Source organism: Melanerpes formicivorus, unplaced genomic scaffold (assembly GCF_026170545.1).
Source record: "Melanerpes formicivorus ecotype bairdi unplaced genomic scaffold, bMelFor1.0.p_v2 SCAF_2, whole genome shotgun sequence".
Classification (NCBI taxonomy): Eukaryota; Metazoa; Chordata; class Aves; order Piciformes; family Picidae; genus Melanerpes; species Melanerpes formicivorus.
In genome coordinates this window covers 12,078,494-12,222,672 of record NW_027142354.1, presented here as the reverse complement: position 1 = coordinate 12,222,672, position 144,179 = coordinate 12,078,494, and the positions used below count along the sequence as shown (strand labels likewise).

Sequence of the window (144,179 nt, the reverse complement as noted above, 5' to 3'; positions counted from 1 at the left end):
TGTTTTCATGTGCAGAAAGCTTAGATTATGAAACATTTCCTGTCAGGGAGGTTACCAACAGCTAAAATGCTGTGGTTTGTGCCAGATGAAATGTCTTTGATGCAGTGCTGAGAGCATGGTGCATACAAAGCCTGCACACATTTCACTTCATAAAATTCTGTAAGGTCTCAAGACCACAAGCGAAGCAAAGGACAGATTGGGCAGCAAATGAATTTGGATGGGTTTCATAAAATATTTCAGGGTTTTAAATCACTGTCTTTTTTCTTTTTGGCCCATTTCAACTCCTGACTCATGATCAAGCACTTTGGAGATCCTAAACGTTAGCCTTCTGGTGCATGCTGCCACTGGCGTTCTTGCATACATTTCTGATCTGTGTGGCTGAGAGGATGCTGGAAGTACTTGCTTTCCCACTTGTAAAGGCTTCCTGAACTTTGATTTCTCTCAAAGTGAAGAGGAACCTCAGAATTTTTCCCTAGCTTCTGGTGAATGAACTTGGGAGCAGTGCTTGCATTACATGGAGATGCATTTTATCACTATAAAGAACCTATAGAATGTTGTTGATACCACCAATGAACAGCTCTCAGGAGCCTGAACTGAACTGGTGTCTGTGATTTGGACAGGAAGATTAACCTGGTAAGCAAGAGCTTGTATCACAGTATCACAGTATCACTAAGGTTGGAAAATAGAATAGAGTAGAGTAGAGTAGGGTAGAGAGTAGAGTAGAGTAGAGTAGAGTAGAGTAGAGTAGAATAGAATAGAATAGAATAGAATAGAATAGAATAGAATAGAATAGAATAGAATAGACCAGACCAGGTTGGAGAAGACCTTTGAGATCATCGAGTCCCACCTATCATCCAAGACTACAAACAGAGGATGTGCTGGGAGAGCTGGTCGTTCTTGTGAAGTACAGGGGAAGAAGCATAGTGAACTGGAAATCACAGGTGGTGAAAACAGGAGATCATTCGTTTCTGCAAAGTATACTTTGAACTTATTAGATATCACCTAACAGAGTAGAACACATCAAGATATCCAGGTCTTTTGTCTAAAACCACATCTCTGTGGCTGCAAGTTACTTCAGTGCTAAACTCTACACAGCTAACTCTGCCACCTTCTCAATAGACTAACTCTGAAATTAGAGCTAAGGAAGGTAGCATGAATAGCCAGGATCTCCAGAGTATTAATTCTGGTACAAAACTGAGATGATCTTTTCCTGTGTACTACCCTCCCGTAAATTGATAAATCGTCTGGAATGAAAATAAATATTAATTCCTGAAAACTTCTAAAATGTCATCACATTTGAATTTTGCTCCGCACGTGTCATTGCACAAATAACCAAATTCTATGGAGCAAAAGGTTTCAGCTGAGTAGGCTGTAGTTTTTTGTACCAGTTAAACTGATTCATCTCTAATTCTGGATTCTTGATTCTTTTTCAGTCATGGATCAACCACTTTGTAGGAGTTTTAAAAAACCCAAAAGTCATTCTTCACCTATTTTTAGAGCAAAACTTTCCCTATAATACATCTTCTGGGCAGGATTTCTCACTTCCGATTTCTCTCCAGATGTTAAGATTTGGAACAACTGGAAGAAAAGCTGACCTCACGGTATTTCCATCAGGTTCCACTAGTGGAACAACTGGAGATCTCATGAGGAAAGCCCTTCTCTGTCAAAGTGTTCAGACTAGTTTTGCAGAGTCAAGAGCTTAGGAAACTTTGTATAAGTTTTGAGTAATCATCAAAATATTTGGATGCTTATCAAAACTGAAAGCACAACAAATATTACAACGTTCATTCATCATTCTTTGTAAAACCACACAAGTGGTAAGAAAATCACAGGATAACATAGGAACAGAAAAAGTTCCTACAAGTGCACTTTTCAATAAATTATTGAAAAAAACAACCAATACTGGTTCAAAACTATGTGAAAATTTGACCTGCTTTTCTAAGTTAAATTTCCTTTCCTGTGCTTATTCATTATTATAAATAATACAAGAATGCACTATCTGTTCCACAAGGCAAACAAGAAACATGACAATTTCTTGAGCCTTGAGAAAAACAAAAAAATTCCAAATCCTGAACTTTTCAAAGTGCATTTTGAATTGCCCTCACCATAATAGCTGAATGCTATTAGCACCCTTGACGGAGTACATGGGCTTACCTTCATTTTCCAAACAGGGAGATGATGTAGAAAGATTAAGGGCAGAATTACAGAAAAGTGCCTTACATACTAAGTGTCCAGCCTGGAAGCCTTAGGATATTGATTTCCCTTGTGATTTTTGTGCTATATTTATAACATTTCTATATTTTTATGATGTAATCCTGTTGAGCTGTGGGTTCCTCATAGTAAAAACTAATAGGTAAGTGGAAATACAGCATTCTATGGCAGTAGCAGGAACCAGTTCTTCATAGCTTCCTTGAACTAGTATGTGTCTTCCTTCCACTCCTTTCCCACGTGTTGTTGCCCCTTTCTTATTGTATTGTGTGCAGGTATTATATGTAGTGAAGAAGCATCACAAATTTTACCATGAATCCTGATTCCTGCAGGAATATGTATAGACTCCTAGCAGTGAATAAAGCTGGGACTTTGAGGTAAAAGTGATAAGAAATGAAAGGTTGCATCACAGTGTAAGTTTTTATGTGTCCAATTTTTCATCACGTCTAGCTCACTAAGATCCTCTTAAAACTGCATCAACTCCAGAACTTCCAATTAAACCACCATATTTTATTCCAACGTGACCTGATACTGGTAAAAAAACAACCTACAACTAAAGAAGAAAGAGCTGAGGGAAAATACCTTCTTTTCCTTTCCCAGGCAAAATATGTGTATTTTTTTTAATGCAGCAAAAACACCTGAAAAGTAAAGGCACAGCCCAGTTAAGAGAATGGTACTGGATCAGGAGTATCTTTTTGTGATTGCAAGGGATGAGGAGAGGTATCTCTGGTGACTTTCCACAGACCAGCTGCTTGACAGGGGAAGGAAATCAGCAGTGAAGGAAATTACACCAAAGCTTTTTAGACTGCTGTAATTCATAATTGTAACTGAAGACCTAGTTCACCATCTGAACATACTTAATTCTGAAAGATGGACTAGATGCATGTATTTTCTATTTTTTTATATATATACATTTTTCTTTTTCAATACTTTTGTAACTCTCATCATAGAATCACCTTCTTGTACTGCAATGTGTATATACAGTCCCATGAATTTCCCATTTAGTAAGAGCTAATTAAAACTATGTTTGTAGGATGTGCTTGCAACTTGTTACAGCCCAAGTCACACTATCCCCCCTTCACCCCTCCCCCCCCCCCCCCCAATAATCTTTGACATCCTTAGAGGTTTTCTTTAGAGTAAGACATAGTAAAACATCCTTAAACACAGGAATTAAATGAACTTAATCTTTCTATATTGCTTCTTTGGTGTGTATCTTGGATGGTTATGTCTATGCTTTTTCCCTCAGTTTAAGAGAGGGTATATAAAAAAGACAGTTGAGATTGTATTTCTTTGTGATTAATGGATAAGACCTGGAAATTTTTAAGGGGAAGGAGGAAGAAACAAGAAGTGTGTTTACTTCCCTAATTTGAAATCAGGGATTGACAAATAAAAAAACAAAAAGTATACAAGGGAAAAAGAAAAATAATTTTTCATTTTGTGTTGCATTTTCATTATTTCTATTTGTGTGAAACTTTGGTGTTTCATTCTTACTAAACTCTTGGCCAAGCTGTCAGCCCGTGGCTTGGACAGCAGCACTCTGTGGTGGGCCCCTCAGTTTAGGAAAGATGTTGACTTGCTGGAATGTGTCCAGAGAAGGGCAACAAATCTGGTGAGGGGTTTGGAGCACAAGCCCTATGAGGAGAGGCTGAGGGAGCTGGGGTTGCTTAGCCTGGAGAAGAGGAGGCTCGGGGGAGACCTTATTGCTGTCTACAACTACCTGAAGGGAGGTTGTAGCCAAGTGGGGGTCAGTCTCTTCTCCCAAGCAACCAGCACCAGAACAAGAGGACACATTCTCAAGCTGCACCAGGGGAGGTTTAGGCTGGATGTTAGAAAGAAATTCTTCACAGAAAGAGTGATTTGCCATTGGAATGTGCTGCCCAGGGTGGTGGTGGAGTCACTATCACTGGAGGTATTTAAGAGGGGGCTGGATGGGGTGCTTGGTGCCATGGTTTAGTTGATTAGTGTTGGGTGATAGGTTGGACTCAATGATCTCGAAGATCTTTTCCGACCTGGTTAATTCTGTATTCTGTACTATTATAAAATTTTTCCCTCCCCTACATCTTCTTTCCTGTCCTGCTACCCTCTCCCTTCCCTGCCCCTTGTCCTCTCATTTCTCTCCCTTAAAAATAATTGATATTAAAATTGTTTACATTACAGATTCTAAATTCAATATTATTTAATTCAATTCTACGTTAAGACCTACTGAAATGAAGAATTGTGACATATTCTTTAAAGTATTAAAAATATGTATTTTTAATGGATTTTGAAAGACAGCGAGATTAATATATATTTCTGGGGGGGGGGGAGGGAAACACCACCACCTCCAAAAACACAAACCCAAACCCACAAACTCCAGGCTTGCAATACCTAGATATATTCGGTCATTTCCCTGAATTGTACTAAAATTTTCACAACATTATAAAAAGAACAAGCTATATTACAGAACAAAGCCAGTCAAAACCTCTTCCTTTAAAAGAAAAGAAAGAAAGAAACTAAAAAACTCTTTTTTTTTTTCATAATTTTCATAATTTTTAAGCACTATTTTCCATTTATGTTTGGGAAATATGGAATAATAGAATCATAGAATACGAACCAGTCCTGGCCTCAGTCGAGACATCTTAGTCTGTATTCTTTTGCTAGGATCCAGAGACTGTTTATTTTACTTCCCTAAGCATTTTGTTGTATGTGGATATACCAAATAATCACATAGACTGTACCCCCTGACTGGCATGAATAATTGGCACCACAATGCCCCCATACCACAGCCCTGAGGTGAAAAAAGGCACCGCATGGCACTTCCCAGGGAAATGACTGCAACAGGAGCCTGTAGCTGACCCACGGCAAATTCTAGCCTATGAGAAGAAAACACCAAAGCGAGGAGTAAGCTTTGTCCATGGTCTAGAACATGGGAGGAGAGGATAGATTGCACTGCACACAGCAACTGTAGCTGTTCCTGTGTTCCCATGGCTCGCTTCATATTTCAGCCTTACCATGTAGCTAAACATCATAACTGCTACTAGTTACATGCTCTTAGTGTTAGGTTATATCTTCTATTAGGATTATTGTGTGTACTCCCAAAGTAAAAGAAATAAGCAAAATCTGCTCCTATCAGTGTTAATTGCTACTTATATAGCATGTTTATTCTCTTAAATCTATTGTTGTAAACAGTGACAGAAAGAAAACATTGAAAAGAATGTAAAAGACAGATTCAAGCTTCAATAGTGAAGATTCCTGAAGCATAAAGATGTGTGACTCTCATTCCCATTTAATTTTCACGTTTTGCTATTTTATTTTCATTAGAAATGGGCAGTCATGAGAATGCAGAGTTGAAGAACCAATTGCAAATAACTTCCTTGTAAGAGAACTTCTGAACTCAATGATCTTTTTTGATAAACCACAAAGATTAATTTAAATAAATACAGCAATTCTTTTGAAGTTCACCATTTTCATTATGATGTTGAAACGTTCTTCCTGCAGCTAACCTTTGTCTAAGCTCTCCTGAACATACTTATTTATTTTTTCAAATAGAAAAGGAAATTCAGGCAGTTGAATGTTAGTGCTGCCTATTAATTTTGCAACAGCAATATTGTCAGTAATTTATCAAACTGGAGGTATTTGATGGACCACTTAATGTTCATGACTCAACAGCTCAATTATGTCCCTAAAGCAGTGACCTCTAATATACAGGTTTTCCTATGTCCTAAGTTATTAGAGTCCAGTTCTCAATGACTTGCTTTTACCATCATCACATCATAACAAAATCACAGAATCACAGAATTTTATGGATTAGAAGGGACCTCGAAAGATCATCAAGTCCAATCCCCCACCAGGGCAGGATCACCTAGAGTAGGTCACATCCAGGTGGGTTTTGAATCTTTCTAGAGGAGATTCCACAACATCTCTGGGCAGCCTGTTCCAGTGTTTTGTCACCCTCACAGTGAAAACCTTTTTCTTTATGTTCACACAGAACCTTTTATGCTCCAGTTTGCACCTCATAGTCCCATATCCTATCACTGGACATTACTGAGAAGATAGCCTAAACCCACTACAGCTCTAAACATCTGTGTTGGATAGAGAAGTAATTGGAAGGGGGGGGGGGGGGGGGGGGGGCGGGTAGAGGGACAACACTCTCTATCTTATAGTAGGTATATACCATTCTATATAAGGACTAGACATGTTACCTGAATGATGTGGGAAGGCATCAATGTCTACTCCAAACGCCTCCCTAGGCATTTAAAGTAGCATGCTAGAAATGTTAACATATTAGTAGAGTTATTTTGTGTATCATGAAATGATCATACTATAAAAGACTGCATTTAGATGTTCAGAATGAGTGCTCCTATGGGCACTGGTCCTTTCTTCTCTCTCTGCCTTTATTGCCTCACACGTTTTTGGAGGATGCTGACGAAAGAAACAGCACTGTGTCCACAGACCACAATAATAGCTCCCTAGTCATCTTTTTGTCCCCTGGGCACACAGCACTCCCCCTCCACCTTATCCTTGCTCAATAACAGGCAACTGGATCCACCTTGCACTGGAATTTCACATATCATCTTAGCAAATAAGGCACATGTAAACAATGGAGTGCAAACCCCTAACTACTACTGAGAAAGAAAGGTGAGTGTGTGAGGTGGCAGAAGACAGGCACCTGTGTGATTAAGGGAAAATCTCATCAGGCAGAAAGTTCAGAAAGAAGACACTAGGAGAATGGTAGTAGTGTTGAAGATGGATTGGTGGAAAAAGGCTGGATGGATAAACCAAAGAGGCACAGAAGATATGGAAGATAAATGGAAATGCTGCTACATTGTCAAAAAATGGCAAGAGAAGTCATGATAATGAAAGGAGGAAAGTATGGTAGAAGGAGGTACAGGAGGAAACCAACAAATTGAATTGAAAAACATGAAAAATATGAAATAAGCATTATGTTTACTAAAATAAAAATTATTACATTGAAAGGAAATGGGTGTGGAGAAGATGATGGAAAAACTTGGACCTGGAGTTCATACACTGCAAATGAGTATTTTGATAACTATTTCAATAATTTAATCAGAAATGCACGTTTCAGAGCACTGTTTTTAGGTATCACTCATACTATGTGAAAATGTGCATGTAGAATAATGCCCCTTATACTAAATATTATAAGGATGAACAATATAAATCATTAAAAGCCATGAATCATTACATTCTTCATCCATTTCCTATCTCTCTTTTTAATGAACTTGAATGCAGACATCCATTAAGCTAATGAGAAAAATGGAGCTGAATTTTCTCTAGTCTGCCTGGAATGGCTCCCAAGGCTGCTTGGTTCAATAGTCAGTAGGATTTAAATCTGACTTTTTACAGAGTTTCCATAATAACCAGTTCAGAATCAGAAAGACCCAAACACCCCAAATTCCTACTGAATTCAGTAAGAGCAGCGTTCGTTAAACTGCTCTCCCAATTTTGTCCCTTTACCTTGTATCTCCTCCAACATTTAAACCAATCTCCTGACAAAAACTACGTTGTTTGGGTTTTGTTTTTATTTTCCTGAATTACAATGACTAAATTACCTTGTATTACTGACATAAACATTTCAAAAGACAAGAAGAATCATTATGATGTCGCCAGTGATCATTATTAATGACACAATGTTTAGAAGCTGTGCAGTTGTTCTTCATTTCTTCACTGTCAGTGGAGAAGGAAAAAAGCCATTTATCTGTTGTTTTTTCTGGCAGCTGTTACTACTTAAGCTTCTTAAAGCACACATAAAGGAGTATAATAATAACTTAAGACATCATCAGCTTAGCTGTAGTGTTGGATCTCAGGACAGGTTACTGATTTCAACTAGTATTTATATTGTAATCAACAGTGGAAACAATGTGAAACTGATCTGCCTACACAAGCAGAGCTGATTCTCCCTGAGGTGAAAGGAGAGGTTCCCACTGACTTCAACAGGCTTTAGATTAAGTTGTGAGTAAGGAGCTGTGCAGGGTAAATACTGGTGACAGAACCTGGTGCTCTGCCAGATAAACACAGAAAGAGGAACAGGGAATTTCAGAGTGCTTCATTCCTGGAAGAGATGAGACTTTCTACCCTTTGTTTTTCAGCTGTAATTATTCCCCATCCAAAAAAAAGTCAGGAGGAAAGAAAGAGGGAAAAAAGATTGAACTTTTCTTGTGCTCTCAAATCTTCAACAAATGTGAGTACATTCATGAGAAATCAATCTGGTTTAGTTAGTCTTTACCAACAGTGACAATGATTAGGCTGTAGAAAGATACAGCCAATGATGTTAGAAACCATAGACAATTCTAAAGAAGGATTTGGGTTAAATATCAGAATGTAGACTGGAGAATTCCATTCCCTGTCAACATCTATTTCATGATTGTTTGTAAATAGTCTGAGCACTAATACTGGGATACCCCTTTTGTTATACTTCCATTTTTATCACATTTGGCAATATTTGTAGCCAAAAAATAACCCTGTTAGTGAGTGCTCTTTTATTAAGATTATAGCAAAACATCCCTCTAAAAGTTGATTTGACATGGATGTATACACTTTTTTGTGGAGACAGCAAAAATTCCAATTTACATTGCTAATGTCTTCTGAATTGCACTAGATATAAAATGTATTACAAAGAAGGGGACAACACCTTGGAAATGTTACTGGTTTACTGGTTAATAGTAGACTGAACATGAGCCAGCAGTATGCCCAGGTGGCCAAGAAGGCCAATGGCATCCTTGCCTGTGTCAGGAACAGTGTGGCCAGCAGGAGGTGGGAAGTCATTGTGTCCCTGTACTCAGCACTGGTTAGGCCACACCTTGAGTACTGTGTCCAGTTCTGGGCCCCTCAGTTTAGGAAAGATGTTGACTTGCTGGAATGTGTCCAGAGAAGGGCAACAAAGCTGGTGAGGGGTTTGGAGCACAAGCCCTATGAGGAGAGACTGAGGGAGCTGGGGTTGCTTAGCCTGGAGAGGAGGAGACTCAGGGGAGACCTTATTGCTGTCTACAACAAGGTTGTAGCCAAGTGGGTGTTGGTCTCTTCTCCCAGGCAACCAGCACCAGAACAAGAGGACACATTCTCAAGCTGCACCAGGGGAGGTTTAGGCTGGATGTTAGGAAGAAGTTCTTCATAGAAAGAGTGGCCATTGGAATGTGCTGCCCAGGGAGGTGGTAGAGTCACCATCACTGGAGGTGTTTAGGAAGAGACTGGATAGGATGCTTGGTGCCATGGTTTAGTTGATTAGATGGTGTTGGATGATAGGTTGGACTCAATGATCTCAAAGGTGTTTTCCAACCTGGTTAATTCTATTCTATTCAAATTCTGTTCTAAAATAGTTTATATACTAGTTAATATACTAGACCACAATTACAAGCATTGATTTATTTTCATGACATAGGCTGGACATGTATTACTTGTCATATTAGGTGCTGCAAGTCACCAATCACTGTTTTTGTCTTCAAGCACTTTCCGCTCCAGCAGACATGCCGACAAAAGCTGCAAATATGGGCACTGTATTAAACTTATTGTGGCACAGTAGCATTTTTAAGATATAACAAACAGATAATTTGCATGAGAAAACGAGCTTTGACCAAAAACTGGTGTAGTGAAGCAAGTTCAAAAGGACTGTGAGCTTCCAGTACAGAGGAAAGCATTTTTCCTTTTCTGAGCCATAAAGCACATTCATCTTTCCCAGTGTCAGCAGTACAAATATGTGCAATTTACACATTATTGTCAAAGCTTCTGAAAAAAATGTGGCCCTTGAGGCTTTCTTCTGTGGGAAACACAAAGTTAAGCTTTCCACTAACATTTTTTGTTGTTGTTGTTGCTGTTGAGAATCACTTCAAAGCAGTTGGGAAGCACAAATAAATTCCTTGACTGTACCCCAGTCACTGTGCCCTCAAGCCAAGACTTAGCAGGAAAATAATACAGTGATACAGTACAGTTGCCTTACCCTGGCATGCCCAAAAAAAGTAATCCTGACAATTAGATTGCTGAAGTACAGGGCCTAAGTCAGTGCAATTTTAGTTAATGATGCAAAAGTTGTTGCAGGCAAGTTGGATTCAGTATTTTATATTCTACTTTTGTTAGTTGATGAATCAGCCTTGAGATTTCAGGTCCTCTGGTTTGGGTCTCTCTTAGGGTGGAATAGGTTTTTACTTTAAATGCCCAATAGATCCAAATGCCTGAGGTTTTGGTTTTATTTCCCCTTGAGGTAATAGTTCCTTGGCAACTCACCATGCCTTTTCTACTTGCTTTGCATATGAAACAGCAGGACAGTGTGAGTGGTTAGTACAAAAGAGTTCCTCTTCAAAGAACATGTTGTGTCATGATACAAATATATTCATCTATATCCTGTACACACATACACACATATTTGTGTTAACAAATAACCAATTAATTTATCGTCTACATGGAGACTGAAAGAAACAGAGAACTCATAGATGCATGCTGAAACAGTGCTGTATTCAGAAAACAACATGGAAAAGGAATTGGCTTGCTAATACATGTTTTGCTCAAGTAAAATATTACCTTAATAAAGGATCTAAGAATCCACTTGTGTCCTTATAGATGTAAATATATTCCAGTTTATTATTTTAGCTGTAACGCTAGAATTACTCATTTAAATTACTGATGTAATGAAAACAAGTCTTGCACAGCCCAGTGAGTAAAATCACCAAGACGACGGTTAAGATCTGGAATCTAAATGAGGGTAACACTGTCTAACCAAAAATCGATGTTCCTTCATCTAATGCTCTACCCGTGTAGTTCTGCTTGTATTTCAAGCTGCTTAAAACAGGGCAAATGCACACTTTTGCTCATTTCTCTCACAGTCATGATGCAATAAAAGTTCAAAGTTGCCATCTGCTTGATGGATGCTGAACTGGCTCACCATGGGGTTGATATCATTAGAATAAACCTTTATTAGAATAAATAAATATTAGAATAAACCAAACCAGGTTGGAAGAGACCTTCAAGATCATCGTGTCCAACCCATCAACCAATCCAACCCACCCAAACAGCAATAGAAGGCAGCACTTGGGAAAATTTTGGTACTGCAGTATAATCTTCCCTCCAATGCATTTACTGCTCATCTCTCCACAACAGCCCATTCCTGTCCTGACCCTCACTGTGCAGTGGAGACCTCTGCCCTGCAGCTTTTATGACATCTCGAACAACCTCAGCACTGTTCCCCATGGTGCTCAGGGCAATGCAAGAGGATACCAACCTTGAATCCTTTTCCCAGTCTGCTTTCCTCCGAGTTGTGTTCATAAAGCAAATAGTTTCCTGTATTGTCATTTTTTTCAAACCACAGCCTTTGACCTATGCCCCTTTCCCTCCACCCTCTGTCCACCCCTGCCTGCCTCACTGCATCCTCAGACTCTGGAGGCAGATCTGTTAAATGGGTGGCAAGCTGGCACAAGCCAGATGAAAGAAAGGTAACTGGCAGAATTTGAATTATCTGTGGGCTGTTCAGAGAGAAGACTGAATCTGTGGAAGTGGGAAAGATGTCTGAGCCATTATGGAAATACTAAGGTATGTAAAACTTTGAGAATAGCTCTGTGGCTATTCTCAGCAGAAACACAGAATTCAAACAAGGTAACATCATAAGGAAAAAAACTGTGCCATTAAATTACAAATTTTGTCACAATGCTAATGGGTGTTTGGTCTGGGGAAGCAGTGTGGATTTTATAACTGGTAACTGAAAATGTGGAGTGATATTCATTGAGCAGATTAAAAATGAAGTTATCTAGAAGGCAGATAATACAGATGTTATCTCATTCATTAAAGGAAAGAGATGCAGAAGAGCCATTCCATGTCTTTTAGGTGGGAGAACTTGCTTGCTGAAGGATGCAATGCAGGAGTAAAAACAAACCACCCACTGTAGACAAATGTCAAATGAGGTGAATTCAGTACTTCCTTTCTAACATTATTATGTTATCCTTTCCTTTTTTTTTCTCACTGGCTATCCAGTCAACTATCACATATTGTCCTGTAACTTAGAGACCTATTAATTATATTTGTAATTATTTCTCTATAGAGGAGGTATGCTATGTTCAAAATCATCATGGCTAATATATTAGGTATAACTGGCAGAAGTTGGGAACAGGTGGCAACAATAACGACCTGCGTAGGCCATGATCTCTGTGATGGCTATAGCTGGGTCCTCTTTTTCTGAAGCCCATGCAGGCAACCCGTCACATTGGCTCTGAAACTTGTGTAAGGAACTCACTGCACATCACTGGCTGAGGAGCGCCTTGCACATGTACTCAGATATTTAAGAAAGGAGGTGTTCCACAATGAAGGAAGTATGGCTTTGGGGGACTTCAGCTATAGATGACCCATGGTAGGGCAGGAACTCCCCAGAAAGACAGTGGCCTGTGACATGCTGGGGCAGAGGACAATGAGCAAGAAGTGAAAAGCAGTAGAGTAAAAAGAGTAAGTAAAGAGTATCAGAACATAGCCATTATCCACCAATGCCCATCACAGTGCCTTGTTGTAAAGGTACTGGGAAAGTCTTAGTGTAACAGGTACTTAAAAATGAGGGGACTTGAAACCAGGAAGACCAGAGGATTTTTAGCTGAAGCTGAGCCTAGGAAAGGGGATAGAAAGGTGTTTCCCGTGGTGTTCATTAATTCTTTCTATTTTCTCTTTCTGAATCAATAATTAGAAACATATTTTAACTAGCAATAAATAAAATATATTTGACACTGTTTTGTCCAGAAAAGTTCTGGAGTCCCCTTCTGGCATTTATAGGCCACTGCAAATAATTTTCTCCTTCTTACCTTGGTTCTGTCTCTGTAAATACGGTGTCACAGTACCCTGTGGCTGCTTCTCACATAGAAGAATGCTCATCCTCATTTCAAAAGTCTAAGTGTTTTTCAAAAAGTTTCAGGTACAGTTGTGACCTTAACTAACATTATTAATTAGAAATTCCAGGAGGGGCTAACTCACTGCTGATTTTGTTAGCCTCGTGGATGTCACTGATGAATCTGTTGAGTTTCACAATAGGAAACAAAACCTTCCTCCCTGCAAACTGAGGTTTAGCTTCATGAAAAGCCAGTTACATTTATATATACATGTATGTATGTGTGTGTGTATATATATATAAAACCCCAAATTTTTATTATGCAATAGGCAATGTCATGTTTATTGCCTGTTTCTCAAAATAAGGAGAAGCATTTTTAACTACCATGGCACCTCAAATATAAGATGATGAAATGTGAAGTGAATAATTAAATTCAGTACCAAAGAACTTGATTTATAACTCCTGACATAGGCTTTTATAAGCTACGAGATAGGAAAATGCAAATTCCCAGTGCAAACACTTATTTTAGGCTTAATCTCATCACAATGACTGCAAAACAATGATCCACAAGTTTTATGAGTACACCCTTATCAGCATATACTGAAGAAAAATAGAGAATACAATCACAGAGTGGTAGAGGCTGAAAGGGGCCTCTGGAGATCATCTAGTGCAGACCCCTGTTATAGTGGGTACACCTAGATCAGGTTGAACAGGGAGGTGTCCAGGCTGGCTTAAAAAATTTCCAGAGAAGACTCCACAACCTCTCTGGGCAGCTTGTTCCAGTGGTCTATCACCCTCAAAGTAAAAAAGTTTCTCCTTTGTTCTAGTATGTACCCATTACCCCTTGCCCTGTCGCTGGGCACCACTGAGGTCAACAGCCCCATCCTTTGGACATCCACCCTTTAAATGTTTATAAACATTGATAAGATCCCTTTCTTAGTCTTTTTTTCAGGCTAAAGAGCCCCAGGTCTCTCAGCCTATCCTTGTAAAACCGATGCTCTAGTTGCCTTATCATTGTGTCCTACTGGTGGACTCTCTCCAGTAGTTCTTTGTCCCTCTGGAACTGAAAAGGCCAGAAGTGGGCACAATACTCCAGGTATGGTTTCACCAGGGAAGAATAGAGGAAGAGAAGAACCTCCCCTAACCCGCTGGCCACAAGGGCACACTGCTGGCTTGTGGTGAACTTGATGTCCCCCAGGACTTTGAGGTCCTTCTCTGCAGAGCTGCTTTCCAGCAGGTCAGTCCCTAACCTGTACTGGTGTATGGGATTATTACTTCCCAGGTGCAGGTCTCTACACTTGCCATTGTTGAACTTCATGAGGGTTCTCTCTGCCCAATTCTCCAGCCTGTCCAGGTCTCACTAAATAGCATCACAGCCTCCCAGCATGTCAGCCTCTCCTCTCAGTTCTGTATTATCCTCAATCTTGCTAAGAGTACATTCTGACCCTTCATCCAGGCTGTTGATGAAGATATTGACCAAGACTGGACCCAGCACTGACCCCTGGGGAACACCAGTGGCTACAGGCCTCCAACTAGACCCTGCACCATTGATCACAATCCTCTGTGCTCAGCTAGTTACACATTAAGCCAATGTTACACAACTGCAAGAGGAGGCTGAGGAATCAGAATCACAGAATGTTAGAGGCTGGAAAGGGACCTCGAAAGATTATCTAGTCCAACCCCCCTGGCAGGGGGGATCACCTATACCAGATCACACAGGAATGCTTCCAGGCATGTTTTGAACATCTGCAGAGAGGGAGAATCCACAACCTCTCTGGGCAGCCTGTTCCAGTGTTCTGTCACCCTCAAGGGAAAAAATATTTCTTCTCATTTACATGTAACTTCCTATGCCTCAACTTCCACCCATTGCCCCTTGTCCTGTCATTGGGCATTACCAAGAAGAGTGACTCTGTCCTCTTGGTACTCATCCTTTACATATTTGTAATAATTTATATATTCAAACAGGGCTTGCTCTTAGAGTCACAGAGTTCCTTTATCTCCAGAAGAAATTATTCTAAAGTGCCTTATCATTTTGCATGTCAGCATAGCTGACAGTGAAAAGATTGCTAGTATTTCTTCAGAAGATCCTTTCTGTAGCTGAGGGTGGATGTACAAATAAATTGATTAGACTGTCCTCACAGGGCCACGAAATGAGTGAAGGAAAACATTTTTGTAATGGTTGCCATGACCATTTATAATAATATTTGTTAGTTTGTCATCTACTTTCCCCCTTTTCTTTACAAAATTACTGAAAAAGAGGGTAGACCACAATTTAATTCAATCACAGTGAGCAAAGGATGGAAACAGACTCCACACTACTGCTGTATTTCCTTTTTCTCTTAAGAATGATACTGGCATCTAAACAAAGAAAATTTGAAGATGAGAAGGAATCTGGCTTTAATTTTTGGAAAGTATAACAACAAGCCAACAGTATGTTTATGAAGGCCATCAGTAACATATCCATCTCCACAATGGCTTTGGCAATCACCCTTTGGCCTTGGATTTCCCAGTATACAGTGTAAGAACTCAAGGTACAAATGCTTTCTCTACCTGGTCCAATCTCCTTTCCCCTTTGCCCTCCCAAAGTTTATTGCTTATGGTGATTGAAGTCTCAGCCTTCAGGGAGGTTGTTCCCTGAGGTAATACACAGTCTAGACTGGGCTACTCTGGCTCCTTTTTCCACTCTGCTCCTAGGAATCTGAATGGTTTTCTGAGTTGTCCTCTCATGATCATAACCACTTCTTTTAGCCTTAGCACAGCACCAGCTCCTTAGATCCCAAGTGAGATCACATCCTGTCATTCATGGGACTTCATCCATCTCCCTGACTAATGTCTACTGCTGAAATGTTATCAGTCAGGGATTGTGACAAGCCTTAAATATTCACATTACCTCTCCTTCTGATACTGAATCCAAGTTCCTCCTTCAGCTGAAGGATTGACCTATTAATACTAAAATTACATCCATCTGGAAGGAAGAGTAAGCTGTACAAGCAAAAAAAACCCAACCCAACCCAACCCAAACCTATTAATGCATTGTACGGATGTAACTTTTTACGTAGTTTTGCTGAAACAGAAATCACACCAATCCAGCCCTCAGGTGTCGATGGAAAGTATTACCAAATACCATCTAAATGTCTAATACTAGCTACCAAACCAGCTACAGAATTAGCAGGTTTGATGTAGCAACTATTCCATAAAAATAGAGCTAGGACAAGAGCGATACCCTGTTCCTCCCAATGTTAAAGTCTGAGAAATTGTGTAGAAAGTGGAGATACTGAAAGTGTTGCTATTGTCTGTTATTAACAAAGTTATAATTGTTGTGGCCCTCAGCACTAAGATTTATATAGATTCAACCAGGCAGTCCCACAGTAGGAAGAGATTTAAGAAGCAGCACAGAGCAAATGCCTAATTTACTATTTCCAGTTATTGTTTACAATTCTTTCATGTCAGAGCACTGACATTAATTAAACCATTTCTGTTTACTGCTTTTTATAGGTCCTTCAAAAGCTGATGTCTTACTTATCTTCCCTAGAACCAAGAATATTAATATACCACTTATGAAGAGCAAGCTGCAGTCCAGACAAAGCCAGTTAAATTCAATTTCAAGTAAAAGGACAGTAAATAAAGGCTCACAGTGTAATGCTGTACAATTAAGAAAGCCAGGCTCCACTGGAAAGCAAAGCTTGTGTTTACACAGCTTTAACAAGAGGTGAACTAAGTACAATTAAAGACCTGTAACACCTAGCAGATGTTTAGGAAATTCCTTCTCTCTCTCTCACTTCCTCACTTCTTCAGGTAGCACTCAAATTATAACAATTCCTCTTTTCTCACTTAAAAAAAAACCCCACATTTTGCACAGGAATTAACTACTTTCTATATCTAACAGGTATTCAGGTACTGTCTTCAGACTGTATACAGCTTTAGCAACGTCCCCAAATCAAGCTTAGCTGCTGACAGGGAACATACATGGAAACTAGACACATAGCTTTAGAACGTTCACCTCATCTCCCTTGGATAAAGTAAGCTTTGGTGGAAGTTGCAGTTCTTTTAAAAGCTGTTATCTGAAGTATAAGAAATTAATCTGAAAAGTTTACTTTAAAAATATCTAAATATATAAAGGACACACTTTTTCCCTTTGGAAAATGAGCAGTTAAACCAGAAGATTGTAGGAAGTCGCTTCCAACTGAAATAGTCCATCCAATTTCTGTTAAAGAGATATATTACTGAAGTGTAGCTGATGCTAAATACTTCTTGACATCTGATTTGTTACTAGGGTTTTTGCATGCACCCTTTGAAAAAGAGAAAACATTTGTGCAAATTAAATTGGATTTGGTGTGGCTTCAAAGGTGTTTCAGTGCACATCAGCTTCAAAACTGAACAATTACTGTGCAACAGTAAAAAAGGCTCCCTTTTGACTTTATCAGCTAAATATTCAGGATTTCAACTGCATGGGGAGTGGGAAAAGGATATTTACACTACCCAGCTTTATGCACTTAATGTACTTCCTTCCTCCTCCTTGTCTCCAGTATCTGCCTGGTTTACACTTGCCGCAGTTGTAGCACTTCTGTCTCCTCTGGGAACAGAACGCCAGAAACAGACTATTGCCTCTAGCTTTCTGATAAGCAGCAAGGAAACAGGATTTAAATTCACATGACAGGTACTCAGCTAATAATTTTTCATAAATGATAGCACTATTATATTAGATATTAAACAGGGAAAATGTTTGTGTGTATCAACAGAACCATTCAGCTACTTCCAGTCATCTACAGAGAAGTACTTTAAGGATTGGGTTCTCATTTACTTTGGTTTTGGTTTTTGTTTTTCCTCCACACACACTTGTGTGAGATTATGATTTAAGATAACATCAACAGTTCTGCTGAAATAATAACTGAAGAGAGATGTCAGAGAATGCCACTTGGTTTTCAACTATGCAAAGAATTTATCTCTAGAAAGCTATTAGTGTCAACAAAACTATCACTGAGATAAGGAATATTAATACTAAACCAGGAAGCTGCCTTTGGAACGGACCCTGTTGGATTAGTATCTATGAAGATACCAGTGTGTTCCAAAATTTCCTACTCTTACAACTACAAATTTCAGATCATACAAACCTAAGGCTTCCTCATCTTGTTCCAGGAACTGCAGGGGTATTTGGAAGCTGCTGCCTGGAACAGCTCTCCATTTGGCCATTTAAACTGAACTGGCGTCTGACTGGTATTTTGAAAACAGATGATAGTATATATCAATGCAAAGGTTTTGTTTTCTCTATTGGCATTTTAGAATTGGATATGATGATTCTAGAGTTTTATTCTGTACTGTATCACATTGTCATACACAGAATTATTAACCTCGTCCACTTGGATATAAGAAGAGCTGGAAATAAGAAATTACAAAAATGAAGCTCGTCATTTTTGATTGGCAACCATGCAGCTCCATACTGTTCATTCAGCAGAAGAATTCACATTATGTCCTTAGAGTTCATTCTTCTCTTGTATATGTCACTTTGTAGTTCACCATGGTGACTTCTCCCCAGTGAAGTCTTTACACATGAAAGAGAGAAACAGGAGGGCAATTAAAGCTCCTGCTTATTTGGTGTGTTTGAAAATAACGGTTACAGTACCTGAGATTATGTTCTCAGATTATATTTCTCTGCCTCTGTCCAGAATTTTTGTGTTAAAAAGATGTGATTTTAATATTGGCATCCTGGAAATTTAAAAAGATATATTCAGAAATTCCTTATTTTACATGGAATTGTTCCTAGTACGCTCACTTGCTTGTTTACATACCATTTGTCTTGTTTTCGTTGTGGTAATTTCCACAGTGTATGGTAGTATTTAGCCTTAATTTGTAACACCATGCTCAGTTGTTCTCAGTCTAGGAGTTGCAATTGCCAGGCCAAAAGCACAGCTAAAACTCAAACACCAGCAGAAGCAGAGGATGAAATTGGTGGTAAGAGCACTAATGAAAAGAAAGGGTTGGTTTAGACTTCCTCGAATGACCACACTCATTGAATTCCAGGCATGAATTATTTTTTCCTTCTAGTATTTGGCTAACTTGAGTGCTGTGTGGAACCAGCTCTGAGTCACCTTTGTTGTCCCTTAATAATGCTGAGTTCTTAGCACTTCTTCTGAAAGATTTAGAACCTGTGACAGGTTATGGAAAGTAGAATTTACCCAGATATCCTCCCCTCAAATTACTTGGACAGACCATGTTGTTTCCCAGTTTCCCTTCTTCACTACTGGCATCATTTCTATATAAACTTTTGCCTTAGCTCAGTTCATGCATTTATACAAAATACATATTAGAACATAAAAGTTTCTTTAAGTTTGGCAGAACTACAGGGGGAAAGGCAGAAAAACGCTGCAAGAGCAGACTAAAGCAGAGAACACAGATTAGATTGTTCACTGGAGTCATCTATCACACTGGATACCAATTCCAACCAGACAAGTAAAATGGGTGCAGTCACTGCTCCACTGAAGCCAGAAGTCTGGTTAGACACGAATGGTCTGAGTGGTATGTGAGTCTTTGCCCCAACCACTGCCCCTCTCATGCCTGCACCAGCATTCCTGCAGCAAGCAGACCCAGAGGGATCCTGAGAAAACAGAGCTCTGAGGAAGAGAATTTGTACTGAAAATCCTGTTTGCAACATTACATTCTTAATGTGCATTTCAGGACTGTTGTTTAAAAATTTATGAATAGCTTTTACTGCCAGGTATCTTCGCAGAAAAGCAGAGATGGCTTGGGCAAATCACAACCCCTCCAACAGATATGTTCCTTATGGATGATCATCCTTATGGAAGATCCTTATTCTGGAGACAGATAAATTCAATCTCCTGTACATAAATTACAAGTTCCTTTGGAAAGACAATAAAGTGTATTAGAACTTTATGATTAATAAATTTTATCGGGTGAAATAAGCAACACTTGATTATTGAACCTATAATTTTGCTTCCTCTCAATAGCAACTTCTCATAAAATTTGTTTTATTGAGCTTGTATTATATGAAATATATATATATAAATTAAAAAAATATATATATAGATGCTTAATAGATGAAGGGCCACTAGTTGAATTAGACTCGTAATTTACTAGTAAAATAAAATAAAAATATAAACTCTAAACATTAGACTAGGAGTCCATTGCTGTATCAAAGTATAGGCTAGCTTTTTTTTTTCCCTTTGGTTCCAGACTGATATTAAGGATTGTTCAAAAAGTAATCAAATACAAAAATGCACAGCTCTCCCTTTAGAACTTCAGATCCATTAGGAAGGTACGAAGGTCAAAGCTCTCTCTGATCCTCTTCTCTGCATGGCTCCTAGTTTTGCCAAGGAAGCTGTACACAATAACTGTTGACTCCTAACAGGCAAAAGTAGGAAGTCTAATTAGTCTGGAAAGAGATGGCTATTCCTTTGTAGTCTAACTGACACTGGATATACTTTAACACATTAATACACTCTTGTTTCTAAAAGAAGGGTGCTTGGTAAAACTCTGGCATGCTTACGTCCCGTTTCTTTCATAATGCATCACACTGTGGTCAGAAGTACTGCTGTTGGATACTCACCAGAGCAGCTTTCAAGACAAAATTAATACATACTTAAATCTTATTTTGTTTTCCAAATGGCATTGCCATTTGAAATAACGTAGTCAGAACTAAAGAAAATACAAAACCCCAGCACACCGGGTGAGTACATAACTCCCCCACATAGAGAAACTAGCAGCAAGTTACTCAGGGTTATGCTCAGGGAGGCCTTTTGAAATGGTGTTGCTTTGAACTCACCCTTCTTAGTTCATCTGGGTTTGTACCCCAAGGTTTTGTTATGCAAGAATCTTCCATAACACAAAGCAAAACTTGATCAAAGTGACATCTGCACAGCAAAAGACTGACTCATGCCCTTTCCCCCCTAAACTAGTCCTGGTTCCCTGGATTCTTGTTTTGGCAAATCTAGTTAAGTTTTACATGCAAAACTGTAATTAGAGAAAATAAACAAAGATGTATCTTGTTAAGAAATACTACACTCAAAATTATAACGGAAAGAACAACTTGTAAAAACCCAACAGTATTTGTCAATGTGGAATAAGGCTCTATACATAAAGTCAAAGTGATGTAATTTTCTCTTTTCAGTGTACAAATTGGGTTGTATAAAATGCTCGTGAGGAAAAGTAGAAGAAAAAAAAAAAGAGCCACAAAAAACCCCAAAGAAAACAAACAAACAAATCAGCTTTGGTTAGCCTAGGAGTTGCAAGATACAGAAATAAGATAATTCTTCCATCCAGAGCTAGGCTGCTTTGAACACCAATGCAGACCTAGAACAAAAAGTGAGTTGTGGAAGCTTGTATCTCACAAAAAATATTTATGAAATTCTATAGCATGCCAACAATGTCAAGGCACAGGCAGAAAACTGCACCCTCCAGGAGTGCCCAGATCAGGGTATGCCAGCTGGTAATTTCAACTTCCATTCCCAAGCAAATCTCAAATGGTGCAGATAGTATACCAGTAGGAAGCAATACAGCTGAACAAATTTGTATCATGGGCTCCACAGATACCAGACCATAGTAATGCAAAGCAAATGGACAAAATCATGACAGCCATTGGTGATATTTAGTCTATATAAACTTTGAACCTGTGTTTAGTAGCTGAAATCTTCAGAATAAATTAAGCCCTAAACATCTGAACTGATTCTTCAAGAGTATTTTTCTGTTTAAATCACCTTTGCTTCCACAAGCTCTCCAGCATCTTCAAATTATCTCTCCTCCCCTGCTGCCATCCCTGAAATTTCCCCCACTTTGCAATCACATCTCCAAAGAATATCTGTCCAAGATACTTTCCAAGAACCCACTATTCCTGTAATAATTACACAGATTCATGGAAACCAGCTTGCATAAATGTGTGAAATAGCAAACATATGTATGAGCACACTTCATTTCAAGAGAACAGAGCAAGCCCTTTACCAGCAACTCACAGGAGTTTCACAACATACTGCTAAATTAAAAAAGAGCTACTGACAAATTGAAAGCACCTGCCATTACTGTTTTCACATCATAGGGGCAACAACTGAGTTTCTTTTGAACTGTTGGTGTGATCTGTTCATGACTCATGTTGACTCTAGGAGCTCATCTGGCTGCACGCATGAAACAGTAACTGATAGCAGCCAGGGAGAGGTAAACAAAATAGAAAGAGTAAATTTTCTTGCACATAAACATCCACTTTGCATAATCTTCTTTGCAGAAGATTCTACGCAGTTATTGAAAGTTCTAATTTTGTCCCCAGGAAAGTTCTAATTTCAGTATCTTAGTGAAAGATCTCTACAGATCTAGATCCCCCCTCCCATAAGCAGAAAACATCTAGACACTGGATTAGATGTGATAGGATCAGACATTATTAAGCTGAATACCAGAGTTCATGTGCTGAACTTTATTAGCTTGCTTTTCATATAGAATCTGATCAGGTCATTTACTTATCTCCCTGCTTATTTTGATGATACTGATCAAAATCTGTGCTGGGAAGAAAACCACTAAAGAAATTTTTACTTGCATCAACAGCTGAATGCTTGCAACAGATTCCAGGATTTAGTGTAATTCTGAAGCATGCAGGACTGTTTGTGAATGCGGTAACAGAAGTTTTTTGATGGCAAGTGTATCATTTATAGAAATACAAGACAAAATGGATGTGCTATATTGTCTTTTAAAGCCCCCCCTTCCCAAGTGTGGACCATGTTTAAAGGTCTGTGAGTCTAAATACAAATCTGTATAAACATTTCCCCAAATGTTTGCCTCGCCTCAGTCTGGTCTCAAATATAATTTTATGTACAACAGTAGTTAGCTGAGCAGCCTAACTTAGTGAAAGCTCTGGATGTAAAAATGTCTGTGCAAATCTTTCTCATTCTGGACAAAGAAATTAATCTATGGTACAGTCCACCAAGAAAAATACTTGGAAGGATGAGTGAATTTTGATGGGGAAGTTTCCTCTCCTACTTCGAGCCTCTCTTACATTTTACAGTTTTGAGACTTCAAATACATAAAAGCTCTGGTTTCAATTATATCTTGCCAGAGACAATAATAATTACATTAAATCATGTAATTTCTTTTACACTTACAACAATGAAGCACATATTCATCTCATTATGAACCCTTTGTAGATAAAAATAGAAGCTTACAGTATTGAAAGAAGAAATTAGGATATATGCCCTCTAAACCACCCACTGCAACAAAGATGCCTGCAGTTCAATTTTCAACATTTGCTTTTAGAATCTAGGTTATTTTTCCTTTCTTCTGTCTACTTCTGTGTGGACATTTTTGGATGAGATGTCCTTTCCAAATAAAGTCACTTTATTTGGCACTGCCCAGAGTGCAGCTGGAAAGAAGGATAAATATGAACATCCACCCTAAATTTTCTGTTATTATTTTGTACGTGCATCAACTTTATAATTTACATTGCCATTTCAACAGTGTCTGCTATAGTCATTTTAGTGGTGAAAAGGTGTCTTGCAAATTTGTATGAAAGTTTCCCTCTAAGATTTATTGCCTCAAGATACATCAGCGTCAGCTAGCGAATTTCTGTTCTCAGCTATCTCCTTCTACTCCCATACAATGGTGCATTCCCAGCAGCATCTGTCTTGTTCTTATCCATACTTCTGTCCCTTCATGTCATCTCATCACAGTCTACTGGGAGCAGTCCTGCACCAAAACTGCCAATTGCTTGTAGATACAGACAAGGCAACAATCTGAGTAAACTTCTATGAACAGAAAAAGATGAAACCAATAAAGCATACACCTAGCCTCAGGTCTGTGAATTGGTTTAAGGATGAGGGCAGACAATGGCTTCAAGTAAAAAGCTGATACCCATCTTCAAAGATAACTTATAGTGAATCCTCAAAGTAACTTACTTCTCAAAGGTTGTAAAACATCAGGTTTGAACCCTAGAAAATTACTCTTTCCTACTCTCCTGACCAGATGGACACCTAATAGAAAAGGTTGACATGTGAGAGCATAGCCCTTGGTCAAAAGGCAGTAAATAACAAAGACAGGATTAAGTCACAGTCAGGATCCTACCTTTCAATAAAATGAGCAGCCATCAACAAATGCTTCACAGTAGCAAGAACATTCAGAAACTTTTAGCTATGACCACTAGTTTTGTACTTCATCTCCTGTATTCAAAGCTTGAGGCACCTGGTCCATTGACTACCAGGAAAGTGAGGAGGACTGCAATCTGGAATGGTCCTGATCAGGTCTGATTTCTTTGAGAAATTTGAACCATAGAAGGCAGCATCTGCAGTATTCTTCACTTAAACTCAATAATGTATTCATGTTGTTAAGGTTTAAGACTGGCCAGAGATACACTTGCATTTGATAACAAGAAATAATTTAAATTCCCTTTCTCCTAGGCATATTTTGAGCCTGATTCTATTAGCAAGTCTGATAAGGTAATGGGACTCTCAGGGGAGGAGTTCTAGAAGAAAAACAGAAGAACAAGAGTTCAAATGTAGTGAAGAAAAACTCTGTCATAATTTTGATTATGTCTGAGGTTACCAGATGTCAAACACTGGAGATACAAGGTCATCCAAAATTACATTAGGTCAAAGAGGCTAGTCATAGTACACAGAAGATGAATGATTTGGATTACATTCCGCAAAAAGCTCTCTGAACAATTCCTTTATAGCTGTATCTGGCACAGGTGCTAAACACCATTTCTTTCAAAAGATGATTTCTCATTGCAGGATAAATTTTCTTCTGGGTTCAAGAGACACACAGCAGACATTAATGAATGTGCTCTGGTAGAATAGAATAGAATAGAATAGAATAGAATAGAATAGAATAGAATAGAATAGAATAGAATAGAATAGAATAGAATAGAATAGAATAGAATAAACCAGGTTGGAAGAGACCTTCAAGATCATCACATCCAACCTATCACCCAACACCACCCAATCAACTAACCCATGTAACCAAGCACCCTGTCAAGTCTCGTCCTGAACACCTCCAGTGATGGCGATTCCACCACCTCCCCAGGCAGCCCATTCCAATGGGCCATCACTCTCTCTGTAAAACTTCCTCCTGACCTCCAGCCTGAACATCCCCTGGCGCAGCCTGAGACTGTGTCCTCTTGTTCTGGTGCTGGCTGCCTGGGAGAAGAGACCAACCTCTGCCTGTCTACAACCCCCCTTCAGGTAGTTGTAGAGAGCAATAAGGTCACCCCTGAGTCTCCTCCTCTCCAGGCTAAGCAGCCCCAGCTCCCTCAGTCTCTCCTCATAGGGCTTGTGTTCCAAGCCCCTCACCAACTTTGTTGCCCTTCTCTGGACTTGTTCCAGCAAGTCAACATCCTTCCTAAACTGAGGGGCCCAGAACTGGACACAGTACTCGAGGTGTGGCCTAACCAGTGCAGTGTACAGGGGCAGAATGACCTCCCTGCTCCTGCTGGCCACACTGTTCTTAATGCAGGCCAGGATGCCATTGGCCCTCCTGGCTGCCTGGGCACACTGCAGGCTCATGTTCATCCTACCATCAACCAGCACCCCCAGGTCCCTCTCTGCCTGGCTGCTCTCCAGCCACTCTGACCCCAGCCTGTAGCACTGCATGGGGTTGTTGTGGCCAATGTGCAGAACCTGGCACTTGGATGTGTTAAATCTCATGCCGTTGGACTCTGCCCATCTGTCCAGCCTGTCGAGGTCTCTCTGCAGAGCCTCTCTACCCTCCAGCAGATCAACTCCTGTCCCCAGCTTGGTGTCATCAGCAAATTTACTGATGATGGACTCAATGCCCTCATCCAGACCATCAATAAAGATGTTAAAGAGGATGGGGCCCAGCACTGATCCTTGGGGATTCCACTACTGACTGGCTGCCAGCTGGATGTGGCACCATTCACCACCACTCTCTGGGCTCGGCCATCCAGCCAGTTCCTAACCCAGCTCAGAGTGCTGCTGTCCAAGCCATGGGCTGACAGCTTGGCCAGGAGTTTGCTATGGGGGACGGTGTCAAAAGCCTTGCTGAAGTCCAGTACCTCCTGGGAGGCCCAGGGTGTTGGATGACAATAGCTTTGTAGCAGTAGCATATCTGAATCTGTAAGAGATTATACAGTAATGCTTCAAATGTAATCAAATTGTCAAGTGGTTGATGGTCTTCCACTATATACAAAGCTGCTCCCTTCTTGTGCTTGCTCTTTTCAAAGGCTGCAGTGGACAGGATGGCTTCTGTGTTTGGGCACATCAACAAGACAAGACTCTGCTAGTCTTTGCATGCTAAATCAAAGTTCCTGGGTATTTGAATATAATGTCATGAATGTTGAACTTAGTGACTCAGTGAGTGCCAGTCAGTAAGACCTTTGGTTTGAAGTGATGATGGAGGAATCCACCAAGATGTAGACTGATTCAGCATTTTATCATTGCAAAGTACTTCTGCAAGTTCTGCAAGTTGTTAGCCAAAATCTCAAGAAACTACTTTAAATTACAGTCTTAATAGACAGAGCTTTGAAAAGATGTCTGGTCTTCTCTAAAGTGCCCTACAAAGAGAAAGCCTCTTCTGTCTCTTTTAAAAATTATGTCTGGGAAACTCAAGGTTCTCAACCCGTGTTTTGTCTCTCTTTTTTTCTAAAGGCTGGAATGTGAAAGAGCTTTGAAGTTGGGAGGCATAAACAGATGTTTTCTCTTGGGAGGCCTTACATTTTGCATAGCTGAGGGCTAAAAAGATGAGGAAGCTCACTGAAGACCAGGAGACTTCTAGACAGTAGTCATTGAGAGCAAATGCTTGCTGAAACTCATTTTTAATCTAAGACTAGAGCTGTGTGAACCACGGGAAAAAAAGGTGTGGGCTGTTCTAAGCCTTGTCTTGAAGATTTGCACAGTGCCTAGGCATCACTTGTGTCTACAGTGACTGCAAAAAGTGATTCAAAACAATCAGAAAAGGCACTGTGATCTCTGAAAATATAAACTGTGACAGGAGAAAGAAGTTGTGGAATTAGGACCTTTCAGGAGACAGTAATCTTGATTTCAGTAGACAGTAATCTTGATAGGTGTTTCCGCTGTCAGAAACTGAAGAAATTGCAGGCGCTAGAAATGCAGTAGTAGGGTACTCTAAATTAGAGTCTGTGGGAGAAATAAATTATCTAAAGTTGTATGGTAAGGGGAACAAAACCTCAATAGTGTTCACAATAGTCTCTTTGAAGGAGAATTGAATGTTCTAAGTAGGTGGCTGAGAGTGAACAAGAATGTAAGTTGCCCTCTTTCATGACCACCTTCAATACACACAGCAGGGACTGTGCTGTGGGGGTTGTGCACTTTCCCACAGGTGTGGCTGAAAATTTCTTAGGCAATAGGAATTGTGTTTAGATAGAGCTGTACCATGAAATACAGACAGAGCCTTCATAGGAGTACTGTCTTTCCTTTCATATCTAGTGCAATTAGGTTCACTAAGACTTATTATTATTTTGTATAAAGTACAAATAAACCCTGGCCATTTCCTAACAGAAAACATAAATGGAACAAAGTCAAGACTTCCATCTCAAAATCTGCTTGTAGAAGGCTTATGAGAACTCCCACAGTGCAAAACTAGCAGGATATGACACTTGGATCCATTAAAGCCATTATTCTAGCTATATTTTACTGAACAAGCAAAGATTTCTACCTGAACACAGCAAACACTTAGGTACATGAGTACTCTTACAGCCTCAATATGACCATTCACATGGGTGTAGTTACTCAGGCATGTAAGGGTAGGATAATGGCCTGATGTGTGTAAAGCTTCTATTATCAAAGGGCTGCTGAGCTGAAGTGCAGTCTTGAGTACCTGTATGCCTGTTCTACCAATGCAGGTTTAGTATCCACAGTGAATAAAGTATTTTTCCCAAGATTGGGCTGGTACACTTGATTACCTTCAGCAGAAAAGAAATATTTGCTCATTTATACACAGCTTACAGAGATTTCAGTACGGGCTCCTTCCTGTAAAGCTGTATTCACACCAAGAGATACAGCCTCTATTTTGAACAGTGCTGTATCTTGACAATATGCTATACATCTATGATAAGCTTTCACACTTCAAGTTTAAAAGATGTTTGCATTCAGAAGCACATAGACTGTGGATACACACTAGGTACTGAATTCCTACAAGACAAAAATTCTGCCCCTCACTCACTATTATTCACAAAATGCTTAAAATGCATCATACCACACATCAGAACAAATACAGACAAAATGATGTGTTGCTGGAAGACACTGCAAGAAATCAGGTCATGATGTCTCAGGTCCTGCTATACCTTTTATTACAGTAACATTTCCAGATATTTTGGGAGATGGACCATTACTCAGGGTTCAGCAGAAGCCAGAAAAACCTTCCCCAAACCTCACCAACTGAAATTCTAGAAACCCTTTGGTCTTGCAATCCAATCCATATATTCATCAAGATGTCTTAAATTCTTTGTCCCTAATGCCTTAAGCCATTCTGTAAATAGTCTTTTTTCAATAGATAAGATGTTCATCATGTAAGTAGCCCTTCTTTGCACCTCTTACTACTAAGTAACTTAATTTGCAATGATTGGAATCAAACCAAATATTGTGAGAGTACTTACTCACTGTATTGAAACAATCCCATCCAATGCATCTTAAATTTGCATAAGCCCACTGAAGTAGGTGATGCTGATCAGAACCTAGTTGAGGATGGCCCTGCTGACTACAGAGAGGTTTGGACTAGATGACCTTCGGAGGTCCCTTCCAACCCAGACCATTCTATGATTCTACTTCGCCTTCCAGTATTCTAAGTTTTATTAAAGAACATTCTCTGTTATAATCCTTGTGAGTGACATTTTATGCTTGCAGTTTCCCTCCATTCTAGTCTTTCAGTGAAAGTCATAGATCTTTTTTCCCCAGTTCTCTGCAGTGCTTGCAATACCTTCCAACTTCATGTCATCCACAAACTACAAGTGCCACAGTCGGTGTCTGCAACCTAAGTCATGGATACATAAAACAGGATGTGTCCCTAGGCCAGTCTCTTTCCATTTCTGTCCTGAAAATAATTTCATCCATCTTCCAATTCTCATGTCTATTTCCACCTAAATATTTATAGAGCCCTATGTCAACCATGACTTAATTTTAGTAAATGAAATTCATGGTATGGATTCTCTAAAAACTTCCCAGGTGGTGAGGGGCAGGACAAAAGGGCTAGGAGAATACATACTCTATGTTCTCGTGCTCATGTTTGAACTTCGAGTCTTTTGTTCACAATCTGAAGTAAGATTCTGCTTAATCTTGAGGTTAAACTTAACAAATGTGAAGATGATCATGAGCTTTTATTATTTATTTATTTTAAATACAATTGCTTGCTGTTCTTCTGCTGTAAAATACTAACTCTAAACTTACAGATCCATTACAAGTTTTTATCTCTGGATTTATACTTACTCCAGTATTGTAGAGTGGGGGTTATGTCGGTCCTCTGAGAAGTACATTCTAAGATTTGCATTAGCTATTACTACTGTATGTAAATCACTGCTCATGACGTAATTACAACTATGCTGCCCCCATATCTCAGATCTCCTCATTCCTGCCCATTATCCCCTAAGTTATCTTGTTACATTTTTTTCCTCCATTTCTTCTGTTCTCATTATACATCCTCTTGGGCTCTGACTGGGAATATGGCTCCGAGTTGAATTAGTTTCTCCATATCCTTTAAATATTAGTCATACTACTTCCAAAGAGCCTCTGAAGCTCAGAAGGGAAAGTACAATCACTACATTTTCCCCTGTAGCACATATCATGTAAAACTCAAGACTTACTAGTCTTCCCAAATTACTTGTGAATGTCTAAACATGTGGGCTATCACTCATACTTAGAATTGTATTCAGCCACAACCACCCCCCCTTCTAGCCATTAGAACACACACAATATAGACCGTGAAGTAGGGGAGGCAAACCAAAGCAGGAAGGAAAGCACAAAATAAAGAGACAGATTTTTAAGGACAAATACAGATCTCTGTAGTTCTCTGCAGATACACTGCAGTTACTTAATTCCAAAAGGGCAACATCAAATTATTTAATAATTATGACATATTTAATGAATGCAAAGGTTCCAAGGATGAGAAGATCTGCTCCTCTCTGTTTTGGAAATGCTGTCAACTTCCATTCTTAATTCTTCCCTTTTAGAGCTAGACTAAGTCTCTGGTATTATTTCCTCAACTAGATTAAGTTTCTCCTGGGCTATAACTAAGATTTTTTCCCAGTTTGCAGTAAAAGGTTGGGTTTTGGTTTTGCTTTGTTTTGTTGGTGGTGGTGGCTATGTTTTGGGTTTTTTTTTTGTGATGCTTTGTTTTTGTCATTCTAGTCTCCTCCCCACCTCTCCTGTAATTTTCTTCCTTAAGATCAAGTTTCTTCCCTCTTTCAAGTTTCTAAAGAAATCAGCCAACTCTAACCTCATTCCACTCGCTGCCCTGCTCTCATTCCATATGGGACTATTTCTTCTATTTTCTTCTGCAATCATTTCTGTGCCCAGCCCCATTCTGTGGAGTGTGTGACTTCTTTCTCTTGCTTGGCACTCTCTTTCAAGTTTGTTTTCAATGCTTGTCTTTACAAAGTTCCTATTCCTAGATCATTTAGGTCACTACGTCCAAAATGATCTCTATGCTCAGACTGCTCCATTAATCCTGTAAGCAAAAGAAAGTTCTGCTGGCAATATAATATTCATTTCTTGCTGATAGAGAAATATCTAATGCAAAATCATGTTTACTTCAGTTCTCTTTTTACTACAGCTGTGCACTGTGGCAATGAAATAAGAAAAAAAGCTTTGTTCTTTCCCCACCAAATTTGGCTACAATTCCAAACTTGATAGGTACTCTGATGTGACTGTGAAGAGCAGTTGCTGTCAGTATCAGAATACACTGGTGGTTTAGAAAGTTAGCAGTGAAGCTCAGGTTTTCTTAATGCAGCTATCCAGGCTGAAGCTCTACTTACATAAACAGCAGAACAAGGGACATTTTAGAAGAAAGCAAAATTGTAAGTAAGGGCACTGTCAAATGTCAAATCAGAACATTAACACAAAACCAGTAAATACCTTTGATCTTTTGCAAATCTAACATCCTTTCAATCTGTGTTCTCATTCTTCTTGTACCAAGCTATTTTACTGTTGACATTAAAAGGAGAAAATGAAGGATCGTTCCTCCACACACAGACACACACCTACCCTCCTAATTTTCCTTCAAATACTAAGTTTCTCTGTTATTAATTTCTCTTAAGTACTATATAGCAAGAAATACAATCACAATCAAATTCTGGAATATGATCACGTAGAAGTCTGTGCTTCTGAATATTGCTTACAAATTCCACCTGAAATGACTGTGGCAATTTGAAAACAGCACCTCCAGAATGAGTAACTCCAATTCGTGTGCATTAGGAAAGATCTCCATCATTTCACAGACTATGACCTGCTCTGCAAGACACTTTTAAAAGATGCAGGCATACAGATGTAAAATAAGGAACTTTCCCTACAGAAAGTTCAAAGCACAAAGAACAGCAAAACCTTTAATTAACGACTAAAGCATTTTAAGCAACAAATATTGAACATTAGTAAAATTTTAGCTTACATAAACAGTTAAACTGAAGATGAAATACCAGTCAGGAAATTATTCTTTCTCCTTTCTTAAAGCAAGACTAAGGAGACAGAGAACTCACAAACCAAGGGAGAAAGGCCAAGAAGCATAGAATCAGGAAGGTTGGAAAAGACCTCAGAGATCATCAAGTCCAACCTGTCACCCAACAACTCATGACTAACCAAACCATAGCTTCAAGTGCCACGTCCAATCCTTTTTTGAACATCTCCATGGAGGGTGACTCCACTACCTCTCTGGGCAGCACATTCCAATGACCAATTACTCTTTCTGTGAACTTTCTCCTCACTTTGAGCTAAATTTCCCCTGGTGCAGCTTGAGACTGTGTCCTCTTGTTCTGAAACTCATTGCCTGGGAGAAGAGACTGACCCCCACCTGTCTACAACCTCCTTTTAGATAGTTGTAGACAGCAATAAGGGCTCCCCTGAGCCTCCTCTTCTCCAGGCTAAACAACCCCAGCTCCCTCAGCTGCTCCTCATAGGGCTTGTGCTCCAGACCCCTCACCAGCTTTTTTTCCCCTTCTCTGGACACATTCAAGTTTCTCAATGACCTTCTTAAATTGAGGAGCCCAGAACTGGACACAGTATTCAAGGTGTGGCCTAACCAGTCTGAGTACAGGGCCAGAATGACATCCCTGCTACTGCTGGCCACACTATTTCTGATACAGGCCATGATGCCATTGGCCTTCTTGGTCACCTGGGCACACCGATGGCTCATGTTCAACCAGCTGTCAACCAGCACCCCCTGGTCCCTTTCTGCCTGGCTGCTCTCCAGTCACTCTGTCCCCAGCTTGCAGCGCTGCATGGAGTTCTTGTGGCCAAAGTGCAGCACCTGGCATTTAGACTTGTTAAATGCCATTACGTTGGACTCTGCCCATCTATGCAGACTATCAAGGTCCCTCTGCAGAGCCCTCCTACCCTCCAACAGATCAACAACTGCTCCCAGCTTGGAGTCGTCTGCAAACTGACGATGGATTCAATCCCCTCACCCAGCTCATCAATAAAGATATTGAATAGGACTGGCCCCAACACTGATCCCTGGGGGACACAACTAGTGACCGGTTGCCAGCTGGATGTGGCACCATTCACCACCACTCTCTGGGCTCAGCCCCCAGCCAGTTCCTAATCCAGAGCAGAGTGCCACTGTCCAAGCTGTGGACTGACAGATTGGCCAGGAGTTTGCTATGGGGGTTGGTGTCAAAGGCTTTGAAGTCCAGGCATCCACAGCCTTCCCCACATCCACCAGGCAGGTCACCTGATCATAGAAGGAGATCAGGTTAGTGAGGCAGGATCTGTCCTTCCTAAATCTATCTTGGCTAGGCCTGATCCCTTGGCCATCCTGTAGCATTCAGTACTGTACTTATACATGTTGGGAATTGGTTTAAGCAATGGGTTGATAGTTTATCATTTGAGCAGCAGTAAAACCAATCAGTCAACACTTGCAGTTCACACAGTATTTAACAACAGCACCATCAGTTCTGGTTCCTGCCATGAATTCCACTATGGGATAATTACAGGCTACCTACCTACATTTTCCTAACATTTTCAAATATGTGCACTTTTTTGAACTGTTCTCCAATATTGATTTGTACTTTTGGGCTACCTGCCACATTTAAAGCTGTCCCAGAGGCTGCACTTAATGGAATGTAAATGTTTTGCTATAATTTACTTTAGGCATTGGTTTGGATGATACGTACTTGAGTTTGTTATATCAGATGTTAGCAGTTTGAAGGTGACTTCAAATATGGTTTGATAAGCTGTTATAAAACTTCTCAATTAAAAAGCAAATTGTCAGAGTAAAATAATTTTATGCAAAACAAAACTCATTATGCTAATTCAGGTATCATGGTCTGGAGCTCAGTAGTCAGATATGTTTAATTTTACAGAACTCAAGAGATTCTTTACATAATAAATCTTCTAAACTATAATTTATTTTCAGAAAGAATGTCCTGATAGCTTCTCTAAGAAATTCTTCAACTTCTGAATTATCCTTTTCCTCTCAATTCTCCTCAGAGGTGCTTAACTTTAATTTCTTTCTAGGCAGAAAGAGGTTACACATTTGTAAATGAGCATTCAAAAAACTGCTTATGGTGTGTAGATTGCTTAGCACTTTTTCACTGAGTGATTCCCTGTCTTCCTAGAGGATCCCAGAGATTCAGCATAATTAACAGCCAACAATCTTTTATATACATAAACAAATATTTGAACGTTTGCTTGCAACCTTCTTAGTTATGTGCTTCCATTTCATATCATTCAATCACCAAAAAGCATACCCATTCTAATTGAAAAGCCTCAAATGAATACAGCATTATACCATAGCTCACTCTTTTTTTCCATGTAATGCAAAATCCTGACATTCTTTTTATTATTTTATAAATAGAAACAGGAGAATTGAGTTTCCTTCTTCAAGTGCTGGGAACTGAAGCTGGTATTAGTAGACAGTGGTATGATATCCAAATGAAAGTAACTTCTGATTTTTTACAACAATACAATATATATATTTCTACATGGAACAGTGTTCTGCATCATTCTTCCATATGAAAAGCAGCTTTTCCAATAACAGTGTATCAGCACAATAAAAGACATGGGATAGTTTAGTTATTGCTTTAAGTGACCCTGCTCTGGCAGGGGGGTTGGACTAGATGATCTTCAGAGGTCCCTTTGAACCCCAACCATTTTGTGATTCTGTAATTCAGTTTGATAATGACGAGAGAGATCTATCTTGCATGAAGCACTGTACAAAACACAGGCTTATGGCCCAGGGCTGTGCAGTATTACTGTCAGAAAGGTTTCAGACTCATTTATTCTAAGGTTCCCAAAACAATTAAAATCTAATCCAAATCATCCCATATCAGAAAGTAACACAAACAATACTGGAAGTTTTCTCTATTAAATGTCAGTCAACTAAAATGCTTAAGCATGCATTTACAGGTTTCATACTATCCTCTTTAAACCTGCTGTCAAAGACCCTACAGTCTTAAAAGGCTATGACTAGCTAAATTTTAATGCATGCTTATGTTTGATTTTCTGTTCCTCATCTTTTGGCTTTGACGACTGGACTTATTGTAGTCCCTGCAAACCAGTGCAGCTATAAAGAGTACACAGATTTGATCCAGCAGCTTGGAAAGAAAGGTAGATCAAGTAATATGTCATTAAAATTATTACATAAATCAGACATGCTTTATGGTGTACTCTATTATATCACGCCAGAAAGAATAAGATCACTTACTCTTTCTTTTAAACAGCATGGATGTTCTTTTAACAATTAAGAGCTCTGTAATTGTGAGGGCAGACCTCATAAAGACTCAAAATTCAGTTTCCAAAGTATTTTAATGAAATCCCAAGTCCAAAGAGTCTCCACAGCAAAGTAGATAGGAAGAATATTAGCTGGAAATATGAAGCTCTATGACACTAATACCAGAGATGAACCTATACTGCTTTAATGGCTGAAGAAGCCTTTTTCTCAGCCTTTAAAAAAGATGGAACAGCCATGAAGTAAATCTTCAGCAAAGTTCATGCTGTTTAAAATTTCTGCTTCAAATTTCAGGATTATCTCTGGTAAATATTAGTAGTTCCTTTTAATTATTCATATGCAAAACTGAAAGTGTTCACACAAAAGGAGCAAGAACCAATAAATCAAGAACACATGTCTGTACAGTTGTAGGGGGGGGACTGGGTTGGAACAGCATCAAAATGACACTGTTTGAAGCATCAAGAGATGTTTTTTCCAGCATGTTTTACAATGAAATACAAATGTCCTTGGGTTTCCCTCAACATTGACTTGTCTTAAATAGTACTCAAATAATTTATATTAGAAAAAAGTCCTTCCCATTGTGGATCTGTCAGCCTTCTCACAAGCTCTTGTAGGAGAAAAGCCCTAACCTTAGTTACCATTTTAAAGCTATTATTAAATAATCACAACAATAAAGTCAGAGTAAGAATTTTTTCAAAACATTATGTTGAGCTTTTTTACAGACTCAGCATTTTGCCATCCCAATAATCTAAATACTGCAAGATGAACTCTTAGTCTTGAGCAACGTTCACGGGACTTTCTTCAGTATCTCGCTGTGTTTCTAGCTCCACTGTTTGTAAAATGAAGGCAGGGATTCCCACTGCACCATTAATTGCTAATCTGACACTTAAACAGTAATTTCAGGGAACTTCCTTATAACTCCACTCCCCTAACAGGTACAGTAAAAGTCGTTAGTTCTTTAGGCAGAAGACATGAATCTGTTGGATAAAGGCTTCATTCCCTGCCTGTAATTAGTAACTTGAGGGCCTTCTGTAGATTCTGCACAGCAGTGCTCACATCTTCATACTGCAAAGCACTGCCAGCATATTTGCAATATTTCTGAGCTCTTGCAAAGTCCTCTGGAGTCAAACGGACTTCCCCTGTAAAAACATAAGTATTACAGTTACTATAAAGGAAATCTGACTGAGGCTTCCTTTCAAATTATTTCGGTGCTTTACTTTGATTTGCATAATATTATGAAAACCGGATTCATATTTGTGGTAATACTACAAAGACCAAGCTATGGTGTTTCTTCTGTACACTTTTCCTTCCATTCATGTAACGCTCAATTTCTTTGCTGCTGGCATTCAAAAACTATAAGAGGATCTTTTTAAACACTGGCACTTGCATGACCCAGTGCCTTTCAAAAGTAAGTTAATACCTTTGAGAAAGATCTGCTCTTCATCTAAGGCAGCAAAGGAGAGCAGGAGAGCTTTTTAACAACAAGTTAGCTGTAATCGTATTACCAGAAACAGTAACAGTTGGGTTTTGTGTTTACAGTATAATTACTTTGTGCTCTTCTTCAGGAATAACACATAGTCACAAACTGTTCCTTCTCAACTGGAACAACATTTCAAAACGTGGAAGAATTTTTCACTGGCATGTTTTACACCTTTTGTATTTCTGTTTTATCCAAGTCATGTTTATGCTTCCAATTTTATGTAAGACAACTGGAAACACGATTGATTCCATTAAATGTACTTTTCCTTTTTTTTCTAATACTGGAAAATACTAGCAAAAAATATTATTGTAATATAGTATAAAACAATTAATGTTGTTTATTAATCAGAACATATTCTTGACATAAATTAAAACATTGGAAGTTCTGTAATGCTCAAATACAGGTATTTGGTCTTCAAGAAAGCACAGCTGGCACTTAAGCCTTCCCTAACAGGCAAAATATTTAATATGTGAACAGCATCACTTATACAGGCATAAAATAAAGCACAGGTATGTTACTGTCCCTCCTACCACCAACAAATTCACTGGGAGTTTTAAGGCTAAACCCATGCCACTCTGATAACCTACAGATAAATTTGAAAGCCTTTACTCATGTTCTTTCAGAGCAGCTTAACTTGTAAAAATCTGATTTTTCTCGACATAATTATTTATATGCAATACTAAAGAATTACTTATTTATTAGGTGTCCCACACAGCATTTTACAGAGTAAGAAAAAAGGCATTTTGAAAGGCACCACAGATCTGATATAAAAATTGGTAAAACAAAGATTTAGCTCACTAAGTACAGCTCTCTAACTAAGCAAGGACATGAATGTACTGAAATTCATTTTTTATCATACAATTTCAGTTAGCTGGATTCCTTTAAAAATAAAACTTGCTTAGCAATATTGTGAGAATGTTTATTAAGAATCTCAGTTCTTATCAGAAAATGTCTATTATATTTTCTTTCCCTCTCCACAATCTTAAGAACACCTCCTGAACAAATAAAATGGAAAACCTGGGAATATAAAAAACCTGGACTGGTCTGCTGGTTTTCAAAACAACCCTACCCCAATAAAACGCAGAAAGGTTAAGTGCTCTTAAGATTAATTTTATCAATTTATAGAATATACCCTAGAAGCCTACTTCTTTTCCTACTAATAAATACATACGACCATAAAATAACTGACATGACATGATGACTTGGCTGGCTCATTATCTTTATATTAGTTTACTGATGAAGCCACATTAAATCTCCTAAAATACATATACAGGTGAGTAAATACATATGAGGAAATGCCTAAAACACAGCCACACATTTAGGTTATTTTGTAACCTAAATAAAGTCACAGTCTAAAAGCAGCTGGGGTCATTCTGTGACCACTTCACTGAACATCTTTAAGAAATTTAAAAGACCAAGTTCCCCTCAAAAGTGGCTTTATGCTATGATGCCAAAAGAAACTATAAAATCATTCTTTAAAAACTGGCCAAGGCATCAGTCCAGTATTCAACTAATTTATTGGAAGGAAGCCTAAATTCACCAGTCTAATCTTATTTTTACAGTATGAGCTCTATTAACGTTTTGCTGGCATGAAGCCTTATTTATTATGAAATCTACTTCAGATGCTATTGTGACATAACATGAGGAAAAAAGTTAACAATTTTCAATTTACAAATCAAAGTTTACACAGTCAGGGTGTTGATCTTTTGATGTACTCACTGGCCTCAGCTCCTATTGAAGTCAACACCTCACAATGGACAAGCAGAATAGAAATAAAACACCTCTGTGTTCTTAAGTTTTGAAAAGAACGTGAAATAGCTATAATGTCTGTACTTACACCAAAGATACAGCCATAGAAGTTAGTAAGTGAAGTGACTTCAATTTACACATGCTAATGGTTAATCAGTTTTGGAGAAAAGGAGAGCAGCTTTGTAGAAAAGAACCTGAGAGTCCTGGCAGTCACCAATTTGTCCATGAGACAACAATCTACGTATGTGGCAGAGAAGGCTCATGGCATTCTGGGGTGCATTAGGAGGAGTGTGGCCTGCAGGTGGCGGGAGGCTATCCTTCCTTTTTATTCAGTGCTACTGTCTCTGGTTCTGAGTTCCTCAGTACAGGAGAGACTGACATCCCAGAGAGCAAATAGCCACAAAGATGACTAAGGGATTGAAGCATCTGTCTTACAAGGAGAGGCTGAGAGACCTGGGACTGTTCCAGGTCTGGAGAAGAGAAGGCTCATGGGGATCCTGTCAATGTATATAAATATCTGATGGCAGGGAATGAAGAAATAGGAGCCAGGCTCTTTTCAGTGGTGCCCAGTGACAGGACCAGAGGTGGTAAGCTTGAACTGGAAGACAGGAGAGTCCTGCCTAAATATTAGGAAACACACAGCTTACTTTGAGGGTGACCAAGCTCTGGCACAGGTTGCCCGGAGAGATTGTGCAATCTCCATCCCTGCAGAATTTCAAAAGCTGCCTTTTGAATGACCAGTGACACTTTTTTCCTCAAACCTCTTCCTTCAGTGCTGCAAATAAAATCATGTGAAGAGTGCAGGCGTAGGGAGAAACACAAAGGACATGGTCCTGAGCAACCTGTGTTACAGGACCCACGCTTGAACAGAGAAGTTGGACCAGATGACCTCCCTTCCAAACTCAACCACCCTGTGATTCTGAGCTCTAAGAAAGCCTGTCAACACCAATATGGGAAATGATAATGCATTTATCCTGAAACAAACCTGCTTCTGTGTTCATCTGAAATTGTTACCTCTGTAGCTGTATTTACTACTGAAACATGAGAGACATATAGAACCCATAACAAGAAGTATGACTCTTTTAGTTTAAAAGGAACACAATATCAAAACCAAAAGGCCATTTGACTAGATGCAGAAAATCATGTGGAGAAAAAAACAAAAGAATGAATATCACATGTATTTTATATGATGTATCTCCATCTCTCTGGTATTGTTTTCTACCTATCACATGTTTTTCTTTCTATGAAGCTGCTCAAATACAAAGCTGGTGATTAAGTAAGATTTTCATAATGCAATTTGGTGTGTAAAAATAGTGGTGGAAAAGGTAACTGAAATGATTTTTAAACAAGATCTCTTTTTTTTCACATTAAAGGACTTCAGGTATTTGAAATATAAATCCTCAAAGAGATGACTTCTTAGCATCATGAAAATATTTAATGTCAAATTATTATTTTGACTCTGTGTGTAGAAAATCAAATATTATTATACACACAACTAGAACAGACAAATGGTTTCTCTATACTATGCCACCTGTGGAAGGAAGCATATGGTAATGTAAGAAGATTTTTATGAAACCTCTGTGTAGCACAGCCATGAATGCATGTAGTGTTAGCAAAATCTAGGGGTAATAAATTTAAGCAAGCTACACCCAAGAAGTGCAAGCACACATTATACAAAGTTGCTGTGTAGCTCCACACACTGTTGTCAGAGACATTAAGCAATGCTTAATTGCATAAGCTTTGACACTTTCAGAAGTCGAAGTTAAACTCTGAAACCTGTTCCTACAGGACAGGACAATTATTGAAGGATTCTCACTAACTCAAATCAAAGGATAATCTGTTACTTCAACCTAATTTTCTTCTGAGAAAATATTCCACTCTCTACCAAAAGTTTCTCATCATAACAGTAATTGAATTACTTCTCCCATGTTGTGGGAAGGAAAGAAAATATATCATTCATTTTAAGAATATATATTTGATCTTAATACCAGAAAGAGTCTTACAGGAATATGTGGAATATCCTGTTTGGCTATGTCTATACTAGTACATTCACCAGTGCCAGGGAATGCACCTCAGCACTCAAACTTGACTGCCTACACTGTCAAACTGCTGGAACAGACTCCAGTATGGTTTTGGCCCACTAGCAGTTTCCCCAACAATTCCTGGGCATGACTTGTGGTCAAAGCAGGCTAGAGACTATTCAATATTGTCAGCCTTTACAAACTACCTTGTTCAGAAGGTTTAAAAGTTCAACAGTGTGGATGTGAGTGGTTCTGTGCCAGCTGTTCTCAATGTGAAATATTCACAAGTATGTTTTATTAGTATAGATACTGATACTGTGTCTAATCACACAGAAAGAGTATTTTGCACTGTGCTAGTTCTGTGGACCTGCTGGAGAGCAACTCTAATCCCTTCTTTCTGTCCAAAGGAAACTTCAGTTCCATAGGAGCAGTGAATATGAAATGCTCAATAGGCAGCCAGGATCCAGCCCAAATGTGTACATTGCAACTCAGGAACTTGAAAGGTCTCATGGGTCCCAAAGTTTAGTACATCTCTTGTGAAACACAGGCATTCCCAGATCTACTTACAGGACAGGGAACAGGGCTACTACTGTAGAACAGAGAAGTGGTGTCATAAAAAGGACTTCATGAGAAGAATGCTATCTGCTGTTACTTTTACACATATGGTGAAGGGAGGATGCTTTGGACAATACCAGGCATATATGAGAGGATAGTGACAGGCAAGGACAGACACTTTCCTTGCTTTCAAGCTTCTTAATTCTATGTGTGCAAACAACAAAACTGTTACTGTATGTCTGCTGACTGATGCCTTATGCCCTCTTAGACTCCTGCACAACTGGTAGTGCTATTTTTTAAGCTGTCAGAGCCGAGGAGCTGTTTAGAGCCGAGGTTGTTTAGGTTCTGTAGGAGCTGGATCACCTCTTTGGGTGCACTTCTGCAAACTAGCCTTTTAAGAACGTACAACTTTAAGCTGTTACAAGACCTGAACTTGTAGTGACACAACAGATGCGCAGAGGAATGTAGGCATGCAAAGACTCAGGTTAGATCAAGTTAGAGATTCATCACTGTGCTTAGCAAGGGTCTTAATCTCTTAATTACACAACATTAGCTACTATGAATTCCCACAAACACAGCATATCTTAACTATAAATTAAAAGGAATTGAGAGAGGATCCTCACTACCACAGTGCCAGCAACAGATGTCTAGAGCCTGAAGGAGGATTGCAGGTCAGCAGGAGAGCACCTAACATGCCAGACAAAGGAACACTACCCAGTAAGTCTGTTTCAGCAGGGCCAACAGGGGAACCTAGTACTGGGGACAAATGAGAGGAGCTAGAGACATGTGAACGCCTGCAAGGACAGGATGTGATTTGCATTATTGAGACATGGTATGATGGCTCCTATGGCTAGAGTGTTAGGATGAAGGGTCACAAGCTCTTCAGGAAGGACAAGCAGGGAAGGCAGTGTCACCCTCTATGTCTATGACCAGCTGGAATTCATGGAGCTCCACCTAGGGATGGATGAGGAGATGACTGAGAACACATGGGTCAGAATTAAAGGCAGGGCAGGGACAAGTGACATTATAGTAAGGGTCTTCTACAGGCCACCTGACCAAAGAGGGAGACACAGATAGGAGTGGCCTTGCATTCACATGCCCTGGTCCTCGTGAGGGGTTTCAGTCAACCTGATGTTGGAAGGACAGAACACAAGCAATCCAGGAGGCTCCTGGAATGCACAGATGACAATTTCCTTCACTAAGTGGTGAAAGAGCCAGCAGAGGAAAGGCAATATGCTGGATCTTGCTCTCACTAACAAGGAGGGATTGGTGGGGAATCTGAAACTCAAGGGCAGCCTTGGCTGCAGAAACCACAAAATGGTGAAGTTCAGGATCTTTAGGGCAACAAGGAGAGTGCAGCAGCAAGCTCTGGACTTCAGAAGAGCAGACCTGGGCCTCTTCAGAGATCTGCTAGGTGGAGTACCATGGGATAAAGCTCTCAAAAGGAAAGAGGTGACTTCTGGCAGTCAACATGGCTTCACCAAGGGCCCTTCTATGATGGGGCAACAGCACCAATGGACAAAGGAAGAACAACTGATGCCACCTACTTGGAATTGTGCAGTGTTTAACACTGTACCCCACAACATTCTGGTCACTAAATTGGAAAGACATAGAGTCAATGTGTAGGCCACTACAGGTAAGTAATTGGCTCGATGATGACAGAGTGACAGTCAATGGCTCTTTGTCTAAGAGAAGAAAAGTGATGAGGGGTGTTCCTCAGGATCTTTATCAGCAACACATACAGTGGGATCAAGTGCACCCTCAGGAATTCTGCTGATGACACCAAGCTGTGTGGTGGTGTCAACATGCTGGAGGGAAGGGATGCCATCCAGAAGGACCGTGACAGGCTTGAGAAGTGGGCCAATGCCACCCTCATGAAGCAAAGTGCAAGGTCCTGTACATGTGTTGGGATAATCCCAAGCACAAATACAGGGTGCGTGGCTAGACAGCAGGCCTGAGGAGAAGGTCTTGGGAGTGCTGGCTGATGAGCTCAACATGAGCCAGCAATGTGCACCTGCAGTTCAGAAAGCCAACCAAAGCCACGGCTGCGTCAAAAGGCATGGGCAGCAGGCTGAGGGAGGATATTTGTCCCCTCCACCTGGAACACTGTGTCCAACTCTGGAGTCCCCAGCACAAGGGCATGAAACTGTTAGAGCGGGTCCAGAATGAGGGCCATGAAGATAACCAGATGGAGTAACTTTCACAGGCTATTGTTTCCTTAAGGTTAGCATTCGTGTGTGCATTTCAAAGCATGCTATATGCAAGCAGCCATAATATACATACAATATAGGTTATCAGTGAATTTAACATCAAAGACAGATGGCCTTTTAAAAAAGTCTTGATTAAATGCTACATCTAAATGACATCATTTGCAGTACCTTACATGTGATTTCATTTAATACAGGTACTAGTCATCATCAAGCACACAAGAATTCTACTGAGACAAAAAACACTGCTGGAATGTCATGAGTATTTAATGAAGTTGAATAACTAACTTCCATAATGCTGCTGCAGAAGCAGTGTCAATGGAATGTGCATTAATTACCAAAAGTATATTTTAGCATCAGGGATATAGTCTTTGTTATGTATGTCAGAACTTCACCTAAGAAGCAGTAACATAAATAATGAAAAGCCTAACACGATGCCAATGCTCATTGGTTTGAAGAGGTTGGATAGGCAACACTAATCGTATGCTGTGGCAAAACTTGCAGGAACTATTAAACTCCTTGCTGCACAATGTTTAGCCAATATCCATTCTTTTTTAAAATAACTGAATTAGTAGCGTTCAGATAAAGATGACATTTCTCAAACTTCTTTCAGTGCAGGGGAGACACACAGGACGCAGCGCATCCATGTGCAGACAATACAAATGCCACCGCCTTACCTGCAGATTGAGCACTGTAAAGGGAAGGATCAACTAGAGGAATATTCTGAGGAGCAGGCTGAATGGTGTTACTTGTCACTCCTACAAAGCAATGCAAAGTTTGGACTTTGGTTATTTTTGTTTGTATATGTTACAAGCAAGCAGACAAAGCAAGAAACAGAACAGGTAAACCTAACGGCATGATTTTTAAATTAAGCCGCTGGTAACTTCCCAGCTCTGACAGTTTCCAATGAATAATTTTAATCGCCTTGTTTCAGACTACAAATGTTTTATTAAATAACACAGCAGAATTTACAGGCTGTCATTAATTTTATCAGTATAGTATTTCACAGAAATTTAATTTCAAGCATTAAAAACAGGTAAGAAAATACTGTTCCAAAAGACATTGGTTACCTTAGAGAATTGAAGAAAACCTGCTAAAGAAGAGTAGAAGTAAACTTTTATATCTGAAGTTTAAATTCTGCCTCTGTATCAGAGATAGTCTCCATTACTGTACTTTTTAAGCCCTATGCCTGCCATCTCACACTTGGAAACTACCTCCTTTGTAATTCTTTCAAAAACAATTGATGAGGATAAAGAATCTAACTAGATTTTAAAGGGAAGTAGTGATGCTAGAAGAAACAGCACTTGATGCTGTGAAGCATTCTTGTACATGCATTCACATTCCAGACTCACTCATTTGCATCGATCCAAAACTGTGTTTTTGTAGTATGTTCAAAACATGCCAGACTAACTTAACAGTAAGAAGACAGTGTAATAACTTTCCTAAATTATCTGTTATTTCATGTAACAACTGATGGGGTTGAAACTATGTAATGCAAAGAAATGTAATCCAACAAGGTACATATTCCGTGATTTTTTCAGATCTGGTAAAAACAAAGGGCTAAGTATTTACCTAGGCTGAATGTAAAAAACAACACTGTCCCCCTTTCAGACCCAAAACCCTCCACCTATCTGAAGGATTTCCCTTTGATAAAGCTGAAAAAAAGAGCATCCTGAACTTTTCATCTGACGAAGCATTTTTAAGTAAGAAAATAAAAGGAGGGGTTGTGCGACAAAAACATCTCACGTGTTCCATAATACAAAAATGCATCTAAATAATCAAATTAGCATCAGTATTAAAATCAAGAGCTTTTAATTATTTTAGTCTTATTGAACATCATTCTAAAAAGGCAACACAAGATGAAAAGTTATATTCACATACCATCCAATTATTGGTTTTTTTGTTACGCACTGCAACTGGGAAGAGCTTTGCATTTTTAAGAACTTGAGTTTGATCCAAAAGTGACACAGAATAAGAATGATGTAGGAGCCAAGACATGTAGCACAAGGACAAAATTTCCATTAATAATGCTGTTTGAGGTCAATCACACCAAAATACTTGCATGGAAAAAGGAGCATAAAACCCAAACAGAACTATAAATGGTGTATCAGACGTGAGTGTTATAGTATTGTTGTAACAGTTTCAACATTATGTTGGATGTATTCCCACATAAAGAAGAGCAGTCTGTCTGCACAAGGAAAGCTAAATATGAAATAAAGTAATATAATTTCATCTATCAAGTGAAAGATTCAAATAGTTCTTTAGAGTATAGATGTCAAAATGCATTATTGTAGAGAAGAAAGACATAATCTGTCTGCAGAAGCACTCTTTCAGTGCTTATCTTTTCTGGCAAAGTGCTCCAAAATGAGTTATGCATTTAAAACAAGTTAAAAATATTTACTATGGCATTCTTACACTGTTAAATTATGAAGCTGCTGCTGCCATAGAATATCCGTATTACTTTATATGTAATAGAGTGTTAGAATTCACGTCTCAATAACAACAGGAATTTGAGTGCAATTCAGACATACCTGTGTTGTGAGGCACTTCAGCTGGAGTGTTGGCTGGTGCATGGGCACCAGGTGGTATATGTATACCAGTGAAATTACTGGTTGGTGTGTTGTTAGCTTCATACGTCGATGATGATGTTGGTTGGGTTGTTCCACTAGGGACAGAAGACGACCCTGCTTCTTCCCTTTCAGCATCTGCTGACACAAAATAGGAATTACTGCAACTCTTCTGTACAAACACTTGAAAAATTAAGATTGATTTTAAAATGTCCTTTCAATTTTTTGTTAGAAGAACTGACAGCAGTGTGACATAAAACATTTATCAATGCAAACCATCCATTTGACAAAGTGAAAAGCAACATATCATAGAATAAAGATCTAGAAACTCATATACTTTCAAAACTCTGTTTAAATTGAAGGATCATCTTATTACTTTTTGAATATAAGCAATTTGTCTCATTAGCACAATCCCCCATACCTTTATGTTCTACACCCACTGTAGTTGGAACAAATATGCTTTAATCTCTATTTTAGTATATACATGAACCAGAATATGGAGAACTGTAGCTGCTTTACAAACTTTGTAAAAAGACAGTGCCAATACTTCTACTTCATACCAATTAAGCAAACCACAAACAAATGACAAAAACAGGGAACTTTTTAGCTGAGTCATAAGTGTATCTACCACAGTTAAAAGTACGTAAGAATAATGAGGTTTGATATACTTCATAGCATGTACAAAGAACCTATGTATTATTTTTCAATCTAGTCATGTTCTTAAGGGTCTGGTCTAATTTATTCAATGTTGTTCAAAGGCTAGTGGTCCATTTTTATTATGATAACAAGCCAGTTAATTTAGAATACAGTTGATTTCTGCTCCTTAATTTCAATTTAGTTTTAAAAGAACTAATTTTCTTTTACTGTGTTCGTTTGTAACAATAATGTCAGGTGGAACAAGCACAGCTTTCAAAATGGCTTTAACAGCCAACTCTTGAAAGGGAGTAAAATGAATATAGGAGCACAAAGCTTGTATGTGTTTTGAGCTGGAAAAAGCAGAAAAGGAGTGCTTCTTATGAAGCCCATACTGATCTTCAACTACACAAAATTATGTATTATGCAAACACCTCTACTGCTTAATAATTAAAACAGTCTTCTATTACAAATATTATTATTACAAATGCCAGGATTTTTTTCCCATGCAAAGTTCCTCTTCCTCCCAGAAAAAGTTCAGGTACTATCTTTACTAAAAATGATGAAACACTTCCTGCTTCACCATACTATTTACTGCAATAAAAAGCTATAATGCAGAGTAAAATCAAGTTTTTTCATTGGGACATTTTTACTGGACTTTAACAAATAAACAATTATATTTTTGCTTTATATTGCAAAGTTGTAGTAGTTTAGTTTCATTCATAACATGCAAGCACTAATTCATAAGTCCTCCACATTGACAGACTAATACCAAGAATCTTTATTTTAAATACTAAAAACTAAAGAAACCTAGAAGCAACGTTGTGTCAGGCTTGTCAAGCACTGCTAGCAAAATGTAATACAAGAACACAGAACATGGTGCAATTCTTCTACGTTGTGAAAATTATTTTCAATTGCTGCAACCAGTAATTCAGGCTGTGGTTTTATGAAGCTATTTCTGACACATGCAAACAAACATCTGGCCATTTCTGGAAGGCAAAGGGTATCCCAAGGTTTCTCGTTGGCTGTATTTTTTGATAGGAACCCATACTGCAATATCATGCAGCTCACATGCATGGATGTAAAATTAAATGTGTTAAAACTGGCAAAAAAGGGCAAGATTCAAAAGTAAACTCTAGACATGCTATGTTTTCAATACTAATATAATGATAGGAATAAGTCATAGTATCATAGTATCATTCAGGGTTGGAAGGGACCACATGGATCATCTAGTTCCAACCCCCCTGCCATCGGCAGGGACACCCCACACTAGATCAGGCTGGCCAGAGCCTCGTCCAGCCTGGTCTTAAACACCTCCAGGGACGGGGCCTCGACCACCTCCCTGGACAACCCATTCCAGGGTTTCACCACTCTCATGGCGAAGAACATCCTCCTCACATCTAGCCTGAATCTCCCCACCTCCAGCTTCATTCCATTCCCCCTAGTCCTATCACTACCTGACATCCTGAGAAGTCCTTCCCCAGCCTTCCTGTAGGCCCCCTTCAGATACTGGAAGGCCACAATTAGGTCACCTTGGAGCCTTGTCTTCTGCAGACTGAACAACCCCAACTCCTTCAGTCTGTCCTCATAGGAGAGGTGCTCCAGCCCTCTGATCATCCTCGTGGCCCTTCTCTGGACACACTCCAGCACCTCCACATCCCTCTTGTAATAGGGGCTCCAGAACTGGACACAGTACTCCAGGTGGGGTCTCACCAGCTCACCAGAGCTGAGTAGTCATTGGTTGAATGATCTACTTTTTCAGTGGTTTTGATGTTAGTTAAAGAATATTTTAAAATAGTTTCAGAAAATAAAACACAGTTTAAAAAGAATCCCAGAGATTTACTATATATAAGATTCATGAAATAGTAATCTGTAGCACTCCTCATGGTGTCTGAAGTTAAGGCTGCACACGTTTTACTTGTGACACTGTTACCAATTATTTATAGTTTGGTCAAATTGTAGACATATAGTTGGATTTTCCATGTTGGGTGTTGCCTAAAGATAGTATTTTGGGAAAGCTGCTGTAAAATTTAAGCTACTTTTGAGAATGAGGGAGTGGAAAAAAGGTGCTTTCAGTGCACTTCTGAAAAACCTTCATGGCAATTAAGAAAAAATACACCTAAAGTTTTTTCTTGCTTAAACCTCTAGTGCATTTATTCCTTTGTTCTGCCTCCTGCAGCTTCCTGCTGCCCTTATCTGGCTCTACAGTCCAATTCTTATTTCTCACTCTCTGCCCTAGAGCTTCATATCCCCTAATTGCAACCCTTTGCTCCATAGTTCTGTCTTGCACTACCTCTCTTATTTTCTCTTCAAGTCATTCCCAGCTTCATACTCTGCCACTGCAAAAGTTGCTTCTGCGAAATTGCAATGCTGTGGGCAGCACTGGTCATGTTAAAGTCTGGCAATATCATACACAACAAACCAATCCAAAGTGTTAGAAGCGCTGAACATCATTAATAACAATGCCTGTTAGAGGCAAATTCACAAAAGTGTGATATACTTTTTGATCAGGTATATGTATCAGAAGATCAAACTCAACTGTTTGATTTGCTCATTATGCAATTGGCAAATGTTAGATTGTATTAAATAAAAACCCAGCTTTGTTTAAATTAACACTTTGTAGGTGTTTGAAGTACCCAACTGTTATCATCAAAGATTTTAACTCTGCTTTTTGCAAAATAAATATTTAAAATACTTCTTATCAAAGACTAAAGTATTAGAACCATTTTGAGATACATGCATACAGTATTTGTGAAGAGTTTTAACATTAGTGCTCAGTACAAGTATTTCAGGCTGCTGGAAAAGAACTTTTAAGTCAATAAACTATTTTTAAGTTCTGTGGTTAGAACACTCATAACACTACTGAAAACCAAATCTTCTTCAGGGAATGGGAATAAATGTTAGAAAAATTAGAGAATTCATTTCTCACAGAGCAGTAATAGCCTAGAATTTAAAGTTTCTTACAACTTGCTCAAGGATCCTGCACTACTAGCCTGTAGCTATTCAAGTAGAGGCTTGAGAGGGCTCTGGGCAACCTGGTCTAGTTGAGGATGTCCCTGCTTACTGCAGAGGGGGTTGGACCAGATGACCTTTAGAGGTCCCTTCCAACCCAGACCATTCCTTGATTCCCTGCGATTCTGTGAAACAGTGATACAATTGTTTCACATTCAGTTTCAGCTCCAGCTGAGTTTCTGGTTTTGGAACCTCATCTTCCTCTATGCTTGCATCACAGCATAACCAATCCGCATGTTCTTGAGAATTTTCTCAGAGCTACAGTACACCCAGGTTTTGGGTTGGTTTGGGGGTTTGTATGTGTTTTGTTGCTCTTTGTTTGTTTTCTTTATTGAAGGCAGAACTTTGTGGAATGAGGCTGATACCATGCCCCATAACCAACTGTCCAAGGATATTTTCATATAAACGCAAGGTTCTCAAGGCTTAATGGCATTCCCTTGTCCAGTGTAAGGGTACACATGATGATGACCTAAATTCAGCAGCCCAGAGCACTACATTTAAAACTAGCAAAATGTTTGTTTTCAAGGAGTCCAAACTCCTCTGATTCTCAGGACTCCTATTTTTAAGGAGTCCAGAGAATTAAAATGATACTCTTATCGTGATTGCCCATTGGAATGGGCTGCCCTGGGTGGTGGTGGAGTCACCATCACTGGAGGTGTTCAGGAGACTTGATGGGGTGCTTGGTGCCATGGTTTAGTTATTTAGGTGGGTTGGATTGGTTGATGGGTTGGATGTGATGATCTTGAAGGTCTCCTCCGGTCTGGTCTGGTCTGGTCTGGTCTATTCTATTCTATTCCCATTTTCTTCTCCAAATTCTACTACATTGTTTCTCTTGAGCTTGGGATGTTGTCAAAAGATCCACAATGCAAGGTTCTGCTGGAACACTGCTTTTTAAATATGTATGTACTTCAGTTTTTTTGCCACAATACTTATAGACTCAAAAATCCATCAACTTTTCATACACTGCTCTTTCTACTATAGTTAGGGATATAAAGATTTCCTGGAATTCTGTAATATAAATATAGAATATATGTCATATATTGCCCTGAAAATAGTGATATTAAATGCATTTTATTCTTTACAATATACTTCTTTTCATATTTGAAATTACATTTTATTTTTTTTTCCCCTCAGTATAAAATTGTGCTGGGTGGCCTAGAGCTGCTGCTAAGTGACCCTGATTTGTACTCTAGGACTTGTATTCCAGCTGCATTAATAAATCAGGCGTATCATTTTAAGGTTTCAACGGCGGCATCCTGACAAAGGCACGCATAAATCCGACAGCAGAACTGCATAAAGCATGCCTATACCACTGTAAAAACACCTCCCAAGAGTTACAGTATGGTTTTTAAAAAACACCAAAAAAAATAACGGTTTGGAAAAGAATAGTAGTTTGTCAAGCTACAGAGACCTAGTTTCACTGTTTAAACAGACTTTTTCCACTTGCAAGGGGCAAAGAGAAAATGAGCAAGCAGAAAGGAATGGGGAAGGTCCAGTTGCACATTCAAACAATGTTGCTTTTCTTCTTATGATACACAAAGCAAGAATTGACACTTTTTTTTTTTAATAGATTCTTCTGATAAAAATTTACATAAAATTTTTGTCTTGCTTGTGTAGAGCATTATGGATAGCTACACCACAGAGCTGATTTCCAAAAGTTAATTGCATTAATTCATTGCTCAGAAAATGAAATTATATTGCCAAATTGTAGATATTGCAGCTCCCTATCAATAAGGATGTTAACATTTTGGCTGTGAGTATTTGCGTTACTTTTAAGCCGCATGTAGATTTAACTTGGTAATGAAAGCCACAGTCGTCTTCATCAATTCACACTACCACTTGCAATGAGCTGCAATGAATAGAAAGGATTTGAGTGGTCTTAATTCTGCTTTGTCTTCTACAAGAGTTTCTTTTGCAGCCTTAAGCAAGTCCTTTGCCTTCACATTAGTAACATCAAAAGCCTGCCTGTTGCTGCTGAGAACAACTGTTTGTTCTACACAAGCTTTATGCACAGATTGCTTGGTAATCTCTGCTCAGAAAGTCGTATTTTGCAATTGCTTAGATTCAATTTCACACAATCAGATGAGCTTTGTCACCATTACACTATGTGCACTCAGTTAAAGCTAGAAATAGTTAATTAGGCTGCTCACCGCATTCACATTGTTTTCTCACATGCTACCTTCTCCACTGAATTATCAAACCAACGTAATTCAACTTTAAAAAATGTGGTGATGTTTGCACTTGAGAGTTGCATTGTAAGCCTCTCTCATTGCAGCTGCATTTGCAGTTAAGAAAACTGTCTTGAAAAAGACTGCATGTGGAAAAAGAAATTTGTTTGCTAATACTTCAAATACAACTTGTCCAGACCAGAACGCATTTCAACAGGCAAAAGAAATTCCACTGTTTAAGTATTTAGGGCATCTTTAAGTAAGAAAAACATAATAATGAGAATAAACTGGTAGCTTGGAAATCCAACTGTATCATACTCATCATTTGCTCACAAATATCTGAATTTACTTATGTCATAGTGTTTCTAGAGTATTAGTATGCAAACTTTTATAGCAGCACACAGGCCTTAGACACTTCTGTTTACTTTTAATTCAGTACAGGCCAACAATAAACAGAAATATTTGGAACACATTCCCATTTAAAAAATGGTGATGTTGTATTATATAACTTTTAATTTAGTTTAATGTAATGGTGGCCAGGACACATAAATGATAATACATTACACTGTGGAGAACCACTATTCAGAGTTCTTTGGGCTAAATTTGAACCTCAGAAGCACTCTTATCTGGTCCTATCCCCTTTCCACCCATTGACTCTCTTTTCCATATACAACTGAATGATTTTTTCAAGAATCATAAAAAGGTGGAAGGATCAACTGCCTTTGCCTGGTCCAATTCCTCACTCGTAACAGCGCTAACACTTCACGCTGCTCTGGGTACAGAATAGGTGAGGTTGGAAGGGACTTCTTGATGTTATCTTGTCCAAGTACCTGCCCAAGCAGGGCCAGCTGGAGCCAGCTGCTCAGGACTGTGACCAGTGGGACTTTGAATTTTTTTAAGTATGGATATTCCGTAACAACTCTTGGCCTCTTTTCAATATCTGATCACATTTGTGATGACAATTATTTTTCTAGTAACTAATTCCCATTTTCCTTCTTGCAACCTATGTCCATTACCTGATGCTGTATTACTAGGCATATCCATGTAGTCTGACTTCGATATTCTTTATACTCTCTCATTAGGTATAGGTTAAGACAGCTATAAGAACTAACTTCACCTTGCATGCCATGTTCTCCAGTTCACATTTGGAAGACAACAGAAAACTCTCATACTTCAAGCAATATACTGTGTACTAAAAGTTGCCTTGGAAAGAGTAAGGCTATTTCCTAGTTCATTATACTTTGCTTGCTGTCTGATAAAGGTGGTAAGATAGTTTTTATTCATGGTACTTTGTTAGTTTTTATCTTCTGCTGCACATTTGCCTTCTGCTAAAGAATCAGCTAGTGGTTGCCAAGTGGAACAGGATGCTACACCTTGCTGGAAAGACCACCAGTTTAATCTGTCAGTGAACAGTAGGTCATGTGCATCCTCCTCTTTCTTCATAAATAAACAGGAAAGAAGTTTCAAAATATGACATTGCATGAGGGAAAAAAAATGAGAACTAGGAGAGAAAAGTTTTCTAATGATTTAACATATTTAAAATAAAACCAATTTAAAGCCTATTGATAAGAAATGTGAAATTACAGGTTCAGACAAGACCCAGGTACAGACCCCAAACACGGAAGAATAGAGACCAAGAAATAAATACTTGTGTGTGTATATATGTGTGTGTTTGTGCACCTGTAAATATATAGATCTATTAATGCATATTTCCATAAAACTTCATGTGTCCACCTCTACAAGGTGACTCTATGAGTCAGAAGTCACACTCCACAAGTTAGATTTGTCTTTTGAATGGTAGATTTGTCAATTCTTTTTATTAGAAAAATCTCCACTATCAAATTAAAGCTTAGGAGATGAGTATCAACTTAAGTGACATCTATTCAAGCCACAATGTCTTACATACTAGTTCAGATAAAAATGTCAAACCATTTAATATTCTTAGTTGTTTCATTAGGTATGTGAAGAATTACACAGAAGTCATTGTCACAGAGCAAGATTAGTGTGTTTTAACTTGCATAATGAAAATATTCATTCCAAAGACATCCTATTTCCATAAGAGGTTTCCATTTAAAAAAATGTGTATTTCAAGCTTCTGCACTGACTGGGAAGGAAAACAAAGAGACCTCTTATTAACGAAAATGATTGTGGTGCAAAGCGAGTTGGTGAAATGCAAGAAGTATTGGACATTCATAAAGCATTAATCATAGGAAAACTGGAAATAATGGAAAAGTAAATAGGTGAAAATATTTTGAAAGTTAAGAATTACATTTCAGTTCTATTTTGATTTGATTCAGAATTGAATTGGTTTTGTATATATTTTGCTTTAATAAAATACTGAAAACCAGGATCAATTTGTACACGGAACAGTAATACTATTATCTGCTTCAGCAGTTTAACAAAAAAGGGTTTGCCTGTCATTTCATTTGACTTCACAAAACCTCACAGGTATTTGTGAAGGCTGTGGATGTATGCTTTAGAAATAGGGTAACATTTATAAATTTTAGAAAGAATATGGCAGCTCTGGTTTGACTGCTTATTCTTTGTAAAATACACATAATGAAATAAAAGATGCTGGGATGTCATCTATGTGCTCTTGTAAGAAAGCACCTGCTTACTCAGTCTGGAAAAGAGAAGGCTCCAAGGTGACCTAATTGTGGCCTTCCAGTATCTGAAGGGGGCCTACAGGAAGGCTGGGGAGGGACTTCTCAGGAACTCAGGTAGTGATAGGACTAGGGGGAATGGAATGAAGCTGGAGGTGGGGAGATTCAGGCTAGATGTGAGGAGGAGGTTCTTCACCATGAGAGTGGTGAAACCCTGGAATGGGTTGTCCAGGGAGGTGGTTGAGGCCCCGTCCCTGGAGGTGTTTAAGACCAGGCTGGATGAGGCTCTGGCCAACCTGATCTAGTGTAGGGTGTCCCTGCCCATGGCAGGGGGGTTGGAACTAGATGATGCTTGTGGTCCCTTCCAACCCTGACTGATACTATGATGATACTGTAAGTGTTCTTTTACCTCATGGGGCAGCTAGCTTGTGTTTGCTCACAGTTGTGGTGTCTTTATAAAAAGCTCTAAATGAGTAAGGTTTGGATGCTCCTATATTCAAGAGCTAGGACTTCTAAATCAGCAGTGGAGTTTAGACAGACCTGAGTGCATTAAACAGATTACACCAAAAGTTAAAATTGGAGCGGTTTAAAACAACCTGTTCTCATAAACATTCAGTCTCCTAAGTGGATGTCACCACTTTCTATATAACACTTAGGGAGGTAATTTCAAGGAATCCTGTACAGGTAAATCAGGCTGGAAGACAGGAAGTAACTAAAAACACATGGGGAAAAGTGCATGAGTGAGAAAGTAGCAGGAAATCTAATCTACAATTTTGAACCTCACATTATTATACTGGGAGGTAGGGGTCATCTCACAGCCAGGTATTTACTTTGAAGCTGTACCTATTGATCAATTCATTTTTGAATCCTACTTAGCTTCTGAGAGAGGATAAACTGGCAAAGGGATTATAATTTTACGAAACAGGTTTAAAAGGACTGTGAATAACATTAAAAGAAATGCATGGTTCTGGCCCAAAGCTGACAATACTCTCTTAGAGAGTAGCTGTATTCAAATAACAACCTGCACTATGAAAAGAAAGAAAGAAACAAACCAACAAGTCAATCAAATAGTAAGGTGCAATAAAAGTCACAGTAGGAGAAACAGAAAAGAAAAAGCAGATGGCCCACCATGAATGGAACATTTAAGAGGGGAAGAACTGTGCCTATCATTACTTTCATCTTGGCCTACCTATTTGCTCCTGTTAAAAGAAAAGGGACACACATACCAAAGCTCTCTCCTTCCATTCCAATAGGGCCAGGCTGAGGAGTCTCTCCATTCTTCAAGCAGTTATGAATGTATGCTGCCTTCCACCTGGCATACTTCCTGTGCTGGGCATTCTGTGGAAAGGAAAAACCCAGCCACTTTAACCACTCACTTCTAAAAATTAATGTATTCAAACCAGAAATGTAAGCTGCTATCCCTTGACATCCCTTTGAAGATAAACTGCACGTGAAATGAATTGGTGAATTAAAAAGAAATATCAAAATAACTGCTCTACAGGTTCTCAGTATGAAAGGAAAAAGTGTAGCATGTCTACTAGTGTAGCATGTCAAGAAAGAAAACACATTATACCAGGACCATCTAGCATGAAATATGGAACAACTTGTAATTGCCAATGTGAGATAATAAAGAAAACTTCCTGTCTCCACAAGCTTAGATGATTATTTACTTTAAATGTCTGAAACTTTAAACACTACTCTTGCTCACCAGTAACACAGAACCTTTCTAATCATATTAAAGTGTATTTAAAAGCATAAATACAAAAAGGCTGCTGAAGTTGCAGTTTAGTGTGGTGGTGGTGGGATATTCCAGGGCATAACAGTACTTTGATTTATTATATCTTCACAACAGTCAGATGGACGGACTTGAGCAATACATAAAACTACCTGCAGAGCAAGGGGTTGCATTAATAAATACTTCAAATACACTTCTAATAACAAGTTTAATAGTTACTAGAAAAAAAAAATTTGTACATCCAAAAATTAATCACTATATTGACAGTCAATAAAACTGTTGTTAATACCCTGAAATGGTATTGATATGAAACAACAGCAGTGAGAAGCAAATCTGCAGCTTGCCTTTCTGACTTTATTTCCATTTCTATGGCAATAGTTTGAAATTGAAAAAAAACCCAAACACTTCAGTATTTAAAGACAATTAAGACAACATTTAATTATTTTCAGTTTCTGGGAAAAAGGAATTGAGGAAAATCATTTAACCTTGGTCTTCATAAATTCTCCTTTCTGCAAAACATGAGCAATTGAAATAAATGTCAAAATCTCAACTGTTTTGAGATTTTCCATTACATTAAAAAAAAAATATAAATCCCAAACCAAACCAAAACCAACTTACTCTTCCTATGTACAACTTTAGTATCCCAAAACATGAATGTAAGATTGGCCACTTTCTACCTCCTGGGCTTGTTACCATAGTGTGTTTTTTTTAATCCAGAAGAGTTCTCAATCAAATTGTTATGTAAATCAAATGCTTTGTTAGAAGTTGTAAGATAAATAACCAGTTCTGACAGTTATGAAGTCATATATTTGAAGGAAAAAAGCTGAATATAAACAGAGATAAGAAATGCAGAAGTATGAGTGGAATAATTTGGCCAAGTAATCAATACTGGTTGATGCTGTGCTTCACATCAACGTCATCACATGCAAGGTACTGGTGAACTCAGATTTTCACAGTAACACTCACAAGTTGAATGGTTTGGAATCTAAAGCAGACAGAATAATCTCTCTTTAATAGTCCTGACTGAAATAACATGCAAAGTTTTTGAGAATTAACAAAATGAAATTCAAAATTCTACTTCACAAAGCCTATTGTACCATCATCTAGAGTAGGGTAGAGGGTGACAGTATAATGCATATCTCCAGGAAGCTTCCTCGCTTATATTTAATACATCAGTATCCATCAGGATGCTCACATAGGCCAGGAGAAAGATACAGCCTTCATTTCTGCAAATACAATGTTCTCCAGAAAACAGCCTACCCTTATGACTGATATGTTAAAATGTACTCATTGTATCTCAGAAGGGAAAAGTACAATTAGAAAACACAACTTTCTGTTAAATACTTTCCTTCAATAATCATTCCTGGACAGGTAGTGTTACAGGTGAAATTCTTTTATTATTCATAGATAAATCTATAGAAGCCATAAAATGCAAAAATACACAGAGTATGGTACTTTCAGAAAAGAACAGTCCAATTCTTTGGCCCTAGAAACTGTTATGATTTGGCATCATACAGAATATCAGGGCACACAGCAGCCAGTTTTAAGAGAACACATGAAAGAAAAATCTTACTTGCACCTCTTGATAGATGAAAATGGTAGACTGGTATAGTCACAGGCTATAGAAGATGTGGCAAAATGTTCTAGGGCAAGACCTCTAAGATCTAAACCTACCTTCCTGAATGACACAGTACACAAGAAAGGCACCACTATCAAAACCATTCTTTTACTTTCCTTCCAATATTTACAAATGAAAGTAGCCACGGCAACTGTATTTTAAATTGCATGTTAGGGTCACCTATCAGATCAGGGATTGACATACAGGATAGTAAGTATCTGAATTCCAAGCAGGGCATGGAATAGTTTGGGATCAGGACAACCACAGACTTGTTATGGGCCTGCAGATCGGCAGAACTTTTGGGTTCTCAGGCTAGTGGAAGCCTGTAACAGTCAAGCATATGAGAAAAAAACAATTGTAGACTACCTGTGTGGATTTAGGTGTCCTGAGATATATCCAGGACTTAAGTGACCAGTACGTGCTGATTTTGTCTTAGATTGTTTAGTGCTGTTATTTCTTAGTTATTTTTCCAGGTATTTCAACCTTCCTTTAATAAGATTTGAAACTTATCTTTGTGATCCAGTAGCAGTTTTCTCTTTTCCCCCCTTTGTCAGAAGATGTCAACTACACCATCACATTTTCAAACGGAGCTTCTCATTCAGTTAACTGAACAAGAAAATCTCCCTTTTCATTTTCACAATGAGTACCTGCTCCTCTGTATCAGAGATTAATTCTTCAGTGGGACATGAATAACAGAAAGGAGCTGACCATGCACCAATAGAAAAGCTTGTTTTAAAACAGACCAAGAGATTATTCAGGTGTATCATAACAAAAGCATTCATGATCTTGTTCAGCCAATTCTGGAATAACAGTTTGATTATAAGATTGCCTGCCATAAAGAGAATTGTGTTAGTTGATTCAGTAGATTTCTTTTTATTTTTTAATTAAAATATTCAAGTTCTAATGGTCAGATAGTGAGCAACTTCTATGAAGTAAATTCACATTCTTCCAACTTTAACATATCACTTTTAACAGTAGGGTCTGTTGCAACCCCCAAAATATCTATTTTGACTAAAACTGCACACAAATACATCTCAATTGTTAGCACTAAAGTTTTTGCTTGCAGGGGAAAAAAGTAAAGGTGGAAAAAGGCTGGAACCCTCCAGCACTTTTCCTATACTCATTCATACTCACTCAGTGTAATGCTCTGTGTACCCCAGTAACAATCAGATTTTGAATTTCTAAGTCATAAAGCATCTTCTAACAGATACAGAAAGGACTGCTTAAAAGAAAACCCAAAGTAAAACAGCAGCAGTGTGCATTCATCATTGCACCAAAGCATTATCATCATATTCATTCATCTTAAAACAGAGATATTGCTCTACTGATGAGAGCAAATCCCACATAATGCCCTCTCTGGCAATGCATAGGGGAGGGAAAAAACTGTCTAGTATTTCTTACATATTTTATATGAAATAGCACAGTTCCTTATCACTTACTAACAAGTATTTGACTACACAATTAAAGCTCATGTTCTTTGAAGTTTATATACACATATTACAAAAACAATTTTACAGAGCTACACCAGTAATTTGCACCTAGGTGCTAGGAAAAGCAATTAGATAATCCACTCACGTCCCTAATGCTTACCTCTTCAGTGAGCTCCCCGAAGACTGTTAGCACATCTATAAGGAGACTTGCAGTATAAAAGGATTTTATCATGTTTCTGCAAAAAAGAAAATAGTTCACTAACTTGGTAATGTCAGTCTCTTCGGATCAGATTTTAGGAGTTAGCATTTTAGATCAACTGGCTTATTTCAAGCCAATTATCAATTGGAACTCCAGAGAGGATTGAGTCAGACAACGGAATTCATTTCAAAAACAACCTTGTAAAGAACTGGGCAAAAAAGCATGGCACTGAGTGGATATTCCACATTCCCTACTATACCAGCTGCAGGGAAGGTTGAATGATACATTTGTTTGTTGAAGACCACTCTTAAAGCCATGGGGGGCGGATTTTAAGTAATTAAGGTGGCTCAGTTGGTAGCACATAAGACCCTTAATGGTGAAGGTCTTGAGTTCAAGACTGCAGTGGGCAGTAGTGTCTTCCCTACTCTAGTGGTGAGGTCTGTGGTGACAGGTTGGACTCGATGATCTTTGAGGCCCCTTCCAACCTTAGGAATACTGAATCTTTGAAAACCTGGGAAAAACATTTAGCACAAGCAACCTCTCCTCCTCCATTACTTTGCAATGCTTAGATTTAGCAATATATTGAGTAGCCTCCTGACTACCATGCAGGAAGTTTTCAGCATTTTTCTAAAGCTGAAGTCATGTGTTCCGCACTTAGTTTCTAGTTTGGAATGTTCAATACAGGATATAGGGCATCCTACATTATCTTACAGAAAACCATCAATATGCTGTAAATCAAATCACATATAACCACAACCATTTTAATATCACTGGACAGTAGAAACTACAACATGCTTGATGTCAAGTTCAGCATTAGCTTGGGGCTTTAAAAGGCTTGCCAGTAGGTGAGCAACCTCTGAAAGAACACAAGAAGGAGGATAACAATTAATGCGTGAAGTAAGAGACAAACAAGTACTTAACAAATTGTTTTCTGAAAGAGAAATGAATATATTAAAGCCCAATTCTTGTTTCCAAATTAAAGAGTTTAAATATTCAGATTTCCTGACCAGAACTTAATTCAGATAGCAAAACCAGATTTTCACCTACTTATGAAATTGCCCAGCTCTGTCTTCATTGTCTGCATATAAAAACATTTTTAAAGCATAATTCTCCACATGAGCAGAACCAACAATTTCCTGAGTAATTGCTTCATTATCACCAAACTGCTTCTTCATCTGAAAAAAATGAAAAACAAACCAAAACTTTTAGACCCTAAGAGTTCCACAATCTAATTCAGACACAAGGAACTGATGATTTACACAAATCCAAGGTCAATTTTAAAAAGAAACACAGTATAAACTTTATACAAATCTCCAGCTTCTAACACAACAAATGCTAAAAGCAGCACACTAAAGAGAAAACACATTCTTTTGGAGGGAGAGAAGGGAAGACTCCAGGGAGACCTAATAGCAGCCTTCCAGTACCTGAAGGGGGACTACAAGGCTGGAGTTTAGTTGGCTGGTTTACAAAGGCCTGTAGTGATAGAACGAGGGTCAGTGGTTTTAAATTAGAGAAGAGCAGATTTAAGTTGGACATTAGGAGGAAGTTCTTTACCAGGAGGGTAGTGGAACACTGGAACAGTGGCCTGTACTTGAGGCCCCATCCTTGGAGATAATCAAGGTCAGGCTCAACAGGGCTCAGGCCAACCTGATTTAATGGAGGACACCCATGCTCACTGCAGGGGACTAGATGACCTTTGGAGGTCCCTTTCAACCAAAACCATTCTAGGATTCTATCATTATGAGTAAGTAGCTCTGAATACCATCTTCAAACACAAAATACTTTAAAAACCCCAAACAAACTGTTAAAAAACCCCACAACTACAATATTATGAAGGAGTAGCTACAGATATTTTTCCCCTTACTATCTGCGGTGGTTTTAGGCTATGCCTTTAAAATTCTGTTACAGATTTTGAGCAGAGAAGTAGAAAAATATAAGTAAATCACTACTGGGTGCAAAAAGGAAAAGTAAAGATCATTCTAAACAGTTTAATTGGAGAAAATATCTGCTATAAGACCAGCTGTACCAAAACAATTCTCTCTCTTTTCTGATCTCTGCTTGCTTTGCTCAAGAGATATTATTCTGCTTTTCGGCTGACCTTAGCTGCATCATTTTGTTAAAGTCTAACCACTGCCTTCTCTCCTCTCCTTTTCTCATTTTGGGACAGCGGGGAGTGGAACAGCTTCCCTGGTCCCTTTGACCAGGGGGAGTTTTGTGTTGTTTGCTAATTGTAAATACTGGTACAATAGTGTAAATACTGTATATTTTGTACATATTCATTGCATTCCATTGTAGAGTGTAGTTTTGCTTGTGAATACAACTTATATTTGCTTCCAACTGAGCTGGTCTGGCAAAGTTAATGTTAGGGGGGCATTTCAACCCACCACACTATCTGAAAGACCAAGCACCCTGAAGCCTGTGTCAGGATTCAATAGAGTTCAACTGATCAAGCAATGCATGCTTTATAAAGGTACTGTAGGCGAGAGTGATTATTTATCTTTTCTCTTCGAAGGTTATTTCACTACAGTTCATTACACCTTTCAAAGCATCTGAGCTCTACCTTGACCTGTCTAGTGCCCTATGGATTTACTGGAATTTTCAGTGTAAGCAGTGTACTGCAACTCAAAGACCTCTTTTCAAAGATGTTAGAGTACAAGAATCCTCAAGTTTCCTAAGAAAAGTCAGGAAAGCAAATAACCCTCTAACAGTTACAACAGGTGGATTTACAGCTTCTGAATAGGCTTACTGTTTGCACATAAGGAAATCTCAGGTTATCCTTAGAGAACAAAAACAGGAACACTGCATGATACTGACTTGCAGCCTGTATTTTGCCAAAAAGATTTAAAAACAATCCCTGCTCAGCAGTTATTTTTCACTGTGCATGCGATGAAAGCTTAAATCATGAAGGCTGCATTTCCATATTTTTTAGACTGCTGCCAATTTTTTAGTACATAGAATGCTGCCAGAAAACTTACTTGATTTCAGTAATGAAAATACAAACTTTCCAAACAGAACTTTAAATTTGAAGACTTGTGAAACTCATACTTTACATGGTTTTCAAAAAAGTGTTTGGTTTAAAAAGTGTAATTGTTTTTCTTGTTTGTGTATCACAATTTGTAAGTTGCAAGATCTAACTGACATGAAATTGAATTTGGGGAAGAAAATTATTTGTTTATACATGTATCTGTCACCAGCTTATATATACATACACACACCTTGCACTCATAAAGTAAGTTACTAGTATACTTGATCTGATGTTTGATGGAGATGGTTTCAAATGCACAAATGACAGCTATACACTACAGTTAACCAAATTGTTTCTTTTTTGAAAGTGCCCTTCAAACAATCTGTGACTGAGTACAGCAGCACTGGTGTCTTCAATGATTCATAATTTGAACCTAAAATCGAGCAAATTTGGTTTAATTTTAGTAAAACCATTTAAATTAAAAAAGCTAGCTATAGAAAAAGCAAAACAACACAATCACATGTAAAAATACTTCTGACATAAACATGTATTCTGGATACAAAGATCACTGTATTTAATTAATTCACATATTTGGAATATTATTTTTATTGTAAAGAACGTTACCTGGTCATGTCCAGATATCTCTACAACATTTTATTCTTTGCTACTATAAAGTTCAGGATTGTTTCTAAACTTGTCTAAAACTCTAGAACAATCAGCTAAGGCAACACCCAGAAAGCTGAAATAAACTTTTAGCACAGACTTGTAGCACTGCTTCGTGCCCCCTGCAGGTTTACGACTGACTGAAAATGGCTGCTATTCCATTACTGCAGGGGTTCAAGTTGTCAGGGTATCCAAACCTCTCAGCCTCCAAAATGCTGTATTAGATCTACTTAGAAGTGCTCTCTCCATCCTTCCCGCATTGTCTACCCAGAATACCTGAGCATCACCTGTCACACAGACAATCTTACCAGCAACTGAAAGATGAAACCATGGGGTTTCACTGCTTTTCTAAATCTTCCCAAACTTGAAATAAAAGGGGTAACCAAACACTGCAGACAGATTAGTTGCTGCAGTACCACAAAGGATACAACAGATTTTAATAATCCTTATGAAATGACGAGTAGCATCTTTCAAATTTTAATTGCATCTCTCCTCTTTTGAACGTGACCATTAAAGATGTCAAAAGTTAATGAAATAACACATCAAGAATCCACTGTACACTGGGCTCTCCATTACTCAAAAATCAAAGATAAAACTAAAAAAATCAAAGCAGCACATGGTGTGAAAAAAGGACAAACGGTTCATGTTTCTTTCTGAAGAACTGAAAGCTGTTCCACTAGTTTTAAACAAACTCTCCAAGCATTCCTATGGCTAGATTTTGGATGGAATCATTAATGCTGAACAATAAAAAAAAAGAACCACTGCTTCATTTTTAAATGTTACTTTCTGCTTCCTTTGAGACTACTGAAAACTACAGCATATAGACAAACAGCTCCTGGAACTTAAGCTGCCTTTACTTTTCTTTAACTGCATTCTATTTAAGGTCCCTTGTGTTTTTAATACTATCAGGTCCACTCAAAAGAGTGTAGCACAGGTTATCTCTTACCCATATAGATAAGATTGTGATTACAAAAATAAATCAATCCATACTGTAAGATCTCAAACTGCTAAGAGAGGATACAATTAAAAATAACTTTATCTATTAGAGAATGTTCTAAAAAACTCCATGGGTACAACAGTTTCGGTAAAACATTTCAAATGCATCCAAGGACTAGGCTAGCCAGTCGTACAGCAGTGAAAATAACTCTCAAAGACTTGAAGGCATCACAGATAAATCGAGAATAAGTCTCACAGAGCATGTGTATTTATTTCATAATGCATTATGATTTCTCATGAGAAAATAAACTACCATAATTTATGCTGTCTGAACAAAATTTCAAGGCAAATGTCTGCTGAATAAAATGTCAAGTTATTTTTGTGCATGCATACCTATATATAAACATACATATAGCTTTATCTCCTTTCAATTCTTCTGCCAATTCATCACATACAAATTAAATTCATACAGTGCCTGCACACAAACAGTTGCATCAATTACTGGTGACAGAGAAAAGATAGTACTTGCAAAAGTTTAACATTAAAGTAACATTTTAGTAAGTAAAACAACTCATTTTAGACAGCAATAAATTCTACTTACAGCTTCCAACTGATCCATAAGCTTGGATAAAAATTTACGGCATTCTGGGGTTTTGCTGTCAATCTTCATCCCTGTTTGCATAGCATACAAACGACCTTTAAAGGAGACAAAAACACAGGAAAAAAAAACTTATGTTATTATCTAAGCCAAAACCCATAAGCAAACAAAGCAACACCCCCCCAATACATCTGAAAGTCAAACTGATCTTGTGATTTAACAATGTAATATTGCAGTCCTAGAGAGCTGACAACAAAATCTATGTATGCTCAGTCTTAAGAGATACAAGGAGACATTTTTCTAAAATTTATGCTTTATTTTTCTCAATGAGTATTCCTGCTTATTTCAGAATGATGCTTGTATCACTATTGTGCAATATTAAGTGCTTTCATAAATTATCACTGCCCTCCAACGTCCTTTCTCCTACAAGACACACAGTTCTGCAAACTTCGTTGCTTTACCATCTTTCATTCCAAGCATCCCTTTATACACTAGAGAGCCTTTTTCCTTCAAATTATCTTAGTAAATGTGAGTGTAACACTTGTTTTTCAACTGCACTTATTCTGACATTTCCTGCAGGAGAAACCATTATATGCTCTTAGGCATGTCTGACTTCCATCTTCCAGAGAACTTCCATCTTCCAGGGAAGGGCAACAAAGTTGGTGAGGGGCTTGGAACACAAGCCCTATGAGGAGAGGCAGAGGGAGCTGGGGCTGCTTAGCCTGGAGAAGGGGAGACTCAGGGGTGATCTTATTGCTCTCTACAACTACCTGAAGGGGGGTTGTGGACAGGCAGAGGTTGGTCTCTTCTCCCAGGCAGCCAGCACCAGAACAAGAGGACACAGTCTCAGGCTGCACCAGGGGAGGTTCAGGCTGGAGGTCAGGAGGAAGTTTTACACAGAGAGAGTGATTGCCCACTGGAATGGGCTGCCCGGGGAGGTGGTGGAGTCGCCGTCACTGGAGGTGTTCAGGAGGAGACTTGACAGGGTGCTTGGTTGCATGAGTTAGTTGATTAGGTGGTGTTGGATGATAGGTTGGATGCGATGATCTTGAAGGTCTCTTCCAACCTGGTCTGGTCTGGTCTGGTCTATTCTATTCTATTAGTTTGTCTAAGAAAATTAGATCTCTCTCTACAAAATTTGCCTAGGTTCTGCTCATGAGAATCATACTTCAACTAATTTTTCTGGATTTTAAAGGTAGCATTTCACCTTTCATATACAATTAGTTATTCACACTAGACCAAGTTCACATTCCTTATTTGGGGCAGCAAAGCTGTTGAAATTTGAATGCCAAAGCTGTTGGGTTGCTCAATCATTTAAAGACCCCAAACCTAATAAAGTACCTGTGCCCTTCAGTGCCTCTTCTAAATTTACAATTACTAAAGCAACTAAGCACCTTTGTATTCAAGTTTTCAGTAAAGAACCAAGTAAAAGCCTACTCTGAGTGAAACTTCAGGCATGAAAAATTGACCATAACAAACAAAGGATGGTAATTTTAATAAGAATCACTGTGTAGTTTCTATGCTATGTAGGTTTCATCAAGTAACACTAATATTAAGATAATTAGTATCAGTATCATAGTATCAGTCAGGGTTGGAAGGGACCATAAGGATCATCTAATTACTGATAAGGTGGGCTTTTAAGCCTACCTTACTTATCTTTAGGATGCTGACATGCCTGGATTAATAACCATGAAACTAGCACATGCAAAGTTGAAATTACATTCCAAAGAAAGACAAACACACAAAAGATACATAGAGATCTGTATCTAGGGCATTCAAATTAATTTAAGTCTACTGCTGATTAAAATACCATGATCAAGTGCTAAGGAGTTAACTCGCTGTGAGAATCCACCTCAAGTCCTATGCTCTCCCCTGGGGCTCCCAGCCTAAGAAAGACATGGACCTGCTTGAGCAGGTCCAGAGGAAGACCATGAAAGTCACTGGGGGCTGAAACACCTCTCATGTGAAGAAAGGCTGAGTTTGGGTTGTTCAGCCTGGGAAAGAGAAGGCTCCAGGAAGATCTTCTAGCACCTTTCCAGTAATTAACAGAAGCCTATAAGAAAGATGAAGGAGGACTCTTTATAAGGAGCATAGTGCTAGGTCAAGGGGAAATGATTTCAAACTGGGGCCAGGTTTAGATCAGGTATCAGGAAGATATTCTTTACTGTGAAGGTGAGACACCGAAACAGGTTGCTCAGAGGCACTGTAGATGCTCTCTCCTTCGAAGTGTTCATGGCCAGGCTGTATGCGGCTGTGAGCAATCTAGTCTGGGGACTTTGTATTCGATGATCTTTAAGGCCTCTTTCAACCCAAACCATTCTATGATTAATGCTTACAGTCTTCAACTAACTGCTTTTTAAGTAAATAATTCATTGTAAGCTTCCCTGAAGCTTCCCTGGCATGTTTTAATAATGTAAGTTCATGGTATGATTTAATAATGTAAAACTTATGAATTAACATACAATGGATGCTAGACCTATTAGTCACCTAGAACAGTTATTTCTTTCTGACCTATGCAAATATCAGGTATTTTCAGAGGAAAGGCAATTAAGACTGATATAAGCTAGGGCAACATAAAATTCAGAATACCCTTGGTCACTATTGGATACAGATTTATCTTATTCACTGAGGTATGCCTCATCCTATCTCTTCCATAATTCATTTACTTGAAAAGAACTCTATTTCCATATAAATAGAAATATTCCAATCTGATTTTTTTTTCCCTTGACAATGAATTTAATCATTAGAAAATCATTATTTGTAACTGTTACTCTTCTGTTACCTATATGTAACCTTTTTTCACACTCATTGCAAAGATGTTCATTCGAATACCAAAGGCAAGATAACTGGTATTTTGTTCCTTCAATAATATCCAAAGGGGTGTATTTACAGGACTGTGAAGTCTGTATGCTCTGTAGGCAGCCTGAAAAAAGCCAACCCTTTCCCATCTTAGAATTTCAGAGACCAAGGAAGAACTGAAGACTCCTTCAATCACTCCGATGGACAAATGCAGGATAGTGACTCTTAAACACACTGAGAACACAGGTCAAAGAACAATACTTACAGGAAACAAATATTTGTTTCTTGTCTATACATACAGTTATACTGGAGATGCTGTCAAGCAATATTGCATACCAACTCAACTTTCCTACTAACAGAAGATTCTGAGGCCAAAGTGTCCAAGAGTCCTCACCTCATTCAAGATAAAAGGACTATTATGCAAAGAGTACACACTGTCAAGAGAACATGAAGGTGCTCTACCACACAACAGATTATACAAGACAGTTACCACATCAAGCCATCAAATCCCCATTTGTATTAATATGTACATAAATGGGAAAGATTTCCTGCAAGATTGTATTAACTGGTAAAAGGTCAAAGCACACATAGGTTACCCTAACATGAGTCTGCTGCAATCTCTAAGCACTTTCAAAGTTCAGAACTTTCACGCACATACTGTATTCACATACAGTATTACATTTGAAAGGAGAACTCCATCACAACATTGGCCCAGAGGCAGGCTGCTGCTGAGGCACTCATTTAGGTTAGGGCAAAAGCTGTTCCTTCTTTCTCAAGTAAGTGGTGACTGAGTATGATGTTTGTGAAGACTATTACCGAAAGAGCATCACTACCAAGCAGCATTCAGTACCAAAAGGGAGTCTTGACTCAAATGCTGTTGATAAAACAAACTGATTGTAATGAAGTATGAGGCAACTCACAGGTGACAAAATGCAAACCCTTTCAGACCAGTCAAAAGCTCCTGGAGCACCAGGTTCAGTTGTTGAATTGAAGATAACAGCAGGAAGGTATACTCTCCACAGGTTGAAACTCATCAGTGGCAAACAATGTATTAAGTACATTTAAGCACATTTATTGCTTTCCTCAGCACTGCTCTACTCAAAAGTAGGGATTAAGGATGGAAAACCTCTATCAACATTTCAGTAATGGCATAAATGTGCCCAGCTCCTGAAAGTTAGGCAGGAAAAGGATGTGATAGATTTCCTTTACTAGATCAAAGCATATCTTTCAGTTACTATTATGTATCACTTGCCACAAGTAATATTTGTGTGATAAACTACACACATACAGCAGTGTGCGTGCACAGCAGTACTACATACAGCAGTAATGAGTAAAACATAATTTTCCTATGTTAAGATCATCAGTGAATTTTTGAACTGGCAATTAACATTCACACACAATATTTATGTTGACAGGTAATCTCAGTAGCCAAGAACTCAAAAGCAGGAGGTCAAAAGTTTACTGCTTCCCACATTTCTCCTAAGAAAGCCAAACATGAAATTATTTCAGTGTTGTCCCTTCCATGTATCTGAAAGAACAGTGATTATTTACATTTCTTTAAATACAGCTGTTCTGCTTCCACTGCAGAAGCAGTGGAATGTTACTATGCTTGCTAAGTCACAAAAATTTTGCTTTAATCCAAGTGGTTACATTTCTAACAACCAGAATCACAGAATGATAGCAGTTGGAAGTGACCTCCAGAGATCAGTCCAGAACAAGTTCACTTAGAGTAGGTTGCACAGGACAGCATCAAGAGAGGCTCTGAATAACTCCAGAGACAGAAGCTCCCATCACTCTGGGCAGCCTGTTCCAGAGCTCCATTATCCTCAATGAAAAGAAATTCCTCCTCAAGTTTAGATGGAACTTCCTATGTTCAAGTATGTGACCTCTACCTCTTGTCCTGTCACTGGACACCACCAAAAAAAAGATGGGCCCCATCCTCCTGATACCCACCCTTTAAGTATTTATGAACATTGGTAAAATTCCCCCTCAGTCTTCTCTTCTTTGAGCTTAAAAGTTCAAAGTCCCTCAGCCTTTCTTCATAAAACAGATGTTAATCTCCTGCATGTTAAGGTCACCATATAGAGAAATCCTCAGCGGCCTGTATTACAATTGCTTTATTTCACCTTTTCAAAATGCCACACTTGAGATGCCACTTATACATCAAAACTGTTTCAGTTTACTCTTTGGAACTTCTCTCCAGACATTGAAAAGTATTTAAAGCGCAAAGTTAGACTAGATAAACAACACTAGTTACTATACACTAGTTAAAGTGTGAAGTTAAATTAGATTTACAGGAGCAACTTGCTTGTAATTTCTGATTATACTTTTCCTTTGTCAAGTGTCATGCTGATGAAAATTCTGATATAAAAACACAACAACAAGCATACATTGTAGCTGCAAAAGTTTTCAAACTTTTAAAGCCTAAACAAAGTGTTTGAAGAATGTAAAGAATCCTGAAAGTAAGTGACCTGTAATTCTCATCTCTCATCATTATTTAAGATTTGGAATATAAGGAAACCAATAAATGGATAAAATTATTGGTTCTTTTTCAAGCTTGTTATATGCATTTCGCTTCGTAACAGATACTTGGTAGGTTTTCCCCCCCCTTTATCCAAATCAAATAGCAAAAACCCCTTAATTTTTGCATGGTGAACAACAGTAGTGTATGCATAAAGCAAAGCACTAAGGAAGTAAAGAGGCTACTTAGAACTAATGTCTAAATATTAATTCATATTGTAAGTAGACCTAAAGTCACTTGTATCTTCTGTGCACAAGGACAGAACTGTATTGCCAATTATTAACTAAAACAGGATTTGCTCTCAGTTTGCAGACAGGACATTTATCTTTAAATTCATAAAGACTTGGCAAGTAACCCTTCTCAGAAAAATGTTTTGCCAAGACAACTACAAAATTTATGTCTTGATTTGTTACCCTTCATCTTTGTTCAGCAAATAGTGTGGGTGTGCTGGATGGAATTATACAGTGAGCTTTACAGAAACTCCTCAGCTTTTATGTATGTCACGTATTACCATGTTATTTTTCCTTTGCTAATATGCAGCACAATTCCAGAGTATTTTGTCTTTAGTACGTGCCAGGCATTCATTCCTAATGCACGTTAAGTTATTCCAGATTTATGTTTGGATAACAACTGAAATTCCCCTCACTCCCATTTTAAACTAACTCTGTGCCAAGTAAAAATACTGGAGAATAGAAGTTCCAGCCAGTAAGCATGCACAATAGGTTGATTCTATCTTCTAAATTTTGTCCTAATATCCATCTTTATTTTTCCTGGTCTAACAGGATCAAAGGATTACAGTTCTTTTCCGCCATGAATAGTTAATTAACTAGGACAGAAAAAAAAAATAATTAGGAACTGGAATATTTTTGACATTTTATAGCAAGAAACTGACATTAAATAGTAGAAAAAACATTGTCATAAACTTTAGCCTTATTTTGGCTCTGATTAGAGATGAAAACTTTTCCAGGCCATAATTTATTACTCATTCATATCCTACACCTTCCTCTTCCCTTTGTAAAACCACTGGCAGAAAAGTGTTCGCTAACTGCTTGGTACAGGAAGACACCGGCTGGAATACAAATGTGGGAAGCAAGGGACAAAACAGTATTAAACTGGACTGTACTCAAAGTATTGCAAATGTGTTTTTATGCATCTGCAAAAGTTAGTTTTTCTTTCATGACCATTAATGTAATTTCTACATGCAGATCATAAATACACAGTATTTCTACACTGCTAAGTCAAACTTCTCTGAATTCAAAGACTTTTAAAAATAGATTTAATAGCACTGACAAACAGACTTTGAAGAGCCTTATACCTCCTCTTCATTCTATGATGCTCAAGGAAACTGGCATAAGAAAGTGTAAATATTAGGCTGGCAGCATCAACTCAATCTGAAACATTCCAGAGAAAACAAATTACTTTAAAATATTTATTTTCAAGTAGAATTAGTTCAAGAAGAAATGCAAGGGGAAAAATAAAAAACCAACATAAAATTCTGAGGAAGAAAGACCACACAGATTTAATTGAGAAACTCAGATTAAAAAATAATTATATATATATATAATATGACACACACCCCTTCACATCAAGATTCTTCTATACTATTCTAAATCCTAGAGGAAAATGGATTGATAACAGTATATCACAAACTTTGTCAAGTCAATACTACCTCAAGCATTGGTTGTGTACTTTCACAGTAACTGTATTTCCCAAGTTCTGAGTCAAGCCATAAACTTTATTTTTGGTCTCTCCTTTTCATAATACTTTTCAGAAGTATTATAATGCTTGTTTAATGGCTATCTCATTAAACTTGAAAGTAAAAAGCCACTCACATTTAACAGGTGGGCATCCAAATGATATTTAAATCAACAGTTTGCCAACTGTGTTGGGGGTGGGGGAGAAGTGTTTATTTTCTCTCCTTGATCCCACAAACCCAGAAATGTCAATGCAATAATAAGATCCTTCAGAAGGATTTCCCTGATGCTTTACTATCTCAAGAATCTGAGAACTGCAGAAGATTCTCTTCATACCTTTTTTACACAGATCAAGTCTGCTAATTTTACATGAACATTTCTGACATGTGGTAGACTGTAAAGGAAAAATCATCACAGACTTGCTTTTTGGAAGTTACTAGCATCATAACTTTTCACATTGCACTCACTGGATATACAACACTCGGGTGTGTTAGAATGCTGTATAACAAAACATCAATGCTTTACTGGCAACCCACTGGCATTCTCTCAACACTTTTGCATTAGAACACCAATAGCCAATACGTATAAAAGCATAAAATGAAACAAGTGCTACTAAGGAATATCTGGCTTTAAACACTAAACCAGAGATTTTGTGAAGAGAGCTACCTCTCACACCTTACAATTTTTCAAAATTAACTTCCACATCAATTACAGAAATGTTTTAATTATCACCAAGTTCAGAGATTTTTTTATCAAAGCCTGCCTCCTTGTGTTTGCAGAGTAACATCTCAAAGTACTCAGATTCATGTCAGCTTCTAGCAGAAAAAAGGCAATCAGTATTAGCATCCTTTGCTATTATTCCCTTATAGCTTATATTGTATCAGCTGACCTGTACTGAACCTGAGATAGCTACATACTCAATGACAATGATCAATAAAGCAATATGAAACTTGAGGAAAAGGTGATCATACAGGGAGGTATGCATTTTAAAAGAAGGTGGTAGATTAACACAGTACTGAACTTACATACAACATAAAGTGCTTAATCTGTTTAAAATGAGAATTATTTTATGAGATCACATCCTGTACAACTTAAAAAATGAACTTAGTTCATTTCTCTACAGTCTAAGTGAATACAAATTTTCAACCTAAATAGATTTATGGTACAGTAAGGAAGCAAATGTATTTGTATTGCTTCAATCTTGTTCATCTGCTAACAGTGGCTAAGGCTAAAAAAGTAACAGTTTACAAACAACATAAGAACTACTGATCATATGCTGCTTTGAATCTGAATAGCCAAAAATAGAGTTAAGCACAAAGGCTTTGTAAGGAATACACAATGCACTACCAGAACTAAATACAAGTACCACAACAAAATGCACCTGTGATGCGTTACGGTGCATCAGCATCAATGTTCATCTTCAATGTTTTATTTTCTGTGTCATAGATATTTTTTATTAGAATAAACCTTTATTAGAATAAACCAAACCAGGTTGGAAGAGACCTTCAAGATCATTGTGTCCAACCCATAAATTTTCCATACGGAAAATTATGTGGCAGCTGAAAAATAAAAATTATCCCTGCTGTATAAAACAGATATTATATTAATCAAATCACAGTTTCTTTATCTCAACATATGCTAGCAACATCAAAAAAGCAGTGGCCCCAGGCCACTGTGTTGTTCTTGTCTTTGTGTGGGAGCATAGCTGTTTAAGTGGTAGTGAACTTGCCTGGTCGAAAAATAGCTTATTATTGGTTTTCCTTATACAGTTACACCAAAGTTTGCTTCTGAAGCACATGAGGTTTGGGAATGAGAGGCAAGAGGACTACTGTATTTTCTTTAGGTGGCAGTGCTGGTATATGCTAGTTTAGTGCTTCAAATGAACTACATCCGAAGAAAACAAGTGCTAAACATTTTAATTCTGTATGAAATTAGAATGTGTAAATGTAATTCAAATTCTCTGCTTTGAGAGCATACCTCTTGTACTAGTGGATGATGATGAGAGACAAAAATATTAATATGAGCAGTAAGTAGTTCCTCCTGATAATTTTACTGCTAAGCTACAGAAACTAGCACCTTAGCTTGCAAACTTGCTTCTGATATTCAAATTACATCATGTGGTAGCTCATGTTTTCCGAAATACTAAAGTGGACTTCAAGTAAAATGAACATAAACCAAAACCTCGCAAACCTACATCCATACTGAAAACTACTGTGCCATGGAAACATTAATATTGGAACCAAAACTTTTTTCTAGGAATGAACCATTTTGGGAACATTCCAAAGCTATAAATACTTTATGCTTTTCTTTGGACTGATAGTTATATTCATCACATGACCAAAATTCACCTTCCCCTCACACAGTGGCTTGTAACGGAACATGCCGTGCTATCTAACACATGACATTTCATGGCAGGGTCCCCTTGGCTGACTGCTTCACACCAGCCTCCTGGGCCCAAGACAGGTGTGGTGCCAGGTGCATCCCTGCAGAGGAGGCTGGTGGAGGAATACCAGCACAGAGAACACCAGATGCTCCAGAACACACCAAGCTTTCCTTGCACTGTTCCTTCCACATGACACTTTATAGTAAATACATTTCAGAGGCTCAACAAAGAGGTGTTCCCTTTTTTTCTTCAGTGAAGAAAAAACTCCACATATAAACTGTGTCACTTTTGAAACATTACTTGGAAAGCAACCTGAACATTTTTTGTATCCCCAGACTTACATGTAAAAAACTACCATTTTAGGAAAGCTTTTAGAAGTATACAGTAGCAATATTAATAATTAATAATTCAGGATTTCACCTAATTATTTTAAATCCACAGCATTAAAATGAATGGTTCATAAATCTTATTTTGGCTGCAAAGCCAGAATTAAAATAACAAAAACACATAATCACATGAAACAGGAGTTCTGTATTTTAGCCAACTCAGAAAACTCATTCATCATGGGAGGAAATGTGTCATCAGTGAAAATTAATTCTTGTCCTTTGTGAATTTAAAAGAACAAAGGATTCAAGCAAGATCTGTCATTGCTTTTTACTTTATGGAATAATGTAAAGAAAAATACATGTCTAGAATACAGTCTTCACTGAACTCAATAATGAATCAGATGTGCTGATATAGTCAAATGAAAAAATAAGATAAGTGTATTTTCAGGCTTAGGACAATGCAATGGACTTTACAGAAATCTAATTGTTCTACATACTTGTTTTGTTTTCCTGTACACTAAAAGTTAAATTAAGTTTCAGAAAAGAAGAGAAAAATAAAGGTCAGTCACCAAAACATTCATGTTTTAAAATAAAAACGGACTTGTATTTTGTTACACTAAATGCTAGTATTTTTTATTGTATAGAAAGAGTGTTATATCTGATTAAAAACCCAAATGAAGAAAAAAAACCCACAAACAAATAAAAACAAACAAAAACAACAGAGCAACCTAACCGACCTGGTGCTAGGTCCCACAAAGAGCAAATACTATTGAGAATATCTTGTGTTCTAGACTAGACTAGACTAGACTAGACCAGACCAGACCAGACCAGGTTGGAAGAGACCTTCAAGATCATCACGTCCAACCTATCAACCAATCCAACCCACCCAATCAATTAAACCATGGCACCAAGCACCCCATCAAGTCTCCTCCTGAACACCTCCAATGATGGTGACTCCACCACCTCCCCAGGCAGCCCACTCCAATGAGCAATCACTCTCTCTGTATAGAACTTCTTCCTAACATCCAACCTAAACCTCCCCTGGTGCAGCCTAAGACTGTGTCCTCTTGTTCTGGTGCTGGCTGCCTGGGAGAAGAGACCAACCTCCGCCTGTCTACAACCCCCCTTCAGGTAGTTGTAGAGAGCAATAAGGTCACCCCAGAGCCTCCTCACTTCTCTGGTGGCACTTTTCCACATTAGCACACTATTCCTGTGTAACAAGTAAAAAAGAAAATTATTCTTCTGACTCTGAGCTGACAGGTTTTTTTCTGAGCTTTCTGGAGCTTGCATTTCATGAGTTCATCCTTCTGAAGGCGGTTCTACCTCTATTTTTTATTTAACTCTATTTAAGCCCCCAAATGACCTTCTTGTATCTTGACAAAAAAAAAAAAAACAAACACCTAAATAACATAAACATACATTTCTGGTGATCTGCTGGTTTTAGAAATTTTTCCAAGTGTGATGATTAACTGTGACAGGAATTTAAGACCACTAAGGAAAAGCTTAATTAACTTAATTTCATAGTATCGTAACATCAGTCCGGGTTGGAAGGGACCAAAAGGATCATCTAGTTCCAACCCACCTGCCACAGTCAGGGACACCCCACACTAGATCAGGCTGGCCAGAGCCTCTATTTCTTAATTAACTATGGTAAGTCTTTTACAAAAGCTCATGGGACACATTGGTGATCATTATCTTAGAAGTCAGAAGTCTGCTTGAAATATTTACACTGATTTGAAAGATTTATAGTAAGACTTTGCTATGTTTATTTCAATGAAAGGAATAAAAAAGAGCCTCCCTACTCCCCCCCTTAGAGAACGCTGAGGAGAAGACAAAGCCTCACAGTAAATAAAATTGACAGCATTACGAGAATTAGACTCCCAAACTGCTTGATCAGATACAGGACAGAAAGAAGGTATTTTCATCAGGAGAAAAGCTCGAGAAGACTCTAGAATGTTGGGGTTTTTGAGATATATTATTAGGACTAACCCAACACAAACATACTAGTTGACTTTATATACCAGTATACAAACACGTATGTAGGCTGCTGGCATATCAACTGACTGCAAAGAGGCTTAACGTGAAAGACGACTGGGGCTAGGAGCTGCAGCAGCAAACAAGGAAGACTGTGAACACCTCGTACCGCCCCAAGAGGTGGGGCTTCCCCCAAGAGCCCCCGCTTCTCCGAACAACCGACCGGCACCCCGCACAACCCAAAGAGCCAGGCGGGCAGAGGAAGGGACGCCTTCCGCCCGGTGCTGCGGCTGCCGGCGAGGGGGGGTAGTAGCGGCCCCCGCCGCTGGGACTAGCTGCAGGGCGGGAAGCGACGTGCAGGGCCGGGCCCGGAACGGGGAACGGTGGGGCGGGAGAGAGACCGCCTCACTCACAGTAGTACGCCACCACTGGTTCGCGCTTGTCCAGCTCCTGCGCGGTTCGCAAATGGTGCTGGATGCTCTTGAACTGCGGCGGCAGGGGGGGAAGCGCCGTGGCCGCCATCACGCGGAAAGCAACACGCAGCGGCAACAACTGACGGCCAACAGCGGCTCTCACTGCCGAGATTGGCGTCGGCCACTTCCGCTTCCGTCACGGAACGCCAGGGCGCATGCGCGCTGGACGGGCCGTCCTCCGTGGAAGGGCGTCTATGAAGTGTGCCCTCTGCTGGTCAGGAGAGGCGGGGTGAGAGCAGCGCTCCTGACGATGCCGTAGGTTCCTGCGTGATCCCTTAGAAGGGATAGAAACAGCAAAATAAATTACAACTGTTGAAGCAAAGTTGTTTCAAATGGATCTCACAAACTGCAATGTAATTTATTTTAGTGTCTGTCATCTTCTTATTCTGACAGCATAGTCACATTATTTTAAAATTTTCTTTTAAATGTCCCTGTGTCCCAACTTCCTCTTGGTCTTGAAATGGCTGGCTGTGAGGCAAGGGTATGTCAGTGCTTAAAGCCATAAAGATGCATGTTGGAGGTAAACATGGAGTAGGAGAGATGGCTTTATTGTCTCATTCCTATCATAGGAGAGTGCTGGAAAGAAAAAGGAAGGGAAATAATGGCTGAACAGAAGAAAAAAAAAGATAAAAAAGGCATAGAAGAAGTAGTGGTTATAGGAATGGGGATGTGTATTAGGGCTGTGTGGTGCAATAGAAATTGGCTGGACCAGAGCAAGCATACCTTTGATGTAAATGCAATCCTGTCACTGAGTGCATTTAGCTTGTTTCATTGAACATGATGGAGGGAACAACTGGCTCTTTGTTAAATTACATCTGAAATGGGTGGGATGTCTGGCTAGAGACAAAACTGACTGCAAATGTGTGATCTGGGGATTGCCTTGAGTACTGACTGTGAAAATGAGGTAGCTAGAGTATGGCGAAAACCAAAAAGTCAAAGAAGCACTTATAATGTGACCCTCATGTAAGCAATTGAAATACTTCCTACTGTGTTCTAGGAAACAGGACTTCATGTCAGCTGTGTGATGAAATAAAATTGAATCAAATAATCCCCAAGTGTGTTGTACAATTCCTTTCATAATGGCAAGGAAAAAACCTTCAGGATCATCTCAAATATTTGCTAAGCATTTGAGCTAAAATCAGTGCAATGCTGAGAACCACATGCAGGCGTGTTATAAATCTCAGAGGGAGTAAGGGTGGAAGGAAGCTAATAGAAATGTAAATGTGGATAAAAGTGTTGGGAATTTGGAAGACTAGGAGAAAGAAAAATTGAGAGACACTTGAGAATACAATGAGTGCCACAAAAACAAATGGCAAATATAGGAAACAGAAGTGTTGACAACCATAGGGAAATGTTACCTTACATGGACATAATATCTCCATCAACATGTTCCAGAAACTAATGGTGGAATCAGTCACAAAAAAACATCTGCACCAAAAGGCAATAATGCAACTTTTGTTTTTAAATTAAAAACTGAAACTGAGAAATTTGACAACTTAATTTCACAAGAAATGCAGAGGGAAAAAAACACACACACCCCCCCAAAAAAATCCTGTGTTCTACCTCATTTAGAAAAAGAATATGTTTTAGTATGTTCCACATTTTGACCACCAAGGGAAAGAGCATGGTGGTGGGTAATCCAGCTCCTAGAGCCTTCCTAGGGGTTCTCAGGCAGTCCTGTGTCAGTCCTGCCCCTGCAGAGCCCTTGATGGCAATAGGAAAGTTCTCTGAGGGGCTAAGGGTTTTGCACTCCTCTGACCTTTCTGAAGTGTTTTGAAATCTACAGATGAAGAACAAGCAATGGAAATATTAAGCACCAAGGAAAATACTGAGAAGGTTGTGATGAAGTTACTTTATTGTTATTCAACCATCTGATTTGAATACAGTTGGACATGAAGAAAGTTGTTTTTTTTCAGAAAATATATATATATGCTTATTTATTTTCATTTATAAAGGAGGTTTTTTAACCGAGTACAGGTTTAAATTGTAAATAATTTCTGATGGATACTGATTTATAAAACAAAAAACTAAACATGTATTAACCAAACTTAATGGCATATTATGCAAACAAGAAGTAGGCACAGTGATTCTTTCTCCATTTATAATGCTTGCTAATATCAATTAACTAGTTTAATGTGGCACAAATCTGATAGCGTTGACTGGGCATATATTTAATGACAACATTTAACTTGTTTCCATAGGGAAAAAACCAAAACACAGTTTTGATGTTTTAATGTAGTGAATACTCTTGATCACCACATTTAAAAAGCCACACATGTAGTTGTGACCCACTTTGATTGAACTGGCCCAGAATCAATCACATGCAGGACACTTAAGTCATGCAATTCCATCTATGTAATGAGGGCTACTTTTGTGCTTGAGGATTACAAGGCTCTTATAACCCGACCTTGTTTGAAGACTGCCTAACATACAACTGGTGCTAAAAGATTTTGCAGCAATTTTTCTAGAATTTTTCAAATATTACTGAAAGGACCCAATTACTGTCACTGGGATCTCAACTTTATATCCTTTTATGCTGAAGGTTGGTTTGTTGGTGTTGTTTGTGGTTTTTTTTTCACGTAAATTAAACTTAATTCAAGAAGCAAGGATGTTCTTCCCTTTCGTGTTACAGGCCTCAAACTGTGTTCAAAGATGCTGATCTATTCCTTTTAACTTTACTGGTTCCTGGATTACTGCTAAATAGTGATGAGTCTGAGTCTCTTGTTTCACTGAGATTCAGAACAGAAATTGTTCACTTTAGTAGGCAAAGAAAATTATGAAAGAGGAAGAGGAAGGGACCTTCCATCGTTTCCCCTAGACATTGAAGATCTTTGAAAAACACCAAATTGTTATGAATGCTCTTTATGCATATTTGAGACACTTGAACATGTCCAGAGAAGGCCAACAATGCTGGTGACAGGCCTCAAGCACAAGCCCTAAGATGAGAGGCTGAGGGAGCTGGGATTGTTTAGCCTGGAGAAGAGGAGGCTCAAGGGAGACCTTATTGCTGTCTGCAACTACCTGAAGGGTGGTTGTAGCCAGGAGGGGGTTGGTCTCTTTTCCCAGGCAATCAGCACCAGAACAAGAGGACACAGTCTCAAGCTGCACCAGGGGAAGTTTAGGCTTGAGGTGAGGAGAGAGTTCTTCACTGAGAGAGTTGTTAGCTGTTGGAATGTGCTATCCAGGGAGGTGGTGGAGTCACTGTCCCTGGAGGTGTTCAAGAGAGGACTGGACGTGGCACTTGATGCCATGGTTTAGTCATGGGGTCTGTGATGGTAGGTTGGACTTGATAATCTTTGAGGTCTCTTCCAACCTTGGTGATTCTGTGATTCTGTGATATTTTGTGCAAGAAACTACTTCTTTGTTTCTTTACAGCTCTCTTTGGCTGTTTTTTGGGTGGTGGTGGTTGTTGTTGTTTTTCCCCCATTACTTCACTTCAACACAAGGAATGAAATCACTTCTAAATTTAATATATCTATTCATCCTCAGGAAGAAACTGTCACACATGAAAATATCTGATACCTGTATAAAGTTTGAGACTTAACTTGTGCAAATACACTTGGTACATGTAATAACTTTAGTATGCAGATTTTTTTTCTTCACTGTTATTCTAACAGCTTTAGGGAGAGCAATAGGAAGTTAGATGTGATACGCACAGCAAAAAAAAATCAGTGGGCCCAGTTTTGCAGTCACACACAAGCATAACTCTCACTGAAATCAAGAAATGATTTGGCCTAGAAAAGGCTTTTATCCAAGAGGTTTTTCAACACTTTTGAGCCTTTTACTCATTCAAAATATGATTCTACAAAAATATTCTACATCATAAGCCACAACACAAGAGAGTAAATCAATCCAGTCAGCACAAAGAATACCATGCTAATCTTTCACTTTTAAAAGGAGAATCACTGCTAGCAGATGATGCTATCTGGGCTGCTGCAAAGCAAGTTGATGCAGATAGTGTATGACACCAGAGCCTAACCAAGAGTCTCTGTTCCTGGAGTCTGGGACGCAGACTGCAACAGTAGCACTGCTTGGGATAATGTTTGAATATTTTCCAGCACCCGGAGATAAACCCTCATTACAGCCTAATTCTCAAAACATAAGAACAGGTAATAAATTTGGAATAGTTTCTTCAGGAAGGGCAATAACATGATTAGCATGTGTTCAGAAAAGCTGTGAATCAAGCTGCATTTATAAATAACCTCCTTCTCACACATGGACATTCCTCTGTAGGCAAAACTATTGTATGTGGCAGGTCATGTAAATATGTTACTCTTGCAAATTTTATTGTTGTAACATGGTTGTAACATGAAAACAATTATAAGCATAATGCAGTAGCTGTAAATTGAAGGATAAGTGTGAGATGACTACTCTGCAGCAGTAATCATGAGTGTGGTTCTCTTCTGCAACGCTGCATAGAGGACAAGAGATATTTTTTTGTTATATCTTGATATAACTACAGGTGAACAGGGTGGTAAATAACTAGGAGTGATTGACATCACTGACTTTTTAAAATACCTAGTTTTCTACATGAGATCTCAAAAATTTCAGCAACACACAGGATCACTGTAATCACAGTAAATGTGTACATTGCAATAAGAAAAATTGTCTTTTCTAAGTGCTCTGGCACCATGCATCGTGTTATGTTAAGCTTCTTTTCAAGTGCTCCCACATCACACATGTAGATTGCATTCACTTTGAAACCAAAGAGCTGAATCTGAAGCCAGAAAGCCACAGCTTCAAGGATAATCCTTAGGAAAACAGAGAAGATGTAAAAACCAGTGTAGAACATATTTTGAAGGATATCTTCCTGTTTGATGTTCTTACATGCAGCATAAAGGTGAAAAAATGCTCCAGGTACCAGTACAATCACCAGCTGTAACGCCCAGAACACCTAAAATACAGCAGAAATGTAGCTGTCAGGTAATTTACAACTGCATTGGGACAGCTAAAATGCATACATATTAGAACACGTTGCAAGTGTGGTGTTTTTATATATATCAAATGTAGAAACACTTAGATTACAGTAAAGTTAAAAATCACTTTGATGTTTTAATTTGAAAAGTTCAGTTGGTCTCTGAAACATGGAGATTATTTTATGAAGGATAGAAAGCACAGCTCCATACTTAGTCACAGATGGAAGGTTATGAGCAAGAAAATATTAATGAAAAAGTGAACTGATAATTAAACCAATCAGTTACTACTTCTTAAACGGACTGATTATGTTTGATTTTCACAGTTTGTTTTCTTAACATTGGACTTACAAAACAAAAAGAAGAGATAATTACCTGAGGAGTTATAGGCCTGAACTGGTTGTAACAGAAAAGATTAACCTCTCTCTTGTCTGGGTCACAACTGAAATGCAAGGCCTCATTTCCATAAACAGCAAAACCCAAAACGCCAAGGAAAAACATGCGGACCGAGCCAAAGAAAAGAGTGTGGAATTGGCCAATTACCGTTGGTGGCCTGAGCTGCAAATCACAGGGTTATTCAACAAGAAAACAAAAATGAACAGCATTATTGTTGGAGGCCCACTTGCTCTTTTTCATTATCCAAAATAGTTATTTTATTCTACTTGTTTTAGATGAGTTTGCCAATGAAGGCATCAGTATTGTTGCTACTAATTTTATATAAACATTCATTGTCTAGCACTTGTCAGTTACTTTGTTTCAGTGCCTTTATCTGTATTCTGCTGCTGCCGAATGCGCCAGACGGAGCTGAACGCTTCGACTCAACAGTCCATTCGTTTTCTGCTGTAGTGATTTACATGAGGTCAGGTGATGGCAAAACGAGGGCCGCCGTGCCATCGACAAACCTAACCATACTTATTCTCGCAAATTAAAATTCAGATTCCCCAACGGGGCTTTTTAAGTACTCAGGAAGGCCTCTTTCGGTGGGAATCACATCCCGCCCGGGGAGACCTGCTGCTGAGCGGGCTGGTGAAGGGAGACATCCAGCACCATAGTGCCCGCGGGATGGGGGCCGGTGCGGCTACATCGCAGTTTGGGGCCGCATTTCTGGCTCCCGGCTCCGACCTCAGGTCGGCCCCGCGTACTCACGCATCCCTCCGAGAAGCTCCGCATATAGTTGGGGGACATGTCTGGGGCAGGCGCCCTGCGCGGGCGGCGGCAGCGGAGCCAGCCCCGGGCCGGCTCGCTCCGCCCTTTGTCCCGGGGTGGACAGGGAGCGGGCTCAGCAACAAGGGGGCCCGCCGTCACCGGACGGTAATCCCCGGCCAGCACCGTCAGCAGTGCCGGCAGCCGTCGCTGCGTCGCTACCGGGCGCACCCCCCGTTCCTGCCCCGCTGCCTTACGCCCGCCTTCCATCCTCGCTTCGGTTTGCCTGGAGCACCGACCCTCACCCCAGCCCGGCCTCGGCTGCGGGGCTATGCTGCGTTTGCCCCTCTCCTGCCCCGGCGCCGGGGAGTTTAAAAACACCATCTGAACTTTAATAACTTGGTTTGAACTATGTCCAATAAAAAGTAAGGATGCAACCGAACATGGAAACTGTAGGTCCAAGATTCTGAAGTCGAAGGAATAATAGGAATCAAATTCAACCAAGTTATATTAACCACTCTGATATTGCTGCAAATAACTTAATGGCAAGCATTGCTATTAATTTGCCATCATACTCCATGCGCACAGGTGAAAATTCCAGAAGAGGTATGAATGGGAGCTCAAGTATGTGCCAGGCATGCCTGCCGACTGATAGCTGCAGGGACATTCAGGACCTCAGTTTGAACCTGCTGGGAGTTTTATGAGAAGGCAGAGAGAAGAAGGATGGAGATAGGAAGGAAACCAGAGGAGAGGGAGAGGTATCTTGCCATTCAGTAGCTGGTGTGCAGTAGCATATGCAGTGTTCGGAAGAGGATGCACAGGAAGGTGAAATCCAGCCACCACATAGAAAGGGGGGCATTTATTCTTATGTCTCTAAACTAATGAGAAGACTTCCTTTGTAATTGGTTGGTGTGATTGTAATTGGTGACTTCAAGATGATATAACAAAAAGTGTTGATTCCTCTGTGATGTGAACTCATAGGCACGGAAGCATAGATAGGAGGCATGAAGTGAAGGGAATCTGTGGGTTTGTCTGCTGTGGGTATAAAAGGCATCACTGACTGTTTAAATGACATGATTAGTTGTAAGTAATCGGGACACTCTCAGTAAGGGGAAACCGCCCTGCATCCTCTTGAAGTAGCTAGATTACAAAGGAGGTGAAAAGTGCTTCAATAAGTGTGCTATTTACTACATCTTCTTTTTCATGCAGTTAATTAAATGTCTGTTTATCTCCTGGAGGACTGTGAAAGGTTGTATTAGTAGCACTGAGACTGTTTCTAAACGTTTGGGGTTTCTTTTTCAGTGCAATCTGCTGCTCCACTGCATGGAGAAAATGCTGAGGTTTGTATCTGTTGAATAAACTAAAAGCAGTAATAACTCACAGTGGTATGTGATCTGCAATAAAATACTGTGGTTTTCAGGATGTGTGTGATACTGTGGCAAAAGCACAGTAATTATAGTGAATGGTTTTTCTTCAGCTCATAATACATACAGACCTTAATTATCATTTGAAAGTAATTGTTGATCTCTCCACAATACTCTAAAATTACCAGATTAACTCAGCAAGCTGGACAGATGTTTAAAATAAATAATATTTTAATTGTTAATGCTTTTAAAATGTGAATTGCTATTGAAAACCTATTGTGGAATGTTCTTCAAAAAACATTGGTATTTCTTAAAATCTCATTGAACAGAAATGTTTAAAAAAACAATTGTGGGAAAACTGAAAAGCTCCTAGTTTCTAATCTGAGGCAGATCTTTCAATGTTTTCCATTATGCTTGGTATAGAGCAATTATTTTCACATCAATCAATGGATGTGAACACACTGTAATCACAGAGTTTGGTCATGAGGCATTTGATTTTGCTGTAGATAGAAACAATGTTTAAGAACACATTTTAAGTAAAAAGTTGCACTGTACAAATGCCATTTTATATCTTTTTTATTGTTAGGAAAAGATAACATATTTACTTACCTGGCTGGAACATCTAAAACAATCAAACAATTCTCTGTACGACCTCAGTAACATTATGGAAACTTGAATTCTGCCCTGTGATAATGATGCTAAAAGAAGTGTTAGCTGGCAGTGCTGTGCTTTAGTTCTGGGAACACATAAGGAATACAGCTGCATTGAAATAAGAAATAGATTCTGTAGAGGTTGTCAAATAAACCCAATACAAACCCCATGGATGTCTGCATTCAAACCCCATTGAATGTGAAGAATGGACCCACAATAACACTGTTGGTTTCTTTGAAGTGGCTCAAATACTGTCATGTGAGCTGGAGCACAGGAAGCCCATTATATTCATTCTAGGACAAACAGTGTTTTCCTTTTGTCATGTGTGTTCAATAATGTGCTTCCTAACACCACATGAAGAGGATGATTTCATATGGGAGTAGAATATGCTAGCATTGTGCAGTCCTTTTGAAAGCAGTCTGCTAAGGCAACTCAAACTGTTTCCTGGGATTTTCTTGACAGAAAACCATTATTTGTTTTGAGTTTACAGGAGCAGCTATCTGCTGGTTGTCTGTCATGCACAAATGGAATGGAAGATGTTAGTATCACACTAGTTTCTAAAGTGAGTCCTAAGCCTGGCTTTCTGCTCAAAATTGCAGTTCAGCAGTATGCTCTTTAACCTTTCAATGAGTTGAAGTTGTACTGAATAATCCAGTTACACAAATGGAAACTAAACACATGCACAAAGCTGCACTTATGCTTAGAGGCATGAGCTGTGTGTTTAACATTACACACCCACTTTGTGCATTATCAATGTGGGTAAATGTAATGGCACCTGTTATCCTTGTGCTAAAAATGACACTGTGAAAATGGGAGAAAAATGAACTTGCATCAATAAAATAATTTGTCTACCAAAAGAGGGCTTGCATGCCTAAATCTTGGAAAACAGCCTCTTCAGCCAGCTTTCCATCTTTGTGTAGTACTGGAAGCACCTGAATTTCCATTTTGGTTTGCAGAGATCATCATGATGAGGTTAGGCCCAGTGGAAGTCTCTAATAGCTGCAGACTGGTGCCTGAGATGTAGGTTACGTCACCTTCAGCTAGGGCAGGAGGCTTAGGAGGCAGGTGGGTTCCTCAGGTACTGCTGACTGCCTACTTGTTTTTGTTTAACATGAAGAGTAGTGGGCAGGATGTAAAGTCTGGGAGCTGAGTCTGGGTTTATGCTACAGGGATATGGACTCAGCCATGCTACTCAGATGAGATATGTATCATGAATAAAGCTTCTTCATCACTTTTACTTTTATTTTTTTATTTTAAAAATAAATGCAAAGTTTAATTAATCTAAAAAGTATATTTTTAAAAACTAGAGGCTGGTGAGAGGCCTTGAGCACAGGCCCTAAGACGAGAGGTTGAGGGAGCTGGGATTGCTTAGTCGGGAGAAGAGGAGGCTTAGGGGAGACCTTATTGCTGTCTACAACAACCTGAAAGGTGATTGTAGCCAGGAGGGGGTTGGTCTCTTCTCTCAAGCAACCAGCACCAGAACAAGAGGACACAGTCATAAACTGCACGAGGGGAAGTTTAGGCTCGAGGTGAGAAGAAAGTTCTTCACTGAGAGAGTCATTCGCCGTTGGAATGTGCTGCCCAGGGAGGTGGTGGAGTCACCATCCCTCGAGGTGTTCAAGAGGGGATTGGATGTGGCACTTGGTGCCATGGTTTAGTCACGGGGTCTGTGGTGACAGGTTGGACTTGATGATCTTTGAGGTCTCTTCCAACCTTGGTGATTCTGTGAATCACTCTAGCTTTCTTTTCTGCAGTATCCATGTCCAGTCATGCAGACTGAGCAAATAGGAGTTTCCATATTAGTGTTTGCTGCATATTTCCCAGGCCTGGGTGGCCACGAACTCCTGATTCCAAGCAGTGGTCCAAGGACATAGCACTGCCAGTGGACACCGCTCCTATCTGGCTACAGAGCTGCTTTTTCTGTTATCTAGAGTCTCAAAGGGAAAAGAGCTGCATGGTGCACATTTGACATATTTTCTATTAGTTAGATGCTTCTTAAAGTTTATCTCTGAGCATCTGTAGTTAACTCAACATTTCTCTTTTGAACATATGTAGTCTGATAACTTATGTTATTTGTGACATTCTCTACACAAATCCACAACTATTCTTCTTTTCAGAGTAATTCTTCTCATATCTATTCCTCTCAAGGTATGCACTGGCATTGCCTACGAGCTGATTACCTTCCAGTGCTATGTGACTAGTAAAAGAGTTGTAGAGTTTTGATGTTGAGATGCCTGAACTTAGAGTTTGAAGTCTGGCCTTAGCTATGTGACCTTAGAAACTGAACATTTGTCCTCCAGCATGGAAGACCCAGGTAGAGAGCTTTTGTCTCCATCTCCTCCTTTCTCAAACTCTGCCTACTCTTCCCAGCTGCTTCTTGGGCCCACTTCCAGCTATGCACATAGCAGCAGTAGCAAACTCTCATAGCTGTTCTGAAACCTGGGGGTAGGAGAAGTACCCTCTGTATCTTCTTGTCCCTTAAGTGGAGCCCATGACTCAAGAAGCTGAAAGGCAATGGAAGTCTCTGCCAAACCTCCATAAATTAAGAAAGGCTGTATTCATATAACAAGAAAGAAGATGTGACTTACTTAAGGTTATCCTACATCTGACTCTCTGGGAGAAGTCCCTGTGTGCTACAATGCATACCCAGTTTTTCCAACTGTATCTGCTGGTCTAATGCATGATACTACAAACATCTCTCTAAAGTTTTTTTCCTAATACCAAATGTTTAAAATAAAACAGTATTCTTCATTTGGATGCCTTGTTTCTTTTTAATGCATGACTGATGATCAGGCCTTTCAAACATGGTAGTTTCCAGGGTTGCATTTGAACGCAGTTCTCTCTCTCTCTCTTTTTTTCTAGACATGCATACTTAATTAGCAGCTACTTCATGTGGTTTTGGTGGTAGATATGCTTGGCTCTTCATGGGATTTGTTTGTTGTGATATGAAAATCTGGACTTCAGGCTGGAATCATAAGTGCCTTGAGCTGCACAAATCTGTGACAGGAGCTTTCCTCCCTGTTGGAAACATTTCATGGTAGAGAGCATTTGTGAGGTGCCTGGAGTTCCTAATTCCTGCATAGACTGATTTTCCACCCCTATATTTAGGAAGTACTGATGAAGCAGATTTGCTCCCCACATTTCCAGGTTTTTGTAATCCCTGCCCTTTGGTGCTGCAATTCCAGATATGACCCATCTGTCTGATTTTAGCCTGTGCAGAGCTTCTTTCCCACTGAGACTTACGTGTGGAAGTCTCTGTCTTTGCTCTTGTGCTGAGTTCTGTGTCACAGCTGCACAATATTTTCTATAGGCTGTAATTTGATATAGCATCCAAAGAGTTGGAGATTTTCTCTAGACTATAATTTGAAATAACATCCAAAGAATGAGTTGGATTTTTGTATTTGAAAAGAGAATGATGAACAGTTTATATGTGGGGATCTGAATTCTGGCTGGTTTGTCTCAGGGTCTGTGGATCTTTTCTCTCTCATTTTTGCCTCTGCAGGAAATTGTATTCATGCTCTTTGAGTATATTCTCTTATCTTTAACACAGACATCTGTTGAATGACATTGGAAACATAATCTAACTTTCTGTTTCCTTTGAGTTGGAGACACTCACAGTCTCCAAAGCTTATTTCCTTGCTCTTCAGAGTTCTGAAAACATAGAGTAGAAAAAATTAAGTACTAGTAAAAATCAGGAACATAAATTCCCACTGACTGTGTTCTTAATTCCTCAACCTTAGGAATCCCATCCTGTGGGCTAAAAGACAGACAAAATTTGCTAGAATAGAAAAAATTCTCCTGGAGGGCAGCAGCCCGAGCGGTGGTATTGTGCAACAATATGCAAAATGCGAGATATTTATGCCAATAAAAGCTTTTAAAGTGCTTTTCAGTTGATATTCATGCAAAGACACTCAACTTCCTGTTGTCCCAGACCAATCAATATTAAAGATGTGTTGACTTTAAACTATTCCCCCAACGGGAATCATATTGATTTTTCACATATAAACCCATTTTCAAATAATTTAGTGAAAGCACCATACTTTGGAGTCACAGTCTTAAAGGCATACATTGGATCCAACCAATGTGAACCAAAAAAGTGTGATTTACACTGGTTACAGCAACCTTAATATTGATGGTCTTGGAAAAGCTCATGTGTACTCAGTGAAGGGGAGGGTCTCAGCAGTTGTAATAAATATCCAAGCCAACAGCAAGACTGCCTCAAGGGGAGTGTTGCTGAATTTAACACTGTGTGGAGGAATCTTGATCAGTAACAAGAGCTATTTCCAGAGGAGTTCTGTGACAATACTCATAAGCTCCCTAGTGGTAAATGTGAAGTCTCTAGCATCATCCATTTGGAGGGCTAGCACTGGCTGAGTTTCTAATAAATTAATCAGCATCGTATGAATCAGTAATTTGCACAGCTGTAACACATATAAATTCAGGGAAATGAGCAGAGTCACAAAGATGTTTTAGGAAGCAATAATACTTTTTGTTTGCTAATCATAGTAAAAGGATATTTACAATAAATTGCTGATGTCATTTAAATTAAATACCTACACTGGACAGCATGTCATGGACAGGCTGTGAATTATTGCCCAGGTGATATGTTTTTCTTCTCTTATTTCAGTGGTTGAACTCCTTATGCATTCATTTGCTTTCTCTGTACACCTGTCAAACTCACAGGGCTTCAAGAAACTTATTTAAATAATAAGAATGAGACAGTTCACTGCGAGGTAACATATCTTCCCTTTTGAGAAGAGGACGAGTCAGTCTGCAGAGCACATCACTGAAAAGTGCTCTTATTCCTCTGCCTTATCTCTTTATCTTGAATACTTCAGTCTAGTCAGTTTGCTTCTTTCAGCATATTTGCATTGCTATCTACATTTATGACTTCTGCTGGAAACGGAGCCGTTTGGAAAGCCTGTACATGGGCAGACACTAGAAAGTAAAGGATACTACCTCACTGAAAAGCAAGAAATGCTAGGGACAAATGCTACACTTCAGAGGCAAACAACATTTTTTTCTTCAGCATTTTCTTTTCTTCAGCATTTCTTCACCATTTGCATAGCAAGTCATAGATAAAACACATCACCTGTCCCCAGTTCCATAGTCGAGACTAGTGTGAAATATAACTTTGCGAATCAAACCCTAAAACTAAAGTTAGCCGATGTCTTTGAGTAGGATCTATTCAGAACCCACAGCTGGATGATAGGAATAAAATATCACCAAGTTCCTCGCTCCCCGCCACCCTGCATTTCAAAGCGCTGCGGTTGTTTCGCCTGGTTAAGACGCCGAGGTGGCGGACAGCTCTCCGGTGCGGCGGACAGCGGCTGAAAGAGGAGCCTCTCACGCTCTGTCCCTCGCTCCCTACCAGCCGTCCCCGTGGCGCTCAGGCGCTGGGACCCCGCGCGGCGGCGGCGGCTCCGGGCTCCACGTCTCTCCGCCGCACAATACCCGTCTCGGGGCTGGGGCGTTTGCCGGAGAAGAGGCGGGGCGGCTCCTCCCAGCGCCAGGTATAAATAAGGGCTGCGGAGGAAGGAGCGGTCTTGATCTGTGCTTCGACACGGCTTCGGCTCCGCGGAGCGAGCAGCACCGGGGCCGCTGGACAGCGCCTGCGGCTCCGTGGGCCCATCCCCGGGCCTCCGCGGGGTGTCTGCTGCGGGCCCTCGTCAGCCCCGAAGGCTGCTGTCCTGGTGGCAGTCGCTGTCTCCGAGACTCAGGATCACGCTCTCCTGCCCAGCCGGGAGAGGGCTTGTGCAAAGCGCTGGAAGGTAGCGGCGCGGGATTTTTATCCATGCGCCCCTCCCCTGCGCCGGCGAACAGTGCTTCATCTGCGTTTCTGAGGGAACAAAACTCGGCAGAGAAAAAGAGGGAGGAAGAAAGGCAGGAGGAAGGGCAAGAAAGTTAGCTGACTTACAGAGAGGTGAAGCTTTCTAGTGTCTCCTTTTCACTGTCAGTTTTTACTGGAGACCTTCAGTCCTCCCGAAGGTGGTAGATGGAGACAGAACTGCCTCCCGAGTTCACAGCAGTGCCCCTCGGGGGAAATGGGAGTGCTCAGTTGGTGCCAGACTCAGCCCTACTGCCCCCAGAGCAGGGCATGGCCATGTTCATCGTCCGCTGTGTAATCCCTTCACTTTACCTGCTCATCATCACTGTGGGCTTGCTGGGCAACATCACTCTCATGAAGATCTTCATCTCCAACAGCGCCATGAGGAGTGTGCCCAACATCTTCATCTCCAGCCTTGCTGCCGGTGACCTGCTGCTGTTAGTGACCTGTGTGCCTGTGGATGCCTCCCGGTATTTCTCTGAGGAGTGGCTCTTTGGGGAGGTGGGCTGCAAGCTCATCCCTGCCATCCAGCTCACCTCAGTTGGTGTGTCTGTCTTTACCCTCACCGCCCTCAGTGCTGACAGGTAGGAAAGCTGGGCTACCCCTTCTCAGCTCTCTGCAGCTTGGGCTAAGACTAGCCAGAGCTGGCATGGAAGGTAAAGCCCCCCTCTGACAAGGTATCACTGGTTTGCAATCCCCTCATTTCAATTTGTGAGGTGCTCATGCTTCTTTTCCCCTCACTGACCAATGGCAAATCTGGTACTAACAAATTACAAAGCTTATTGTAAATGGGTGCACCTGGGCCTCCAGCTTCCAGGGTGTCAGCTGAAGACCTGGGTTTAGTCCTGTCTTCTGCACCTCAGGGCAGCCCATGTATTGTAATCTTATTAATTAGGGAAGTTTTTAGATGTTAGTTATCACCCATGCCAAGGCACAGTGGTATGTCAACAGGCAGTGAGCAGCTCAAACCAAGTCAAGCACAGAGATACTGTTAATCAGTAAGTTCCTTTCTGCATAGAAAATGTTTGTGTGTGTATGTGAGTGACACAGCAGAAGAGCAGGTTACCAGAGGCAGCTGCCAGAACTAGTACTGCCTCTCGGAGTTCAAAGGAACCAAACTGTTCTGTTGTACTTGTTAGTCTTAAACTTTTGTTCAGGCTGTTAATTCTGGCTTCTTCTGAATTTACAGAATCTTGTCAGATTAGGAAGAGAAAAAAGAACCACTCTCCAAGTTTTTCCTCCCAATTACTATAAATGAGTGCTGAAGGATTTATAGCAACAACAGGGTGGATGTTGGACTTTGATTCAGGCTCTAAAGGACAAAATCTTGCAGTGTAATTTGCAACCTTAAATAAAAATATTTTTCTCCCATTAGATAAGCAATTCCATTGATTTATTTATTTTTACCCAGAAAATACAATTCCTTCTCCATAGGAATTACTCTTTTTCCTTATGCTGGGTTTTAAGCAGAACTAATGCATTACATTTGTATATGATGTGAAGCCTGAGGGTAGTCTTCAGTGGTCAGCAATTTCAGTGATGTTTGAATTGGGACCTTAAATGCTTGCATATATAGACTGTGTTTGTGATTTAAACAGAAATTTGATTTTATTTTTGAAGAAGAGCTTTCAAAACATACCTTGAAGTGAACACCTGTAACCCCCTCATTATCTCATTTAAAAAGTATGACAGAAACTGTCCTTGGAGAGCCAAGCGAACCTTGTGGTTTTATTTCTGCTCTGTTTCCACTGTTTAAAAGTATGATTGTGTTATCTTATTTGAAAAGGGAAGAAGCTATTTTCAGAGGAGATCATCTTTCTAATGGACTATAATGTGAGGGAATGCTGGTGATTTAATATTTAAGGATTCATTAGTTTACTTTTTATATAGTCTTGGAGCATTCATTGTTTGCTTTGCCTGTATTTTACACCCTTCTTTTATTAACATTAAAGATTCAAGAAATAACAATGCTGAATCTGTTTACACTGAATGCATTTAGAATTATACATCATAGATAACAGCTGCAGATTGTGTGCTATGACTATATAAGCTTGTTATAAATATGTTCTTTCAGCATTTTGGAGTTCACAGTATATACAAATATCAGAAATAGTTATACTAAGAATTTAACAACTCTGTCTTTAACCTCTGCAGTTACATTTTCAGTAGGAAAAACATTTATTTTTTCAGTCAGAAGAACAGCTATCGACTTCAGAGGCCAATGTCTTGTCTCCTAGGGGTGCAAGCCATCTCTGAGGAAAGTTTACTGGACTAAAGTGTACTTTTTTTGTTTGACACTTTTGTTGAGCTAAAGGGAGGCACTGGTGTGGAGGAGTTTTTGCCACACTAATTTGTAACCAGATCCTAATGTGTTCCATGATGACTTGATCACTTATGGCTAGTTATGTCAGCATATCGGAAGTGATGGCAGCATCCTACATCTGCAGATGAGGAGGCAAGGCCTGGCTAGGGGCAGTATTTTCTCCATATAAGCAGATCTAGAATAGGATGTTACCAATTTGAAAGCAGTGATGCCACTAAAAAGGTTCCATTATGATCCAATACATATGTGGTATACAATATCTCTCAGTGACAGCTTATTTCACACATAATGCATTGGACTGGATGATCTTTGAGGTCTCTCACAACCAGATATATTTTCTGATTCTGTGACTACTATATGATCATTAAAGCCTTTCCTCTTAACTCCCTGTTGTCCCAGGACCGCGTGGAACTCTAGGCACTGGTTACACTCAGGAACAGCTTTAAAAATATTTTTAATTGGGGTAAGGGAGGTTGTCTTGGTTCCCACAGTGCAATTAGCACTTATTATTTATGTGGAAATACTGCATGGTGAATTACATGCATGTGATACATTTAACAAGAGCAGGTACAGAAGCAATAAACTCTGAATGATCATTACCTGCCAACTGAAGCTACAAGGGAGCAAAAATAGTATTAATTGCATATATATATCTTCTGAAGTTGCTTTTTTGGGTTTTTTTTGGTCACAGAATTGCCTTCAGTATCCCTAGTGCTTTCAGTGTGACACATGTGCACCTTCTATCTGGAACCTTCATTATCTAGTACTGAGGTTATTTGGGGTTTGGTTTTGTGGGGTTTTTTGGTTGGTTGGGTTTTGTTTTGTTTTGTTGTTGTTGTTGTTTTGTGTGTGTGTACACAAATGTGGTATGTAATTTGTAACAATGCTTCCCAGATTTCCCTAGAGCACATTTGCAGATTGAATTCACAGATTGCAGCAGATCCACCCAAGGGTGCCCATCCCAGGAATAGCAGATGGTCCCATCAAACAGTTCTCCTCACACTTGAGCTCTTGTGAGTCTGGCATCTGGGTGTGGGCAGTGGTTCCCTGCTGCAGTTCCCTACCTTTTGGGGCAGAACAGGGTGGAGAGGTCATCAACAGTGGTGGGAATGGTGGCAGAGGAATGAATGCAATAGTGGCACTAGTGTGTTTGCATCAGAGGAGGGTGTGATTTCACTCTCCTCTGGGGTGCCAAAGGCACCACAGGATCATTGCAGCTGAGCCAGCTGTCTCCTGTCACTGCCAAGCTGGAGATGTGGAGAGACAACACACATGCCCCTCATGGCCACTGCTCCTATTGATTTTACTCTGTTGTGAAGAAACCAGACCACTTCTAAAAATCTTAATCTTTCTCAGGTTTAAAAAACCAAGAAAAACCAGAGGGGGTGGGGGGTGGGTGTTACAGAAAGAGAAAACTTAATAATTACAGTGGGTAATAAATGGGAAAGAGGACAGACACTGAGAGACAAAATTGTGAAATACTAAAAAGGAAGTAAAATAGGGAACTGGAGGGTCCATTGGAGGGGAAGATGACCTCCAATACCAATCAGCACACCCTGAAAATGCCTACAGAACTAGTGCATGATGGAAATAAAAATGGGTCTCCTGTCTAGCTTGCTTTACCAAGGGCCATGGAGTGTAGTTTTGGCCAGGGCTATTGGATGTTGATGAGGATGTCTCAGTTCTTGGTGTGGTCTTGGATAAGCAGGATAAAGAGGTGAGAGAAGTGTAGCCAGAGTGACTGCATCATGACGGAAGGAAACATTGTGTCAGCATCTCCTCACTGCAAAAAGGGATATAGAAACTAGGGATGAACCCAGCTTGAACTATGCCTGATTGAACCATCCCATTTTTCACTGCTTCAGGGAGCGTTTTCTCAGTTTACATCTCTGGTGGGCCGTGCAGTTAGCTCAGAGTGCAAACTAGGCCCATGGAGGGTTCTTCATGCTCTTCTCAGGGCTGTTTTGTTCCCAGGAAGAACTCTAGGGTAAACTAGAGCACAAGTACAGAAAGATATTTCCAAGATGCCTTTCACAGCTAGAGGGCTGGATGACTCATAAAATTTAGTCTAGAAAAGCAGCTAGAGAAGCTCAGTGGGCAGCAGCTCAAGAATGAACGTGACAGTGTACACCTCTAGCCATCATTGCATTGTTGTATATGCTGATAAAAACCAATTGTATCACAAAAGTGCCAAGAGACCTGAGGTGAATAGAGGTTGAAGGAATAAATGGCAGCTCCTTACAACAACTTTATATGTGTCCCACATGGTCTTTCCTTTTCTCTTGGCTACCATTTATGTTTAATTTTTATGTTTATGTTAAATTCTGCTAATTTTTCTAGACTGAATTTTCTTTCTAATGAAGGGTTTAAAGGTGTTAACTCAAATACAGTTGTGCTGCTCTCTAAAGACAGTGATGCTGAATAGTGGAGCAGCTGGCCCTACTGCAATCCAAGTAACTTTTCTTTGTGTTCTTCATAACAAGTGTGACAAAAAGACACCTTTGATGAGACACATATTTGATTAATCAGGTATTCATTCGGGCCATGACTCCTTTCCTGTACCTTTATAACAAAGAGGTTTGAAAATCTATGTTCATACATAAATAACTAAGTTCAGTTCCTATCTGAGATGCTAAAAATATATCCTATATATCTGAACAGCACAGCTGAACTATTTGCTATTTGATATTTGTTTGTTTGGGCATGTTTATTTCTTTATTTCTTTGCTTTAATTTTGGAACATTGCAAATTTTGTTTTTTAGAAGTGCAAAGAGGCTCAAAACCATTTTGTGCAACTTTAATATCTATGTGTTGACTTCTGGCTACAACTGATAACAAAATCCATTCTGGCTCAGTTTGCATGCCTTCTGTCTCCCGCTTCTGAGGGGACTCAGGAAATGTTTTGAAGACATTCAGGAGGGTGAAAAGGTGCCCTAGTAACTACTTCTTTAATTTTCATTAGTAGAGTAATTCTTAATAAAAATTCACTTGGAGTCATCTTCTTCATCTTCTTCATAATTTATTTGAAGTTTCTTCTTTTGTTATGTTAGGTGCTCACTCAAGCAGAAATATACTGGTTGAAGACCTCCAAAATCCTGATTTCTTATTCCATGTTGTAGAGCAAGTGACACAGGAAAGCTGACATGATTTCCTTTTGAGCTCTAACAGTTGACATTTGGAGACTAAAGAGCCTTGATGAGAGAAGTAGTATTAAAATGATGTCCTGAAAATGACTTATAATTAACAAAAGAATAGAGAAAAAATGATCAAAGGTAAAGCGAAATACTATCTGTATAAAAGAAAATCAGTGCCTTAACTGTTTATCATAGATGGGAAAACAAAATAATATGGACCCAATAGAACTATGACATCTATGAGTTTATCTCTTAGAAACTGTAACTCTTGAGGTAAACACATTGAATTAATAACTTGCTGAAGTATATTAAAACACATGATGGTCCAGATGTGTCACTGGAGGCTGTAACAATATGGTTATAGTTATACAACAATGGGCAAAGCAAAAAGGATTTAGGAGATGCTGGGCAAACTTTGTCTCTCCCATTATTTTTTTTTTTCCACCTCACCCTTTAGTTTACATGTACAAACTTGACTCACAAATAAAGTTTGCCAGTTTACCTTTGATGAAACACTTGACAGATTTTTCAAGCCTGTTCTCACCTGTGACTTCCCAAAGGTTTTAATTTATTCGTCTCCATTCTATGCACCCAAAAGGAATCAGATGGAAAATATTCCAGAAAGGAAAATGGATGGCAGACTGCCCTCCCCCCTTTAACACTGAAGAAGGAATTTTACAACTGGAGTAGATTAGGAAGTTACCTATTGTAGGATAAGTTTGTTCAAGTCAGGGAATTCACATCAGTTGCTGGAGAAGTTCCTCTTGTGACTATCTATGCGGATGAAAATGATTTCTCGGCAAATAACATTTTCCTCCCACGTGTGGCAAATTTTCCTCAAACTTCATATAGACACACACATCTGTTAAACTTCTGTCTGTGTGCATGTGTCCTATGCTCTTCAACTCATATGAAAACAGGTTAGTCTTGAGGATGGCAGAGTGAGAAGCGGCTGTAGTGTTCATCCTAGTCAGTGATCAATGTGGTGTTGGCAGCAGCCGGCATTGCTTTGATTAATGCAAATGCCAGAGTCTGGTAGCCCTTGCTAGGCTTCACACTAAAACCTGAGAAACTCTTAGAAAAACATTCCTCTTGTTTCTTTTATCAGTTCAGTAAAATCCTATGGTGCTTTATTATTATTTTTTTTTTCCAGAAAAAAAAATAGCTGGAAAACAGCAGATCTGACTAAATTCTTACCAAGCAAGCCTGAACATAAATCTCCATACATTTATTTTACTTGCTTGCCTGTCTTACATTGCAATGGGTTTATTCAAACTGAACTCCTGGAATCCTTAAGTTTGCATTTAGCACGTCCTCAGATATTATGTCAAAGATAAAATATACTCTACCAATGCCTTCCCTAGGAAAAACAGATTTCACATGTGATGAAAAACTTATTAGAGAATAAATAATATATATGTTTTATGTATGTGCAGAATGGTGGAACTCTCAAATGTCCTTCCCAATAGGGATACTTTCATTGAATCCTAAATTTAAAGGAATTTGATTATAGAATGGGTGTATTTCTCATATGGATTTTGCTACAGAACCATTCCTCCTGACTATATAGTCCTGTTGCTAAAGTATTTTTTGTATTTTTTTTAAATATGTTCTTATTGAAGCAAGGCACATGCAATCACAATCCTTATGTCTAAACATGTACTTCCACTCATAACTTCTAAATCCATGCTGAAATACAACCATTTGACAGTATGACTATAAATAGCAAGTAAGTTCCTACTAGTTCATGGAATTGTGGAAGGTAAGAGGAAACCTGCTGTGTTGTCTGTTGCAGCATTTTGAATTCAGAAATTAAAGATCTATGGTCTAGATTCTCAAATGGTAAAATCTAAGTCTATTCCAGATACATGGAGGTTGGTTATTTAATTCATCCTGGCTTGTAACATTTCTAGAAATGATCTGGCCACATAGCATTGTACTTAATGACTGTGTTTTCTGCACTGAACAGGTTTTTTTGTCTTTGGTTTTCTGCTTCCAGGCACTTAAGTTTCTGTAACCGATATTTTCATTGACCTTCTGCTCCAGCAGTGACAATTTTGTGAGATGTTTTCCATTCAAATATGTATGGATATCATTGCTGGGAGACATGAAGTAAGCATCTGGTGAATAAGCAGAGTAGTGGTGTGCCCTAAGGATCAGTGCTGGGCCCCATGCTCTTTAACATCTTTATTGATGATCTGGATGAGGGCATTGAGTCCATCATCAGTAAATTTGCAGATGACACTGAGCTAGGGGCAGGAGTTGATCTGCTGGAGGGTAGAGAGGCTTTGCAGAGGGACCTTGACAGGCTGGATAGATGGGCAGAGTCCAATGGTATGAGATTTAACACATCCAAGTGCCGAGTTCTGCACATTGGCCAAAGCAACCCTATTCAGTGCTACAGGCTGGGGTCAGAGTGGCTGGAGAGTGGCCAGGCCAGGCAGAGAGGCACCTAGGGGTGCTGGTTGATGGTAGGCTGAACATGAGCCTGCACTGTGCCCAGGCAGCCAGGAAGGCCAATGGCATCCTGGCCTGCATCAGGAACAGTGGCAGGCAGGAGCAGGGAGGTCATTCTGCCCCTGTACACTGCACTGGTTAGGCTGCACCTCGAGTCCTGTGTTCAGTTCTGGGCCCCTCAGTTTAGGAAGGATGTTGACTTGCTAGAGCGTGTCCAGAGAAGGGCAATGAAGTTGGTGAGGGGTTTGGAACACAAGCCCTATGAGGAGAGACTGAGGGAGCTGGGGTTGCTTAGCCTGGAGAGAAGGAGACTCAGGGGTGACCTTATTGCTGTCTACAACTACTTTAAGGGAGGTTGTAGCCAGGTGGGTGTTGGTCGCTTCTCCCAAGCAACCAGCACCAGAACAAGAGGACAGAGTCTCAAGCTGTGCCAGGGGAGGTTTAGGCTGGACGTTAGGAGGAAGTTCTACACAGAGAGAGTGATTGCCCATTGGAATGGGCTGCCTGAGAAGGTGGTGGAGTCACCATCACTGGAGGTTTTCAGGAGGAGACTTGATAGGGTGCTTGGTTGCATGGTTTAGTTGATTAGGTGGTGTTGGATAATAGGTTGGACGCGATGATCTTGAAGGTCTCTTCCAACCTGGTCTGGTCTATTCTATTCTATTCTATTCTATTCTATTCTATTCTATTCTATTCTATTCTATTCTATTCTATTCTATTCTATTCCATTCCATTCCATTCCATTCCATTCCATTCCATTCCATTCCATTCTCATGCATCTCTCTTTCATCAGTCTAAAACCAGGGGGCGATATTAACAGGGTTTGGATCAAACCCTTTTGAGGAAATGTTTCTGTTTCCTCAAACTCCTTTGAAACTCCATGATGCACAATTTAAACTCAGAAAGAATAAGAGAAAATTAGGTGTGATTTTTTTCTTGCCATAGTATTAGATTGAGGAAGAAGTAGTATGACTAAATGGAAAGCAGAATGCTAGGGGACAAAACCAAACAGCTTGTCTAAGCTATACATTGCAATGGCTAATCTAACCTCGGTGCTGCCTTTCCTCCTATCCACCCCTTGCAGAATGGGCAAGTTTGTGCTTGTGTCTGTTGGCAGAAGCCATAGCTCCAAAGAAATGAAACTTAAAAAAAATATTTCCTGAGTTGGGTTGCCTTTGTCATCAGTGATAATGATGGAGGATGTAGGAAGACAGAATTTGCATGAAAGTTTTTAATTAAAATCAAATGTATATTGGTAATTATTTCCTGAACTTCATGGCAACCTGTAATTTACTTTTTTTTTTCATCAATGAAGTAAAAGAAAAGATGGATTTTGCTTATTAATGTGACTAAATAATTTGCCCCCTTACTCTGATTTACCAGTGTTGTCTTATTGATAGAAAATAGTTTGTGACTTGAATGATTGGTGGTATATTTTAGCCTTACACTTGTTTTATACCGAGGAAGACACTTGGTGTTCATTTTGAGAACATTTTAAATTCCACTTAGTTTAAATTTCATTTTATTTGTAACCTGTCTCTTTCTACTCCTTATCTTTTCAAAGCTGTAAGCAAGATGAGAGATTTTATTTTTTTAAAGCACTTCAGACCTTTTTGTTCCTGTGAGCACCAAGTACTGTGCAGGGCTGAGTCCTAGGCAGAAGAGTGCCATCTTGTAGTCAGCTGAAGTAGCAAGCAGAATTTGATAGGATTAAAGAATTTTCTTGTCGTTGTTCTGAACACAGCTGTTTTTGTGGAAAAAGACCTTCTGCTCCAGTGCCATCCAGCACCATCCATCTTCGAGTCAGTTGTGGCTCAGGGGAAAACATGCTATTTGTTGAAGTAGCAGTATATGCCAAGGCATAAATATGTGCCATATCTTCTGCTAATGTAAAGGCTTCTGAAAAAGTCTACCTTCAAAATATCAAAGAGACCAAATTCTGCTAAAAGAATTAATCATAACATGATCATTTTCTTGGGTCGTGGGATTGTGGTCAAAACAGTTTGAAGCACTGCAATGGGAAAAGAGAGGAAAAAAAAAGCCATCTGTAGTAAACCCCATAATTTTTATACCCACCACTCTGAAGTCCCCAAACCAGATCTTTCCCAGCAATGTGAGGTCTTAAAGAAATGAGCAGATGTAAGGATTTGACGTCACCTTATCTGAATGAAAATAAATAGATCTGTCTTTATGTAATGAAATCAAGGCAGACAGCAATAGGAAGGAAATTATTGAATAATAAGGTCAGAATTTGTACTGGGGAGCATTCATTATTTGTACAGAAGCCTGCAACCTTCATATCCTATAAAGGATTTCTTTACACCTAGGTGTCTAGGGAGTTTCTCACTGTGTGTTAAAAGAAATGATAAGTATAAATTAACAGAGGCAGTTTACTGAATTTTATTTTCTACTCCACTGTGTGGGTTAAGACAGAGTAAAAATCTCTCTCAAGTCAGAGAGGGTATTGAACATAAATAACAATTATTTTTAATTATTTAGTGATAATAGAAATTATTACAGTCCTGAGAAAGAGGACTCTGAGGTATATTTTGACTCACATGTTCTCTGAAGAAAGATTGCTAGGGTACCAAGACAATGCTCTGTTCCACATTTTCATGGCATGGCTAGTTGCACTGTTTGTTGCCAGTCAACTCAAAGGTGCTGTATGAAGGTATAGCTTTTATCCTCAGTTCCTCAAACACCTGCTCAAGGTGTTGAGAGTCTATGCAGTACCTACCAGGACCCTCAAATCATCCGTAAAGAGTGTTTGTGATCACAGCTCAGTTTCTCAGCATTTCCTTCAGCATCTGTGTTATATTTAGCCATAATCTAACCCTTGGTATGTATGTAGAAACCTGCTGGTACCGATATATATTTCTCTTTATATATGCAGGTACATGTATCTACATGCATAGATAGGGAGCTTTATCACCGAGTAGCGACACCTAAATTACAGTTCTTCTCACTCTAAGCTCATTGTATAGCTAACTGTGGTGAGTTGAAAATTCCCCCCCCCCCCCCCCAACATTAAATTTCCCAGACCAGCTCATCTGGAAGCAAATGAAAGCTGCATTTACAAGCAAAACTACAATCTGCAATGAAATGCTATAAATATGTACAAAATATACAGTATTTACAGCATTTATAGGTATTTACAATTAATAAACATCACAAGAACCCCCTTGGCCAAAGACCAGGGTAGCTGCAACAGCTTCTGCTTCCCTGCCTCCTTCCCTACCCACCTTGTACACAAAGGGACAAGAGAAAAGAAGGCAGAGGATAGTTGTCGTTAATACCAGTCACAACAAAAGCGATGCAGTCAAGGTCAGTAAGCCAGGAGAAGCATCAGCCAGAGCCAAAGAAATGAAAAGAGAAATATCGTTTACCAAACTAAGTCTTATGGTAGATAACTCTCCAATGGGATTGTACAGAACTATCATTATTTCCCTTTTTACACCCAAGAGTGATTTATTTACATTTCACTACATTCTGTTCAAGATCTCTGGAAAAATTTTAAAGGCATAGACTGAAACTACCACACTAACAGAGAAAAACAAGCACCTCAGAAGGTGAGTTAATACATCTATAACCCAAATCAGCCGTGGAAAATACATCTCAGATGACTGGCAAAAGCCTTAAGATAAATACAGTTATGTACCTGGAGTATGAATATCTCCTGACTCCTTTCTTGCTATTAAACATTGCTTTAAATATTAAAGAAAACAATCTTACTGTTTCTCAAAACCTCTGCAATTTCAGACACACACCCCTGCTCCAAATCTTAAATCAAATCAAAAGTAGAAAGAAAAAACTGAAGAAGCAAAAAAACCCCATCACATAATGCAAGCTTCCAAATTCCTACAATTTAGACAAACTGAAATGTTTAATGTTCAGCTTTTAATAAAAAGATTGAAACCAGGATTTACTTACATTTTGAGGGGGGAAAAATCCAAATAAATTAAAAATCAAAGTAACACATTGACGTATCTTTGAAATATTTTTCTCAAAGTATATTTGACCATTTAAAACTGAGCTTTTCTTGTGGAAAGTTTCACTTTCTATTACCTTTTGTTATATGTTTGGTTTCAAGAAAAGAACTCCTAACCAGAGGCTACATCTATTCATCTATTTTGCTTTGCTGCAGTGTGTTACTTCCATTCTCTGCAATTCTTCCTGTTGTCATTATATTGTTTATGAAATTATCAGTTGTGCCAAGGTTTATATATAATCACATATTATGAGAAAGTGTCCTAAAATGTGGTATAAAGCAGCATCTTCCACCTCTTGAAGAGGCAATGTTTACTTTATTTAAGAGCTTAATACTTCTTCACAGGCCACATGGAGCCATTCTTGACTGACTTTGTGAAGATGTGGATGTTCCAGGTGTAATAGTCAGGACAGTACCTCCGTGCATAGAAAGGTACTGAGGTGGAAAGGCAAGAGCTGACACAGCCGCAGGTTTTTAGTGGTCTGGCAAGAAGTGGTTAATGATGATTATTACCCCATGGTCCCAGAGGGGCTGGTGGAGTTTGACAGTGGGAAAGCTCTGGTGACAGACAGGAGGAAATCCTGGGTTGTGGGAGCTGAGAAAGGAAATAGGCTAGTATGTATGTGGTGGTACAAGAATGAGATAGAAGTAAGGAGGCAGGATGTCCATTCAGTGGTTTGCTCTGGGGATCTGGAGAAAGAAAGATTGAAGCCACAGTTGCTTCTGTGCTTTCACCAGGCTGGCACAGAATGGGCACCAGAGCCATGGGTTGTATCCAGGGCTCCTTTTGCTGCCTCTGATGGGTATATACAGATGAAGATAGAGATTTAGAGAATGCAAATTTAGGAAAGATTACAAATCACTTGACATTTCAAATAAGAACAAAATATGACATTATTTTAATCAGAGGTATGAAGTGGCCTTGTGCATCACATGTTGAATTTGAAAAGCTCCCTTTTAATTTGCATCTCTGTTTTGATCAATTTCAGGTATAAAGCAATTGTAAATCCCATGGACATCCAGACCTCCAGTGCAGTGCTGTGGACCTGTCTTAAAGCCATTGCCATCTGGGTAGTCTCCATGCTTCTAGCAGTTCCTGAAGCAGTGTTCTCTGAGCTGGCCTACATCAGTGATGCAGATAATGCCACGTTCACAGCATGCATACCATACCCCATGACAGACGACGTGCACCCAAAGATCCATTCTGTGCTGATTTTCCTTGTGTATTTCCTTATCCCTCTTGCCATAATTAGTATCTATTACTATCATATCGCAAAGAGTTTAATAAAAAGTGCTCACAACATTCCTGGAGAGTACAGTGAGCATTGCAAAAGACAGGTAAGCAATTTGCTTTTTGCATCCTGATGAAAGATCTGTGTTCTGTATACACCTGCAAGTGAAAGTACAGGAACTTTAACATCTGAATTATACAATTTCACGAAGGATTAGTACAATTTCTCTTGTTTTCACAATTGCTTGGTATTAAGCCCAGTATGTAAAGGAATATGAACAAGGAAAAATACTAATTCAATGCTGCCAATGCGTATTCCTAACATGAAATGGGATCGGTGTATGTGTTTCTATGTGTTGTTATTGTAACTGTTCCTTGTGTTCTTACTGAGGAACAATGTTTTTGCAGTTAGTGTTAGTGGTTTCACCTGTTTCTGTAGACAGACATTTGGAGAAGAACTCTTAAAATAACTTTTTGAGAACTGTCTCTAGTTTCTTTGTGCTTAGAAATGAAAAAAAGTGACATACACGGGAAAAAAAAATCTCAGGGGATCTAAGGTTCTGAAACTAAGGAGTGCTGAAGATAATGAACACAGAGCAGGAACTGGTTGTTCTTTGGCTTTCTCAAATATCATCCTGATCTTGCACATTTCTAATACTTTTTCTATTATAAATGCTATAGGTTCTGTATTCTTTTAAGAGAAAGCACTTGTAATGCTGGACAAAGCCAGCTTCCCTGTGAGGCACAGGAAGCAGTAAAGATAGCAACAAGCTGTTCATGAGCAGGGACACTTACATACACAAATGACAGCTTTTGCAGTGCAAGTGCCTCAAATGCTTTACAAAAGCATTAGTATTGATAGAGAAAGATATGTATCCTCCTTAAAACAATTTGGAAGTATTTCATCTGCCAGTATTGTAGAAAATGCTTTTAAACCCTCCTTGGATATATGTGATGCATATTCTTTCAAAAAGAAAGACACATTCCCTCATGTCCTTTTTGCTCAGCATTTCATTTCTACTGTAGCCTGTTTCTTGTAAAAAATGCATAAATATTAGCACTTCATGTATTTTTTCATCTTTCCTGTGAAATATAGAGAGCCTTTTGGCTGAACCCTCAGGATGGAAACAATATTTAATTTATATTGCATTTCTGAACCCACACGAATGTTCAAAGTAAGAACATATTTTTTCATTCTACATCGTGTTTTCTTTCTCTTTGTGTGTGGTTTTTGTTGGTGGTTGATTTTTTTTTTTGCTTTTTTTTTTTTTTTAATCTCTGAGGTTCAGAAGAATGGAAAATTCCAATGTGCTTACATATCTCAGAGCAAGAGGAAGTGAATTCATACTATTGCCATCAACTGATCTTTCTTTAGGCCATAGTGCAAAAGCCTAATATTCACACTGTGCCTTTGCACCCTTTAGTCTGCCTTTGCAATGAGTGCAAATCATAGTAGTATCAGTCAGGGTTGGAAGGGACCACAAGGATCATCTAGTTCCAACTCCCCTGCCATGGGCAGGGACACCCCACACTAGATCAGGCTGGCCAGAGCCTCATCCAGCCTGGTCTTAAACACCTCCAGGGATGGGGCCTCAACCACCTCCCTGGAAAACCCATTCCAGTGCTTCACCACTCTCATGGTGAAGAACCTCCTCCTCACATCCTACCAAATCCTACCAAACTGGAATGTTAGAGTTTTCCTATCTATTGTGAATTTCTCACTGTATCTGGTCTAGATAGAGTCAAGAAAACTACTTACAGATCGATTTCACAGATTTTGAAACCCTGTTACAGTAAATTAACTTCCTACTTTTCTCAGAAAACTGAGCAAAGTCAGGAAACTTTCCTGCCTTTGCAAAATTTTGGTACCTAATATACATGATAAGCCTTTTGAAAGGAGTATGCAGAAAGTTTCTGCCTCCCTTTTGTGCCTTCTCTCTGGATAGTTTCTCTTCCTGTCTCAGTTTAGGACCACTCAAGTAGGCTCCTGTCAATTTCGGTCACTCTCGATATCTACATTGTAATCTGTTATACTCTAGTACTGCAATTAAAGTGTATTTCTTTAAAGTTATTATTGAAGACTTAACTTAACCTTTCACCCTGTGGAATTAAGATGCTCCATACTGTGCAATGCAGTTTTAGTGATTTCTCTAGGAGAGATGTGCAAGTGAGGCATTTTGGGAAAAATGATGGGATGTTAGCTATAGCTAATGCCCTAGCTGTGTCTTTACATTTCACTCAAAATGTCTCTAGATTTCAAAGTCAACTAAGCTTCAAGCCAAGCACTGAGATCTCATCAGAAAAGGTTGTTTCATGACATCCTTTGATGTGTGCTTTCAGGCTAAAAGCCAACATTCACTTGGGTCATGAATCACTCTTGCTGCATATATCATAAAGAGAAAACTCCTGCAACTGCAAACAGCTAGGATCTTTCACTGGAAGTAGACTGAAAGTGGGAAAAGAAAGTAAATGAGACAGAAAAAGTAATTCAGCTCCTGAAGGATGCATTTTTACTGTCCTTACTTATGACAGCTATTCAAGCTAATGCAAAGTAAAGTGCTGCATATATTAATTACATCTGTTTTGTGGAGTAATTCTGTTCATTGTTGTTGATTTGGGTTTTCTTCATCTTTTAGATGGAAACTCGGAAACGCCTGGCAAAAATTGTTCTAGTTTTTGTTGGCTTCTTTGCTCTCTGCTGGTTTCCCAACCACGTGCTGTACATGTACCGGTCTTTTAATTACAGTAAGATTGATCCGTCAACAGGACATATGATTGTTACTTTAGTGGCCCGAGTGCTGAGCTTCTGCAACTCTTGTGTCAATCCATTTGCACTGTACTTTCTTAGTGAGAGTTTTAGAAGACATTTCAACAACCAGCTTCACTGCAGGAGGAAAGTTCAGCGAGCGAGATCTGCCAGCTACTTGCGCAACTCTTCTGCCATTCAAATGGCTTCCCTGAAAAGCAATACCAGGAACACGATGACTAGCATGACACAACTGAATGGGCACAGCTTGAAACAAGAAGTGTCATTATGATTTAAGAGGTGTGATTTTTGACTGCAGAGCATATTTGAACTCTTTCTTTGCAGTTTGTAACTCATTCTTGTCTCTCATATGCATAGACCATCTGAGTCCTCAGAACAGAGAATCTGTTAAAGTCTGGCCAATCTATTGGCCTATTATTAATTTTAGGTAGAAGTGGGGAGAATATTTTATTGAGAAAACAAAACTGACTGTTTTCATATTGTACTTTAAAGGAAATGCTAATGTTTAACATGTAAGAAAGTAAAATAATGATGTCAATATTAGTGTAGCTGATCTAATATGGCTTTAAAAAATACAGATTTTCATATCTGAAGAATATGTATTTTTAGCTGAATATTGACCTAGCATATGTCTTACTCTAAAAGTTTTTGCATGATTTTATCTATGCTGTTCATTAATACTGGTAGGCATTTTTTGGACCCAGTTAAGGAGCCATTGCAATGCATAGATTCTTGTTTCGGATAAAAAAGAGACTTAAATATTGAGTGCCAGACCTTTACCTCATTTAAATCTGCCTTGTGTTTACAATTTGGCAGACATGATGAAAATTAACTTTTTTGGGTGTTGTCTTTGCTTCTGAAACTCAGTGTCTGAAAGCCTATTTCTCTGATTTGTTGTCTGTGACAGCATTGGTTCAGTGTTTACATGTTTTGTATTTGCTAATACTAACAGAGCTTGCTGACAAGGGTACACAGCTAAGAAAAACACTGAGCTTAATGGGATGGCTGAATGTTCAAAGACATAAATTTCTTAGTGGCTTTTTCAGAAAGGGTCTGTGGCAAGGCTTCATTCAGCTCAGAGCAGTCTTGGACTTCAGAACCTAAACTGATACCAGACAAAACCAAACTGGAGGATGTCCTGCAGGAAAACATCTGCCATACTCTGATCACTAGTGATCATCCAGCCTGTGGAACCAGACAAGTTCTTTCCTGAAATAAATCCCAAATGGTGAAACATGGAGAGTTGGCATTGGTTGCTCAGCACCAGCTCCAAACTGTCTAGATCTACTCCCTTTCCAAGCATCGTTTACTAGTCTAAGCTTAGCTACTTTTGAAAATCTCATCTTTAGAAGACACTTTTTATTTTCCCGAAGGCACTCGTGCATAAACAGTCAATGCGCTTCTGCAAATCCTAACTTGGCTGTTGAAAAGAAGGAATTTCAAGTGTTTTTTGTGAGTCATTCCAGTGCTATGGACAGTGCACAGATCTTTGTCAGTATTCCCAGGAGGACATCTTCAAGGTACATGGTCAGTGCAGAGGTGGGATTAAAATGGCAGGGAATAGTGGGTGAGGTCGTAGTTATCAATTACCATCCTGTCCAGAATAAATTTTCTAGGAGGGCTTACTGCCTTCTCTTTTCATTCTCACTCCTCCGCTGGGGATACCTTATGCAAGACTTGAAAAGCTGCCCTACAAATCACAAGAAAACAAACAATTTAACTTGAACCCCCCTAATTTTAACTTTTTTAAAAAAAAATTAGTTTATTTTTCCCTTTTCCCCCACCTCCCCTTTTTAAAAAATCAGTTCACACGTCAACACAAATAGTCAAACAGACAAAATGACTGAATCTTGTTGCTGCAAAACCTGAAGTAAGGCTACCCATAAAAGGTCTCAGGGTTGCACCAGCTCTTGTTGAAAGAGCTGATGCGGTTGGAGTTGATCTCCCCCTTATACAGCTATATACTGTCAGAGTAATAACCATTCCCTAAGCCAGGTGAAAGTTTAACTGTGGCATTGCCTGTTTCCCTGAGCTCCAGAGAGGAGATGCTCAGCATCCTTTTTAGGACAATGGGCAATAGTGTCAGACAATGGCATCTTGTGGAAGTAGGGCTTTTATGGCCAGTTGGTGAGCCAGATTTTAGACAGCTTTTTCTTTCAGATTCAGTGAAACTACTCCAGAACATATCTGTCGCTGTCACAACATTATAGCCTGTACTTCTGCAGTGGCTTCTCAGAGGTGAATAGCAGCAAGTGCACTAGAAATATAAATTGGATTTCACAATAAGTTGCTAGTCTTATAATTTCAAAAGCTGATATTCTGATGCAGTGTAACAACTTAAAGTTCCTTTTGTCCTTATTAATGCATTTGCTCTATTTTAGTTCTATTTGAACCTCTGTGGAACTAGCTGAAGTTCAAATTTTCTTCCCCAATTCTACTTTAAAGGGTAACTACACCCTTAGCCCAATTTTTAAAGCAACAAGAAAGTATATTGAAGTAATTTGTAAATTATTTTAGCTAATTACCTGAAAAAAGTTCCCAACTGTTAGTAGTCAGCAGGGAAAGTAGCAGATTGAAAGTCTGAATGTCCAACTGGTGAGACCTACAGTCTGTTATGTAGTGAAGTTGTATTCACCATTCAAAGGAGAAAATTTATGAAAGTCAGTGTAGACCAGCTCCATACTGCCTTCCTTAGCTGACGGCAGTGGCCCTATGGAATACTACAGTGGTTCCTTGGAAGATTTTAACTAAAGGAATAGAATGACATGAACTTGTAAATCTATCTCTAATGGTTTAGGATGTTGTCATCCATAACTTCCTAACACTGCCTCATCCATCTTTTTTTCTCCATTTTGCCTCTTCTCTCTCTTAATTCTGTGTGAGCCCACATGTTCTCAGAACTCCTCCTTAATTTTATGCTTTTAACTCTCCCTGAATGCCAACCTAAGTTTTGGATCCCTCTCTTCTGATCAGTCTTGAATCACTTTTACTCATGGATTCTTTAACACCCACAAACACAAAACCTTAAAGTCTTCCTTTCTCAGTACTTGATGGTGACTGACTGTGATGGTTTCCCTTTTATTTCTGCATTTTTTTCCTGGTTCCCTGCTCTTTATTTTGTTTGGCAAGCTCTCTACACAGCATAACCTTTCATTGAACTTCTAAATCCATCGTAATTTTTATTTCCCAAACACATTTGTCTGATATAGACATTACCAGATGATACAGGTGCCCTACTGGCAAAATAATAATCTAATTTATAGTAGATCTGATGCTTGTGTTTGATTCATATTCTTCACTCAGTCTCTTAAACTGATACATGTGGTATAGAAAGCATGAATCTGCCTTCTGGCAGAACTGCAAGCTACAGCCTGTTCTTTTTCTCTTGTGTGAGAAAAACATTCCCAGGCTCCTTCTTGTCAGGAAATCAGTTTTGTTTCATTATTTCACAGGCCTAATACTCAAAACCTAAATTGTATATGCTTCCTGTCAAATTCTTGCAGCATGGTGTGGGGGCATTAATTAATCTATCTGGAGCTTGATGAGGTGTATGACTAACCTGATACGCACATTTTAGAAGTGTCTGTTACTATGCTTTTGTACACATTGTATAAAAGTACAACTGTGTGTTTACTGCTATTTTCAGACAATGCTCCTTGCTAACAATTAAAGAAATGATTGTAAAATGCATTATAGACAGTAATTGTTTTTTCTACTTGCAGTCGATGAAACAAAGGAAATATGTAAACTACATCATGCCAGTTTTTCAGATGCTATACTGAGATCAATGCCTTAGAGTCCCTTGAGTGTTCACATGTTGTGATGTCATCCCTCTCACTGCAAACCCCAGGCTTACATGAAACACATAAGCATATCCCAAGATTTGTCTCCTCTTGCTGAAGCTCTTTGCAACACCTGATCGTGACTAGTTGTTGCCCAATTGCCATTGATGATTGTTGATGGAGCACTATTCCCAATGGCATGTACTGTCTCTTGGTCTTTTTTGGTGCTTTGTCCAGGTTGTGCTGGGGATTGCATTTCAGCCTTAAGTTATATATAGCTTTGGAGTGCGTGTGTTTTATGAGATGAGAGAGTATGGAGTTATACTTAGAGATAAGGATAGATGATCTCAAGACAATGAAATAAAATCAATAGGATCTAAAAGCATTGCCAGTTCTAAAATGACAGTGTACCCTTCAAGCATCCCAGTATCTGAAACTAAATGCTGCCAAACTTCCATCAGCTTTGCCAATCTGAGAACAGAGTTACCTAATTTCTGTAGCAGTGCACACATTTCAGAAAAACATGGGCTTTGGGTGGGCTTGTGAGTCTACAGCAACTTCTCTCATCCTGTATCTGTGGAGAATGGAGCTATCAGCAGCAGGGGAAACATCCATAGGAGAGAATGCCAGCAACAGCAAATATAGCTTTTACTGTGCACCATCCTCAGATAACTGCTTCTCTCATGTCTAAATGGCATTTGATGTAATTTCCTCTCTTGGCAAAGGCAGGTGTATTCACCATGTTTCCTTGTTACCACTTTCTGACAGATTCAGTGAAGAAAGTCTGGGGACTGGAGTGGTGCTCTGCTCAGTGAAGGAATAAATGACACTGTTTTAAACCACCTTAGTACATGCCGTGACCTGTGTGAACTCCTGGTGCCTCAGTTTAACATTTTATCCATGTTGCACTGGCTCAGCTGCTGAACCTGTGCACTGACAAAGAAGGAAAAGCTAAAATCACTGGTGCCTCTCACTTCTATTTTGAGTGAGTCATCATTGAGTTTGTCATTCTAGGATCACATACTCTTCCACTCCTACAGGACTTCTCTTTATTCATTGCACAGGGCAGGTGCTAAAGATAGCAAGGGTCCCTGTAAATCCAGCATTTCCTGATTCTGGATATCTTTACATAATGACTTTTCACAGTGCTTTTCTTGAACGTTCTGTGTGAAGTTTACAGAGCAAGAGTGTTTTTGTGGGCTTAGCCTTTATTGAAACAGAGTAGCTGGGTCTCCCTTACAGTTTGTATCACAAGAAGTCAGGCTGCATTTTCCAGGGTGCTGGCCAATACTAGCAATGGCCTAAAGAACGCATTTTAATTAAACATCAAAGCTTCAAATCAGCTTATACCTGGACAGGATTTACTAGTGCCTGACCAGAAAAGCAGCTAATAAAGACATTATTTTTGAGTAATACTATTAAAACCTGAGCAGATGCAAATTCATGGTTTGGCTCTTTTGCCTGCAAATGCAATAGAGAACAGAGGCTACGTGTGGAGGAGAGGAAATGGTCCTTTACACAGTAAGTACAGGAGGGCCAGTGTGCTGATGACCATATCCTACAATATTGCCAAATAGGCAAGTACATGTTCAGAAGTTAACCAACTTTCAACTCTTTCAAAGATGTGAAGATGTTTTATGATGATTTTATAATGTCAGTAGCAGCCTGAATACCGTTAAAAAGGAAGCACATTTCTATAGAGATTTCTACCTTTCAATAGTGTGTATTGAAGCAGTGAATGCTGCAGTGGTGGTTACTTGGGAGGTCCTGCCTCGTCTTTAGAAGAACCCATTAGTTTTCTGCGGCAGTGCTTAGATTGTGGATTCAAATGTGACCTGAGAAGTTACATGTAGTAACAGCACTCAGTGACATTTAGCTGCCAACAAGCAGAACTGTTGCTGTTTCCCATGGTATTGCCAGATCTGCAATCAGACTGTGTAACTGGAGAAAACAGGAAAAAAAACCCAGATATATTTTTAAGCCTCTTGCATGTAAGAAAATAAGAGGAAATAAGAGGAGCTTTCTGTTACATAAAAGACTTTGGTCTTAACAATACAGTTATTTAGTACACTAAATGTCATCTAGCTAGTCTGCAAAACCTGGTCATCATGTTGATCAGATAGAAAACTGTTTTTAAAAATATAGGTAGCTGTCATACAGAAACCATTTTGAAAATACAAAATGATCACTGGAGAAAATAGCTTGCACTTAACAAACTAGATGAAGTCTACAGTAAAATTATCTTGTAGGAAGTGCTAAACATGCAAATTACTAATTACCATTTAATCATTAATATTTCCTGTTGGACCTTAAAAGATTTGCATCAACTTCTGACTTGTAATTTGATGAAAAATTTATTTAGACCATGAGTCAAGAAGGACTATTTCTGCAGGCCAGCTTTTTTTTTTCACCCTCCACTGTCTTCTTATACATTATGTTGTCCCTTACATAGCAAGTGCATGAAGATGTGTGCCAGTCTAAGTTCTTGCCCTGTAATGACCTAGTACTCACATATAGAAGCTTTTGAAAGTGTCAGGGATTCTTGAAGAGAAAAGTGATGGCAGATAAGAAGTAGGTGGGCAAAATACTTCTGGGTGATTATTTTTGTTTGCTTTTTTTTTTGGTTGTTCTTTTGCTTGTTTATTGTTTGTTTTTATAAACTTTTATGTTACAGGTTGATGCAGAGCACAGAGATGTTTATTAGACCTCATTTTAAGTCTGGAATAAATAGAATAGAATAGAATAGAATAGAATAGAATAGAATAGAATAGAATAGAATAGAATAGAATAGACCAGGTTGGAAGAGATCTTCAAGATCATCGCATCCAACCTATTATCCAACACCACCTAATCAACTAACCCATTCAACCTAGCACCCTATCAAGTCTCCTCCTGAACACCTTCAATGACGGTGACTCCACCACCTCCCTGGGCAGCCCATTCCAATGGGCAATCATTCGCTCTGTGTGGAACTTCTTCCTAACCTCCAGCCTAAACCTCCCCTGGTGCAGCTTGAGACTGTGTCCTCTTGTTCTGGTGCTGGTTGCCTGGGAGAAGAAACCAACCTCTGCCTGTCTACAACCTCCCTTCAGGCAGTTGTAGAGAGCAATAAGGTCATCCCTGAGTCTCCTTTTCTCCAGGCCAAGCAACCCCAGCTCCCTCAGTCTCTCCTCACAGGGCCTGTGTTCCAAATCATTATTTCAGAAATATTATTTTGGACTTACATTGGTATAAGTGAGTGCAAAATAGGAAACTGTAATCCAGTTTAGGAAGGCTTTTCTGTACTAAAGAATTAAGGTAATACTTATGTTTCTTACAGATTCACTAACTTTCCTCTTTACCTTTCTAATAGAAGCTTTAGTGTCCTGACATTTAACATGAATTTATGCATTTTTATTCCTGGACATGTCAAGCTGTAGTAAATATATAATAAAATATATTCTTATATTACTTTATTTTAAAATGTTCTCAAATCTATGCAATGTATCCATGCAACTCCTATTGATATCAGTAGGAAATGCATATGAATATAAAAAGGACAATGAGATAGTTCTTCAAAGTGCTTGTAGGTTATAAATCAGACCATATGGGACCGAGTATTCATTGCACTACCTCAGCAGTTACTTCAATTTCAGTGTAATTAGGTTCTAATTAAATTTTACTCTTAGAGAAAGGCTGCTAAAAATTAAATCTTAAGAGCTTTATTTTTCATGCTAAGAATATGTTGGCAACTCTTCGTTGTAATAAGCCTGTTAAAAATCCATTTATTCATCTCACTTAGCCTCTGTAATTCCCACAGAAGCACAAATGCAACAAAAAACTACTGATAACCAAAGTCAGGTGTCTTGAGTGGTGTTTTTCACTAAGATTGTCTGAAAAAAATGGAAGTTCATCCCAAGAAAAGAAATTATACAAAAAATATCAACAATTTTTTGTTGAAAATGTCATGTTTTATGTAAGAAAAGTAATTTTAAATCTGCTGTGAAAAAATGCAGTCCTGACTGAATCTGTGCAAAAGCAGAGAAAAATCAATCATATACTTGATGCCAGAGGTTTTCTAGTTTTGAGCTGCAGAAGAACCCAAACTGACTGATTCAAGCTTTCCAACGTTAGTCTTAAGTCTAGAGAACTGTTTGACAGTCCCCAAACAGAAGCAACCTTTGCAAAAGGTCGAACTTTAAAGGATCTGTCATGTGTACAGAGAATTTTTAGTAGAGAATTCCTTTTATGTTTGACTAAATGACATATGATACTTACTTCATGTGAAACAAACGAGCAAACACAGCATAATTACTTGACAGAAAGGCAAAAAATTAAAGATGGTTAGTCTATTAGTCTGTCAGATGGAAATAAAGATATTTCCTGATAAATTCTTGTCTCAGACACTGCAGAAGTGAGGTGTGGCATAGCAGAACCCTTCAGGGTATTTACAGAGCTTGCACAATGGCAGAACCAAGAGAAAGTTTTAATGCCAACATAGCCCTTGGGCACACCCTTAAGTCATGGCAAATAGATTAAAAACTTTCAATTTTTTTGTGATTTGTCTTTCATGGAATCCTGCAGGATTGATGACAGTGCACAGTGCTCATATAGAATGAAAGAAAATATAAAGGTTGTGACTTTTTAATCTCCTCTGTTTTAAAAATATGGCAAATAAAGAGGGATAATGAGCCAGCAGCATTAACCATGAGCCAGCAGTATGCTCTTGTGTACAAGAAGGCAAATAGTATCCTTGGGTGTTAAGACAAGTGTGATCAGCAGGTCAAGGGAGGCTCTCCTCCCCATCTACTCTGCCCTAATGAGGCCACATATGGAAAGCTGTGTCCATTTCTGCACACCCCAGTTCAAGAGAGATGGGGAACTACTGAAGACAGTTGAGTTAGTAGTAGGCTATTCAGCCTGGAGAAGACTGGGAGGGAATGTTAGCAATGCTTATAAATGTCTAAGGGGCAGGTGCCTAGAGGAGTGGCCAGTCTCTTTTCAGTGGTGCCCAGTGACAGGAGAAGGGGCAATGGGCACAGCCTGGAACATAGGAACTTCCATCTGAACATAAGGAAAAACTTTACTGTGAGAGTGACTGAGCACCGGAACAGGCTGCCTAGAGAGGTTATGGAGTCTCATTCTCTGGAGAATTTTGAAACTTACCTACATGCATTCTGTACAACCTACTCTAGGTGAACCTGCTTTAGTAAGGGGATTGGGCTAGGTGATCAACAGAGGTCCATTTCAGCACTTACCATTCTGTGTTTCTGTGACAAGTGAGCAGAAAATACTACAAGTGATATAAACAATGCAAGAATGATGATTTTGCAGTGCAACTGCCTTGCACTTTCTTTGGTAAGAGGCAAGTAGGTTTGGAAAGATACAAAACCCTCAAACCCCATAAATTCATAGCAGAGAACCAAATTAATTTATATAGCTGATACTGCTGATTAGACACTCCTGTAGGCTTCTTGAGGGCTTATGTACCCTTCAGAGAGTGTGTTGTCTTCTGGCATTGGTCAGAAGAGGAGACAGCTAAGAGCACAAGACTCCTCAGGAAAATGGACTTGACAAAACCTTACAAAACCAGTCCAGTAGCAGTCATTAGAGAAATCAGTGAAGATACTAAGTACTACTTTAATGTTAATAGTGTAAATATTAACAGTGCACTTCATCTGGCTACAAATGTTGTTGTCTAGAACTGATACTCACTTTAATTCAATCCATTCCTCCTGGTACAGATGTGTAATTCAACTTCCTCTGAGTGCATTGTACTTTAGACACCTATACTCTCATCCAGAGAAATGCACAGCCTGAATGAATGCCAGGATGTTTATACAGTCCTGCAAATAAAAAGAATGAGTTTGTTTGGACTCACAAATAAGCATGCTGGTTTCTGTAAGCAGTCCTCTTTTCTTGTGATAATCATCCTAACTGTTGCAAAACCAACCAACCAACAAGCCAACCAAACAAAAAAATAAACCAAAACAGAAAAAAATAAAACAAAACAGAAAAAAACAAACCAAACCAACAAAAACAACCAACCCTAAAAAAATAAAACAAAAGTGGAAATCCTTCATGCTTTTTGAGATTTGATAACAGAGGCAGCCTATCATTTGCAGATAGTGATGTTCTGCAAGAAAAGGTATAACATCTGTAAGTCTAGTGCTGCAAACAGAAGTGTTTTAGTCTCTCAGAGAACACTGTACCATGACCACACTGTCTGTTTCACAGCCTTAAACATTGGTTCTCTTCCATGGCTGGAAAAGACAGTTTGATCAGTCCTACAGACTTGTCCTACACAATTAAATAGCTGATCAGTATGCAGAAGAAGTTGGGCATTATATGTGCTCTTACCTGAGCACCACAGTGGCCTGTTCACCTAGAAGAAGGAGTTCCTCTGGCATGGAATAGAGAATTGGCAGAGAAGACATTAAGGAGGTACCACAGAAGTTGCTAAGGTTTCCCTCTTTTAGAATAGAATAGAATAGAATAGAATAGAATAGAATAGAATAGAATAGAATAGAATAGAATAGAATAGACCAGGTTGGAAGAGACCTTCAAGATCAGGATACCTGGAAACCTAATTTAGTTTCATCCTGGGACTTACAGTCCAGGGGCAAATGAACATGTACTACACGGACCTCAAGTATTTTCTCAGGATAAAGGAGACCAGAACACGTCAATGTCATGTATGTATTTGTACATCTTCCTGGTAGGGGAACCCTTTCTATAGGAAGATTCATGAGTACAGTGTGGCATCAACACTGGGTGAGGAGTACTGCAATGCATCCCTCATCAAGGATGTTGGACAGAGATGTGGCTTCCCTTGCTCCCTTTCAGTGTGCAGTTCTTCTTGTATATTACAATGATGTGCACACCCAAGGATTTCCCATTCTTATCAGGTAATCTGATAGTTTGTACCATGAGAAACATCTGGGCAATTTTATATGCTGCAGTTTGTTCTACAGCAGTTAAGAGAGATATTTTTTCCTCTTTCCATTTAAATTCAGTGAGCTCCATAAGAGAAAGAAAAAAAAAAAACCAAACCAAACCCAAAGCCAGGAATTAATCATTCATAAAATAATATGATAGAAATGCCTTAAAAGTAAAAAGGAGAAATGATAGGATATTCTCAGTCTGGTTTTATGTCCCCAGGTTATGCTGACAAATAACATTTTGCTTTTCTTCTCCTTCTCTGCTCCTGTGGTACTGTTAGTGTTTTTCCTTCTGCAAAAAACTCCATGGTACCTGTAACAAGATAAAAGCAGTTTCTATAGTGTGAGTATAAGATGGAACATTAACTTGAAAAAAAAAATCAATGATCCTCATAAGATTATAGTTTTATGGAGTGGAGAAAGGAGACATTTGAGATCAGCCTTTAAATCTTAAGCGGTATTATATGAAACTTAACAGACTATGCAGAACTAATTTTGCCTACAGAAAGTTTATTATCTGTGATGTGCTGAGGGATGTAGCATATACCAGGGTCCTATGCTGATACAAAGCGGGCATATAGGTAGTGCATTCATCCAGACCTAATAGTTTGAAGGTGCCTAGCAATACAGACATGTCCTTACAGCACTGTCATGCTATTCAGGAAGAAAGAATACGGCATCTATGAGGCTGGCTTCTAAAAAAATAACCACATATATGGAGTTTCAGTAAAAGGGAAACTTCTCTTTTTTTAATGATTATCTTAAAAAAGAATGGTAGGTCTTTGTAGGAGAACACTTACTGTGATTTGGATGAGCAATTTATTAGAAACACAGCAGAGAGAGAGGGAAGTAGCTGAGAAGGTAGGTAAAAGGACCATAAAATACTATTATTTTCTTTTAAAAGTGAATCCCAGCATCCTATATTGACAGAAACCATCTTATAGTTGCTTTAAAAGCCTTGGAGAGATGAGATACTACTACCTCATCCCTAGCAGATAAGGGAAGTTTCAAGGGCAGATGATGTCTGAAGTAATTTTCAAACTACTGTGGGGAGAACAAGCTATCTCAGTATCTTCTTTACAGTTTTTATATTCAGGACCTGCTTGGTACTGAGGCTGCACAAAAGACAGACATTTCAGGTTCCTGGTGCATGTGTGAGCCCTTTGTGCTGACTGAGCCAGACTGACCTTGCTCTAAAAAAAACCCCAAACCAAACTCCACAAGAAAACAAACCCAAAACAAAAAACCAAGCCATCTTTGGGAGCACTGGTAACAACAGTATGTGCCCCTTCATGTCCATCAGCAGAGCACTCCAGAGTGAGTGGCAGCTTGTGCTCAAGGCGCTCAGGTATGCAAGATATGAAGGCAGCAATCTGCTGGCTCTCTAGTCTGTTCTGGGGCTGTGTGGGCAGGCTGAGTAGATCTTACACTCCCTAAAAGCATCTTCTGTATCTTGTCTTATACTCAAATTGGAAACTGCTGATGGATATGCTACACCTGCCTTAACTCCCTTGTACTCCTGAGAGTCATGGGCTTCCCTTCCTGAGTACACCACATGAAAAGAGAATCATGACCCATTACAAGAGTCCAAACATGCCCTTAACAGATGCATGCACATGAAGTACGGGGAAGAACGCATACTGAATGGATTCTCCTGGTGAAAAGGATGGTCATAAGAGATGTTAATTTAAAAAATCTACATATTGTCTCTATATGCTTGTACAACTGCACTCTTCTACTCATGTACCTAGTCTCAGGCAGGTTTAGAAGTGTTACAGTGCAGGTAACTGCTAAGATGTTCCACTGGTTCAGCAGTCACGAGGGAAATGGTGTTTTAAGGTAAGTGATCTTCCAGGTAATTTCCTCTTCACTGGTTCATCTGTTTCTCCTGTAAATATGTCTATACCTAGTACCTTTGATGGTGCCCTTTACTGCTCTTTTAAGCATTAGCATAATGAAACCAATGCTAATAAAAACAATGTCATGTTATCTGTTTCTGAAGTCTGGGTATATGTTAGACAGCATTACATCTTACTCAAAATATCTACTTCATAACACTTATTCTCCTCTGTAAATGCCAATATATAAAATGCTGATTTTCTGCATACTCCGAGACTCTCGGTGGTTTACCACAAGTTCAGTACAACAACACAGTGAGGTTTAGGAGCCTGAGTTTTACAGATCTTATGGTATATTTATAAAAGAACATTATACAAGTTCAGACTTACTGTCTCCTGTACTGAGCAGACAAGTAGCTCTATCATTAAGGGATATAAACATTATTTTTCTGGTATGAAATATTTTCCTTCTCCCTCCCCCCTTCCATCTTGGCCTGTTAAATACAATGCCAGAACAAAAAAATTTGGTCTGAGCTGCCCATCTTAGCTTTCGTATGAACTAAATGAGAAAGGAAATAAAATTGACAAAAAGTGTGTTGCTTGATTCTCATTGTCTCTCTCTAAGACTGTTTCATCCTGTGGTTGTTATGTTAAAAAAAAGGGGGTGGTGGTGGAAATCAGAAGCCTGATCACTACCTCATGCATATAAGCAACAGCAATACTATGCTGCAATACTGAGAATATATAATAAATAATTTGTCTCATGTGAACCTTGTATTGCCAAAAACTGTCAGCAGCTGCCTGGTTCACAGACTTTATGTTCATTCAGCTCTAGGCATATATGTAACCACTGCCAAGAAAATTAGATTAGTACATACTGTGGTAGCTAATTAAGGCTTTTCTCTCCAAGGGTGCGAATTTCACATTTTGGTATTGAGCCACAATGGATTAGACTCTCTGTTGACACAGCTGAATGAAATTTGAGGTTACTTAATTCCCTAACAAATGGCCCCTCAACTTCTACCAGCTCACTTCCCCAGAATAGTATTTTGTCATATGAAAACTCAAACCTCTTTTTATTTTCCTGAGTTTTTCAACATAGTACTTTTAAGCAGATTTGTTACTTTGTCCTAGTTCTTGGCAGATGTTATGGTTCTACAGAAACTATAATCTGTTTTGGTGCAGGATTTCCAAAGTACATGAGTAACTAAGAATTGACCAAACAGATATCCAAATATATATATATATACACATATACACACACACATATATGTATTTTTCTTAAGTAATTAATTCTGTGGCTGCTTGGAGTCAACTTTTTTCTTCTTTTGGTTATGCTAATGATGCTTTATCAGTATAAACACAGAGAAGACCTGAACCTCTTGTAAGGAAATAAATGAAGCTGGAGAGTCAACCTTATGAAAAGAGAAAATTCCATTCCCTGGACAAATGAGTGCTATTTTGATGTGTCTGAAACAATGTGGTCAACTGAGGAGAAGTGGCTCATGAAGTGGCTGCAATTCTGCAGGCCACACATGAAAGAATGGTTGTATTTGAGATATAGTATTCCCTAGGTGCCCTATTTGAGGTTTTAAAGGCCAGAAAAGCACCAGAACAGATACTAGTGATGCAAGTAGACATAAATTTGAAACCTATGAAGTGAGTTTCCATATCTAATTCTCTTCCATTTGTATATCCTGATAACCTACCACTTTCTCCAGGAATTCACAGAATTTAAGTCTGGTAATTTTCTGGTTTCATTTCTGATTAACATGCACAGGATATGCTCCCATCCTGCCTGCCATCTATGTCCCATTTGTTTTACCTTTTCTAAGGTAGGTGTTCCACTTAGCTTGCCAAGGAAGCTAGCAATTCACCTGAAAGCACCACCAGCAATTTCCACACACTGCTAAATCTGAAGCAGTACTTATCCACTGGAACAAAGATATGAGCTTGCTAGTGACTGTCTTGGCTTTTGAGTAAATGACAAGAGTGAGTGGAAGGAGAAGGAGAGGGAGAAAGTGATTTATTTGCTTGCCAGTGTTACTTAAAGTGAAGTAGGTGTTAAAAGATAATCTAGCTGCAGAGAGTAGGGAGATGCCAAGAGGCTATCATACAGTAATGGGGACGTGAGAGGGCACACAAGAAAAGCTAGGGTAGGCATAGAAGACATACAGTGACTTGGGATTGGCTGGCTTGGAGATAAGGTACTGCAGGAGGAAGGGACAGCAGGGAACTGGAAGGTAGAGAGCTGGATTAGGGAAAGCTGAGGCTACTCTGTATGCTGCTGTCATGCAGACCTTTTGACCATGCAGAAGCTTTCACAGCTTCAAGGAAGACAGCTTTACTAAGAGCTGATGGCTCAGTGACAAAACTGCGAAATGCTTGTGGGACTTCTAGCAGTGGCTGTAACAGCTTGATTTGTTTTCAATTTACTGTATGCTGTTTTTCTGTGAAAGAGGTCTGTCTGGGAAGCAAGAAGGAAGTTTGCTTATTTCTAGGTGATTCTGTCTGGCTTCTGCAGCAGTCTCTGAAGGCTTTCTCTCCTGAAAACAACTGGATAATGCCAGGAAATACAGTTTTCTGCATGCCTGGATGGGTCATACAAGTAGCCTGCAGTTAAAAATTAACTCCTGGAATGAGTAAGACAAGCTTTTATGGTAGAAAGCAGATACATAAATGTCAAAGAGATAGAAATTCTAGAGAACAAAGGGAAATGATAGAATAGAATAGAATAGAATAGAATAGAATAGAATAGAATAGAATAGAATAGAATAGAATGGACCAGGTTGGAAGAGACCTTCAAGTTACTATGGAAAATGTCTTGTTCCTTAAGGAAATAGAGGGAAGGAAGGAACCCAGCATATTGTTTCCAAATTGCATGATATCTTAATTACCCTAAGGTAATTAAGAATGTTGATTTTAGCATGGGGAATATTGGCTTTTCTCAGTACACAGCCAATGAAGACCAGACAGCCCAAAGTCTCCAGGATCCATGCTCTGGGAAGTGCCAGCTATTATCTGCAACAACTTCAATGCCACAGGCAGAGGAAAGTTCACCTGAGAATGCTTCTTGGAGAGGCAGGTTCAAATAATTACTACTGCAAGTTGCAAAGTCACTACTTACTTAGACTTAGAACAAATTGGTTGGCCTTGTACTGAGGTCAGCTAATTTGTCTGTCTTGCTGCTTTCATGGGAGGTGGACTTCACCCTCTAGTAAGACAGAAAATACATCTTCTTGGTCTATTTCACCCTAGATGATTTATTTATCTGTTTAATCTGATGGACTAATTATGGCCTAAGGCAATACCTCCAGCTGTTAATGATGGTGACTGAAAAGTATGGGGTAATATAGGTGTAAGTTATTTCTTACGAGGGGATCAGCTCCTAGCTTATGCTTGGTTTCCTATCATTCGCTACTGAAGCCCGCTAACTCATATGACAGCTACAAGACCACTTTTCCTTCCCTAGGATTAGTTGCTATATTTCAGCTGTCACACTGTGAAAATGCCTTTTCCAAGACCCAATGAACCAGAAACTCAAATAAGACAATTTAGGTGTTCTTTCCTCACTGAATTGCTTGCAAATTATGATAGAGAGAAGGGCAAACTCATTTTCAGTAATGTGATAAGAAAGAGCTTAATTAATGGATATGCAATTAGAGAAAAGAGGGGATGATTATAAATGAAATATCTTTCACTTAGATCTGAATATGTAGATCCACTTTGATGAGTTAATGAAATGTATTGCCTTTTCAGCACAATAGTGGTTCTTAATAATGTTAAAGGCATTTGATTATTATTATTTTTTTTTTGCTGGGAAGAAAGGCAGTCCTGATCACAGGCACTGTAAATGCTGCTCTAATCCCTTTCTCTGTTTTATGTATTAGTACAACAATATTCCTGCATGTCTAGTAATTTATATACATTACTAACACAGCACAGTCTTCTAGAAGGTACTTTTTTTTTTTTTTTAAAATTCTATTGGTGGAGGAGAAGCTCAACATGAGCTCTCAGTGTGCACTTGCAGCCCGCAAAGCCAATCAGATCCTGGGCTGCACCAAGAGAAGTGTGGCCAGCAGGTCAAGGGAGGTGATTCTTCCCTTCTACTCAGCTCTGGTGAGACCCCACCTGGAGTACTGCGTCCAGTTCTGGAGCCCCTATTACAAGAGGGATATGGACGTGCTGGAACGTGTCCAGAGAAGGGTCACAAGGATGATCAGAGGGCTGGAGCACCTCTCCAATGAGGACAGACTGAAGGAGTTGGGGCTGTCTGGAGAAGAGAAAGCTCCGAGCTGACCTTATTGTGGCCTTCCAGTATCTGAGGGGGGCCTACAGGAAGGCTGGGGAGGGACTTCTTAGGATATCAGGCAGTGATAGGACTAGGGGGAATGGAATGCAGTTGGAGGTGGGGAGATTCAAACTGGACATGAGGAAGAAGTTCCTGGAATGGGTTGTCCAGGGAGATGGTTGAGGCCCTGTCCCTGGAGGTGTTTAAGATCAGGCTGGACGAGGCTCTGGCCAGCCTGATCTAGTGTGGGGTGTCCCTGCCCATGGCAAGGGGGTTGGAACTAGATGATCCTTGTGGTCCCTTCCAACCCTGACTGATTCTATGATTCTACAAATGCTCAAAAATAGTTGCTACGATCACTTTCTTAATCACTTTATTCATCAAATGGAATTCATGAGGTCTTTTTCAAAGTGTGAGTTACTATTACTACAATAATTGTAGCCATGCGTGAACAGAAAAAGAAGAAAAGGGAAGAATAGCTGGAAAAGGATAGAGAGTAAAAGAATCATCATAGTGAAAGGAAAATAAACCATTTTTTAATCATTGATTTCATCTGTTTTATCTATTCATCATAGCTCCTTGACAGGTGATGGACTTCTATCACTTTGTGGGAATTAAAGTATAAGATTAAATCACAAGGAAGAATGATTTGCTTAAATACAGTTAATTAGCTTTGCTAACTTCCAGAATGATTTGTATTGTCAAGAAATCTCAAATGCAAACTTTCTCCAGGCTGAAATAGTTCCTTTTGTCTTTCAGGGTAAAAGGAGAGATGTACAGGAGAAGCCTGAAATAGCATTAATTGAGAAGAACTTAACCTGTTAAGTAATTTCTAGATAATAGCAAATTTAACCACTGTATTTTGTCTCTGATACATAGATATGAAGTCTATCTTGAAATAAAAGGATAATTCCAGTAATTGTGATTCTGTAATCTGACTTGCCAATGAGTAGCACTGACGTCATGTTTGATATGCGGATATTATTGAGCTTTCCTTTTGACATTTAACCTGATTATTTCTTCTGCAGCAACTTCTTTTCTCCTCTGAAGTAACTAGTATAGCTGGATCCTGCCCTAAAGCACTGATTTACATGACCTTTGTTGGAATTTTCTCCCACTGCTTTTTTTTTCTCTAATGAAGGATTAAATCAGAGAAATGTTACTAAAACCCCCCTCTAATCCCTTTGTCATTCCTTAAGGAAATAGTGGGTAGCCTTCTTAATTATATTCATTAAAATGTTGACTTAGACTCTGCTTTTATATTCTTGAATATAACTGAAAAAAAGAAGGCAGTTTAGAGGAAATTAAGAGGGAAAAAAATAAATCTTATCATGAAAGAGCTTGATTTTCATACTGGAAGATGCCAAAGTGGTTTTCAGTTTGATTTCCTACAAGTCACTCTTATGAGTAGCTAAAGTGCCACTAGGAGCACAGTCTAAGCTATTAAACATTTTAACTTGTCATGGCAAAGGTGTCATTCTGTGCTGCTGCCTCATGCACATCTCCCAGAGGAGAGGTACCTTTCCGAAGTAAAAACAGCTTTAAACTGGGAACAACTTACTGTGGTGACAAAGGAGTGTCATCTTAAAAGCCTTTTCCCAGGGCTTCTTTCATTGTAGTTGCAGATACATTCTGTAAGACCTTACATCACCTTGTACAAACCTGCTGCTGGCTGTTTGTACAATGAAGACAAGACCATGACAGGGCATTCTGAGGAGCTGTGTGGTCACAAGGAAGAAATATTAAGGTGCAGGAAGTTATTTGAATTGATCATTGTTTTCTGTCTCTCAAACAGTAAAAGGAAAGTCATCATGGACTTAATATACACGCATTAATTCTAAAGAGTACCTAAGTACCTGAACAATAACTGCACAGAGAAACACTACATCTTGTGGTGGTCATGATACAGGCCAGCCAGTTTCCTGTTTGTGCTATGGTGGCACACATCTAACATCCCCTAAATAATGTGGGAATTGGAAGTCTCTGTGTTTAAATAATATGAAAACAAATTATAAATATTCCTACCTGCTTACCATAGGAAAGAGGAGAACATTATTTGCCATATTTTTAAAAATATATGGTTTATCTTCTCTTGTTCTCAAGGCTTTTTATCTTTTTTACAAAGCAAGCTTTGCTCATATGACCACGTGAAATATGAAGACAGAACAAGTCACTCGAGTGCTAAAAAGCCTCTCACTTTCCAAGACATACAGAATATGGCAGGGACAACAAAGAAAGTAGAATTACCCATCACTTTCTTTACTCCAAGAGATTCAGCATTTGAGTTTGAAGAGCTGAGAAAGTGAAGCTTTTTTGAGACGATAATTGGTCTTGGGTACAAACACTCTAGCAATGATTTCTAATACTCTAGGTTTTGCAGGTGTCAGTTGAAGTCTAGCACTGGAAATTAATTTCAGTGCATCACATGGCTGATTCTGTAATCAGCTTTTCTCATTTTGAGTCTGAAGACAGAATTTCTGATGTCTAGGCCTGGAATAATAAGCAGCTTCATAGGCTACTAGGCAGATACTATAAATAATTATTTTAAATACTTTGGAATGCACAAATTATGTTTCAATTTGGTTCATCTTTTGTAAAAAGTACCATTTAGTGGTACAGCTCTTCCTTTACTGGATGTTATCATAGAATCCTGTCTAGTTTCTTCTGCATGATGTCCTGTAAGAAATAACTTTTCTCTTCCATTATGACAAATGTTGCAGCTCTACATGTTGACATTATGACCTCTTAACACCAGGAAGAGTGCCAACAGTTTACTTTATGCCTACCCAGTCCTTGCTTCAGTAGCCCCAGTGGAAGGCAGAAGAAGGAAGACAAGTGCAGTGGAACCTTTTGTCACTCTAAAGTCCATATTTCATTAAGGCAGGAAATTTAAATTCATATTCTTTTTTTCTTTAGAAAGCCAAAGGAATTGGTAATGGCATTACTTTCTTCCTCCTGTTGTTACAGCCATGAATTTTAGGTGTAATTGTTCTGTGTGTTAGCACGTTTAAGAGTGGTCAGGCATTGGAATAAGCTGCCTGGGAAGGTGGGGGGAATCACTATCCCTGAAGGTGGTCAATAAAACTTGTAGGTGCAGCACTGCAGAGCATGGTCTAGTGGTCAAGGGAGTGTTGGGTTGATATTTGGCCTTGATGATCTTAGCGATATTTTCCAACCTTAATGATTCTATGATTTGAGGGACTAAAGTGTGAATAGAAAAGATGTGTTGTAAAAATGTGCCTCATTTATGGGGCCAGTATTCTGGGCTAACACACCAGTGCAGCTGCATATGTGTGAAACTTTCTATCAGAGTTTTCCCTACAGTGTTATTTTTCACAAATAGAATTCCTTTTCTGAAAGTAACTTGTTACAAACTAAACCTAGTATTTGCTGGAGTGCAGGCATTTTAATTTGCACAGTCAAAAGATCATTAAAAATTAGAATATGTCTAAATATGAGTAAACATTAGAAAGTGAATGCAACTTCTTAGAGTGTGTCAGCCAATTCTTTTACTTCCATCGCTGAATACCTATACATCTATAGCTGCCTTCTATCTTAGATGGCATAAAAAGAAGCTGTCCTTTTATTCAACATGTATACATAGCCATAGTTATTTCCTGTTTACAGCTCAGATCCTATAACCTGTGAAAGATTGAATAATTAAAGCCCTTGAAGTGAAAAAAGAACCACACAATCACAGCTGCAAATAAATGAAGGCACATCCATTGATTAACCGGAATGGTGCCATAACAACATGAAGCTCTAACTTGGTTCAACTCTAAGACAGAGGTTTAATCCCATTTACTTACCATTACTAGAATTATTAGCCTATTAAAATGACATTTCTCATAGCTTTGTATCTGTAAATTGCCTTACATTACCTAGCAGCAACACTCCCATCTGTGTGGCTGTATGAACTGAAAATTCAAAATATCCTAGGGGCACCAGTTCCAAATTTTGTGATCTCTCTACCTGCTGAGAGAAAAGTATGCATAAACATTACCAGACCTGAGTACAGAAGTTGCTTCTACATTTTTTATGGTAAAATGCATTTTACAAAGAGGTAAATAACTAAGAATAACCCCAAAACCTCATGTTATAGTGAAAAGTCTAGTGTTACCCTCATTTGTAGAGGGAGGAAAGTAGCAAGTGGTAACATGGCTTTATCTCTGTAAATGGCTTTGGTTTTTTTTCCTACAGAAGAAGCATACTGAGTCCCAAGGCTATCCACATTTTTAGAAGAATGATGACATTAGGAAGTGCAAAGACCCTTAATAATGGAAGGACTGTAATGCATAGCTTGCTTTTAAAGAATGAAGAGTTCACTATTACTAGTACAGCAAATGGAAGAGTGAGATGTGATTCAGTTGTAAAAGTATCTTTAGGAGGAGAATAGCCTAGGTTTGTTAAGATTTTTTTCAGCTCATTATAAAGTAAAATGTGATGGAAGTCAATGACCTGGAATTAAAGTTGAATAATTTAAATGAGAAATTAAGTACATTTTTCCAGAAGCCATTATTTCTCAATTATATAAATCATCAAGATAAGCAGCAATTATTAACAAGAATAGTATTTTTCTTATCACAGTTATTATTGATTAAGGTCATCCATGAAGTTTGAATTATTTCGGGGAAAACATGTTGGCCAAATTCAAATTACTGTAGTTCATGTAAGAGGAACTGGGAGAAATTTAAGGTGCACTAGAAGTCAGAGAAATTGCTAATGTTTCCCAGCTTTCAGGTTCTGCATCAGCATTTCCAGTTCTCTCTTTTAAACCAATATACTGTATGTATGCTAGCAATTCATGGAACAGACATAAGGGATGCATGTATGGAAAGAAGTAGTGGTGTAAAGGGGGAATCTGTTTCTGTACATCTCCTTCAATACTTTTCTCCCTCCTTTATTTTCTTTCTTCAAAACTCTCAGAGCTGTTTGTCAACAGTAAACTTGCATGGAGAAGGATTTATCTTAGAAGGATAAGAAAGCTCTATAGAGATAATACTAAGTTACCAATAACACTTACCAATTCAGCTGATAAACCTGCCAATTCAGCTGAGGAGATGGGGCGAGGTTGTTTCACATATACATTCAAAACCAGCTGTGGAGTGGTAATAAACTCCTTTTTTTCCTAATTTGTGCTCCAAAAATGCAGGAAAATATCATTTTTAGAACCCCCAAACATAGCAAAAGTACACTCAGAACAACAGAACTGTAGCTGACATCAGGACCTTGCTTATAGCACTGGAATTCTGTGACCATGGCTTGCTAATCAAAATATTTGCTATACAGAGGTAACCTTTATTTGTGCAGAAAATGCTCGTCGGTCAGCCTTGGCAATTCCTGCCACCACCACCACCCCCAAGCATTCTAAGGTGCTGATTTTCAAAACAACAGCCTAGGATTAGAAAACAACCCTAATCAAGCAAATATTACCTCATGGAGAAGGTGAGAAGGTTACCTAAGTCCTTTAGTTACTGAAGATTTTGTACAAGGTGGAGGTTAGTCATTTTACAGTGGGCAAGTATAAGGAGACTAGGAGCAGCCAGGGATACCTGGTATGTTTCTGTGGCTGTGATGAAACTTTCTGATTAATTAAACATCTTCAGAAGCAGCAGATACTATCGAATATTAATGCTCAAGATGCTTGAGAGCATGCTTGCAATACAAATAGAGACCAGGGCACAGAGTCCCTTATTTAACATTGGACACAAGCTTATATGGTGGAGCAGAAATGCCTTGCAGGTCAGGATGTGCTGTTTCTAGGCAGGGCTATGTTAGCTTAGAGGCCACTTTAGCTGAAGACAGCATAACAGACTCAATCCCAAGCTGTTTGAAGCCATCAAAAAGACTATTCCAAACTTCAAAGGAAGCTGAATATGTTGTTATTAACATTTCAGAATGAGCTTCCTTCTGTACTGAAGGATCATTTAACCAAGAGGATATGAAATGCAAGCAGAGACAGTACCAGGCTCTGTCATATCCCATTGAAAAGGGTAGCTCTTCCAAGCAGAGCAGCTCATTCGTGCAGATTACCTGTCATTTTGGGGGAGGTGTGCTTAAGGTGATATTGAGTAATCTAAAAAGACAGAAACCATTTTAATTTGTGACTGGTGACAAGGCAAGAACAATTTATAAAATTAAATATCTGCTGGTGGAAATGGCTATACATCTCGTTCCTAACACGTCCTTGCACTAAAAATGTATCCTGAATTAACTGTGATTTGATCTTATTTCAGCAAGTCTGCTAGCATTAATTTGCCTATTCCAGAGTCCCACACTTCCCCCCATACAGGCTGATTGATTTTAAAGCAGACATAATACATTTCCCTTTACCACTGTCCCATTTTGAAAGTCAGTTTGACTTAGTCATGATGTCTTAAACATGAAGTTTTCACTAAGCAGAAGTTCTGATTGCCACATCTGGAATGGAAAGAATCACTGCCAAAGCAGGTTTACTGTTTAAGATTTACCATACCAAGAATGCTGGCTTCTTATGTCAATTTGCTTTATGTTTTGCTAGATTAGCCAGATATATCAGATACTTTTTCTTGTGCAAAGGAAAATGCTCTATCAGTTTGATCTGCAAAACACATGTAGATTAATCCTCCCTTCAAGGGTAAAATTAATGAACTTAGCGCTTTTGGCTGATGTCAACAAAACTAAATGTATCCACATTCTTCTGTGCTTATTGTCCTATCAGTTATAACTGATCTAATTAACTTTGCACTTTTGGAATTACGACTGCCTTATTGTTTGCCATTTATCCTGTCTTAAGCAGTGGAATACACTTGCTACTTACATTTACAAATGGTTTGTGAAGCAAGATTCCATTTATTCTGTGTGCATACTGATTTCCTCTTTTAGTCTTATCATGCCTCCATCTGATGCTAAAAGGGCACAGACACCACTGAAGGGATGACTGTTGTAATAACAGATACCTGAAAACGGTTACAACCTTTTTCTTTATTGACATGGCAGAAACTTCCCTCTTGTAAACATGCATAGGAACATCTATGGAAATCTTAGGCCCAGTCAGTGATTATTTGTGTTGTGGACAGAATTAAAGTCTAAATGATACATGCAGAAGAACAACAACTTGCTTGAGCAATTATCCTGTGGCTAATGTTCTTCCCTGACTGGTGATGTGACTCTGCAAGCTCTGTGTTTTAAATAATATTATCCATATAATTAATATAGATTGAGGAGATGTTCAGAATTATAATGAATATGGTAACTCTTGAGCTAAACAGATAATTATATCAGGAGGAAAGAATTAGCCAAATTGTGTTGGGTTTTTGGCAGACACTAACATCAGATAACTATATTCGGCTTCATTTGTCCCCAGCTGATACAGGCAATCCAGTCTCCAGAGATGAACAGATGTACATAGTTCACTCTGTCACCTGGTTCACCATTTTCAAATGTGTTGTGTTCTCTCTATGGCAACAAGCTGCTACTGGTAGAAATTTGGCGCAGAAACTTGAGAGTGAATTATTTCTTAAAGTTCCTTTTCACCCCTCATTTTATGTGCATTTTAATAAATCAAAGGCACCTGAAGCCAAAGCATTAAGGCTAAGTGGAAGCTCATTATTCTGGATTCAGCTACTACAATTTTAACCTCTTGCAAACTGTTAAAATTACTGTAAGTGCTCTTAATTTGGAAACCTTTTAATGCCAATAGTCTGCCTGATGTCTCTCACTTCGGTCTTGGCAGTTTCAAAGGCCACACCAGTTTAGTCCTTTCTTCTGTGCCAAATAATTAACAATTATCACCAGTTGTAGTGTTAGTTAAAACTACTCTTTAAAAATCTATGCCAAAAATATTCCTCATTTGGCAAACAGAATGTGCATATAAGTTATGAAAATATAGAGGTCTCCACTAATATTATAAAGTCCCCAGAAACAGGGATTCTTCTTTGGTCAAAATTTCTTAGACACCCCAAAATAAAGTTCAAGATGTCACATGTTACAAATGCAGTGTATGTGGTAGTGCCCAATGACAGGACAAGGGGCAAGGGATGGAAGTTGAGGCACAGGAAGTTCAAATAAACAGGAGGAAAAAACCTTTTCACTGTGAGGGTGACAGAGCACTGGAACAGGCTGCCCAGGGAGGTCTTGGAGTCTCTTTCTCTGGAGATATTAAAAACTCACCTGGGTGCATTCCTGTGTAATCTAGATGATCTTGATCTAGGTGATCTTTCAAGGTCCCTTCCAGCCCCTGAAATTCTGTGATTCTGACTCTCTCTCTCTCCCCTTCTCTTTCCCACTCCCCACTGTCCCCCCCCCATTATGTTGTAGCGTATTATATATTTGTGGTTTGTTATATATCCTGTAATATAATAAAATTATATGCATGTGTGTATACACATGTACATGTTTGTGTACATTATACATGTACACTTTATGTACACAGATAGATTCAGCAAAGTATGTACAAATATGAACATACCCATGTTCATATGAACATACCTCATAGCCCTATGAGGAGAGACTGAGGGAGCTGGGGTTGCTTAGCCTGGAGAGGAGGAGACTCAGGGGTGACCTTATTACTCTCTACAGCTACCTGAAGGGAAGTTGTAGACAGGCGGATGTTGGTCTCTTCTCCCAGGCAGCCAGTACCAGAACAAGAGGACACAGTCTCAGGCTGTGCCAGGGGAGGTTTAGGCTGGATGTTAGGAAGAAGTTCTACACAGAGAGAGTGATTGCCCATTGGAATGGGCTGCCCCAGTAGGTGGTGGAGTCACCATCATTGGAGATATTTAGGAGGAGACTTGATGGGGTGCTTGGTGCCATGGGTTAGTAGTTTAGGTGGGTTGGATTGGTTGATGGGTTGGACATGATGATCTTGAAGGTCTCTTCCAACCTGGTTTATGATGATGATGATGATGTATAATAGTATGAACAAAGTACTAGGTCCTGAATATTTTTTTAAGATTTCCAAGTTTATTGACCACTTACTTTTTACTTCTATTATTTCCTTACTTTATTCAGAATCAGCTACAAAGCTAGTTTTTCTACCAAGCCTGATGAAAATTTTATTTTATACTCATTACTTCCATTCCAAGACCTCTTCAGGCACTTAAGCATTTCAAAAAAGATTTTGATTGTGGGGTGAAAATACAGGCTTGGAAAAAATATTTGTGTTCTCTTTACCTTAGTCTTCTGTTTGACATCTTGTTTGGTAAATTAAAGGACATGTCTTTGTTCCTAGTCTGAAATGAGCTGTCCTACAACTTCTTCACTCAAGGTGTTTTTTGTAGTTTCAATGCATTCATTCTAGTAGTGCCTAACTAAAATTATAGAGATATTATGACAGAAAATAAAATCAAAATCAAAAGAGTATCACCTTTGATGTGTCCAAAGAGTCATTCATCCAGTTGTTACTAGCAATTGTATAATACACCTAAAAGTGTACAGCACATCAATTATCAAAAAGAAACTCTTAGATTTGCCACAGTTGTTTGGCAATTCCAAGCATTGTAAGTACAGATTGACCACAGCTAAGGTGAGTTTGCATCATCAGTAGATCATAAGTATGAGTAGATAGAGTTTAATCTTTAGTGAGTCTTTGTCTGTTAAAAAAGGAAATTAACTGTAATCAAAATGTAGGAGTTCAGACACACTTGCCAAGATACTGTTTTTCACAGGCTTTACAAACACCTAGCATGAAGAGGGAGAATAGGAAGGTTTCTAAAAAAATAATCTAAAAAAATATGTTTGGGAAACAATAAAACTACTTTTCAGTCCTGTGGAGACTGATCTCTATTTGACAAATTTAAGAATGGAAAAATCTAAAAAGTTATGCATTTAAAACCAAAGTCAGGAATGGAGTTGAACATTGTGATTCAAGTTCTCAGTCCTAGGAAAATATTTGACTCAACTCACCAGAGAGATTTAAAGATCTGTAGCACTCATATTTATACTAATATGTTTTATGTCTCTAAACGTGAACACATTTTGATCAAAGGCTAACTCCAGTCCCTTAAGCAGTGCATGGCATGTTTGGTTCCATGCCACTGTTGTGACTTCTCTCCTGGACAGAACTGATTCTCCCACTGAAAAGGAAAATGAGAATTAAAACAATTGCATGTATTTGGTGGTTTAGTATCCTAATCCATTTAACTTTAATGCTGTCCCTTGGTCTTAAACCATGCTACCTATGAAAACTTTCTAGTTATTTTAATGACTTTTGAATCCTTTGGAGTTCTACTGCATTGAATGTGATTAAATACTACTATTTCAGAGCATTTTCAGCAAATAAAAACAAACCTCCAAACACATTGGAAAGCCCTAGAAAGGTTCTCCATTAAGAGATAAAAAGTATATGTAGGCTACCACTTTAACTATTCCATGACTCATGGAATGACATGCATGATGAGCTTATAAAATTAAACTTGCAGCAAAGAGGTCAAATGGGAGATTTAATTAGTAAGCCAAATAATTGTAGTCCCTTCACACTGTTCTGTTTGTGCAAAGTATTTGTGTCATTTTTCCCGTTGCATAATTATGCTAAATAGAATTATTAGCTTAATGAACCACTGAAGTATCTCATTGACTTCCAATGGCTTTCCCCACTGACGATGTTCAAATATTCTCAGAGCTGATAGCTAAATAAGTAATGAAAAAAAAAAAAAAGAGAAACTTTTTGCAGTTGCATCAGTAAAAACCTTTAATGGCTAAGGTATACTGCATAAAAACAGTAGTGCTTGAAGTCTCTATATTGTTATCTTCATGAAGCAAATTCAGGTAGCTTCTGGGATTGAGTTGCAGTTAGTTTAAAGTCCACAATATTTTTTTGTGACAGATTGTTTTGGTCCTTTCATGAACTTCTAGTATTACATGCACATTAAAAACAAGTACTCGAGACAGTGAGTTTAGGGCTAACAAAGCCTTTGAAAATGAGGGCTCAGTGTAATCACAGTGCAATCAGTATAAGGGCTAGATGATATCTCCTACGTCCAACACAAAGTGAAAATTGTCATTTACATGTTTTTATTCTTTTTAAACAGTAGTAGTAAGAGGAAACATTGCAAATAAGTATAAAAATTTCAGTCCCTCCCTTTCTTTTCTTGCATACACATTGCAATCACATCACATCCTTCCCTCATTTTCATGTCAAAATAGTAGGGGAAATGAAGCAGAAGAAACTCACAATTTCTTCCTTGTTGAGCATGACTAGTGGGAGGATCTATAGTCTAGATGAATTATCCATTGAAGGAAATTAATTTGCAACTTCTTTAAAATTTTTTATTGCTCATCAAAATAAGTTAACATTCAGAAGTGCTAAAGCACAATGAAATAGAAAAAGCAACTCTACACTTCCTACCCTCTTATGCACTATTTGCAGTCTCATCTCTGACACAGTTCTAGCACAAATGAGAAATACTACTTTTAAGTGATTCGGAGTGCTCAGTATCTTGAATATCAAGCTTGGAGCACATATTGTCATTTTTCCGAGTGCTAGAAAATCAAAATCTGAAACCTGAACAAATTGCCCGCCTTGAGGCTCTGTCCCACTGACCTGAGTCTTTCTCCACTACACTGTCCTGGCTATTTACTGTGACCTGAAATCATAGCCCAGAACAGAAAGATATAAGTTTCTCATGAGTCCTGCAGACCAGGACTGCAGGACCCTTTGGACATCAAGGCAGTTGCTGATATCAGCCTGTGCTTGGCTCATCTTTTTCCATACCTGAGAATTTGTACTTCTTGACAATATGTAGATACCAATATCCCATTGCTAGTTGTGTGATTGGATTGGGAGCTGCTCTGGAGATGCTTGCAAGTTACGGGTTACAGGGCCACGGATCAGCTACTTTGCTCTGTAACACTCAGTTGCCCTAAATCATGTTTACATCTCCATTACTTGGTGATCACTAATGGGAGAAGGGAGTATTTCATTCCAAATGCTCACTTGATGTGAATCAGTGTCACTGAGAAAAGTTGTGGCAGTATATGCTGGCCCATACTGTGTTCTTCTCCTCAGAGTGTATTTTTCTCTACATTAAAACTTAGGGACTCTCTCCCCTCAAAAGTGTTATTGTGCTTCACATTACAAGAAGCATGTTTTATTCATGTGTTAATAATGTTTTAGAGAATTTAATATAGTGCCTGTAACTTGCTATTTAATGCAAATAACAGCTATCATGAAGAAGCACATATAATTTTATGCAGAGCATTATAGCTATCTATTCTTACTAGCCACATAAAGGGATGCATCTTCTGGGCTAAATGTTATTGTACATTTCAGAGCCACTTTTGTATTAAAAACCAAACAAACAAGGAAATATATTTGCTGAATTTAGCCCAAACACAAAGCTTTTTCTTGAAATGCTTTCGTTCAGACCGTGGTGAAACTTTGTGCTGTTTGGTATTTCAAAAAGAAACAATGGTCTCTATAAACTTTTTCTCTCTCTTTGTTGTTTTCATTTTTAAACCTATTGTGTATCTTGAAAATGGTGCTCTGGTTATACAGGAAATTATTAATTTCCTTTGTCTGTTTCCATTTTTCATATGCTTGGTCTGTGATTTTTCAGGCTCTGTTGCTTCCTTTTAGTTGCTCTAGCATTTGCAGAGGAGGGGGGGAAAAAGCTGTCTCTTTTTATGATGTACTTCTCTTGCATTATCTCTGCCCTGTTAACATTTGTGCAAATCCTGTCTCAGGTGCTTCTCACTATATTCTCTCAAAATGTCATTGATGTGAGTTTTAAGAGAAACTTTTCAAAATATTTTCTTAAAACCAGAATTATTAAACCAGAATTCTAATAATCTTACTATTGAAGTAGAAGATTTGCAAACAGAATCTAATCTTAAAACATACTTTCTAATGAAAGGATTAGAATGAGGCCAATATCCCCTGGGGAAAGCCATAACATTGACTTACACTTGTATTCACTATTGCAAAAGAATGGGAAAGGGAGGGATCGTTTCATGTATTTCCACCTACCTCTTCCCAGTTTCTGTTGCAGAGGTGCTCTTCAGAAAAGTGAATGGAAGGGGGGATAAACTGAGAGAGGAATCCTGACTGAAGATATCAGTGTGCAGAGCACTAGTTGATACTGAGCAGACATGGAAAGGTCTTGTACCATACCTCAATTGCATTTTAAATGTTTACATGTGGGAAAATGTGTTGAACCCTCAAGGTCAGAGTATCTGGTTTCAGTTCAGCCATGTCAATAGTGTTTGATAATGCTGTCAGTCTAATGTAACAGTGAGTAGTTTGTGTATTGCTCCATATTGCAGTGAACTACAACTCTTTATTTACCGAGAAACCTTGTCAGGAAGTAGAAAGAAATTACCTTTACTGAATTCAATTGATAAGGCAAATGTCTGGCTTTGTGTCTGTTGGAAGAGAAACAGTTCTGAGTACACTTGTGACGTTTTGCTTTGCTGGGTATTGTAAGACAACGGGCATATTAACAGTACTGACTGAAGGAATGATCCCTGAAAGATCCACATCCTAAGGACAGGTTGGACTTGATGATCTTTGAGGTCTCTTCCAATCTTGGTGATTGTGTGATTCTGTGAAAACTGAGAATCAGTTGTAGTTTCAAAGAAATTCAAAATAATTTTAAAATATAAATAATTAGAGAAAGTGTGTTAGCACTGACCTCATATAGGGGAGTGAATAAGGACTAGGTAATATCCGAAAATGTTACATTTGAAAATATTTTGGGGAAATAAAAAAAACTCCAAACATGTTCCAATTATAGTTTCAAAGGTCAGAAATCACAAATGAAAAGTAGTACCTGTAACTATTCTTAGATTGTTGAGTAGTATTTCACACTGGGATGTGGGTAATGGCAGAGATGTCTCTCTTACTGTACTGAAGTCCACTCCTACAAAGAGCTTTACACCCCTTGGTCAGATCGTTCTGAATATTTTCTCCTGCCCTTGCCAACCCTCAGCCAGCCCATCATATACTTAAAGATAGTCCATTACTGAGATTATTTCTTATCCTGCTTGGAATATCTGGTCAATGACATTTACATTCAACAAAGATATCAAAGATATCAAAGATAAGCAGTGTCAGGATGGCCGAGTGGTCTAAGGCGCCAGACTCAAGGCATTCTGAGCCTTCCCGTGGCGGATTGGGTGTTCTGGTCTCTGTATGGAGGCGTGGGTTCGAATCCCACTTCTGACACCACTTTTGCAGGAGAGAATACCATAAGAAACAGGTCAGTAGCTATAGTCAACAAGTGGTTTAGAGGCTGGTGCAGTCAAAAGAATTTTGGGGTTTTCGATCTTGGAGAACTTTCTACTGCACCAGGTTAGCTGGCAACAGATGGAGTACATCTGTCCCAGCGGAGGGGAAAGGTCACAGTATACGAGAATGTCCCCCAAATGTAAAAAGATTCTGGGAAGGGAATTGGCAGGTCTCATTGACAGGGCTTTAAACTAGTTTCGAAGGGGGAAGGGGCTGAAACTAGTCCCCTCAGGCAGGAATGTGGGGGTGATAAGCTAGAGTTGGAGGTGAAACCAGCAGCCCAGCTGAAATGCATGTACTCTAATGCACGAAGCATGGGTAACAAAGAAGAGGAGCTGGAAGCCTTGTTGCAGCAGGAAAGTTATGATGTAGTTGCCATCACAGAGATGTGGTGGGATGACTCACATGACTGGAGCACTGCAATTGACGGCTACAGGCTCTTCAGAGAGACAGGCAAGGAAGAAGGGGTGGAGGGGTGGCCCTGTACGTCAGGGAGGCACTAGATGCCGTTGAGATGGAGATTAGGGAAGATCAGGTTGAGTGCTTGTGTGTAAGAATTAGAGGGCAGACCAGCAGTGCAGACATCCTGGTTGGAGTCTGTTATAGACCACCCAACCAGGGGGAAAATGTTGATGAAGCATTCTATAGGCAGCTTAAGGCTGTCTCAGGATCCCCTGACCTTGTTCTCATGGGCGGCTTCAACCTGCCTGACATCTGCTGGCATCTCAACACAGCAGAGAGGAGACAGTCTAGGAGGTTCTTAGAGTGCATGGAGGACAGCTTCTTATCCCAGGTGCTGTGAGAGCCTACCAGGGGTAAGGCTATGCTTGACCTCCTCTTCACCAACAGGGAAGGGCTGGTGGGCGATGTGGTGGTTGGAGGGTGCTTAGGGGCCAGTGACCACGAGATAATTGAATTTTTGGTATTCGGTCAAGCTAAGAGGGGTAGCAAGAAGATCTCCACTCTGGATTTCTGGAGGGCAGACTTCAGGTTACTCAAGGAACTAACTCAGAGGGTTCCTTGGGATAAAGCCCTTAAAAATAATGGGGTCCAGGAGAGCTGGACCTGCTTCAATGAAGAACTCTTGAAGGCGCAGGAACAGGTTGGTGAGGGGTTTGGAACACAAGCCCTATGACTGAGGGAGCTGGGGCTGCTTAGCCTGGAGAGGAGACTCAGGGGTGACCTTATCGCTCTCTACAACGACCTGAAGGGAGGTTGTAGACAGGCGGATGTTGGTCTCTTCTCCCAGGCAACCAGTACCAGAACGAAGTGGCACAGTCTCAGGCTGCGCCAGGGGAGATTTAGGTTGGATGTTAGGAAGACGTTCTATACAGAGAGAGTGATTGCCCATTGGAATGGGCTGCCTGGGGAGGTGGTGGAGTCATCATTATTGGAGGTTTTCAGGAGGAGACTTGACGGGGTGCTTGGTGCCATGGTTTAGTTGTTTAGGCGGGTTGGATTGGTTGATGGATTGGATTGGACACAATGATCTTGAAGGTCTCTTCCAACCTGGTCTGGTCTGGTCTATTCTATTCTATTCTATTCTATTCTATTCTATTCTATTCTATTCTATTCTATTCTATCATAAAACTTAACAGGAATGATGTGGTGGTGAATGGTGCCACATCCAGCTGGCAGCCAGTCACTAGTGGTGTGCCCCAAAGATCAGTGCTGGGCCCTGTGCTCTTTAACATCTTTATTGATGATCTGGATGAGGGCATTGAGTCCATCATCAGTAAATTTGCTGACGACACTGAGCTGGGGGCAAGAGTTAATCTGCTGGAGGGTAGAGAGGCTCTGCAGAGGGACCTCGACAGGCTGGACAGATGGGCAGAATCCAACGGCATGAGATTTAACACATCCAAGTGCCGGGTTCTGCACATTGGCCACAACAACCCCATGCAGTGCTACAGGCTGGGGTGAGAGTGGCTAGAGAGCAGCCAGGCAGAGAGGGATCTGGGGGTGCTGGTTGATGGTAGGCTGAACATGAGCATGCAGTGTGCCCAGGCAGCCAAGAGGGCCAATGGCATCCTGGCCTGCATCAGGAACAGTGTGGCCAGCAGGAGCAGGGAGGTCATTCTGCCCCTGTACACTGCACTGGTTAGGCCACACCTCGAGTCCTGTGTCCAGTTCTGGGCCCCTCAGTTTAGGAAGGATGTTGACTTGCTGGAACGAGTCCAGAGAAGAGCAACAAAGTTGGTGAGGGGTTTGGAACACAAGCCCTATGAGGAGAGACTGAGGGAGCTGGGGCTGCTTAGCCTGGAGAAGAGGAGACTCAGGGGTGACCTTATCACTCTCTACAACTACCTGAAGGGAGGTTGTAGACAGGTGGATGATGGTCTCTTCTCCCAGGCAGCCAGTACCAGAACAAGAGGACACAGTCTCAGGCTGCGCCAGGGGAGGTTTAGGTTGGATGTTAGGAAGAAGTTCTATACAGAAAGAGTGATTGCGCTATGGAATGGGCTGCCCGGGGAGGTGGTGGAGTCGCTGTCATTGAAGGTGTTCAGAAGGGGACTTGACAGGGTGCTTGGTGCCATGGGTTAGCTGTTTGGGTGGGTTGGATTGGTTGATGGGTTGGACACGATGATCTTGAAGGTCTCTTCCAACCTGGTCTGGTCTATTCTATTCTATTCTATTCTATTCTATTCTATTCTATTCTATTCTATTCTATTCTATCATAAAACTTAACAGGAAAGATGAAAAATTGCTAGCTACAGGAAAGTCTGTGAGGTGCTATAAACTATTAAAAGATAGCAGAGTGTCCAAGCTAACCAAAAAGCCAGCAGCTAGTTCACTACTGCCTCTTACGAAACATTTCTTCCTCTGCTTTACCATGCTGTGTTTACAATGGATATAAGGATATGTCTGCATGCTGCAGATTCTTTTTCTTTTTCTTTTTCTTTTCTTTTTTTTTTTCTTTTTCTTTTTCTTTTTCTTTCTTTTTCTTTTTCTTTCTTTTTCTTTTTCTTTTTCTTTTTCTTTTTCTTTTTCTTTTTCTTTTTCTTTTTCTTTTTCTTTTTCTTTTTCTTTTTCTTTTTCTTTTTCTTTTTCTTTTTCTTTTTTTCTTTTTCTTTTTCTTTTTCTTTTTCTTTTCCTTTTCCTTTTCCTTTTTCTTTTCCTTTTCCTTTTTCTTTTTCTTTTCCTTCTTCTTTTCCTTTTTCTTTTCCTTTTTCTTTTTCTTTTTCTTTTTCTTTTTCTTTTTCTTTTTCTTTTTCTTTTTCTTTTTCTTTTTCTTTTTCTTTTTCTTTTTCTTTTTCTTTTTCTTTTTCTTTTTCTTTCTCTTTTTCTTTTTCTTTTTCTTTTTCTTTCTTTTTCTTTTTCTTTTTCTTTTTCTTTTTCTTTTTCTTTTTCATTTTCATTTTCATTTTCATTTTCTTCTTTTTTTCTTTTTCTTTTTTTTTTCATATACTGCAGGGTACATTGTTAAAGTATGGTGATATAGGTTTGGAGTCCAGGCTGATTTGTAATAACCATATTTTAAATCATTGCATTTACCCAAACCATCACAGTTGTGTCCTTTTTTTTTTCCCCCTTAAAATGATCTCTTGGGAAAAAAATGGAGGCTTAGGCCAAATTTAGATAGGAAAATGAAAAGAAAAAAAAATTAGGCAGTTAAAGGTTCTAATTAATTAGAGAGAGCTTTAATGCTCCATTTTAAGAAGACCAGAGATATTTCTCAATGTGCTGGCTTGCGTATTTGCTATAGCTAGTAGCAAGCAGTGGTACTCCACCACTGCAACATCACATTCTTACCACAGCTCTTTGCTACTACAGCAGTCAGTACTCCAACAGTGCCAATACTGAGTCCTCTTGATATTTCTTGATGCTTTTCCAAGCTGGTCAAATCTATGCATATGGTTGCTTTCTTTCAATGAGTCACCTGTTAGCTTTCCTCATGTCTGTGCTTGCATGTCACCAGAGAACTGCAAGTATCAGGACTGAGATAATTCCATTTTCTTCCAAGGATGAAAATTTCTTACCCTTTCCTGTATATTTGGAGCTGGAAGATGCAGTAACATTACACATCTCCTTGTCTTCTTATCAAAATGCACTCCTGTTGTATAACTTGTACTAAGATTGATTAATAAGTGTTTGACCTTTGGGAACAGCTAGGATTTGTAACATTTGATCCACTATGCTTTGTAAAACCATTTTTAACTCACATAGTTATCTCCGTTTCCTTGTAACTACTATGAAATTGAGTCTCAGATTATTATGTACCTGCTGTGTTACAATTAGCATGTTCCTAATATCTTCAAAATGGAAAACTAAAGCTGAGCATCTGAGCCTAATTAACAGTCCATGTTGCACATTACAGGAACCAGTATTTGCTGCTTTTGGCAGAGTTAAGAGCCAATAGAATAGTATGCATAATGGTCATATTGGGATGCCAAGTGTAAAAATGTAATTAGTCAAAAATGAATGTAATTTGATTTCTGGGGAGATTGCTGTCTGAGGAGTAGGATGTTACATCATATTTGGGAGACTGATGCAAAAGAAAGAAAATGATCTTGCATTTGTCACAGTGCAGATTCAAAGTCAGTAGAGTCCTAATTAATTTTCATCAGCATTATTATGGATAAAAATCATACAGACATTATATCAAAGGAGCATGAAAAAATCTATCATTTAGATTTCCACAGCTGTAATATCTCAGTCTCTCATCATTCACATAGGGAATGACAGTACAGATATTCCCTGCATAGCGTTCTTTGGCAATGAGAAGTGGCTGCCAGAGTTAGCACTGTCAGTCAGGCATGAAAATCCTAGAATCTAACTTCTTTCAGGACTTCCTTGAAGGGTTAATTAAACAATATAAGTGAAGATCATTTTAATCTCTGTCTGGGAATTGTCAGCCTTGTTCTAATTAAACAGGAGCCTTGGAAGAGCATTTGTCTTGCAATTTGTTACGAAGAGTGAATTCTTCATTCCTTTTCAGAAACAGGTGTTCTTGCCCATGACAGAAATGCTTCCTTCCTGGATTTCCTCAGGTTAAAGACTAATGGTTCTTCACATCTATCTGCCTCTTCCTGACACTAGCATTAAACTTCAGTCCTGCTCTTTCTGATTTTCCTCCTGCATGCATTCAAAATATTTTTTCCTGTTTTTCCCCCACTCCCACTCCCACCCTTTCCCCCCCCTTTTTAATACTTTCTGTATAGTAGCCTTGGATTCTGGTCTCTGCTTGCTTCACTAACATTGAAAGGGGAAGGAGGGAGGGCAGGCAGAGCACTAACAAGCATTTTCTGCTTTACCTTACTACCACATTTCTTCCCTGTCATTCTTGAGAGAAATGTTATGTCAAGTTTTCTTTAATTATCATGGAATCATAGAATGCACTGGATTGGAAGGGACCTCTGAAGGTCATCTAGTCCTACCACCCTGCAATAAGCAGGGATGTGTCCAATGAGATCAGATTGTTAGAACACTGTCAAGCCTGACCTGAAATGTCTCCAGGGATGGGGCCTCCACCACCTCCCTGGACAACCTGTTAGTGTTCCACCACCCTCATAGTGAAAAACTTCTTCCCAATATTCAATCTAAATCTACCCTGCTCTAGTTTAAAACCATTTTGTCCCTTGCCATAGTCTACAAGTCTTTGTAAGCAGTTCCTCCTCAGCTTTCTTGTATGTCCCCTTCAGGTACTGGAAAGCTTCTCTAAAGTCTCCTGGGAGCCTTCTCTTCCCCAGGCTGAACAATCCCAACTCTTTCAGCCTGTCTTCTTAGGAGAGGTACACCAGCCCTCTGATCAGTTTTTGTGTACCTCCTATGGATTCTCTCTAGGAGGCCCATGTCTTTCCTGTGTTGAAGACCCCAGATCTGGACACTTGTCACAGTACTTCAGGTGAGGTCTCACCAGAGCAGAATGGCAGAATCAACTCTCTGGATCTGCTGGCCATGCTTCTGGGCTGCAAGTGCACATTGTTGATTTATGTGCAGCTTTCTTGTCTGCCAGTATGCCCAAGTCCTTTTCTGCAGGGCTGCTCCCTATTACATCATTCCCCAGCCTGTATTGATAATGAGGACAGTTCTGACCCAGCTGCTGACTATTTTCAGACAGACATTCAGGTGAACCTCAGCGATAGTCTCTTGTTCCTAAAGGCAGACAATGGAAATGCTAAAGAACAATCAGATGGCTTAAGTGTCAGGAATATGAAGGAAGTTTTGGAGTTTATTAACTGGAGTATGTTCACAGCAGGAACTACCCTTGGCAGATGGACATTATTTTGAGGAGCCCTAATGGCTCCATCTCCTGAGCCAAAAATACAATTCTGATGTGTTCATTGGGTTGAGTCTGTAATCCTTATAGATTCAAGTGACTCTTGGATTGCATTCATTAGCAGCTTTCAGTGTAATACTATTTGTAGAAAAGTTTCCTTTCTTCCACTTCTTTTTTTTTTTTTTTGTTTTTCCAAGAAGAAAACAAATTAGGATTTCTACAACAGACAAAATAAAAACCTCTGAAAACACTTTCAACATCCCTTGTTACTTAATTTGTAAACCTCCTCATATTGACAAAATGGATGAAAAGAGCACATTTTAGTTCAAATAACTCCTAGAGAAAACTGACATTATTCCAAGCCTCCTGTCTTTCCTAGCACACACAGAACTTCTGCCTGACAGTTTCCACTAGTCATTGCAGAGATGCACTAAGTAGCTGACCACTGGAGGGTTGCAACTTAAGCCATCTCCAGGGGGAGAGCCGTATTGAGACTGCAGATACACTGTTACGTCTTTTTCTCCCTGCATAGATTCAGACCAACGTAGTAAGGTGGCTGCTACATACCTCCCTCATCTGCAAACAAAAGTGCCATTTGCCACCTGCACTCTGTGATCTGTTTGCAAGGCTTATGTGATTTATGGGATTTCTCCCCTTACATTAGTTCATATTCAGTGGTGTTTTCTAGCTTAGTGACCAATCTTGTTGATCCCTTCAACTCCGCTGCTTCATTGCAATGTAATGTTGCATGAGGAGTAGTACACAGCAGTATTCTGAATAATGAGAATTAAAATCTGTTGTTTCTGTACTCTTTTTCAGGATTAAAGAGCTGCTGCTTTCGGCGTGGTTTTCCTTACCTCACCCAAAATGGTTTTAAAGCATTGATGACAGGACACATTTCCACTGTTTCTGAGTCATGCTGTTATAACACACAGAAGTTTCACAGCAAAACCAAATTATTCTCTGGATGAAATAAAGGCAGCATTTTATCAC

The 144,179-nt window shown here is 39.1% G+C and overlaps 3 protein-coding genes and 1 non-coding gene across 4 annotated transcripts; 2 read left to right on the top strand and 2 right to left on the bottom strand.

Moving 5' to 3' along the window:
* Positions 1 to 31,457: 31,457 nt before the first annotated feature.
* On the bottom strand, positions 31,458 to 76,244 carry VTA1 (vesicle trafficking 1). The gene is made up of 8 exons (XM_068150845.1): positions 76,072 to 76,244; positions 63,965 to 64,059; positions 59,847 to 59,974; positions 58,761 to 58,836; positions 55,044 to 55,155; positions 45,366 to 45,539; positions 43,512 to 43,592; positions 31,458 to 35,961 (listed from the first exon to the last, which is right to left on the bottom strand). The coding sequence occupies exons 1-8, from the start codon at positions 76,178 to 76,180 to the stop codon at positions 35,816 to 35,818; spliced, it is 921 nt and encodes a 306-aa protein (XP_068006946.1). The 5' UTR covers positions 76,181 to 76,244; the 3' UTR covers positions 31,458 to 35,815.
* Positions 76,245 to 78,051: 1,807 nt separating this feature from the next.
* On the bottom strand, positions 78,052 to 82,270 carry GJE1 (gap junction protein epsilon 1). The gene is made up of 3 exons (XM_068147416.1): positions 82,191 to 82,270; positions 81,420 to 81,602; positions 78,052 to 81,025 (listed from the first exon to the last, which is right to left on the bottom strand). Exons 1-3 carry the CDS (start codon positions 82,227 to 82,229, stop codon positions 80,630 to 80,632), a joined length of 618 nt encoding a protein of 205 aa, XP_068003517.1. The 5' UTR covers positions 82,230 to 82,270; the 3' UTR covers positions 78,052 to 80,629.
* Positions 82,271 to 90,197: 7,927 nt separating this feature from the next.
* Positions 90,198 to 106,200, top strand: NMBR (neuromedin B receptor). The gene is made up of 3 exons (XM_068147405.1): positions 90,198 to 90,613; positions 102,921 to 103,269; positions 105,799 to 106,200. Exons 1-3 carry the CDS (start codon positions 90,198 to 90,200, stop codon positions 106,198 to 106,200), a joined length of 1,167 nt encoding a protein of 388 aa, XP_068003506.1.
* A 30,587-nt stretch (positions 106,201 to 136,787) lies between these two features.
* TRNAL-CAA (transfer RNA leucine (anticodon CAA)) lies at positions 136,788 to 136,903 on the top strand. Its single transcript has 2 exons — positions 136,788 to 136,825; positions 136,858 to 136,903. It is a non-coding gene; the product is annotated as a tRNA-Leu (tRNA).
* The last annotated feature ends 7,276 nt before the right edge of the window (positions 136,904 to 144,179 follow it).

What these genes read in the sequence shown, in the direction of transcription:
- GJE1 (XM_068147416.1), bottom strand. Translation starts at nt 82,229, where the DNA reads ATGTCCCCCAACTATATGCGGAGCTTCTCGGAGGGATGC. An exon ending in GGAGCTTCTCGGAGGGATGC is followed by an intron (nt 81,603 to 82,190) that starts GTGAGTACGCGG and finishes TGTGATTTGCAG; the next exon opens with CTCAGGCCACCAACGGTAAT. An exon ending in TCAGGCCTATAACTCCTCAG is followed by an intron (nt 81,026 to 81,419) that starts GTAATTATCTCT and finishes GCTGTATTTTAG; the next exon opens with GTGTTCTGGGCGTTACAGCT.
- VTA1 (XM_068150845.1), bottom strand. Translation starts at nt 76,180, where the DNA reads ATGGCGGCCACGGCGCTTCCCCCCCTGCCGCCGCAGTTCAAGAGCATC. An exon ending in ACCAGTGGTGGCGTACTACT is followed by an intron (nt 64,060 to 76,071) that starts GTGAGTGAGGCG and finishes TCTCCTTTAAAG; the next exon opens with GTCGTTTGTATGCTATGCAA. An exon ending in AATGGAAGGAGAGAGCTTTG is followed by an intron (nt 45,540 to 55,043) that starts GTATGTGTGTCC and finishes TTGTGTCAGCAG; the next exon opens with ATGCTGAAAGGGAAGAAGCA.
- NMBR (XM_068147405.1), top strand. Translation starts at nt 90,198, where the DNA reads ATGGAGACAGAACTGCCTCCCGAGTTCACAGCAGTGCCCCTCGGGGGA. An exon ending in ACCGCCCTCAGTGCTGACAG is followed by an intron (nt 90,614 to 102,920) that starts GTAGGAAAGCTG and finishes GATCAATTTCAG; the next exon opens with GTATAAAGCAATTGTAAATC. An exon ending in GTGAGCATTGCAAAAGACAG is followed by an intron (nt 103,270 to 105,798) that starts GTAAGCAATTTG and finishes TTCATCTTTTAG; the next exon opens with ATGGAAACTCGGAAACGCCT.